The sequence below is a fragment of the Salmo trutta genome, chromosome 32, assembly GCF_901001165.1.
Source record: "Salmo trutta chromosome 32, fSalTru1.1, whole genome shotgun sequence".
Taxonomy (NCBI): domain Eukaryota; kingdom Metazoa; phylum Chordata; class Actinopteri; order Salmoniformes; family Salmonidae; genus Salmo; species Salmo trutta.
This window is the reverse complement of record NC_042988.1, coordinates 36,697,727-36,841,905: the sequence shown is the minus strand read 5'-3', so window position 1 is coordinate 36,841,905 and position 144,179 is coordinate 36,697,727. Positions and strand designations below refer to the sequence as shown.

Below are 144,179 nucleotides of genomic sequence, written 5' to 3'. Positions count from 1 at the left end.
CAGTAACATAGTAACATAGTAACACAGTAACATAGTAACGTATTAACACAGTAACATAGTAACACAATAACATAGTAACACAGTAACATAGTAACACAGTAACATAGTAACATAGTAACACAGTAACAGTAGTAACACAGTAACTTATTAACACAGTAGCATAGTAACAGTAAAATAGTAACACAGTAACAGTAGTAACACAGTAACAGTAGTAACACAGTAACATAGTAACAAAGTAACATAGTAACACAGTAACATAGTAACATAGTAACACAGTAACATAGTAACGTATTAACACAGTAACATAGTAACACAATAACATAGTAACACAGTAACATAGTAACACAGTAACATAGTAACACAGTAACTTATTAACACAGTAGCATAGTAACAGTAACATAGTAACACAGTAACATAGTAACACAGTAACATAGTAACAGTAACATAGTAACACAGTAACATAGTAACACAGTAACAGTAGTAACACAGTAACAGTAGTAACACAGTAACATAGTAACACAGTAACATAGTAACACAGTAACATAGTAACATAGTAACACAGTAACAGTAGTAACACAGTAACAGTAACATAGTAACAAAGTAACTTATTAAACAGTAACAGTAGTAACACAGTCACTTATTAACACAGTAACATAGTAGCACAGTAACAGTAGTAACACAGTCACTTATTAACACAGTAACAGTAGTAACATACTAACACAGTAACATATTAGCGCAGTGACATAGTAACTTATTAACACAAGCATTTCGCTGCATCCGCTATAACGTCTGCTAAACTGTGTACGCGACCAATACACTTTTATTTTATTTCGTTTTCATATTTTTGGGGGTAATATCCTGTTTCGTGTTTTCCCAGTATCTAATGGTTCGATCTTGCCCCTTGACCTCCTGTAAAGTATCTCATGTCTGTCACCTTGATCAGAATATAGCAGACATGTTGAATGTGTCATTTCAGATGACATCACACTAACAGTGGATGGGAAGGACACATACGAAGAGGTGAAGAGGTCAGGGAGGTACAGGTGAGAGTTACTCAAGCTGGAATGAACCTTGAACTAAAGCTGTTGTTAATAATATACACTGAACAAAAATATAAACACAACATGTAAAGGTTGGTACCATGTTTCATGAGCTTAAATAAAAGATCCCAGAAATGTTCCATGTGCACAAAAAGCTTATTTCTCTCAAATGTTGTACACACATTTTTTTACATCCTGTTAGTGAGCATTTCTCCTTTGCCAAGATAATCCATCCACCTGACAGGTATGGCATATGAAGAAGCTGATTACACAGCATGATCATTACACAGGTGCACCTTGTGCTAGGGACAATAAAAGGCCACTCTAAAATGTGCAGTTTTGTCACACAACACAATGCCACAGATGCCTCAAGTTTTGAGGGAGCGTGCAATTGGCATGGTGACTGCAGGAATGTCCACTAGAGCTGTTGCCAGAGAATTGAATGTTCATTTCTATATCATAAGCCTCCTCCAACGTCGTTTTAGAGAATTTGGCAGTGCGTCTGTGCCCCATGGTGGGGTTATGGTATGGGCAGGCATAAGCTGCAGACAATGAACACAATTGCATTTTATCGATGGCAATTTGAATGAACAGAGATACCGTGACGAGATCCTGAGGCCCATTGTTGTGCCATTCATCCGACGCCATCACCTCGTGTCAGCATGATAATGCACAGCGCCATGTTGCAAGGATCGGTTACACAATTCCTGGAAGCTGAAAATGTCCCATTTCTTCCATGGCCTGCATACTCACCAGACAGGTCACCCATTGAGCATGTTTGGGATGCTCTGGATCAACGTATACGACATGTTCTAGTTCCCGACAATATCCAGCAACTTCACACAGCCATTGAAGAGGAGTGGGACAACATTCCACGGGCCACAATCAACAGCCTGATCAACTCTATATGAAGGAGATGTGTCGTGCTGCATGAGGCAAATGGTGCTCACACCAGATACTGACTGGTTTTCTGATTCACAACCCTACTGTGACCAACAGATGCATATCTGTATTCCCAGCCATGTCATATGCATAGATTAGGGCCTAATGAATGTATTTCAATTGACTGATTTCCTTATATGAACTGTAACTGCAAAATCTTAGAAATTGTTGCATTTTGCGTTTATATTTTGTTTAGTATATTATATATTATTTAATATATTACCATATTATTATTGCTGTTGTTATGCTCTGTCTGCAATTGTACAATTTTGTCTCATGGCCTGGTGTTGTTCCAGGGAGTGCAAGCGAACCCAGGGAGTTTCTACCACAGACCTGGTCGGTCGCATGCTACTGATGACCAAAGCCCACCACAGCAACATAGTGAGTATAGAAACCCCTCATAGGTTACCATGGTGAGTATAGAAACCCCTCATAGTGAGTATAGCAACCCCTCATAGGTTACCATGGTGAGTATAGAAACCCCTCATAGTGAGTATAGCAACCCCTCATAGGTTACCATGGTGAGTATAGAAACCCCTCATTGGTTACCATGATGAGTATAGAAACCCCTCATAGGTTACCATAGTGAGTATAGAAACCCCTCATAGGTTACCATGGTGAGTATAGAAACCCCTCATAGTGAGTATAGCAACCCCTCAGGTTACCATGGTGAGTATAGAAACCCCTCATAGGTTACCATGGTGAGTATTAAAACCCCTCATAGGTCACCATAGTGAGTATAGAAACCCCTCATAGGTCACCATGGTGAGTATAGAAACCCCTCATAGGTTACCATGGTGAGTATAGAAACCCCTCATAGTGAGTATAGCAACCCCTCATAGGTCACCATAGTGAGTATAGAAACCCCTCATAGGTTACCATAGTGAGTATAGAAACCCCTCATAGGTTACCATAGTGAGTATAGAAACCCCTCATAGGTTACCATAGTGAGTATAGAAACCCCTCATAGGTTACCATAGTGAGTATAGAAACCCCTCATAGGTCACCATAGTGAGTATAGAAACCCCTCATAGGTTACCATAGTGAGTATAGAAACCCCTCATAGGTCACCATAGTGAGTATAGAAACCCCTCATAGGTTACCATGGTGAGTATAGAAACCCCTCATAGGTTACCATAGTGAGTATAGAAACCCCTCATAGGTTACCATGGTGAGTATAGAAACCCCTCATAGGTTACCATGGTGAGTATAGAAACCCCTCATAGGTCACCATAGTGAGTATAGAAACCCCTCATAGGTTACCATAGTGAGTATAGAAACCCCTCATAGGTTACCATGGTGAGTATAGAAACCCCTCATAGGTCACCATAGTGAGTATAGAAACCCCTCATAGGTTACCATGGTGAGTATAGAAACCCCTCATAGGTTACCATAGTGAGTATAGAAACCCCTCATAGGTTACCATGGTGAGTATAGAAACCCCTCATAGGTTACCATAGTGAGTATAGAAACCCCTCATAGGTTACCATAGTGAGTATAGAAACCCCTCATAGGTTACCATAGTGAGTATAGAAACCCCTCATAGGTCACCATAGTGAGTATAGAAACCCCTCATAGGTTACCATAGTGAGTATAGAAACCCCTCATAGGTCACCATAGTGAGTATAGAAACCCCTCATAGGTTACCATGGTGAGTATAGAAACCCCTTATAGGTTACCATAGTGAGTAAAGAAACCCCTCATAGGTTACCATAGTGAGTATAGAAACCCCTCATAGGTTACCATGGTGAGTATAGAAACCCCTCATAGGTTACCATAGTGAGTATAGAAACCCCTCATAGGTTACCATAGTGAGTATAGAAACCCCTCATAGGTTACCATGGTGAGTATAGAAACCCCTCATAGGTTACCATAGTGAGTATAGAAACCCCTCATAGTGAGTATAGCAACCCCTCATAGGTTACCATGATGAGTATAGAAACCCCTCATAGGTCACCATAGTGAGTATAGAAACCCCTCATAGGTTACCATAGTGAGTATAGAAACCACTTATAGGTCACCATAGTGAGTATAGAAACCCCTCATAGGTCACCATAGTGAGTATAGAAACCCCTCATAGGTTACCATAGTGAGTATAGCAACCCCTCATAGGTCACCATAGTGAGTATAGAAACCCCTCATAGGTTACCATAGTGAGTATAGAAACCCCTCATAGGTTACCATAGTGAGTATAGAAACCCCTCATAGTGAGTATAGCAACCCCTCATAGGTTACCATGATGAGTATAGAAACCCCTCATAGGTCACCATAGTGAGTATAGAAACCCCTCATAGGTTACCATAGTGAGTATAGAAACCCCTCATAGGTTACCATAGTGAGTATAGAAACCCCTCATAGGTTACCATAGTGAGTATAGAAACCCCTCATAGGTTACCATGATGAGTATAGAAACCCCTCATAGGTCACCATAGTGAGTATAGAAACCCCTCATAGGTTACCATAGTGAGTATAGAAACCCCTTATAGGTTACCATAGTGAGTATAGAAACCCCTCATAGGTCACCATAGTGAGTATAGAAACCCCTCATAGGTCACCATGGTGAGTATAGAAACCCCTCATAGGTTACCATAGTGAGTATAGAAACCCCTCATAGGTCACCATAGTGAGTATAGAAACCCCTCATAGGTTACCATGGTGAGTATAGAAACCCCTCATAGTGAGTATAGCAACCCCTCATAGGTCACCATAGTGAGTATAGAAACCCCTCATAGGTTACCATAGTGAGTATAGAAACCACTTATAGGTCACCATAGTGAGTATAGAAACCCCTCATAGGTCACCATAGTGAGTATAGAAACCCCTCATAGGTTACCATAGTGAGTATAGAAACCCCTCATAGGTTACCATAGTGAGTATAGAAACCCCTCATAGGTTACCATAGTGAGTATAGAAACCCCTCATAGGTTACCATAGTGAGTATAGAAACCCCTCATAGGTCACCATAGTGAGTATAGAAACCCCTCATAGGTTACCATAGTGAGTATAGAAACCCCTCATAGGTCACCATAGTGAGTATAGAAACCCCTCATAGGTTACCATAGTGAGTATAGAAACCCCTCATAGGTCACCATGGTGAGTATAGAAACCCCTCATAGGTTACCATAGTGAGTATAGAAACCCCTCATAGGTTACCATAGTGAGTATAGAAACCCCTCATAGGTCACCATAGTGAGTATAGAAACCCCTCATAGGTTACCATGGTGAGTATAGAAACCCCTCATAGGTTACCATAGTGAGTATAGAAACCCCTCATAGGTTACCATGGTGAGTATAGAAACCCCTCATAGGTTACCATGGTGAGTATAGAAACCCCTCATAGGTCACCATAGTGAGTATAGAAACCCCTCATAGGTTACCATAGTGAGTATAGAAACCCCTCATAGGTTACCATGGTGAGTATAGAAACCCCTCATAGGTCACCATAGTGAGTATAGAAACCCCTCATAGGTTACCATGGTGAGTATAGAAACCCCTCATAGGTTACCATAGTGAGTATAGAAACCCCTCATAGGTTACCATGGTGAGTATAGAAACCCCTCATAGGTTACCATAGTGAGTATAGAAACCCCTCATAGGTTACCATAGTGAGTATAGAAACCCCTCATAGGTTACCATAGTGAGTATAGAAACCCCTCATAGGTCACCATAGTGAGTATAGAAACCCCTCATAGGTTACCATAGTGAGTATAGAAACCCCTCATAGGTCACCATAGTGAGTATAGAAACCCCTCATAGGTTACCATGGTGAGTATAGAAACCCCTTATAGGTTACCATAGTGAGTAAAGAAACCCCTCATAGGTTACCATAGTGAGTATAGAAACCCCTCATAGGTTACCATGGTGAGTATAGAAACCCCTCATAGGTTACCATAGTGAGTATAGAAACCCCTCATAGGTTACCATAGTGAGTATAGAAACCCCTCATAGTGAGTATAGCAACCCCTCATAGGTTACCATGATGAGTATAGAAACCCCTCATAGGTCACCATAGTGAGTATAGAAACCCCTCATAGGTTACCATAGTGAGTATAGAAACCACTTATAGGTCACCATAGTGAGTATAGAAACCCCTCATAGGTCACCATAGTGAGTATAGAAACCCCTCATAGGTTACCATAGTGAGTATAGCAACCCCTCATAGGTCACCATAGTGAGTATAGAAACCCCTCATAGGTTACCATAGTGAGTATAGAAACCCCTCATAGGTTACCATAGTGAGTATAGAAACCCCTCATAGTGAGTATAGCAACCCCTCATAGGTTACCATGATGAGTATAGAAACCCCTCATAGGTCACCATAGTGAGTATAGAAACCCCTCATAGGTTACCATAGTGAGTATAGAAACCCCTCATAGGTTACCATAGTGAGTATAGAAACCCCTCATAGGTTACCATAGTGAGTATAGAAACCCCTCATAGGTTACCATGATGAGTATAGAAACCCCTCATAGGTCACCATAGTGAGTATAGAAACCCCTCATAGGTTACCATAGTGAGTATAGAAACCCCTTATAGGTTACCATAGTGAGTATAGAAACCCCTCATAGGTCACCATAGTGAGTATAGAAACCCCTCATAGTGAGTATAGCAACCCCTCATAGGTCACCATAGTGAGTATAGAAACCCCTCATAGGTTACCATAGTGAGTATAGAAACCACTTATAGGTCACCATAGTGAGTATAGAAACCCCTCATAGGTCACCATAGTGAGTATAGAAACCCCTCATAGGTTACCATAGTGAGTATAGAAACCCCTCATAGGTCACCATAGTGAGTATAGAAACCCCTCATAGGTTACCATAGTGAGTATAGAAACCACTTATAGGTCACCATAGTGAGTATAGAAACCCCTCATAGGTTACCATAGTGAGTATAGAAACCACTTATAGGTCACCATAGTGAGTATAGAAACCCCTCATAGGTCACCATAGTGAGTATAGAACCCCCTCATAGACTACAATAGGACCAGGAGTTCTTCCACTTCAGTTGAATTTCCACTTAGTCTCCTGTTGACATAAAACATGTAGAAGTCATGATTTGCTCCTATCTGTCATGTCTCCTAGCTCCTATTGTTCCAATTGAATAATAGATCAACTGGAGCCTGTTTCCTCTCCTGTGTCCCCTCAGGGCCATTCAGACTATCAACAGCACACAGACAACTTTGGGAAGGTAGGTCCCATGTCTACTCTCATACATGTACAACTTCAAGAAAAGTTATTTTTTTAAATCCCACAAAGGCTCGCTGTGAAATGCACAGCTGTCTGTTTTTGATCATTTAAATAAAGAAGAGCCCTTTGAAAATCAGAGTGCACTTGACCATAGCAACTGCTTTGTCATGGTCCACTATTTGTGTCCAAATCCTGGGTAGACTTTCTCTGCTACAGCTTTAGTACCCCCCCAACTCTCGCCAACTCCCTCTCTGAAACAAAGGGCGTTACTGTGGTGCCCAGTTGGTAATCAAAACTCTGGGCCTGGCCAGGTGGTAATGAATACCACCTCTGTTCCCTCTGAATGCAGAAACTGACCAGAGGATCTACATTTGAACAACGTTTGGATTCCAAATGGGGGTGGGAAAGAGAACGCTACTTTAGAATGATCACCGTTACATAACAAATGTTCTCTTTTTCAAACGTTGAAAGAGAGAGAAAAATATATTTGGCCAGTGTTGAATAAATGTGTTGGGGGCTGTGACGGACATTGAGATATACCTCACAGTGCTGACTGACTGGCTACTGGATGTTCAGGAAGAGGGATCTCAGATGGTGTTTTACTCATTTGGCCACTGGGTGACGCAGTGTGATCATTTTCTCTTATGAGAAAAGACCATAGTGAATATTGAATACCAACTTTGAATACCAAATGCTATAGGATTTTAATAAGTCAAGCTGCTACATAATGGCATGGTGTGTTGTTCCCCTTTCTGCCCAATGAACACATTTATGGACAATACTTCATTCCATTTAGGGGACTCAATAACTCTCTCAGAGGTTCCACCTGTATTAGCCTCTGTAAGGAATATCATACTCAGTGTAATGATATCATTCCTTTGCTGGCTTGGAATGAACATTTAGTCGTGGTTTGTCAAGTGCTACACTGTATTTATTCGTGGTCTTTGTGCATTATGGGTGTTGCAGGGTCCGAAGGGCCACAGTCCGTGGACGGGGGTGTCCCAGTTCCTCCAGACGTCCCAGAAGATTATCCAGTTTGCCTCAGGACAGGAGCCTCAGCCTGGGGACACCATCATCTATGTGGCTGGAGCCTTCGACCTCTTCCGTATCCTCTGTCTGGTGGCTCCATGAACGCACTACTTTCAATTGCATGTGTTTGATACCATTCCATTCGTTGCATTCCAGCGAATACAATGGCTGGAATACCGCATGGTGATGTCTCCCTCCACCAGCCTCCTCATATTTACCATGTCTGGTGCCAGGAGCTTTTCCTGACCATGTCTATAATATGGAGTGAGTTGATACAGTTAACTGCCAAAATAAAGGAAACACGAACATAAAGCGTCTTAATAGGGTGTTGGGCCACCACGAGCCAGAACAGCTTCATTCCGCCTTAGCATACAGTCTACAAGTGTCTGGAACTCTATTTGAGGGATGAGACACCATTATTCCACCAAAAAATCCATCATTTGGTGTTTTGTTGATGGTGGTGGAAAATGCTGTCTCAGACGTCGCTCCACAATGTCCCATAAGTGTTCAATTGGGTTAAGATCTGGTGACTGAGACGGCCATGGCATATTGTTTACATCGTTTTCCTGCTCATTCAGCGACCACTCGTGCCCTGTAGATGGGGACATTGTCATCCTATGGTGGCATTGCCATGGTAGCCAAAAATAATGTCTTTCCCAGCATTTTTTTTCATCACCCTAAGCATGATGGGATGTTAATTGCTGAATGAACTCAGGAACCACACCTTTGTGGAAGCACCTGCTTTCAATATACTTTGCATCCCTCATTTACTCAAGTGTTTCCTTTATTTTGGCAGTTACATGTACATAAGAATGGTTTGACTTGTTACTAAGGCCTTCTCTGACAGCTTTGAAGGCCCTGATTGTAGGATACATCAATGTCAGGTGACTCTATACACTCATATCTACCATGTTAGAGCAAAGAGTTGTTATTTTCTGACCATGTGACTTGACCAAGAAAAACTGGGCCATAGAAAGACAAACACCCCTCATGCTAGTGTAACCAATGTGAAATGGCTAGCTAGTTAGCGGGGTGCGCTCTAATAGCGTTTCAATCGGTGACGTCACTCGCTCTGAGACCTTGAAGTAGTTGTTCCCCTTGCTCTGCAAGGGCCGTGGCTTTTGTGGAGCGATGGGTAACGATGCCTCGAGGGTGGCTGTTGTTGATGTGTGCAGAGGGTCCCTGGTTCGAGCCCAGGTAGGGGTGAGGAGAGAGACGGAAGCTATACTGTTACACTACCTAGCTGCACTACACTTATGTGACGTAGATGTTCTGTATTTCTATAACTGGCTGGTCCTGTGGTCAGCCAAAACACCTGGGCCCAGTCATCTACAGTGTGTGGAGAGGTTTGAGATTATAGACTGGACTCAGAGGTCTAGTTTGTAGATACTATAGTTGTTGTTGTTGTCGGCCTTGACCAATGTCTTCTCAGATATCGGCCATGTGGACTTCCTGGAGGCTGTTTCCAGGCTTTCAGACAAGCCATATGTTATAGTGGGGTTACACTTTGACCAGGTGAGTCTGACAAGCCATATGTTATAGTGGGGTTACTCTTTGACCAGGTGAGTCTGACAAGCCATATGTTATAGTGGGGTTACACTTTGACCAGGTGAGTCTGACAAGCCATATGTTATAGTGGGGTTACACTTTGACCAGGTGAGTCTGACAAGCCATACGTTATAGTGGGGTTACACTTTGACCAGGTGAGTCTGACAAGCCATATGTTATAGTGGGGTTACACTTTGACCAGGTGAGTCTGACAAGCCATACGTTATAGTGGGGTTACACTTTGACCAGGTGAGTCTGACAAGCCATATGTTATAGTGGGGTTACTCTTTGACCAGGTGAGTCTGACAAGCCATATGTTATAGTGGGGTTACACTTTGACCAGGTGAGTCTGACAAGCCATACGTTATAGTGGGGTTACACTTTGACCAGGTGAGTCTGACAAGCCATATGTTATAGTGGGGTTACACTTTGACCAGGTGAGTCTGACAAGCCATACGTTATAGTGGGGTTACACTTTGACCAGGTGAGTCTGACAAGCCATATGTTATAGTGGGGTTACACTTTGACCAGGTGAGTCTGACAAGCCATATGTTATAGTGGGGTTACACTTTGACCAGGTGAGTCTGACAAGCCATATGTTATAGTGGGGTTACACTTTGACCAGGTGAGTCTGACAAGCCATATGTTATAGTGGGGTTACACTTTGACCAGGTGAGTCTGACAAGCCATATGTTATAGTGGGGTTACACTTTGACCAGGTGAGTCTGACAAGCCATATGTTATAGTGTGGTTACACTTGTCTCCTCAGTTCAGCTGTAAAACAGATCATTTAGGCTGGGATTTATAGGTCTAATGCAGCCATTTATATATCAATAAGTATACATTCTGGGTAACAATTTCTCAAGCAAGTATTTTGCAAGGACTGTCTAGGAGTGGTCTCAGTGGGGAAAGGAAAATGTAAAACTAGCTGTTATTGACAGAGAGGTTTGGAACTCTTTGTTATTGGTCTATTAACCAATTTACCGCCTGGTGATGGCTATCAAAGGCAATGATCCCACAATGTTCTCGGCGATCCCATTCACGGTAAACGCTGCATATTTCGGCTCAATCAGAAATTGCCTTTAAAAACCACAATGCCTATAACCAACCCACTGTCAAATTAAATCCTGCCACTGATAGTGGAAATTTGCGTCATCTTATTCTTACTTTTGGGTTTTGTGTGAATTTTTCAGGAGGTGAATCGCTACAAAGGGAAGAATTACCCCATTATGAACGTCCATGAGAGAACACTCAGTGTGCTGGCCTGTCGAGTAAGTTCTCTCTCCTTCTCTTTCATAAGAGATACTGTACATCTATTTTATAAGAGTCATTTTGTAAATTGTGTGTATGCGGGGCTCCCTTGTGAAAGAGACCTCGGTCTCAATGGGACTGTTAAAATAAAGGTAAAATAAAATTATGAGAAGTGATGAGTATATTAATCTAATGTGCTTCTGTTCTGTTTCTGTCTGTAGTATGTCTCTGAGGTGGTGATTGGTGCACCTTATGCAGTCACGAGAGAGTTACTAGACCACTTCAAGGTAAGGGCTCAAGACACTACACTTGTTCTGCCGAGCCATTTGAACCAGGCTGAGCATGCTAAGATTTGTGGAAACTCCAAAAGTACAGTGCATTAGTTTTGAGTCTCACCCTGCATGGTATCTACAGTGGGTTAGTGTTGGGTCTCACCCTGCATGGTATCTACAGTGGGTTAGCGTTGGGTCTCACCCTGCATGGTATCTACAGTGGGTTAGCGTTGGGTCTCACCCTGCATGGTATCTACAGTGGGTTAGTGTTGGGTCTCATCCTGCATGGTATCTACTGTGGGTTAGTGCTGGGTCTCACCCTGCATGGTATCTACAGTGGGTTAGTGTTGGGTCTTACCCTGCATGGTATCTACAGTGGGTTAGTGTTGGGTCTCATCATGCGTGGTATCTACAGTGGGTTAGTGTTGGGTCTCACCCTGCATGGTATCTACAGTGGGTTAGTGTTGAGTCTCACCCTGCATGGTATCTACAGTGGGTTAGTGTTGGGTATCACCCTGCATGGTATCTACAGTGGGTTAGTGTTGGGTCTCATAATGCATGGCATCTACAGTGGGTTAGTGTTGGGTCTCACCCTGCATGGTATCTACAGTCGGTTAGTGTTGGGTCTCACCCTGCATGGTATCTACAGTGGGTTAGTGTTGGGTCTCACCATGCATGGTATCTACAGTCGGTTAGTGTTGGGTCTCACCCTGCATGGTATCTACAGTGGGTTAGTGTTGGGTCTCATCATGCGTGGTATCTACAGTGGGTTAGTGTTGGGTCTCATCATGCGTGGTATCTACAGTGGGTTAGTGTTGGGTCTCACCCTGCATGGTATCTACAGTGGGTTAGTGTTGGGTCTCACCCTGCATGGTATCTACAGTGGGTTAGTGTTGGGTCTCATCCTGCATGGTATCTACAGTGGGTTAGTGTTGGGTCTCACCCTGTATGTTATCTACAGTCGGTTAGTGTTGGGTCTCACCCTGCATGGTATCTACAGTGGGTTAGTTTTGGGTCTCACCCTGCATGGTATCTACAGTGGGTTAGTGTTGGGTCTCATCATGCATGGTATCTACAGTGGGTTAGTGTTGGGTCTCACCCTGCATGGTATCTACAGTGGGTTAGTGTTGGGTCTCACCCTGCATGGTATCTACAGTGGGTTAGTGTTGGGTCTCACCCTGCATGGTATCTACAGTGGGTTAGTGTTGGGTCTCACCCTGCATGGTATCTACAGTGGGTTAGTGTTGGGTCTCACCCTGCATGGTATCTACAGTGGGTTAGTGTTGGGTCTCATCATGCGTGGTATCTACAGTGGGTTAGTGTTGGGTCTCACCCTGCGTGGTATCTACAGTGGGTTAGTGTTGGGTCTCATCATGCGTGTTATCTACAGTGGGTTAGTGTTGGGTCTCACCCTGCATGGTATCTACAGTGGGTTAGTGTTGGGTCTCATCATGCGTGTTATCTACAGTGGGTTAGTGTTGGGTCTCACCCTGCATGGTATCTACAGTGGGTTAGTGTTGGGTCTCATCATGCGTGGTATCTACAGTGGGTTAGTGTTGGGTCTCACCCTGCATGGTATCTACAGTGGGTTAGTGTTGGGTCTCATCATGCGTGGTATCTACAGTGGGTTAGTGTTGGGTCTCATCATGCGTGGTATGTACAGTGGGTTAGTGTTGGGTCTCATCATGCGTGGTATCTACAGTGGGTTAGTGTTGGGTCTCATCATGCATGGTATCTACAGTGGGTTAGTGTTGGGTCTCATCATGCGTGGTATCTACAGTGGGTTAGTGTTGGGTCTCACCCTGCGTGGTATCTACAGTGGGTTAGTGTTGGGTCTCACCCTGCGTGGTATCTACAGTGGGTTAGTGTTGGGTCTCATCATGCGTGGTCTACTTCTGCAGGTGGACCTTGTGTGTCATGGGAAGACAGAGGTGCATCCTGACAAAGACGGGTCTGACCCGTATGCCGTGAGTACCCTGCAACTTTTTCTGACACAACTCTGTTACTAAAAAACAATGTGCTGGTGCACTCCAATTGATAGAAACTATAAGGCCATGGGGACTTGGTATAAGGTGCTCTTTGAAAGGGTAGACTATGACTGGCAGAAAACTACAAGGCCATGGGGACTTGGTATATTTTACATTTACGTAATTTAGCAGACGCTCTTATCCAGAGCAATTAGGGTAAAGTGACTTGCTCAAAGGCACATCAACAGATTTTTCACCTAGTCAGCTCAGAGATTCGAACCAGCAACCTTTCGGTTACTGGCCCAATACACTTAACCGCTAGACTACCTGCCGCCGTATAAGATGCTCTTTGAAAGGGTAGTGTATGACTAGCAGAAAACCAAAGGGGATAATGGCCACCACTTTAGTAAATGAAAAATGTTGAACAATTTATCATGGGGCTTACAGTACTTTTCCCATCAAGGCATTCTCACAGAAAAATGTAGGGATGAACTTCTTCATTTAAAAGGCCTTTGTTACTTGGTTACTAAGTGGTTACAATGTATTTGGAAGACTAATATAATATACAGTATAGTATATAATAACATATGCCATTTTGCAAACTTTTATCCAAAGCTTGCAATGTCTAAGTGAATGTTTAAGTGTGGACTGTGTTTCTCTAAATGCAGGAGCCCAGAAAGAAAGGAATACTGCACACTGTGGACAGTATGAACAGCCTCACCACTGATAGTATTGTTCAGAGGATCATCAAAAACAGGTAAGGGCAGGAAGAAGTGAGATAACCTGGTATGTCACATCATCATGATAATATCTCTGTAGTTGTAATGATGTTAAGGTCACATCATCATGATAATATCTCTGTAGTTGTAATGATGTTAAGGTCACGTCATCATGATAATATCTCTGTAGTTGTAATGATGCTAAGGTCACATCATCATGATAATATCTCTGTAGTTGTAATGATGTTAAGGTCACGTCGTCATGATAATATCTCTGTAGTTGTAATGATGCTAAGGTCACGTCATCATGATAACATCTCTGTAGTTGTAATGATGTTAAGGTCACGTCGTCATGATAATATCTCTGTAGTTGTAATGATGCTAAGGTCACGTCATCATGATAATATCTCTGTAGTTGTAATGATGCTAAGGTCACGTCATCATGATAATATCTCTGTAGTTGTAATGATGTTAAGGTCACGTCATCATGATAATATCTCTGTAGTTGTAATGATGTTAAGGTCACGTCATCATGATAATATCTCTGTAGTTGTAATGATGCTAAGGTCACGTCATCATGATAATATCTCTGTAGTTGTAATGATGCTAAGGTCACGTCGTCATGATAATATCTCTGTAGTTGTAATGATGCTAAGGTCACGTCATCATGATAATATCTCTGTAGTTGTAATGATGCTAAGGTCACGTCATCATGATAATATCTCTGTAGTTGTAATGATGTTAAGGTCACGTCATCATGATAATATCTCTGTAGTTGTAATGATGCTAAGGTCACGTCATCATGATAATATCTCTGTAGTTGTAATGATGTTAAGGTCACGTCGTCATGATAATATCTCTGTAGTTGTAATGATGTTAAGGTCACGTCATCATGATAATATCTCTGTAGTTGTAATGATGCTAAGGTCACGTCATCATGATAATATCTCTGTAGTTGTAATGATGTTAAGGTCACGTCATCATGATAATATCTCTGTAGTTGTAATGATGTTAAGGTCACGTCATCATGATAATATCTCTGTAGTTGTAATGATGCTAAGGTCACGTCATCATGATAATATCTCTGTAGTTGTAATGATGCTAAGGTCACGTCATCATGATAATATCTCTGTAGTTGTAATGATGCTAAGGTCACGTCATCATGATAATATCTCTGTAGTTGTAATGATGCTAAGGTCACGTCATCATGATAATATCTCTGTAGTTGTAATGATGCTAAGGTCAAGTCATCATGATAATATCTCTGTAGTTGTAATGATGCTAAGGTCACGTCATCATGATAATATCTCTGTAGTTGTAATGATGCTAAGGTCACGTCATCATGATAATATCTCTGTAGTTGTAATGATGCTAAGGTCACGTCATCATGATAATATCTCTGTAGTTGTAATGATGTTAAGGTCACGTCATCATGATAATATCTCTGTAGTTGTAATGATGTTAAGGTCACATCATCATGATAATATCTCTGTAGTTGTAATGATGCTAAGGTCACGTCATCATGATAATATCTCTGTAGTTGTAATGATGTTAAGGTCACGTCATCATGATAATATCTCTGTAGTTGTAATGATGCTAAGGTCACGTCATCATGATAATATCTCTGTAGTTGTAATGATGTTAAGGTCACGTCATCATGATAATATCTCTGTAGTTGTAATGATGCTAAGGTCACGTCGTCATGATAATATCTCTGTAGTTGTAATGATGTTAAGGTCACGTCATCATGATAATATCTCTGTAGTTGTAATGATGCTAAGGTCACGTCGTCATGATAATATCTCTGTAGTTGTAATGATGTTAAGGTCACGTCATCATGATAATATCTCTGTAGTTGTAATGATGCTAAGGTCACGTCATCATGATAATATCTCTGTAGTTGTAATGATGTTAAGGTCACGTCATCATGATAATATCTCTGTAGTTGTAATGATGCTAAGGTCACGTCATCATGATAATATCTCTGTAGTTGTAATGATGCTAAGGTCACGTCATCATGATAATATCTCTGTAGTTGTAATGATGTTAAGGTCACGTCGTCATGATAATATCTCTGTAGTTGTAATGATGCTAAGGTCACGTCATCATGATAATATCTCTGTAGTTGTAATGATGCTAAGGTCACGTCATCATGATAATATCTCTGTAGTTGTAATGATGTTAAGGTCACGTCATCATGATAATATCTCTGTAGTTGTAATGATGCTAAGGTCACGTCATCATGATAATATCTCTGTAGTTGTAATGATGTTAAGGTCACGTCATCATGATAATATCTCTGTAGTTGTAATGATGCTAAGGTCACGTCATCATGATAATATCTCTGTAGTTGTAATGATGCTAAGGTCACGTCATCATGATAATATCTCTGTAGTTGTAATGATGTTAAGGTCACGTCATCATGATAATATCTCTGTAGTTGTAATGATGCTAAGGTCACGTCATCATGATAATATCTCTGTAGTTGTAATGATGTTAAGGTCACGTCATCATGATAATATTGGGGAAAAGTAAAGAAAGTCACACACTATATTACTCCCAGTAACCTTTCTCTACTTTGTAAGTGTATGAACCATTTGTCTGAACCTGCACAGCATTTTGGGTATGCGTTTTCAGCTCCCACTATAAAATGATATAATAACACTATCTACCATTTAGCAGATTGTTCTATCCAAAGCGACTTACAGTCATGCATGCATACATTTTACGTACAGGTAGTCCCGGGAATCAAACCCACTATCCTGGTGTTGCAAGCATCATGTGCTACCAAGACATTCCAATTATACTATACTCTATATCACAGAAGGGTAAATATTCCATGCGTTACCATACTATTGAAACCTGCCCTCTGTGTCCCCTGCGATGTAGGCTGCTGTTCGAGGCCAGGAACCAGAAGAAAGAGGCCAAAGAGATGGCTGTGATCCAGGCCATGAAGAGAAGAGAGGAGGAGAAGGGCAAGGAGAGAGCCCAGGCTGTGCTCTAGGACGACAGGCCCGAAGGAGCACTCCCACCACGAGGAAGCATTGACCACCCTCAGGGTCAATCTGAGACTGACTAAATCCAATACATCTAACCCCCACCACCAATGCAGCGCAGTCAATCCACCTCACCTGTGTTCCAACTCCCAACCAACACCCTCCAGGTCACACACTCTCCTTACCAACAGCCAGACAGCGAGCCTTTGTTTTCAACATGCAGTATTCTTACAATGGGAGTTCTGTTGTAGGTTTGACATGGTAACATGTTAGGTGAGGCTGTTTTCTTTGTCTTTATATCTTAATACAGGCTGAATGGATTTACATGTTCTTTATTTCTTATGGTTTCACAAACCACCCAAACAATATAGACCTCTCACTGTCTCCCATTCCCTCACTGAGTTATAACCAGACAAGGATCAAGAAGGCCCAGCATAGTCACTGAGTTATAACCAGCCAGACAAGGAACCAGAAGGACCAACATAGTCATTGGGTTATAACCAGACAAGGAACCAGAAGTCCCAACATAGTCATTGGGTTATAACCAGACAGGGAACCAGAAGGCCCAACATAGTCACTGAGTTATAACCAGACTGGGAACCAGAAGGCCCAACATAGTCACTGAGTTATAACCAGCCAGACTGGGAACCAGAAGGACCAACATAGTCACTGAGTTATAACCAGACTGGGAACCAGAAGGACCAACATAGTCACTGAGTTATAATCAGACAAGGAACCAGAAGGACCAACATAGTCACTGAGTTATAACCAGCCAGACTGGGAACCTGAAGGACCAACATAGTCACTGAGTTATAACCAGCCAGACTGGGAACCAGAAGGACCAACATAGTCACTGAGTTATAATCAGACAAGGAACCAGAAGGACCAACATAGTCACTGAGTTATAACCAGCCAGACAAGGAACCAGAAGGACCAACATAGTCATTGGGTTATAACCAGACAAGGAACCAGAAGTCCCAACATAGTCATTGGGTTATAACCAGACAGGGAACCAGAAGGCCCAACATAGTCACTGAGTTATAACCAGACTGGGAACCAGAAGGCCCAACATAGTCACTGAGTGATAACCAGACAAGGAACCAGAAGGCCCAACATAGTCACTGAGTTATAATCAGACAAGGAACCAGAAGGACCAACATAGTCACTGAGTTATAACCAGACTGGGAACCAGAAGGACCAACATAGTCACTGAGTTATAATCAGACAAGGAACCAGAAGGACCAACATAGTCACTGAGTTATAACCAGCCAGACAAGGAACCAGAAGGACCAACATAGTCATTGGGTTATAACCAGACAAGGAACCAGAAGTCCCAACATAGTCATTGGGTTATAACCAGACAGGGAACCAGAAGGCCCAACATAGTCACTGAGTTATAACCAGACTGGGAACCAGAAGGCCCAACATAGTCACTGAGTGATAACCAGACAAGGAACCAGAAGGCCCAACATAGTCACTGAGTTATAATCAGACAAGGAACCAGAAGGACCAACATAGTCACTGAGTTATAACCAGACTGGGAACCAGAAGGACCAACATAGTCACTGAGTTATAATCAGACAAGGAACCAGAAGGACCAACATAGTCACTGAGTTATAACCAGCCAGACTGGGAACCAGAAGGACCAACATAGTCACTGAGTTATAACCAGCCAGACAGGGAACCAGAAGGCCCAACATAGTCACTGAGTTATAACCAGACAGGAAACCAGAAGGCCCAACATAGTCACTGAGTTATAACCAGCCAGACAGGGAACCAGAAGGCCCAACATAGTCACTGAGTTATAACCAGACAAGGAACCAGAAGTCCCAACATAGTCACTGAGTTATAACCAGACTGGGAACCAGAAGGCCCAGCATAGTCACTGAGTTATAACCAGTCAGACTGGGAACCAGAAGGCCCAGCATAGTCACTGAGTTATAACCAGTCAGACAGGGAACCAGAAGGACCAACATAGTCACTGAGTTATAACCAGACAGGGAACCAGAAGGCCCAACATAGTCACTGAGTTATAACCAGACAGGGAACCAGAAGGACCAACATAGTCACTGAGTTATAACCAGACAAGGAACCAGAAGGACCAACATAGTCACTGAGTTATAACCAGTCAGACTGGGAACCAGAAGGCCCAGCATAGTCACTGAGTTATAACCAGTCAGACTGGGAACCAGAAGGCCCAGCATAGTCACTGAGTTATAACCAGCCAGACAAGGAACCAGAAGGCCCAACATAGTCACTGAGTTATAACCAGTCAGACTGGGAACCAGAAGGACCAACATAGTCACTGAGTTATAACCAGACAAGGAACCAGAAGGCCCAACATAGTCACTGAGTTATAACCAGACAGACAGGAAACCAGAAGGCCCAACATAGTCACTGAGTTATAACCAGCCAGACAAGGAACCAGAAGGCCCAACATAGTCACTGAGTTATAACCAGTCAGACAGGGAACCAGAAGGACCAACATAGTCACTGAGTTATAACCAGACAGGGAACCAGAAGGACCAACATAGTCACTGAGTTATAACCAGCCAGACTGGGAACCAGAAGGCCCAAAATAGTCACTGAGTTATATCCAGACAGGGAACCAGAAGCACCAACATAGTCATTGAGTTATAATCAGACAGGGAACCAGAAGGACCAACATAGTCACTGAGTTATAACCAGACTGGGAACCAGAAAGACCAACATAGTCACTGAGTTATAACCAGTCAGACAGGGAACCAGAAGGACCAACATAGTCACTGAGTTATAACCAGTCAGACAGGGAACCAGAAGGCCCAACATAGTCACTGAGTTATAACCAGACTGGGAACCAGAAGGACCAACATAGTCACTGAGTTATAACCAGCCAGACAGGGAACCAGAAGGCCCAACATAGTCTTGTGGAACCAGACAGGTGTGTCTCTAAATAAATCTGGCTGTGCAAGTTAACGCCAGACTAATATTTGTTTTCTAAATAATTATCATAACCAAAGTTATTTTTCTTGGGGTTGATTGAGCTTTATTAAACAGGAGAATTATGAATGATTCATTTCTGGGAGAAATAGTGTGGTTAGGTTGAAGTCTGTCGGCCGAGGCTTGGACTTGTTGCTTTGGAGACCCATCAAACCACCTCTGCTGCTCCTCGCACAGCGATTATTGAACAACCAACACATTGCATGCATCCAAAATGGCACCCTTTTTCCTATATAGTGCACTATTTTTAACATGGACCCGATGGTCATTTGTAATGCATTAAATAGGGAATAGGGTGTCATTTCGGATGCAGCCGTTGTCATTCTCCAAGGGACTGTTGCTGTTGTCATCGTGGCAATGGGCTGATCCCCTCACAACTTACAGTCCTATCTTATCTATCTCTGTATATATGTACTGTATGTATGTATTATAAATTAATATTAACCAGGAGAACTCTCTGGAAGATGTTGAAACCACTAGAGGTGTTCAGGGATGGGTTTGAAAATGTACCATCTCTGTGAGAGCCGATTGGTCGATTTTACCTTGGGACAAGCTGAGGTCATTAATGATTCAAGCTTTCTATCAGAGACTACCCTCAGCTTTCGGACAGTTTTAATCACTTTCTAGAAGTGAAACGGAATTAAATATTACACTCTTAGAAAAAAGGGTTCCAAAAGGCTTATTCAGCTGTGCCCATAGGAGAACCCTTTTGGGTTCCAAGTAGAACCCTTTTTGGTTCCATTTTGAATCCAGGTAGAACCCTTTTGGCAACCCAAAAAGTTTCTACCCGGAACCAAAAAGGGTACTTCAAGGGTTCTCCTATGGGGACAGCTGAAGAACCCTTTTGGGTTCTATATAGCACCTTTTGTGTAGATGGGCCAACCTATAGGACCTCATGTAGATAATACTACCAGAACATACTGACTGGAAAGCCTTGGAACTGTTCTATGTTATAGAATGAATCTATAATATAGATAGAACGGTTCTCCACTACAACAAATGCAAACTATTATTCCAGGACCCATTGCCCAACCTTTGAGCGCAGTTCTTGTTTTAACCACAGCAGGTCACTCTTCCTCTGTAAAAGACACTTATCCTTGCACATTCTGGTAGAGCACTGAACTGAGTTTTAACCAGATGCTTTTAATGGCAAATTATTTTAAACGATAGGAGATTATGAAATATGTACGGTGCTGTTAACTTAGATAAACTAATGACCTTTTACTGTCATCTGATCAAAAGTCTTAATCAAACCTCTGGAGAAAAAAAATCACCATTTCAAAACGTTAATCGGATTAAATACTATATTTTTCATAAATGTATATTTTTCAGTCAGACCACCTCGACATGAACTCTGGTTGGTTTCATATGTTTCAAAAGCATATAAAACGTTGTCTGTCTATAAAGTTGGAATGTATTCAATGTACTGTATAGGCTACAGTGTTATCCTATGTTATTGACAACTCTGATCTTCTAAATGACAAACGCTGTGGAATTTGGTACAGTATATTATCATTGTTAATAATAACAACTCCATCTGAAAAACTGTGTTGGTTGGTCATCTTGACTTTGTCTCTGTATTTTAAAAACGATTTTACTAATAGGTGTGTTAGGGTGATATTGTTTGCTGCCTAGTTGTTCTTAAAGGATCGATTTACAGCAACAACAAAAATATTGTTTTGTATTTTGTTAATTAGACCATGCATGTCAGCAGTTAAGGTCTCTCTCTATTCAATCAGTATCGCGGAAATTCAGTGTTACAGCGTGGTTGAAATTTAAAGGCAATGTTCCCGCGTTAGCAGAGACTGCATTAACGGTAAAAGCTGCATAGGTCGGCTCAATCGGAAATTACCTGTGAATTTCGATCAGGCAATCTGTAACGCTTCTGCAATACAGATTGAATAGAGCCTTAAGTTTTCAAGATAGGGAACTTTAGCTAAAAATAAAAGTGTGATGAGGGTGCGATTTGCATCATCACACTTTTAGCTTTTTACTAAAAGTGCTCTATCATGACAACTTAGGGTCTTGCACCATATCTACAGTGGACTAATGAGCAAAATACTTGAAGATGATTTGAGTAAAGTGATCATTATAGGCAAAGGCATTATAAAGGTAATCAACAGCATTCATTAAAGAGTATGAGGTCATGTGTTGAACAGATAGGTGGACCTTTGATCAGCCGAAATTACGGTCAAATTGCATCTATCAATCACTTCATACTACTAAGTCGGGAAATGTCAGTTCATTACTTTGACAATTTTTAATTAGCCCGAGCCTAATTAGCGTGCAGTGTATCCTCATTCCTCATACAGAAAAGTGATATATTGAACATACAGTGGAGAATTAACACTTTCTATGAAGTAGGTCAACATTTGTACAATGCTTTATATTATAATATCCTTTATAATGCATTATGACACTGACTATACACTGAGTGTACAAAATATTACATTCCTAATATTGAGTTACACCCCCTTTTGCCCTCAGAACAGCCTCAATTCGTTGGGGCATGGACTCTACAAGGTGTTGAAAGCGTTCCACAGGGATGCTGGCCCAGGTTGACTCCAATGCTTCCCACAGTTGGGTCAAGTTGGCTGGATGTCCTTTGGGTGGTGGACCAGTCTTGATACACTCGTAAAACTTGAGCGTGGAAAACCCTCCAGCATTGCAGTTCTTGACACACTCAAACCGGTGCGCCTGGCACCTACGACCATACCCCGTTCCAAGGCACTTAAATATTTTGTCTTGCCCATTCACCCTCTGAATGGCACATATACACAATCCATGTCTCAAGTAGTACAAATCCTTCTTTAACCTGTCTCCTCACCTTCATCTGCACTGACTGAAGTGGATTTAACAAGTGACATCAATAAGGGATCATAGCTTTCACCTGGATAGTGTGTGTCATGGAAAGAGCAGGTGTTCCTAATGTTTTGTAAGCATCTATAATAGGGAAGGGAAAGGGAATAACTCATAAGTGGTGATAAAACTCTGTATGATGTTTTATTGATAATTAACTATAATGAGTTATAAGGCTATAATGCATAATGTATTATTATTGCCATACTTGTTTGGAAACACAGACAATATCATTTTAAGACCCATTAGGCCTTGTTATACTGTAGCGATCCTGCTATATGAGCCACTTTACAATTCCCACCAATTCAGTTAACCCTATTGACGCAATGCATAGGGTTTCACGCCAGTCTGACACCAATGTTTGCTACACTGGTGTCAGAAGTGGGATGGCGGCTGTGAGATCATCAGAGCTCACGGGCCTGGACATGTGAGGGGTTAGAGTAGCGATCCTCGCTATATGAGTCAGGTTACAATTTACACCGTTTCTATTGTTTCATCGTTTTTAAACACCTCGATCACACCTACATCGTTATTGTGCAAAATGGTACGCAGCATCATCTGGATGTGTGCAACAAAAGTTCAACATTCACCTGCTACCATTTCTGTCAAACCATCTACGCATACAATTTGATGCATATGTTCGACAAATCCAATGTATGCACCACACAGAACATACTGGAACGCAATGCTGCAAGGTAAACACAGTGTTCCATTGTAAATTAATGTACTTCTGGTGTCCCAAAACACTAAAATGATATCCGTGTGATCGAGGCGTTACAGTGGCAATCAGCAGTTAAAACAATAACAAAACACGTCCCCGCCCCTGGTTCAGTAAAAAGCTGAGGGATGGGGCTGGAGAAATGGAACCACTCAAATTCATAGACAGCTATGGATGCAAGGACTGACCATCCATGATGGAAACATTCTAGTTTTAACCATGTTGAGGCTATATAGTGGTTTGTTTTACAAGAGCACGTAATGTATCATAAAGCTTATTTTACAGCACTATGCATGTGTTTGTTTAAATAAAGTGATCAACTTAGTTATAGAACACTGTAATAGGTATTTGTAGGATTTAATTAAGTTTCGCTTCAGTCTCGCGCCCGTGATTGGTTTCTTCATGAAATGAGCACGGATCTCCACTAATAATGCACAGGTGTTATGTGTTAGGTCACCTCCCATGTGTAACATTTAACCATTGAGTAGTATAGCCTATAGAAATTAATTGGACATATTCCCTGTTCTTTAGGCTTACCTCATTTCTCTTTATCTCGTGTTGAATATTCAGCCCCAGTTTGTAGCAAACGTTTAACTTTATGCGGTAGGCTACCTCAAACATGTTCCGCTTTTTCAATATTCTGCCAGCTCCTCTGCAGGTATATCAAAATGTTGTCTTTGTGTTTAATGTGTAAACCTCATTTGTTTTCAATACATTTTAAATCAAGCAAACATCTCCGGACAGTCGTTATGCGACATTCTAATGGAACATACTTTATCTTCGACTAAAATTGACATTTCAAACCAAATCAATTTGCATTCACCCCGTACCCGACGTTACTGAGGATGAGAAAAGGGCGAAAATTCAAAGCTCTAATATAGAACGAGATTTGTTTGAACAAGCCAAGCTTGAGGTGAACGTGATCAAACTATTGCTACTTGGTAAGTTTGTGTTGCAACAACCTGGTCTCAGAATTGTGTATTCTGTATGGAAATCCGAGACACTTAAGTACGATATGTTATCTTTGGTATGGTTACTTGAGACCGAAGGTCACTTAATGCCAAATTGAAAGGAGTTTGGCTGGGTGGGTATAATGCAAATTTCTAGAAACCCAAATGGATAATTATCATTTAGGCTACTTTTGATCTACTTTGCAACTACCTAGCATGTTAGCTAGTTAACCCACTGTCCCCTGGGTGCCAAAGACGTTGATGTCGATTATGGCAGCCCCCCACACCTCTCTGATTCAGAGGGGTTGGGTTAAATGCGGAAGACACATTTCAGTTGAATACATTGTTGGACAACTGACTAAATATCCCCCTTTCCCCTCAACTTGCGACATTGTTGTGTCAAAACTGGATGGATTATCTTGGCAAAGGAGACATGCTCATTAACAGGGATGTACTAAATTCGATAGAAATAAGCTTTTTGTGCTTGGGTCATTTCTGGGATCTTTTACTTCAGCTAATGAAACATGGCACCAACACTTTACGTGTTGCGTTTTTTGGTATTTTTGTAGTTTGCCTAATTTCAGTTTAACAAAATAAGCTGCTCTAGTGTAGAGAATCATTCAACCATCTAAACCCTTGTGAAATATATTTTCATTAATCAAAAAGTTATTTTAGTCGTTTGAAGACTCAAAAGAACAGATCTACCGCTTCTTAGACTTGCGTTCAAGTAGAGTAATAGATCTATAACTAATATTTCTAGTGTGAATTTGGCCAGGTCACCCAAAAAGTTACAGCAATTACATTTACTTTTGATAATTAAGCCTATTTAAAACCAAATACTGACTTTTTTACTCAGTACTATTTTACTTGGTGACTCACTTTTGCTTGAGTCATTTTTTCTATTAAGGTATCTTTACTTTTACTCAAGTATGAAGGTTGGGTATTTTTCCACCACTGACCCTGACCTTAACCATTTTAGCTACCCCTTTGCCTAACCTTAACCCTTTACCCTAACTCCTAAACTTAACCCTAACCTTATAATGCAAACGGTTGCTAGATCATTTAGAATCTTAGCATGTACAACTTTAGCATTTTAGCTAGTTGTCAACTTTTTAACTATTTGATACTTTGCAACTACTAGCATGTTAGCTATCCCTAACCCTTCCCATAACCTTAACCCTTTAAACTAATTCCTAAACTTAACTCTAACGTTAGCGAGCTAGCTAACCTTAGCCACCTATCTGGAATTTGTAACATATTAAATGTTTGCAGAGTTGTAACATATTGCATGCTTTTAATGAATTCGTAACATGTAATAGAAATTGTAATTCTTAACATATCATACAAAATGGGTGATGGACATCCACAAATGAACACATACCATACGAAACGTAACATATCATACTAAATGTGGTGTCTCGGATTTATGTACAAAAAAATACAAAATGCTCTGAGACCAGGTTGGTTGCAAATCACAGATATGGCCAACCATGTCACTGCAGAATATATTTAATGCATTTATGTTTGTGATTTAAGTTTGCATTAGATTGCACATGACTACTTTGTTCCAGGTGCTGCAGAGAGTGGTAAGAGTACCATGGTCAAGCAGATGACGCCAAATAAAATGTGATTCACATTTAAATATTTATTTTTTGTACTTTTTTTTTTCTCTCCTGATTAGCCTCGTTTCACTGCCAAAAATAAAATTAAACCATCTAGTGTTCAGCAAAATAACAACACAATGTCAAATACAGGTAGCCTAGTCAAATAATTAACATCCAATCACATTAACCGTTACTCTCTCGAGGGAATTCCACTAACGATCTGTATGTAGCTGCTGCTGCTCATGTTGGTATCTGTACAGATGGCGCAAAAGCCATGACAGGGAGACATAGTGGAGCGGTAACGCTCATGCAAGCAGTTGCTCCCAACGCCACTTGGGTACACTGCAGCATCCACCAAGAGGCTCTTGCTGCCAAGGGAATAACTGACAGCTTGAAAGATGTTTGGACACTACAGTGAAAATGGTTAATTTTGTTAAAGCAAGGCCCCTGAACTCTCGTGTATTTTCTGCACTATGCAAAGATATGTGCAGCGACCATGTAACGCTTTTACAACATACAGAAGTGCGCTGGTTATCAAGGGGCAAAGTATTGACACGTTTGTTTTTTTAAATTGAGAGACGAGCTTAAACTTTTCTTTACTGACCATCATTTTCACTTGTCTAATCGCTTGCATGATGAGTTTTTCACACGACTGGCCTATCTGGGTGATGTTTTTTCTCGCCTGAATGATCTGAATCTAGGATTAAAGGGACTCTGCAACTTTATTCAATGTGCGGGACAAAATTGAGGCTATGATTAAGAAGTTGGAGCTCTTCTCTGAATGCATTAACAAGGACAACACACAGGTCTTTCCATTAATGTATGATTTTTTTTTGTGTGTGTGTGTGCAAATGAACTCAAGCTTACGGACGATGTCAAATGTGATATAGCGAAGCACCTGAGTGAGTTGGGTGAATAATTACGCAGGTACTTTCACGAAACGGATGATACAAACAACTGGATTCGTTATCCCTTTCATTGCCCTGCCTCCAGTCCACTTACCGATAAACTGAACAAGAGAGCCTCATCGAAATTACAACAAGCGGTTCTGTGAGAATTTATTTTAATCACACGCCACTGCCACATTTTTGGATTGGGCTGCGCTCAGAGTATCCTGCCTTGGCAAATCGCGCTGTTAAGTCACTGATGCCCTTTGCAACCATGTACCTATGTGAGAGTGGATTCTCAGCCTTCACTAGTATGAACATTAAATGCAGGCACAGACTGTGTGTGGAAAATGATTTATGACAGACTCTACAATACAACCCAACATTGCAGAGTTATGTGCATCCTTTCAAGCACACCCTTCTCATTAACCTGTGGTGAGTTATTCACCATTTTTGATGAACAAATAAGGTTTTATATGTAAGATGGTTAAATAAAGAGCAAAATTGTTGATTATTATTTGTGCCCTGGTCCTATAAGAGCTGTTTGTCACTTCCCACGAGCCGGGTTGTGACAACTCCCACTCATTCTTATGTTTTAATGTATCATTTTGCGTGTGGGGCAGGCTTACAATGATGGCAAAAAAACATTAAGTTTGAGGGTGCGCTGTCCCTGGTGCTAGAGGGGGTACGCAGCTGGAGGTTGAATGTTTGAAGGGGTACGGGACTATAAAAAGTTTGGGAACCACTGCCCTGGAGTATCGGTGATCATGAAGCCCTCTGCCTGTTGTCCCCATACAGGCCCATGCCCGCTCTGTGCTGTCCTGTGGCCAGTGTTTCGGGGAGGACGGGGAGCTGCTGCCGTTTGTGGCCCTGTCTTTCTGTGCTCTCTGGGCCGACCAGGGTGTGAGAGCTGCAGCTGCCAGGGGCTACGAGTTCCAACTCAACGACTCCGCGCTCTAGTGAGTACCTTACATGTAGTGTTGTCACTGTACTCAGTATCGCAGTTCTCTGAAGTATTATCATGGCAAGGAAACCACATATGGAGCTCACTGAATTTCATGGGGATACAGTGGAAGTTGATAGAAATGCTGCGTTTTGGTTTTAACACTGTATCAATATATATTTTGTTAATCAACCTCTATTGGAGAGCGATGTAGCAGCAGTGTGGTCTTTTTCACTGTCGTCACTCACATCCTATAATTGACGGTATAGCAGAAAACATATGACATAAATCAGGTTCTTAAAGGCTCATAGAGTTTAATAGTCTGTCTTGTGGCTGCTTTTCTTCTTTGCCTTGGAAAATCAAGAATCGTGCTACTGGTGTCGTGACGCATGTTGTATCTGCGCTGTCCCACCTCATTCAGACTGACTAGACCGTGTGGATCCTCCCAGGTCGTACAAGGGAAGCCTTTGCTTACTTCCTCGTCGATATGCACATAATGGGATTGTAGCAAAAAATACATCCGTCACAGGAAATGATTCTCCTGACATTTTGCTGAATTGACATTTTTAATTGGTCCTTCATTATAATGTAATGCCTGCGGAATATCTTTGTAAACGTGGTGGTTGGTTCAGAAAGGACATGGGGAAAAAAGACATGAGAATTAAGTTTGAAATGCTTGTGTCTAGTGAGCAAGTGAGGGGACGATAACCGGGGATTGTGTACATACTACTATTTACAGAGGCGTGTTGTGATTGGGATAATTGGTTAAAAGACTCCTGACTGTCTCGGCCACGTGTTCTGCTTCACAGCAATTCAGCTTTACTTTACCCACCACCTGGGGGGCAGTTGTTGGTAAGGTGGCATCAGAGGGCTATGTATGGGTTTGTTGGTAAGGTGGCATCAGAGGGCTATGTATGGGTTTGTTGGTAAGGTGGCATCAGGGGGCTATGTATGGGTTTGTTGGTAAGGTGGCATCAGGGGGCTATGTATGGGTTTGTTGGTAAGGTGGCATCAGGGGGCTATGTATGGGTTTGTTGGTAAGGTGGCATCAGGGGGCTATGTATGGGTTTGTTGGTAAGGTGGCATCAGGGGGCTATGTATGGGTTTGTTGGTAAGGTGGCATCAGGGGGCTATGTATGGGTTTGTTGGTAAGGTGGCATCAGGGGGCTATGTATGGGTTTGTTGGTAAGGTGGCATCAGGGGGCTATGTATGGGTTTGTTGGTAAGGTGGCATCAGGGGGCTATGTATGGGTTTGTTGGTAAGGTGGCATCAGGGGGCTATGTATGGGTTTGCCCGCCAGAGGGGTTGGTGGTGGATCCACATGTGTTGCGTCTGGCTCAGTTGGTAGAGCATGGTGTTTGCAATGCCAGGGTTGTGGGTTCGATTCCCACGGGGGACCAGTACGGAAGAAAAAAAAAGTATGAAATGTATGCATTCACTACTGTAAGTCGCTCTGGATAAGAGTGTCTGCTAAATTACTAATATGTAAAAAATCTTACCCAGCTCCAATTTAATCTGCACCAGTCTATTCTCGATTTGTCATCTTTTTGAATATACTCCTGTATATTAGACTGCTTATGTAGATGTCTACTTAAACACCATGGTGTCATCCTGTAGTTGGAGTCGTGTGCGTTTTACATGTTCCTAAAACAGGCCCCTGCCCTGAACTGAGGTCATGCTCAATAGTTATTATTATTTTATTGTTCTGGTGTCATAGACACACGTCCTCTGTTGTGGGGGTTGATCAGCTGTGTTTCTAAGCATGTGATATGATGGGACATAGACACACGTCCTCTGTTGTGGGGGTTGATCAGCTGTGCTTCTAAGCATGTGATTTGATGGGACATAGACACACGTCCTCTCTTGTGGGGGTTGATCAGCTGTGTTTCTAAGCATGTGATATGATGGGACATAGACACACGTCCTCTCTTGTGGGGGTTGATCAGCTGTGTTTCTAAGCATGTGATATGATGGGACATAGACACATGTCCTCTCTTGTGGGGGTTGATCAGCTGTGTTTCTAAGCATGTGATATGATGGGACATAGACACATGTCCTCTCTTGTGGGGGTTGATCAGCTGTGTTTCTAAGCATGTGATATGATGGGACATAGACACATGTCCTCTCTTGTGGGGGTTGATCAGCTGTGTTTCTAAGCATGTGATATGATGGGACATAGACACATGTCCTCTCTTGTGGGGGTTGATCAGCTGTGTTTCTAAGCATGTGATATGATGGGACATAGACACATGTCCTCTCTTGTGGGGGTTGATCAGCTGTGTTTCTAAGCATGTGATATGATGGGACATAGCACCACGTCCTTGGTGAGCGACGCAATTAGGCGCTTCATGTGAAGTGTGGCGGGTTTTTACAACATTTTGTTTCAAGTGTCATCAAATCCCATTTAGTGCCTCTTTATGCCTTGTTTTCAGGGACATTACCTTTGCTGAATGGGGTGTTCAAGTGAAGTGTGGATTATGGTTTGGGTTAACGGCGGGAGCATTCTGCTCTGCTCTCTTTAGTTATGTTTCACACTGATGTCGTGAGTTTTATTTGATTAAAAAAAGTATTTAAAAAAATGTTTACCAGGTAAATTGACTGAACATTCTCATTTACAGCAGTGATCTGGGGAATAGTTACATGGGAGAGAAGGGGGAATGAATGAGCCAATTGGAAGCTCGGTATGATTAGGTGGCCATGATAGAATGAGGGCCAGATTGTAAATTTAGCCAGGACATGGGGTTAACCCCCCCCCCCCACTCTTAACAATAAGTGCCATGGGAATATTTAGTGAAGACAGTCAGGACACCCGTTTCAATGTCCCATCCAAAAGAAGGAACCCTACTCAGTGCAATGTCTCGATCACTGCCCTGGGGCATTAATCTTTTTTAGACCAGAGTGCCTCCTACTGGCCCTCCAACACCACTTCCAGCAGCATCTGATCTCCTAGCCCAATAATGGATTAAAGGAACCTAACCTTAGTCCAAGGACCTTACATGTTCTGTTTAAAGGGTGAATTGGCTCTGGAAGCCAAAACAGCCAAATATTGCATCTAAACGTGAATTGATTCTCAATTGCGGCACGGTTCTAGAAACATAAATGCCTATACTTTCACATCACATCAAAATAATAACACTTACTGTAGGGGGGACAGTTGCAGCGGAATTTTTTTGGTGACAACATGTTTGTGGTGTCCGTCTTCTGTTTACAAACAGGTGTTCGGAGACGCAGATAGCTAAATAGCACAGGTAGTCCACTCTGTCTGTTTTCTGTAAACAAGCGCTGTAACATGAAAATATGGCCGTGTGAGAACCCTAACCATATAAAGGTGTGAATCAATTGAACCTTTTGATTTTGGAAAATGATTTATTGCTAATATGAAAGTTCCTTTTGCTTCCAAAGCCGTACTGCAAGCGACGTGTTAATGTTCAGACCGAGTGTCGCAGATCTTAACAAAACTCCCCCCTACAGAAGATGCCATCACCTAATGACTCATGTGTAATGTAATAGAACTGAGTCATGATAAAGGGCTCCTGGTCTCCCATCCAGGGACCAACCCTGCTTAGCTTCAGAGGCAAGCCAGGAGAGGTGCACACACACTTTTGAGTTGCACCCCCTTTTGCCCTCAGAACAGCCTCAATTTGTCGTGGCCTCTACAAGGTATCAAAAGCGTTCCGCAGGAATGCTGGCCCATGTTGACTCCAATACTTCCCACAGTTGTCAAGTTGGCTGGATGTCCATCTGTGGTGGACCATTCTTGATAAACACAGGGAACTGTTGTGCATTAAAAACCCAGTAGTGTTGCATTTCTTGACGCACTCAAACCGTTGCGCCTGGCACCTACTAACATACCCCGTTCAATGGCACCTTAATCTTTTGTCTTTTGTCTTCACCCTCTGAATGGCACACATGCACAATCCATTTCACAATTGTCTCCAGGCTTAAAAATCCTTCTTTAACCTGATTTAACAATTGACATCAATAAGGGATCATAGCTTTCAGCTGGATTCACCTGGTCAGTATGTCATGGAAAGAGCTGGTGTTTGTAATGTTTTGTACTCCGTGTATATGTAAAAGCGAAAGAGCGGATGCTCTTATCAGTGAAACAATAGGTGCCGGGTTTTTTCGTGTGAGGGTCCAAGTGTTAAGTATCTTCCCAGACTGAGGAAAGACGAGTCCACCATGACAGCTTCATTATCGGGACTCCTAGTGTCTCCTCTGGCTGGGAGCGGGAGTTGTGACGTTAAGGATCACCTCTTTCTTCCCAGCTCTCTACCTCCCATTCTCTCCCACTGTCCTTAGACCACACGTCAATAAAGAGTCTGTCTGCATCTGAAATGGTACCCTGTTCCCTTTATAGGGCACCACTTTAGATCAGAACCCTTTAGTCACTAGGGTTTAGGGTTCCATTTCAGACACCCTTGATATGACTAAGGATTACCTCTGTCCCAGCTCTCTCCCCTGTCTGTCCTCTGTCTCTGTTAGAAATTGATCTCTTCCACATGAATTGGCAGATCAGACGGTCGTGACACACTTTGACTTCCTTTGGATTGTGAAGGGAGGAAATTATGATTGACTGAACCCCTGTTGCTCTTTTTACATGGACTCAAAGGCTCAAAGTTTTTTCCTGGTCTTCTCTCCACTGCCGATCACTGATCTCGCAGGTCATTTCAGGTGAAAGCAATATAATGGAAACCTTTCACTCATCGGTAGTCATGAAGGGAAGGTGATGAGGAGAGGAAGCCATTCTAGAGTATTGTGACAGGGAAGGTGATGAGGAGAGGGAGCCATTTTAAGTATTGAGACTGTCCAAGAGGCTATACAGTAAACTGACAGCTTACATGTAGGAGAGACAACTGTTTTTTTTCATACAGACCTGTTTCTTTTGTTACAGAAATGAGCAGGTCTGAATCAACTGACCTGTAGTTCTTTACTGTTCCACTGTGTTTTAGAGGAGGCTGAGGAACTGGAACTGTTGGCTTCTGTAAACACTGCTAACCCAAGCTGAAAAGAACTCTGTTTGTACAGTCTATCCCCATCACTTTGAAGCTCTGCTTCCAAACTCCCGATCCTTCAAGACAGCAGCCCAGCAGGGGGTGTGGGTGTCATGACCGTACCCAGGCTTGGTGTCCTGTTTGAGGGTGCCAGGTTAGATCAACCCCCCACTGCAGCTGAGCCTGCCTGGAGCTCCCGCCCCTGTAGTCTGGGCCTCCGTGGCCCACTGACATGCCACTATGGCCTGCCGGACAGTGGACAGGTTGGCGTGGGCTTCATGGCCGCCAGACCTGGGTTGAAATGGTATTTATTTTCTTTTGAAACTTTAGCTGCGCTCAATTGAACTTGTCTTGGGCAATGGAACCAATGGAATAGCCTCTGCACACCCGGCACACTCCAGGCCAGGTTCAATCAAACGCTCAATGTATTTGAATGGAAACTAATACTATTTGAACCCATGGCGTGTTGGCCACAACTCAAAATCATCAGTGCCATGTAGGGAGTGCTGCATTCGGGGAGGGCGGAAGAGAGGGAGGGAGGGGGTGGGTGTGCATCCTTGGTGGATGACACAATGAGACTGGACCGGAATGTCACGAATGCCTGGCTCGTGGCGGTGTAGTGCAGCGTGGGTAGGAAGGTGGTTGGCGGAAGCCTCTCAGTCGCACCCTGTAGGTATCAGTTTACAGCGCTTCATGACATTCTCTACTGCGCCAGCTTGTGTGTGTTGCTTTGTGAAAAGTGCTAATTGCTGTGTGATCAAAAGGTCAGCTCCAATATGTCATGTTATTCCTCCCCCCTTAGATCAACACCACTCATTTGGCCTTTCCCTTCTAATGGTTGTCTGTACCTTTTTATTGTGGCATGAGAAGTGACTTGTTATTTTGACGTGTTCTAATGATGAGTTTTCTCTCTTATGGAAAGGACTTTGCTTTTAGAGCTCTGCTGAAACAGTCTGGCTATGGTAACAGAGCTATGCCATTATACCTTCAAAGTATTCCAGTAAAAAGCTTGCGTTGATATGATGGCTCATGATCCTGATTTGCATACAATGAGTAAAAGCCTTGAAGGTGTGTTGACACGGAACATGCTTTATAATTGCAAATTCTAGAGACTGGCCATTTCCCTAAGGCTTGGTGTGTTTTAACACCATTCACAGTTTGGGATGTTTTTGACTATCCCTTATCACTATGGACATCTTCTGACTCAAGTCCCCGTGGATCCTACGAATGAAGTGAGTTTTCTATGAACACGTTCAACACAAAGCATCTCTCACGGAATACTTTTTGTGTGGACGTTTGTTTCATCACATAAATTAGAATGCTGGTCCTCTGGTGGTGGATCCCACCTAGCCAGCCACTTGGTGGACTGTCCTCTGGTGGTGGATCCCACCTAGCCAGCCACTTGGTGGACTGTCCTCTGGTGGTGGATCCCACCTAGCTAGCCACTTGGACTGTCCTCTGGTGGTGGATCCCACCTAGCCAGCCACTTGGACTGTCCTCTGGTGGTGGATCCCACCTAGCTAGCCACTTGGACTGTCCTCTGGTGGTGGATCCCACCTAGCTAGCCACTTGGTGGACTGTCCTCTGGTGGTGGATCCCACCTAGCTAGCCACTTGGTGGACTGACCTCTGGTGGTGGATCCCACCTAGCCAGCCACTTGGTGGACTGACCTCTGGTGGTGGATCCCACCTAGCTAGCCACTTGGTGGACTGACCTCTGGTGGTGGATCCCACCTAGCCAGCCACTTGGTGGACTGTCCTCTGGTGGTGGATCCCACCTAGCCAGCCACTTGGTGGACTGTCCTCTGGTGGTGGATCCCACCTAGCCAGCCACTTGGTGGACTGTCCTCTGGTGGTGGATCCCACCTAGCCAGCCACTTGGTGGACTGTCCTCTGGTGGTGGATCCCACCTAGCCAGCCACTTGGTGGACTGTCCTCTGGTGGTGGATCCCACCTAGCCAGCCACTTGGTGGACTGTCCTCTGGTGGTGGATCCCACCTAGCCAGCCACTTGGTGGACTGTCCTCTGGTGGTGGATCCCACCTAGCCAGCCACTTGGTGGACTGTCCTCTGGTGGTGGATCCCACCTAGCCAGCCACTTGGTGGACTGTCCTCTGGTGGTGGATCCCACCTAGCCAGCCACTTGGTGGACTGTCCTCTGGTGGTGGATCCCACCTAGCTAGCCACTTGGTGGACTGTCCTCTGGTGGTGGATCCCACCTAGCCAGCCACTTGGTGGACTGTCCTCTGGTGGTGGATCCCACCTAGCCAGCCACTTGGTGGACTGTCCTCTGGTGGTGGATCCCACCTAGCCAGCCACTTGGACTGTCCTCTGGTGGTGGATCCCACCTAGCTAGCCACTTGGACTGTCCTCTGGTGGTGGATCCCACCTAGCTAGCCACTTGGTGGACTGTCCTCTGGTGGTGGATCCCACCTAGCTAGCCACTTGGTGGACTGACCTCTGGTGGTGGATCCCACCTAGCCAGCCACTTGGTGGACTGTCCTCTGGTGGTGGATCCCACCTAGCCAGCCACTTGGTGGACTGTCCTCTGGTGGTGGATCCCACCTAGCCAGCCACTTGGTGGACTGTCCTCTGGTGGTGGATCCCACCTAGCCAGCCACTTGGTGGACTGTCCTCTGGTGGTGGATCCCACCTAGCCAGCCACTTGGTGGACTGTCCTCTGGTGGTGGATCCCACCTAGCCAGCCACTTGGTGGACTATCCTCTGGTGGTGGATCCCACCTAGCTAGCCACTTGGTGGACTGTCCTCTGGTGGTGGATCCCACCTAGCTAGCCACTTGGTGGACTGTCCTCTGGTGGTGGATCCCACCTAGCTAGCCACTTGGTGGACTGTCCTCTGGTGGTGGATCCCACCTAGCTAGCCACTTGGTGGACTGTCCTCTGGTGGTGGATCCCACCTAGCTAGCCACTTGGTGGACTGTCCTCTGGTGGTGGATCCCACCTAGCCAGCCACTTGGTGGACTGTCCTCTGGTGGTGGAACCCACCTAGCCAGCCACTTGGTGGACTGTCCTCTGATCTCCCACACTCCCAAATGACTGCTTCATTTAGTTATTTTTCTCCCGTCTCTCTCTCGCTCTCTCGCTCTCTCGCTCTCTTGCTCTCTCGCTCAGTACAAGTTACTCATTAAACTGCCTCGGAGACCATATACTCATACAACTCATCATATATACATACACTACCGTTCAAAGGTTTGGGGTCACTTAGAAATGTCCTTGATTTTATAACATCAAATTGATCAGAAATACAGCGTAGACATTGTTAATGTTGTAAATGACTGTTGTAGCTTTAAACGGTAGATTTTTTATGGAATATCTACATAGGCGTACAGAGGCCCATTATCAGCAACCATTACTACTGTGTTCCAATGGCACATTGTTAGCTAATCCGAGTTTCTAATTTTAAAAGGCTAATTGATCATTAGAAAACCCTTTTGCAATTATGTTAGCACAGGTGAAAACTCTTCTGATTTTAAAGAAGCAATTAAACTGGCCTTCTTTAGACTAGTTGAGTATCTGGAGTATCAGCATTTGTTGGTTCGATTACAGGCTCAAAATGGCCAAAAACAAGGACTTACTTCTGGAACTCGTCGGTCTATTCTTGTTCTGAGAAATGAAGGCTATTCCATTCGAAAAACTGAAGATCTCATACAACGCTGTGTACTACTCCCTTCACAGAACAGCAAAAGAGGAGTTGGAGGCCCCGGTGCACAACTGAGCAAGAGGACAAGTACATTAGTGTCTAGTTTTAGAAGGAACTATGACTAGAAGGCCAGCATCCTGGAGTCACCTCTTCACTGTTAATGTTGAGACTAGTGTTTTGCGGGTACTCTTTAATGAAGCTGCCAGTTGAGCTTTTCTTTCAAGGACATTTCTAAGTGACCCCAAACATTTGGATTGTGTAATCTCAAAATGTAGTCATTTTATTTTTACTCCATTATGCACTGATTAATGCATCAATAAAATATCATTTTGAACATAATTCACCATGTTATTTTTTTTTATAAATCAACATTGCCTTATTTATGTTCTTCAGTTAAACCATTTACAGTCTTAAAGCTGTTTTTGTTTGTTTTGACTGTCGTTTCCTCCATCTGCCTTTCCCAGTTTCTTTGAGAACATAAATCGGATCATCTCTCCCAGATACATTCCCACTGAGGCGGACGTACTGCGGGTGAGAGTGCGAACCTCCGGAATCATCGAGATTCGGTTTCCAGTCAATCACATGGTTTTCAGGTAAAGAATGGTTTTCACTGGCTCTATTTCATGTGAAAATTGCCTTGTCCAAACCAGTCCATAATTCGTCTACCCATGAATCTTGTCCAATACATTCATCATGCTTTCTAAATGTTATTTTGCATATGTTCTTTAAAACAAATGTACACCTCCATTGTCTTACTTCTGAGTATAACTAACGACTCTGTTAGAATGACGCCATATGTCATAAGACAATGACACCCTTTGATACCTTGAGAAAATATTCTGTGTGATCAGTATCATGGTGTTATTTCTGTGGGTGGTGTTGTGAATGGGTTTGTGGAATGGCTGTTTAGAGCGGGTCGGTGTCATACTGACAACACTACATGATTACAGGCGACGGGGTGATATTTCAAAAATAATTCTGCTTGCCAACTTCCTCTGGTGATCGTCATCTTATGGTTCCTTGAGTGACCATTTTCAAATGAGCATTATTATGAATGTCCATAGTGCTTCATCTCAAACCAATACAATATTCTGTATTGACTCATTCTAGTAAACTGTTGTAGCATCAAGACAATGTCCCCTCTTCGCCTCACGCCTGTCTATAAGAAGCCTCTGTGTATGTCTGGTGTTTCAGCTGTGTGTGATTGTAAAAGAAATGGCTTCAGACAAGTTGTCACAGTTTGTCTCTGGCTTCATGGTCTCCTGATGCACAGAGAACTGTGCAGGAAGATTGTCGGTGAATCACTATCACGTCATTAGAGATTGTCATGTATTAAAGTTTGAACCGATGGCAACCACTTTCCCAAGATGCAGTACTGTTTTCCAGAGGCTTGAATTCATAAATGCAAGCGTACCCAGACGTGCTTCAGCCCAGCGTGAATACAAAAATGACCGTTAGGCACATCATATTGTGACTATTCCTAGAAAAATAAAAGGATCACTCGGATGTCTACCATAATTTTAAAATGTACTACAGGGGCAAACAGAAATTATGACATTTGGCTTGTCAGACACCTTCCTCAGAGCCATGAATTAATCTTTGTTCCTTTTTGGCTTGCCTTGCTGTGACATGGAGGGGTGGGTGAAACTTAGTGAATCATACCGCAGCCATATCACTTTGTTCCCACAATGTGATGCCATGGACAAAGGGCACAAATTGCATAAATCGATAAAGGCAGCTAAGAAAATGATTAAGGAATTTCTGTACTCATTTGGTAATATTCTAGTTTATATGATGCTAATAGTTTTAGTTTTGTGTTTCTATGGAATCATGAAATTGAGCAAAGTTTGTAGGATCAATTATATTGAATATGTACTTTTATATATAATATAAAATATATATAATATATCGCTTGTATTATAATTTCCAAACCCCCATCGGTTTAATTTCTTCAATAATGAAATGTATGCGTTTTTAAATCAAATCCCATTACATCTGCATGACTTTTCTTGAAATCTCCATGCAATATCAATGCCTCTAATTTCTAGTCAAATGTTTTGCTGTCTTATTCAATTGGCCTTATTGAATAATGAATGTGGCCAAATGTGAATAATAGCCAAGGGATGCCAAACTACGTGGGCAGTGAAGGTGGAGTTTACTATTGTATTGAGGGGTGGTGAATGTTATATCCCGCTTGCAAAATGAGTGTGCCCATTAAAAAACAATAAAAAAAAAAAATGTGGGAATAGATTTGTGCAGCTCAAGTTCCATCTATAAACTTGAGTGGTTCCATTTCACCAGCTCTATCCTTCAGCTTTATAGCAAACCAAGAGCCAGGGCTTCTGTTTGACTGAAACAAATGTAGTGTTTCAGTGTAGTAAACAATTGATTATGCCTTCTGATGATCAGAATAATTTGTTGGACTGTACTTTTCCCAAAGTGTCTTGGTACAAAGAAGGAGCATGCTGATCTCCAGGGTGGGAAGGGGTTGGGTTATAAACCGGCCTACCCTGCTGATTGCCCTACTCTCTGGGCTCTAATGTCCCATGGTGGCCCCATCTGGCCCTTCTCACGACTTAGCGAGGGGTGCCTGAGGAGTGCTAGCAGACACCCCCTCACAGCTGCAAGGGAGGCGGCATACTGAGGAATGAATCAGACCTATGAGATATTGATGTCTCTCGCTCATGTCCTCGCGCTCGCTCTCTCTGTGCTTCAGAGAGAAGGAATAGCAAGAGGTTTCCTCCTAATGGCCACTAAATCCCCTCTACACCCCCTTCTCTCCTTGCTGATTCTCCTTGTACTGTGCTCCAGCCTTCTGAACACGTCACGTCATCATGCTCCAGCTCCACTCTTGTGCTTTCGACGTAGAACAATGATCAATGACACTACCAGGTATTAGACGTGGATACAGTTGGTTGTGAAACAACATTAAATGTCAACTTTATTTTTTTCTCATCACGACAAGCAAAAATGTTATGAATATGTATCAGGGACCCAGTCATGTAGCAGTCTTGTAATGGTTCCAAAAATACTCTACCTCAATCGCCGTTATCTCAGGGATTGCTGCTGTAGCCTGGTAGTCCAGTAATTAGCTAACCCCTCTGTGTTGTGTGTTCGTTCATTGTATGACATGACACCTATGGAAGAGTTGTATGCCGTATGGGACCAGGCTATCCTTGCTATGCCGGGTTTTAAAACAAAATGTGACCCCAAAGACACGGCTTAAATGTCTCTGACAAGGGTAGTGTAATCACACTCCTGGTGACCGTCAGATGCAGGTTGGTCACTATCACAATGACCTGTGTCACCAAGACCCTGAGCTTCACAGGAATTCAACATGGAATACTACTTTTCCAGTTTGAGAGTTTAAATGTTTTACCCAGAATGCTCTACTCCTACTGTTTGTGTTTTAGACAATCCTCAGAGTTGTTGGTTACAGCACGTACAATAAGGGACCAGACTGCTACTATCTTGTTGTTAATCCCTAGAGACTGGAGTACAGTAGGCCTATTCCTGTGCTCCTTTGTTTGCTGGTGGTGCTGGGTGTAATATACTCTGCACAAAAATAGATCACAGAAATGTTCCATATGCACAAAAAGCTTACTTCTCAAATTGTGCGCACATATTTGTTTACATCCCTGTTAGTGAGCGTTTCTCCTTTGCCAAAATAATCCATCCACCTGACAGGTGTGGCATATCAAGAAGCTGATTAAACAGAATGATCATTACACAGGTCCACCTTGTGCTGGGGACAAAAGGCCACTATAAAATGTACGGTTTTGTCACAACACAATGCCACAGATGTCTCAAGGTTTGAGGAAGCGTAAAATTGGCATGCTCACTGCCGGAATGTCCACCCAGATCTGTTGCCAGAGAATTCAATGTTAATTTCTCTAACATAAGCTGCCTCCAACATAATTTTAGAGAATTTGGCAGTACGTCCAGCCAGCCTCACAACCGCAGACCAAATGTATGGCGTCATGTGGGCGAGTGGTTTGCTGATGTCATCGTTGTGAATAGTGCCCTATGGTGGGTTCATGGTATGGGCAGACATAAGCTATGGATAACAAACACAATTGCATTTTATCGATGGCAATTTGAATGTACAGAGATACTGTGACGAGATCCTGAGGACCATTGTCTTGCCATAACTCCACGTGTTTCAGAATGATAATGCACGGCCCCATGTCAGAAGCATCTGTACACAATTCCTGGAAGCTGAGAAATGTCCCAGTTCTTCCATGGCATTCATACACACCAGACATGTCATCCATTGAGCATGTTTGGGATGCTTTGGATTGACGTGTACGACAGCGTCTTTCAGTTCCCGCCAATATCCAGCAACTAAACACCGCAATTGAAGAGTGGGACAACATTCCACAGGCCACAATCAACAGCCTGATCCACTCTATGCAAAGGAGATGTCGCCTGTATGAGGCAAATGGTGGTCACACCAGATACTGACTGGTTTTCTGATCCACACCCCTACCTTTAAAAAAAAAAAAGATATGTGACCAACAGATTCATATCTAACTAACTCAGTAAAGTCTTTGAATTTGTTGCACTTTATATTTTTGTTCAGTATAGATGGGAAGTGTGAGCTGATGTGGAGACATGTTTGAAGTCCCAAGGTGGAACTGGAGAATTGGAGTGGAGAATCACATTGATTCTGGAACTCTCATTTCCCTTGTACCTGACACCTTGTGTGGACAGAAGGACAAATCAATGAAATGTGGAAGTTGGAAACATTTGTGATGGGCGGTTGTGGAGTTATTTCATTTATTTTTCCAGTCAATTATATTGAACATTCTGGACTATTTTCATGCATTTGAATGGATCTGTAAGTTATTTTGCTTCATTGATGTTAATCACATTTCAAGATGACACAGGATATAAGTAGTGAAATTTAAGTTGTTAACAACATTAAATAAATATTATTCTTTTTTTTTACCACATGTGCATCTGGACACTGCTGCCAATAACTCTCCCCAAGTGACTGTACCAATCTGTCAAATCTTTCTTCAGCTTTACATCAGTTATATGAAGTCTGTCCATTGTTCATACACTATTTAAGGTGTTTTGCTTCAGTGCTTTCAACCTTTTCAACCTCGAACTTACAATATCCCCCATTGAGGGTGATGTACATATTTTACAAGTCTTTGGAAATTCAATGATTGACACCAAAAGCTGTAGCCTGTTAATTTGTTCACCTCATGTCTCTAAGTTGTGAATAAGGTTATCTGTCTGCCTACCTACAGGATGTATGATGTGGGCGGCCAGCGGACTAAGAGGAGGAAGTGGCTCAGCTACTTTGACTGTGTCCGGGCCGTGCTGTTTGTTGTGGCGCTCAGTGACCACGACATGACCCTGATGGAGGACCGCTCTATGGTAATAGATAGTATATACCATTTAGCAGAAGGTATGGGAGTTAGATCTGTTCAGTCTCAGCTTTGATTAAAAAGTAGAGTGGGATGTTGTGTACACTACAGTGCCTTCTCTACGTCAGAACAATGTAACAAACCAGTAGAATGGCCTAAAGCTGTGTATGGTACCATCTTTATTTGAAGTCGTATCTGACAGATTGAGTGAAACTTTGTTTAGATCTTCTATGTCCAGTATCATTTGATTTTCTTAAACTCCCCCCCCACCCCTTTTTTATCTCTGTCTGGCTCGTGCTTGCTCGCTCTGTTCAAATCCCTCTCTCCCTGCTCGTTCTGTTCATATCCCTCTCTCCCTGCTCGTTCTCTCTTTCTCCCTCTTAGAACCGGCTATAAGAGAGGCTTGAACTCTTTACCTCCATCTGCACCAACATAGTTTTCAGAAGTAACTCATTGGTAAGTTTTCACATGGTGATTGTCTGACAACACCTACTTAACACATTTCTGCCATAACACAGTCCTCCAAACTGATTGCCTTTCCCAAACATTGTCACTCTTAAGTAAAACCATTACACACTCAATCAAGGTTACAAATTACTTTGTCCACCTTAGTGATGGTTTCTCCTCTGGCCACTTACAGTTACCCACATTCAGCTGCAGGTAGAGTTGCCCTTAATGACAGATCTAGCATTAGATTAGCATACCACCCAATTCTTACCTTATTTCAATTATGGGGAGAAAATAATATGTCCCTGGAACAGTGGTTTTAGAGGAAACATCTTCCTGTACTCCCAATGTCATGTGCTTGATGTTGGGGCTGTCTATGCGGTGTGGCAGAGTCCAGGGCCAAGTTCAGGCATATCACATATGGAGCTGAAATGATTCCTTATTCTACACGTCCGAGAGGCCTTTCTGTTCCACATGACACAGCTCCTTCTGAACTTTCCACAACGTTCAAACATGTCGCCATCGCACCATGGTGTTTAATTGACTGAGCTGTATAAATAAAGGTTAAATAAAAGCACAACGCTGTGACCTGCTGAGGGCAGCCCAGTGGATGTAATTAAAGCCCATGGAGTCCCCAGAGTGCCTCCTGCTAACCACCTCTACCCAGCCAGCCGCAGGCGGCACAACTGCCTCTAATTGCCTCAGACACAGGCAATTACCGCACAAGGGGCATAATTGAGGTGATCTCAGTTCAGCGCTGAGGCCGGGAGGACTGTTTATAAAAAGCGTGTAACGAGCTTGTTTTAATTTGTTTCGTTTAGACTGTAAAAGGTTGTAAAAGACGTTTGGACTGTGGATGTGAGTCATAATCAGTTTTCAGTCGCAGGTGTTTTCTGTCGTTAATTACACTCAACAAAAATATAAACGCAACATGTAAAGTGTTGGTCCCAAGTTTCATGAACTGAAATAAAAAATCCCAGAAATGTTCCATGTGCACAAAAAGCTTTTCTCTCAAATGTTGTGTACAAATTTGTTTACAGTGAGTATTTCTCATTTGCCAAGATAATCCATCCACAGGTGTGGCATATTCAACAGCATGATCATTATACAGGTGCACCTTGTGCTGGGGACAATAAAAGACCACTCTAAAATGTGCAGTTTTGTCACACAGCGCAATGCCACAATGTCTCAAGTTTTGAGGGAGCGTGCAATTGGCATGCTGACTGCAGGAATGTCCACCAGAGCTGTTGCCAAAGAATTGAATGTTAATTTTTCTACCATAAGCCGACTCCAATGTTATAGAGAATTTGTCACTACGTCCAACCAGCCTCACAACCGCAGACCACGTGTATGGCATTGTGTGGGCGAGCGTTTTTCTGATGTCAATGTTGTGAACAGTGCCCTGTGGTGGCGATGGGGTTATGGTATGAGCAGGCATAAGCTATAGACAACAAAGTGTGGCGGATGAATCAGAATTAGTTGGGTAACATAGATAATTAAGATGTCTTATCTGCATTATCTGCTTATGTGATATACTTGTTATTAGAATGTATTCCTTTGGACTCTGGTGTTGGCAGTTGCACTTCTTCCCTCAGCTGGGGCTCAGTCACTTGGGGCAGGAAAACAGTTGGGCCATCCTAGAAGTGTTTTAGTGAAATATAATCATTTTGCCATTTGGGAGACGTTTTTATCCAAAGCGACTCAGTCATGCGTGCATACAATTTTACATATGGCTGGTCCCGGGAATCAAACCCACTATCCTGACATTGCAATGCTCTACCAAGATGCATGACAAGGTTATAAATGCTTTGTGAAGCCTCAATTTAATGATTTATTAAGCTGTGCTTATGCCACCCTTTTATAAAGCACAGGTTTGTAGTATTTAAGTGGGTTATGGCATATTTGACATTGGTGGTTGTCACACAGTTATGCCACATTTATGAACCCTTTATAGAGCATGACATATGTTATACATTTATGTAGTGTTTAGAAAGGCTTTATAAGCTGTATGTCATTTTAAAGCTGGGACTGGTTTCTCCATATGAAGAATCCCTTCTTTGCAGGCATCCTTGTGTTACTGTGTTTTCTATGGGAATCTCCCTGGAACATACATCCAGTATCCACATTCGGTTTACGCTACCACATTCTCTAGACTGGATCTACTGCAGTTTTCCCTGCAGCATGAGGGGAAACCTACTCATAGCATTCCCAATGGGAGTATCAAGATACAAGACGATGGCTACGTCTCAAAGTGCACCCTATTCTCTACATGGTGCACTACTTCTGACCAGAGGTCTATACGGTACCATTTCAGACGCAGCCACTCAGAAGCCAGAATGTCTTGCCAGGGGGTTATCATGGCAGACCGATAACACCTCACTTATACACAGCCTCTGTGGTCCTCAGGGCTCAGTAACAGTAACATATTTCACTCTCATCCTGCAGAGCTGGAGGTGTGGTAATTAACATGGAGGTGATTCAGTCTTCAGTGGAGCTGCAGTGGTTGTTTTCTCTCCGTTTGTCCACTCTATAAGAACCAAGTTGTTTTGCGTGAACTTGTCACGGAACATCATTTCACTTGTTCACTGAGTTTCAGTTCATCATGCCTAAATGAGACATTTATCTCCAGACACTGGATTTTTCCAAACCTTTCACGTGTATGTCCATGGTTTTGAAACATGCACACATCTAGCTAATACTGTTTTTTTATTTTTTTAAAGAATATCTAGGAGCAAGACTCAGCAGACACTCACCATTTTTTATTTTTAGGACCGCAAACCCCATTGACGCATGATTGCTACTAAACATGTTTCCTTACAGCACTCTTGTACCAGAGTCAGTCTTTGTAATCGTGTGATGGAGTTGATGATGACGATGATATGGAATAAGCTGCAAGCGGGCGGACTGAGTAAATGTATTTGCCAGGGAATTTGTAACTCCGGATTTTTTTATTTTTTTTGAGGCCCCCTTCATTAGCCAAACAATGATCACAGCACAAAAAACTAAATTTACTACAACATGGGCTGAAGATGGACCAGCCCATCAGGCAGTTTCCCAAACTGCCCTATGGCTAGTAAATTGTGGGAGATTGAACTTGAAATTCAACTTGTATACGTCACTCAATTGGATACGTCACTCAACTGACATGACTTCTCTGCTACGTCCCCTAATACAGGAGCCGACTGGGACGTGGATGCTGCCGCATGTCACATCACTGCCATGTTTGTGGCCTACAACAGGACCCCCAACAAGCTTGTCTACCACCACTACACCACTGCCACGGACACCCACAACGTACGGGTGGTCTTCCACGTCGTCATGGACACCGTCGTCAAGGAGAACTTGGAGAACTTCTCATTGCTATAAGCCCTGACCTGGGTGCATTTGACTGCATCAGTGCCTTAAAGACACTTTCTAGATTTTATTGATGGATATTTGTTTTTAGATAATTTAACATAGTAAATATTGCATGACTACAGAAAACTGTCATTGTGTTTTGTACATTTATTTTTACTGTTATGATCTGTAAAACCAACTTAATTTAGTTGCTCAGGACATTCAAAGCTATATCCTTAGTTAATTTGTGCTGTCATCATGGATTTAAAGGACTGAGTTAATATGGATGGACATTCCTCATTTTGACTGTATTCTTGACATTTTATAAGTCTTTTAATTCAATAAAATAATGTATAGGCCTACATGTCTTTGGTACTTATTTTAAGATGGCGGCAGATGTATGCCAAGCTTGAGTGGTTTGTATTATGGCCTATTTGAGTTAACAAAAATGTGTCTTAACATTTACATACAAACAGGTGTCTGGGTGATAATTGTACAAATGTGTGAAGCAGGATTCATTTTGACCTATAGGGCGAAATAATTGGGTAAAATAATTTGAGTGCAATATAAGATGTATTTATTCATTAAACAAGGAAATGAATACATATGTACATTGCTATGCATTACATAATATGATTTAACAGACAATTTGGCTATTACCCGTTAGGGGAAGTAGTAGTCAGACTGCGCATGGCAGTATGCTAAAACATTTGTGCCATATTTGTGAAAATAAGAAACATTCGGTTCCATCGAACGTTATCAGTCCATCCACGTTCGCGGTGCTGATCATGCTTCCACACAGTCCAATGAGTCGAGCGACACGAACACGTCTGCTTTACATTGAAATAACTTTGAACCATCCTGAACAAGTTCGCAGCTCTGCAGATTCGGTGTGATATCTTTGATACAAATAGGCTGAAAAAAAACAAGACATTTTAATCAACATAATGTAACATTAAGCGAATTATGAGAAAGTTCGTTGATGTTCAAGACTTGTGGCTGCTTGAGATTCATTTCCCCAAAATGTGGATTTTGAAAATAACAATTTATGACTTTAAACTGATATTCTAATATGTCCTTTTGATTTATTGTAGTTTTCTTCTAATCTAGTCCAAACTTGACTGTATAATGAGGCTGTAGTCTACTTGGTGGTGCGCTGGTGCTGAATGGACAGCTCCTTCATGATGATCCAGTTTCAGGGTGTCAACTGTTTGAAATATAATAGTCTACCAAAAAAACTAAAACATAATTGGACTACTTTTGATTATTCTTGTCTGTGCCCTGTGAAATGTTAAACTTTTACGCACCTTAAGCACTTTTACGCACCACAGGGAGTGCCTGTTTCCAATGCGCATTGCTCAATTGAACATCAGAAATGTAAAATATAGCCTCTTACCATGGATTTAAGGACCGAATTCAGTCGACTGCTCGGTTCCGAGAGGATGCTGTTCACCGTAGACTCTCCGCTGTCCGCCACCGAATCGGTCTCGGACCTCCTAACATATGGTGATCTCCGGATCCCGGACAGCAAACCCGAAGCTCTGCCCACCGAGTAGTAGCTTGGGCCGGAAACTTGCTTGTACCACGCTTCGGTTGGGTTGCAAGAAACCAGCATGGAAATAGCTACAATTACTAAAGCACGTTTAACGGACCTCTCCATGTCGAACTGTGTGAAGTTCTCGTTCTTGTGCTCCTTTAACTTTCTCCCTATAACTTCACCTCGATGAGAACTTGGTATATGTTTTTTTCGTACTGTCCTCTCTTATATAGTGACCTCGTGATCGTATTTAAATTTCGTCAACTAGGCTACGATAGAGTGGGTGATTCATATTCCGCTTGATAGAATCGTGTGTGGATTGATCCGTTTTACGCGTTGGAGACCCAGGGACGTAGGCTTGTGGAGTCTGAAGGGGGGTATGGTGTCAGACATGATCTGACGTTTAATTTAGATTCAGCGAATGTATCAGTTCATAAAACTGCTGAAGGGTAGTAACGTCAGGTTCTACACACATCAAAGCACATTACCCATTTTAATTTTCTGATGATTTACAAGGTTTACAATTCACAGTGTTGCTCAAGTTTCATATATATTTATTAATATGTTATGTTTTTATGTTATTGGAAACCCACTGTGAAGTTTAGCATAGCCTACCTAGCCTACAGTAAACCTTTTTTTTTTTTTAAATAGATTTCTCAGTTTGAGTTTTTTCAATTATAGTATAAACTATTCTCTGTTTTGTCTAATATTCATTTTTGGTTTCACAAATGTATGGCGCATGTTCATATAGTTGGTTTATTCTATAAATCTTCTGTGTGGAATAATTTACTTCCGGAAATGTGAGTCACACAGTAGTCTGCCACCATGTGGACAATGAACAACATCACACAATCACTTCAGTGTAACAATATTCTCCTTATTTGGTCTGGACACCAGCAGAAGTTGTGATTGGCAGGCCTACTTTTTTTGCCCTGAGCAGAGGGTACAATCTGGGTCACACGCCCTCAACCTCCACAGGTCTCTGTTCGTGGCTAACATACAGTATAAATGGAAATGACTTACAGTACCTTCAGAAACTATTCACACCCCTTGACTTTTTCCACATTTTGTTGTGTTAAATTGACAGATTTTGTGTCACTAGCCTACACACAATACCCCATCATATCAAAGTTAATTACAAATTCATTACAAATGAAAAACTCAAATGTCTTGTTTCAATAAGTATTCAACCCCTTTGTTATGGCAAGCCTAAATACATTCAGGAGTAAAAAATTGTCTTAAGTTGCATGGACTCACTCTGCAATAGTAATGTTTAACATAATTTTTTAATGACTGTACCCCACACATACAATTATCTGTAAGGTCCCTTAGTTGAGCAGGGAATTTCAAACAAATTCAACCACAAAGACTAGCAAGGTTTTCCAATGCCTCCCAGAGAAGGGCACAACAAAGAAGCAGACATTGAATATCCCTTTGAGCATGGTGAAGTTATTAATTACACTTTGGATGGTGTATAAATACACCCAGTCAATACAAAGATACAGGCGTCCTTCCTAACTAAGTTTCCAGAGAGGAAGGAAACCATTCAGGGATTTCACCATGAGGCCAATGATGACTTTAAAAAAGTTAGAGTTCAATGTCTGTGATAGGAGAGAACTGAGGATGGATCAACAACATTGCAGTTACTCCACAATACTAACCCAAATGACAAGAGTGAAAAGAAGGATGTCTGTACATAATACAAATATTCCAAATCATGCATCCTGTTTGCAGTAATGCACTAAAATAAAACTGCAACAAATGTGACAAAGAAATTAACTTTATGTCCTGCATACAAAATGTTATGTTTGGGACAAATCTAATACAACACATCACTGAGTACCACTCTTCATATTCAAGCATGGTGGTGGCTGCATCATGTTGTGGATATGTTTGTCATCGGCAAGGACTATGGATTTTTTAGGATAGAAAGAACCAGAATAGAGCTAAGCACAGGCAAAATCTTAGAGGAAAACCTAGATTAGTCTGCTTTCCAACAGACACTGGGAGACAAATTCACCTTTCAGCAGGACAACAACCTAAAACACAAGGCCAAAGATACACTGTTATTGCTTACCAAGACAACATTGAATGTTCCTGAGTGGCCTAGTTACAATTTTGACTTAAATCGTCTTGAAAATCTATGACAAGACTTGAAAACTGCTGTCTAGCAATGATCAACAACCAACTTGACAGAGCTTGAAGAATTTTAAAAAGAATAATGTGCAAATATTGTGCAATACAGGTGTGCAAAACTCTTAGAGACTTACCCAGAAAGACTCACAGCTGTAAGTGATTCTAACATGTATTGACTCAGGGGTGTGAATACTTATGTAAATTAGATATTTCTGTATTTAATTTACAATGAATTAGCAACAATTTCTAAATACATGTTTTCACTTTGTCATTATAGGGTATTGTGTGTAGATGTGTGACAAAAAAAAAATCTATTTAATCGACTTTGAATTCAAGCTGTAACAAAACAAAATGTGGAATAAGTCAAGGGGTATGAATACTTTCTGAAGGCACTGTTGGTGGCACGTTGTGCCTGTGGTAAAATGACCTGATTTGGTTGCGGCGAGTGTCTCTGATGTCAACAGGTGACTCTCACTCAGGTCATTAGCTAGCTGATACACCCAGACTTTTTGTCTTTTGATGACACTTGCAAAGACAGTTTGCCTTTTTGTAGCGCAGCTCCTGATGAGTAACTCCAAGCCCGTACATGAATTGACACAAAACGTCTGTGTTTTAAACTAGAGGACTGAGGTTCACTCTGCATTTGTGACTGCTGTATTAAGAACTCTGACACAAGTGAAGGACCTTAGAGAGATAGCTGTTTGGCTACAGAGATGAGTGTTGGGCTGACACAACCCATCTGTATGGAAATGGCTCTGTCTCTACTCATTTTGCCTGGTAAGAACAACGAAGGAAATCAGAAATATAACACTAGGAAGTCATTTATTTTATGTATCATGTATAATTAGTGGTATACAATGTATTGTGTCATTTTGGAGTCACTTTTATTGTAAATAAGAATATAACATGTTTCTAAACACGTCTACATTAATGTGGATGCTACCAGGATTACGGATAGTCCTAAAAGAATCGTGAGTAATTAACCTTCCCGGTTATTGTAAGGGTTAGCATGTCTTGGGGGTATGATATTTGTGCACTTGTAACTTTCTCACTCATCATTATTCACAATTCATTCAGGACTATCCATATCATGGTTGTATCCACATTTATGTAGAAGTGTTCAGAAACATATTCTATTCTTATTTACAATAAAAGTGTAAATAAGAAGAGGTCACTCCAAAATGACACAATATTGCACTTTAAGTTAATTTGTCCAAATACTTGACACCTTAAAATGGGGGGACTAAATACATGAAGTGCATTCATTTCTAAATTGTAAAAAATATATATGAAAATACCTTCAAATAAAAGGTGACATTCTGTACTGTCACCTCACATAAAACATTTGATCTCAAACCCAAATGCTTGAGTATAGAGATTCACTGTCTAAATACAGTGCCTTGAAAAGGTATTCATACCCCTTGGATTTGTATACAATGCGGGATTAACATTTATTTTATTTACTTTTTTGTCAACAATCTAAACAAAATAACATGTAATGTCAAAGTGGAATGTTTTTTATTTAATTTTTTCATATAAATTAAATAACTAAAATATAGTTGTTTCATAAATGTTAATCTCCGTGAGTCAATACATGTTATGAACACATTTGACAGCAATTACAACTATGTGTCTTCTTGGGTAAGTCTCTCAGAGCTTTAGCCACCTGGATTGTGAAATATTAGCCCATTATTATTTTCTTAATTCTTCAAGTTCTGTAACTGTCACCAATGGCCTCATGGTAACATCCCTGAAAAGTTTCCTTCCTGTCCTGCAGCTCAGTGCAGAAGGACGACTCTATCTTTGTTGTGTCTGGGTGGTTTATTACATCATCCACAGAATAATGATTAACTTGACCATGTTTAAAGATATATTCAATATCTGACTTATTGTAACCCATCTACCAATCACTGTCCTTCTTTATGAGGCTATCCAAAAGCTCCCTGGTCTTTGTTGTTGAATCTGCGCTTGAAATTCAATACTTTTACATTTTTAGTCATTTAGCAGATGCTCTTAACCAGAGTGACTTACAGTAGTGAATACATTTCATAATTTTTTTTCCCCCCATACTGGTCCCCCGTGGGAATCGAACCCACAACCCTGGCGTTGCAAACACCATGCTCTACCAACTGAGCCACACGGGACTACTTGACTGAGGGATCTGACAGATTTTGTATGTATGGGGTACAGAGGAAGGGTTAATCGTTCAAAAATCATGTCAATCTCTATTATTTCACATAGAGTGAGTCCATGTAACCAGTGGTGTAAAGCACTTAAGTAAAAATACTTTAAAGTACTACTTAAGTCGATTTTGGGGTATCTGTACTTTACTATTTATATTTTTGCCAACTTTTAATTTTACTTCACTACATTCCTACAGAAAATAATGTACTTTTTACTTCATATATTTTCGCTGATACCCAAAAGCACTCGTTACATTTTGACAGGAAAATGGTCCAATTAACACACTTATCAAGAGAACATCTGTCACGTCCTGACCAGTAATAGGGGTTATTTGTTATTGTAGTTTGGTCAGGACGTGGCAGAGGGAATTTGTTTTATGTGGTTCGGGGTGGTTGTGTGTTTAGTGGTGTTTGATTTATTATTCCGGGTTTTGGCCACTGTTCTATGTTAATGTATTTCTATGTTTAGTCTAGTTCTTTATATTTCTATGTTTAGTTTATTGGGGATTGGACTCTCAATTGGAGGCAGGTGTTTTCTAGTTGCCTCTGATTGAGAGTCCTATATATAGGTATGTGTTTGTTTTAGTGTTTTGTGGGAGATTGTGCTAGGTATAGCTTGTTTGCCTTACCGGCCTGTGATTAGTCGTTGTGGTTTTGTTGTGTACGTGTTTATTTTGGTTTACCTTCTTTGTCCGTTTAAATAAAAGAAGAGTGCACATTTCCCCGCTGCGTCTTGGTCCACTTTAACCTACGACAACCGTGACAACATCCCTGGTCATCCCTACTGCCTCTGATCTGGCGGACTCACTAAACACAAATGCTTCGTTTGTAAATGATGTCTGAGTGTTGGGAGTGTTCACCTGGCTATCTGGCAATAAATAAAACAAAGAAAATGGTGCCGTCTGGTTTGCTTAATATAAGGAATTTTAAATGATTTAAAATTTTACTTTTGATACATTTTAACAATTCCATTTACTTTTGATACTTAAGTATATTTAAAACCAAATACTTTTACTCAAGTAATAATTTACTGGGTGACTTTTAGTTGAGTAATTTTCTATTATGGTATCTTTACTCAAGTATGAGACAGTGGAGAATATGCATTCAGATTTGAAACTAATAACGGCGGCAAGTGGACGGGAAGTAATGGTGCAAAAGTGAATATTTCTGGTAAGTCTGTTTTCCTTCATTTGCTTCAAATGTGAAATGGGCTTAGCTCACTATTGTGTTGTCTATAGATTAGGACATAAAATAAGAGGATTGTGTGAATTTGACCTGTATGAACAACTGTTCATCTGCAGTTATGTGGTTCAGGAATGGAAAACCCCTGCAAGAGGAGTCCTCAACTCTTTACCTCTGTGACATATCCTTTCAAGACTCTGGAAACTACTCATGTTCTCCAAAGCATTACAATAGACCACTTTCTGAGGTTATCAGGGTCAACATTGAATGTGAGTAAAGGAAGGTTTTTATCAACAAGTAACACTGTTTTCTAAAAAGCCACTGATGGAAGATAACAACTAGATGATGTGGTCTGATCTCTTTCAGATGGCCCTAGGAATCCCTCAGTCTCAGTCTGGCCGTCATCTGAAGTATTGGAGGGTAGTGATGTTACTTTGACCTGCAGCAGCAATGCTAACCCAAAATTAACTACACTTGGTTTAAAATAGATGGAGAGAGTTGTCTGGAAATGGTATCTCGGGCTGAGCTACAGTTGAATGTTACTCACACTGGTAATAGTGGGAAATACTTCTGTGTCGTCAGCAATAAGCATGGAAGACAGAATTCCACTATTCTATCTCTGAAAGTCAAAGGTAAGTACAATAACATTTTGTAAAACCACAACATGGGTTATAAAGACTAACAATTCTAGCAATCAGAAATCTGAACAACTTAAATGCAAAAACAAATGCACTTGTCTTTTCCTAATAGCACTGACTTTGCTTATAACTTCTTTATTGAGGAAAAATGTATTTACTATGACTGTGATATGTGGTTGTCTCACCTAGATATCTTAAGATGAATGCACTGATTGTAAGTCACTTTGGATAAGAGCGTCTGCTACATGATTTAAATGTAATTTAAATGATAACGCTTTTGTGTTAATATGCAGATCATGCAAAGGGGGTGGCAGCTGTGACACTCACAATACTTATTGCAGTGCTTGCTGTAGTGCCAATGATTGTCATTTTGCCTATGGTCGCTTGGCATCTTGTTGCTCACAGGTAGATTTTAACCACTATTTCCTCAAACAAATATTTTTAGCTCATTTACTTTGCATTCTAAATTAGTCATAATCATGCTGCCTATTTCCGTGTCCTCAGGAAAAAGACTACAGCACCAAAATCAGACACAGAAGAGAACACACAGGTGACAATATGTTTTAAACTATTTGTTACCAACTATTTGTTACCAGCGATTGGTTACCAGCCTTGTGTTTCAGCTATTTGTTACCAGCTATTTGCTACCAGCTATTTGTTACCAGCCTTGTGTTTCAGCTATTTGTTACCAGCTATTTGCTACCAGCTATTTGTTACCAACTATTTGTTACCAGCCTTGTGTTTCAGCTATTTGTTACCAGCTATTTGCTACCAGCTATTTGTTAGAAGCTAATTGTTCCAGCTATTTGTTCCAGCTATTTGTTACAAGCTATTTGTTCCAGCTGTTTGTTCCAGCTATTTGTTACCAGCTATTTGTTCCAGCTATTTGTTTTGGGCTATACACATGTCATATATGTGCTTTTGTGTTGCAACCACACAATAATTCTTACGTTCATATCATCCAACTAATTATGATTATGATAGTCATGCAGACATGCTGATGGCTGTAGCATAAATAGTGACTGCTTGCATGTTGTTCTGTACATGTGATAGCTGTGCCACACTGTGCAAGAGTCTTCACCACAAAAACACCCACAATGTTCATGGTGAGAGAGATGCAAGCAGAAAATCCTGCAACCAGCATAGATCGTAATTGTATATGTCCTACCTGTGTGGGTAGGAGCAAGTTCTGAGTCTGGATCTGAGTACCTTCCTGACAATTTCTAGAATGCTAACACATTCTAACCGCTCTGATTGGTCCCAGAAACCGATGGTTTGGGCCAGAGCCAGAACACACGTGGATAAAGCGCATAGATAGAGGACTCATCTTTTTATCTGTGACAGCATGTGCAGCACCATTGAGGCTATCTTCATTTTGAAGTAGTACATTTTCTTCTTCAGGTTGGCTGATCCCTCCTGATGAACCGGTTGGACATGACTCCAATATGGCCACCAGGAGGGATCAGCCAATAAATGTTGGAAGTCCCACCCAGTTGATTACATTAAAATGGTGGAAGCCTTCAATGGCGCTTTGAACATTCTTCATTGGCTTTGATATTGATTGGTTAGAGATGATCCAATTGCTGATTACCTAATTTTTTTATTAAAAAAAAAATGTTTACCCCCTTCTTCGTGGTATCCAATTGTTAGTAGTCACTGTTTTGTCGCTACAACTCCCGCACGGACTCGGAAGAGGCGAAGGTCGAGACCCGGAAGCCAGCCGCACCAATGTGTCGGAGGAAACACCATACACCTAGCGACCTGGTCAGTGCGCACTGCGCCCGGCCCGCCACAGGAGTCGCTAGTGCGTGATGAGACAAGGATATCCCTGCCGGCCAAACCCTACCTAACGCGAACAACGCTAGGCCAATTGTGCGCCACCCCATGGGCATCCCGGTCGCGGCCAGGTGCGACAGAGCCTGGGCGATGCAGTGCCTTAGACCACTGCTCCACCCGGGAGGCCCATTTGATGACCTCATTTTGACGTCACCACAAACAACTTCAACGCTGTCAGTCTGACTGAAGTACATAGCAAACAGAATGGCTGAAGATTTCAGTACCTTGAGTCGTCAGGCAAGTTGAGATGGTGAACCTCACACAATGGACCCTGAGGATCTATTAGACTCCACTAGAGGTCAGAACAGAGCCTCTGCATGATGAATGAACTCACAGCTGTGAACAGAGGAAGAGATTATGGTATCTGCACTCATTGAAATATTCCATAAGAATAAAGATTCCAATATTTTGAGACATTGTTTCTTTTTGTTTTAATTTTTCAATGTATTTCACCTAGTCATATGCATCTGGCAATGCATTTTACTTAATTTAATTTTAAAACCCTTTCCTGCAGTCAAACGACCAAAAGCACTCTCATTGGTAGTTGTTAATATTTTTAATAATTTCATAACTAATAAACATTATATCCGGTGTTCTATTTAAAGATGGTTTTGTTATATTTCAGTCTTCTATAATGTATATAAAGTGTACTATTGGGATGCAAAACTGAATAAATTTCAACTCTATATGTGACATGGTACAGGATTCTTATTTTTTTAACCCATAACCATGTATATGAGGTGTATACTTCTGTTTTAAAGTCGATTTGTTTAAGACTACCAAGAAACACTGCGACCCTGATTTAGCCCACTGCAGAAAAAAGTACTTTAACTTCATTGTATGTACTTTATAGCTATCCTTAACCATTATACTTTACAGTCTTAAGTAAAAATGTAAATAAAAACATGAAGCGTATCAATCTAATTTACTTAGATTGTATTTGTTTATGCAAATTCAAACTAATCCATCACCTTTCCATGTGCACTCCTTCTGTGAACTGCAGGGGATGACATAGAAACTCTCCTCTGAAACCCTCTTAAATGACAGATTTCCTCATAGAAATAGATCTAGATCCATCACAGAACATACAGTGAGGGAAAAAAGTATTTGATTCCCTGCTGAATTTGTACGTTTGCCCACTGACAAAGAAATAATCAGTCTATAATTTTAATGGTAGGTTTATTTGAACAGTGAGAGACAGAATAAAAACAACAAAATCCAGAAAAACGCATGTCAAAAATGTTATAAATTGATTTGCATTTTAATTAGGGAAATAAGTACAACAGATTTTCTATGGGATTAAGGTCTGGAGACTGGCTAGGCCACTCCAGGACCTTAATGTGCTTCTTCTTGAGCCACTCCTTTGTTGCCTTGGCCGTGTGTTTTGGGTCATTGTCATGCTGGAATACCCATCCACGACCCATTTTCAATGCCCTGGCTGAGGGAAGAAAGTTCTCACCCAAGATTTGACGGTACATGGGCCCCGTCCATCGTCCTTTTGATGCGGTGAAGTTGTCCTGTCCCCTTAGCAGAAAAACACTCCCAAAGCATAATGTTTCCACCTCCATGTTTGACGGTGGCGATGGTGTTCTTGGGGTCATAGGCAGCATTCCTCCTCCTCCAAACTCGGCGAGTTGAGTTGATGCCAAAGAGCTCCATTTTGGTCTCATCTGACCACAACACTTTCACCCAGTTGTCCTCTGAATCATTCAGATGTTCATTGGCAAACTTCAGACGGGCATGTATATGTGCTTTCTTGAGCAGGGTGACCTTGCGGGCGCTGCAGGATTTCAGTCCTTCATGGCGTAGTGTGTTACCAATTGTTTTCTTGGTGACTATGGTCCCAGCTGCCTTGAGATCATTGACAAAATCCTCCCGTGTAGTTCTGGGCTGATTCCTCACCATTCTCATGATCATTGCAACTCCACGAGGTGAGATCTTGCATGGAGCCCCAGGCCGAGGGAGATTGACAGTTCTTTTGTGTTACTTCCATTTGCGAATAATCGCACCAACTGTTGTCACCTTCTCACCAAGCTGCTTGGCGATGGTCTTGTAGCCCATTCCAGCCTTGTGTAGGTCTACAGTCTTGTCCCTGACATCCTTGGAGAGCTCTTTGGTCTTGGCCATGGTGGAGAGTTTGGAATCTGATTGATTGATTGCTTCTGTGGACAGAAGGTGTCTTTTATACAGGTAACAAACTGAGATTAGGAGCACTCTCTTTAAGAGTGTGCTCCTAATCTCAGCTCATTACCTGTATTAAAGACACCTTGGAGCCAGAAATCTTTCTGATTGAGAGGGGGTCAAATACTTATTTCCCTCATTAAAATGCAAATCAATTTATAACATTTTTTGACATGCATTTTTCTGGATTATTTTGTTGTTATTCTATCTCTCACTGTTCAAATACACCTACTATTGAAATTATAGACTGATCATCTCTTTGTCAGTGGGCAAACGTACAAAATCAGCAGGGGATCAAATACTTTTTTCCCTCACTGTAGACTTGAATGGGAATGTTCATTCTAATAATTCCACTTCTAGGACTACTCTCCATTTTCTGAGCTGAAGCATCACCATGGCATAGCCCCTTGACCCATGACCTCATCATCTGAAGGTCATTCTGCTCTCCGGCTCCCTGAGCGAGACGGCTGGGTGCAGGGGATGGGACGGCACCTTCTCGAACCTGCGGAAGAGCTTCACCCTGGTCACAGTCCGTGTATAGCCCAATCTTACCAGGGTGCTTCTGAGAGAGGTAGGGCTGCATCTTGCCATTGTGTCCTGAGTTCCCTTTCTTCAGCCTTGCAGTAGTGTTCTCCTGAGTTTGGCTCATCCCCCTTTTCTTGTTCTACCTCCCTCTTTACTTTTTGATACCTCTTATCTTTCTCTGTCTCTCTTTTCTGGACCTACTCTTATCTTTTTCAACTCTCTTTTTTCTTGAACCACCTTGCTCTCTTCCTTCCTGCATCTATAGAGACCATTCCCCACTTCCTGCTGTTCCATTTCTTCCTTCTGAGGGCTTCGAATTTACCTCCTGCCTCTTACAGTCCACCTACTTCCTCTTGGCGAACGCTGCTGCAAATGCCTTTCCAATCCCTTCTCCTGCCCCATCTTTCACCTGTCCCTCCTCCTTCTCCTCCTGGGCAGGGGACCACCGGTCCCCTGCCCAGGATCCTGTAACGCTCCTCAGAGCTGGTACAAGTGATGATGCCTACAGCCCAGTGGCTATTGTTGTCCTCTGGAGGGCTGATATCCCAGTGGTGCTGTCCCCTGATGAGACTGAGAGATTTTCACCTTGAAGCCCATCTCAGTGTTGAGCTGGTAGTCCTTCCAGGCCGGCACGCCTGTTTTACAGCTAATTTCCTGCAATTCCACCAATTCTACACAGGTGTAGAGAAATGTTAGCGGTTTTTATAGAGTGAGACTGACTAACAAATCAATGGGGGCCCCCTAGTAGATAATTCGACCATGATAACAAGTTTAGATAGCTGGCTGCTAAACAAACTTAGCAATGTAAAGAATGTTAGCTGACATGGACTAATCAACTATCTGTGACTGACATAAGAGTAGAACTGCTGATGCACAAACACATTTCGTAATTGAGCCTTGTGTAGTCTACTATTCCAACTCGCAGAAAGTTGCCAGTCTCACATTCTGAAAAAAATGTATAAAATGCAAAGGTTTGGAATGGACTTGACTCAACATTATGACTCATCACATCATGCTGAAGCAAGGACAGAGGATATTTTCAATTGGGTACAAGGCACTTCTGTCTGTCACGTTCTGAATGTTGTGCCCTGTTGATTGTGCCCGTTTTCCCTTGCATACATGAGTAATGGAGGTGGTTTGGTGAACTACGCTCTCGTGGTGACCTTGCCTAAGACCAGGATCTGTATTCATAAAGCGCCTCAGAGGAGTGCTGATCTAGAATCAGGTCCCTCCCTGTCCATATAGTCTTACTCATTATGATCCAAGATAAAACTGATCCTAGACCAGCACTAACACTGACGTGCTTTATAAATACCGGCCCTGAAGATGAATGCCTAGGATTTAGTTCGAACCCCAGTCAATAACACATGCTTACCTGTGTCCTCGTGACACTACAGGATGGCATCTAGCTGGACCACCAAGCCTCCATTCAAGACGAGCAGATTGGATGTCATCTTCTCCACGGCCCGGCTGTCCAGCTGAATGTCAGGGCAAAGAACCTGGTCAACCTCTTCTTTCGATAACTCATCAAGTGGTTATGAGGGGAACACAAAGCTAGGTCAGTTCTCCCTCAGCCCCCACTCATTCTGGTACTCGAATGACAGTAAAAGAATGACAGCACAAACAGCAATTATGTTACCAAACTTTGCATCTCCACTGTTCTTAAAGTAAATGTGTTTTTGTAAAATATTCAGTAGAAATTGTTAAAAGTAGTCCTTGTGCAATCATTGGTTTCTGCTTGACAAACATTTTAAAGTGAAAAATGAGTCTCAGCATCAGTCTACCATGGAATTGCCCACAATTAAGATGCAATGTTCAGTCACCCTTCAGATTTCCATACTAGTAATAAATCAATGTCTATTCGTTGCAAAAACTCCTCTTCACTTCCCATCATTGCCAACCCTCAGTTGACGAGTAGCCAAGCTGTATTCTAGACTTACTGTAATATGATGCCAGCATTGTGCAACGTTCTCACTTTAGAGCCTGCTCTGGCCACTTGGCTGGAGGTACAGCAGTAGTAGTAGCCTACTAGGGTGGTGTAGAGACAGCTGAGTCACAGTGATTGTAGAGAAAACGTCTGGGGGAGCTGTACACTGAGTACCCCCATCTACTTTGGGTGTATGGGGAAATCCCTGGGCTAGAAACCTGACCTGTGAGATCCGCTGTCATAAGTGGATGCTGCTCAGTGTTCACCCTCACCATTACAGTAGAGGAGGACTTGTGCCTCAAAAATACATTGTTATTATAATGTTCATGCAATTAAGTCAGATATCATATTACCTTGAATCTCATTCATGTTGACTCAATTGAACATTAGGGGGAAATGGTGTTGCTTCAGTCAAAACATTTGCAATGGTTCAATTATCCCTGCCAAATTCTATGATTAAATAATTGCAGACAAAAATATCAATTAACCTTTATTAATTCACTTGGGGAAAGAAGAATGGCAAAACATGATATGACCTTTACAGTTGGACAGTTTAAGGGCAAGAACATGCCATGTCATTCGGAAAACCCCCACCATGTAGCTGCCCTCGCCTGCAATGCATGTGATAAACTGGGAACTCACTGAATATAATAGTTGAACAGTGTACACGGGATTAGCTTGTTGACGCCCATTTCTCACAAAACGAAAGTGTAATTCTACTTCACCCATTTCGTGGAATGGTAAAACAACAGACCGTCGTGTGATTATCACAGGTAAATGTATACAGTAGCAAAGCTATTTTCAATTACCTACCGTTAGCTAACTTTAGCACTGAGGTAGCCTTTTCGCTCCGGGAGACCTGTCCACATTCCCGGAGCGAAGAGACTAACACTTAGGTCAGATGGTGTGGACGGCTATGCCTAGCTAGCTAGGTCACGGTGTACTACGTAGCTAACAACTGTGTAGGCTATTTACCAAACTAGTTAGATGGCAACTGCTTGAATCGAGGCAGTGCAGGGTTGGTGTCATGTCATAATTATCTACATGTCAGATAGCAATACAGAACAAACTGCTGTACGTTGTCATGTACGTGACGGGGTTTTGGCATTAATTTGCAATCGTTTATATGGGAGATAGCTAGCTATATGTTAATATTCATCTGTGGCCGGGCTTTTTAGCTAGTTAGCCGCTATCTGGGTACCAGTCGTTTCAGCTAACATTCCACTCTTTGTCGAGTGGATTGTAGCAATAGCTGAACAGAGACGTGCCAGGCTAGCTAGAAAGCTTGCTATTGATAATGTCAGTGCATTTCATTGTCATTTCCGATGAGCTTTTGCATTCGTCAATTGTAATAAAGTTGTCGAGTTAATTATCCAGGCACTAGGCTGTTGTGTAGTTCTCTAGAAACGAAAGAGGAAGTGGCTATCGCGAGGGTTCGTTTGGGATTGGATCATGTATTCATCGCTGGGTGGGCAGAGTTTGCGCATTCAGGAACACCAACACTGTACTGTACTGACAACTTTCAGCTTTTCCCAAGGTAATCAGGAGCTAGCTAGGTTGTTGGGAAATATTTTGCAATTTCCTACTAGGTCTGCAATGTTATATATAATAATTACTTTGATAAAATATTTAGGAAGGAAAAGCAATTTCTAGTTCAATCATGCAGATTGCATTAGCTAGCTAACTAATTTAGCTACATGAAAAAATATGTTTGGGGGTAGAGCCATAACGTTAACAGTAGCTATAGCCTGGACTGAAGATAACTTACTGTATGTATGGATTTGGTTTGGGGCAGTTAATATAGTCTGCCACAAAACAGATACTAGAATATATTTGACTGGCTTTAGTTTAAGGAAGTTGCTATATCTTTAGCTGGCTAGTTGTTTCTCACATTACATTGAAATTCAAGAACGTTTAAGTGAAAGTGAGATATTTGGTCCCGAGCGCTGTCATACAGATGCAAACAGTGTTCCCTCTGAAATACAGACGCCATTGAAACTTCAAGATGAAGTGCACAGGTTGTGGCCATGTTGCGTTTGAGAAAACTGCTAGATTCTGCAGCCAGTGTGGCCATCAGCTAGCTGCACAACCACTCACCAAGGAGCCTGGTCAGTACTGCCCTGTAATGTTATGTTATATAAATAAATGTTCTTACTTTTTTACTTGAAGAAAGTAAATGGGTTTTTGTAAACATGTCTGTGGAAATTGTTAAAAGTAGTCCTTGTGCATAGTTGTATGGGTTGTTTTACTTTGCAATCATTGTTTTTTGTTTGACATATATTTTAAAGTGAAATATCTGTGTCATTGTCACTCAGTTACCGTGCCTGTATACAGTCGTCATTAAAAAAAAATCAGACCCTCCTGTCATGTAATCAAACTTGTCTGTACGTGAGTAAAATAACTACTAACTGTGTATCTTTATGAAGGCACATTTATTGCTAACTTCACATTGCAAGCCACATGAGAGAGGGATGCTTTCCTCATGAATCCCTACATTCCCACAGACCCTCATTAACAGTATGCAAATAATGACACCTCCATCAAAATATGATTTATTTTACAAATGTAATGGTGAATGAAGAAAGAGGGGATATATACATACACACACACACAGTTGAAGTCAGAAGTTTACATACACCTTAGCCAAATACATTAAACACCGTTTTTCCCAATTCCTGCCATTTAATCCTACTAAAAATGCCCTGTTTTAGGTCAGTTAGAATCACCACTTTATTTTAAGAATGTGAAATGTCAGAATAATATTAGTGATTTATTTCAGCTTTTATTTCTTTCATTACATTCCCAGTGGGTCAGAAGTTTACATACACTCAATTAGTATTACCTTTACATTGTTTAACTTGGGTCAAATATTTTGGGTAGCCTTCCACAAGCTTCCCACAATAAGTTGGGTGAATTTTGGCCCATTCCTCCTGACAGCTGGTGTAACTGAGTCAAGTTTGTAGGCCTCCTTGCTCGCACACACTTTTTCAGTTCTGCCCACACATTTTTTATGGGATTGAGGTCAGGGCTTTGTGATGGCCACTCCAATACCTTGACTTTGTTGTCCTTAAGCCAATTGCCACAACTTTGGAAGTATGCTTGGGGTCATTGTCCATTTGGAAGACACATTTGCGACCAAGTTTTAACTTCCTGACTGATGTCTTGAGATGTTGCTTCAATATATCCACATAATTTTCCATCCTCATGATGCCATCTATTTTGTGAAGTGCACCAGTTCCTCCTGCAGCAAAGCACCCCCACAACATGATGCTGCCACCCCCGTGCTTCATGGTTGGGATGGTGTTCTTCGGCTTTGCAAGCCTCCCCTTTTTCCTCCAAACATAACGATGGTCATTAAGGCCAAGCAGTTCTATTTTTGTTTCATCAGACCAGAGGGCATTTTTCCAAAAAGTACGAAATTTGTCCCCATGTGCAGTTGCAAACCGAAGTCTGGCTTTTTTATGGTGGTTTTGGAGCAGTGGCTTCTTCCTTGCTGATCGGCCTTTCAGGTTATGTCAATATAGGACTCGTTTTACTGTGGATATAGATACTTTTGTACCGGTTTCCTCCAGCATCTTCACAAGGTCCTTTGCTGTTGTTCTGGGATTGATTTGCACTTTTCGCACCAAAGTACGTTCATCTCTAGGAAACGCATCTCCTTCGTGAGCGGTATGATGGCTGCGTGGTCCCATGGTGTTTACACTTGCGTACTATTATTTGTACAGATGAATGTGGTACCTTCAGGCATTTGGAAATTGCTCCCGAAGATGAACCACACTTGTGGAGGTCTACAATTTATGGCTGGCTGATTTCTTTTGATTTTCCCATGATGTCAAGCAAAGAGGCACTGAGTTTGAAGGTTGGCTTGAAATACATCCACAGGTACAGCTCCAATTGACTCAAATGATGTCAATTAGCCTATCAGAAGCTTCTAAAGCCATGACATCATTATTTTGAATTTTCCAAGCTGTTTAAAGGCACAGTCAACTTAGTGTATGTAAACTTCTGACCCACTTTAATTGTGACACAGTGAAATAATCTGTCTGTAAACAATTGTTGGAAAAATTACTTGTGTCATGCACAAAGTAGATGTCCTAACCGACTTGCCAAAACTATAGTTTGTTAACAAGAAATATGTGGAGTGGTTGAAAAATGAGTTTTAATGACTCCAACCTAAGTGTATGTAAACTTCCGACTTCATATATTTTAAATTGAACCTTTATTTAACTAGGCAAGTTAGTTAAGGTCTCCCAAGTGGCGCAGTGGTTTAAGGCACTGCATCTCAGTGCAAGAGGTCCCCGGTACAGTCCCCGGTTCGAGTCCGGGCTGTATCACATCTGGCCGTGATTGGGAGTCCCATAGGGCAGCGCACAGTTGGCCCAGCGTCATTCGGGTTTGGCCGGGGTAGGCCGTCATTTGTAAATGAGAATTTGTTCTTAACACGGAACCCAAACTGGCTGCCATCGTGCATAAATTGATTTTGTCCACCCACACCAAACGCGATCACGACACGCAGGATAAAATATCAAAACAAACTCTGAACCAATTATATTAATTCGGGGACAGGTCGAAAAGCATTAAACATTTTTGGCAATTTAGCTAGCTAGCTAATTTGTCCTGGGATATAAACATTGGGTTGTTATTTTACCTGAAATGCAATTAATCCACACATAAAACGATCAACCGACTCGTTTCTAGTCATCACTCCTCCTTCCAGGCTTTTTCTTCTCTTGACTTTATATTGCGATTGGCAACTTTCATAAATTAGGTGCATTACCGCTACTGACCTCGTTCGTCTTTCAGTCATCCACGTGGGTATAACCAATGGCATGTGGGTACCTGCTTCTATAAACCAATGAGGAGATGGTAGAGGCAGGACTTGCAGCGCGATCTGCGTCAGAAATAGAACTGACTTCTATTTTAGCCCTTGGCAACGCAGACGCGCACGAGCAGTGTGGGTGCAATAATTGAATAACATAGATTTGTACATTTGTTTTGCAACGCACGCGACGTGAGCGGTGTAATCAGCCTGTCAGCCCTTGGCAACGCAGATGCTTGTTGGCGCGCACGAGCAGTGTGGGTACAATAATTAAATAATATAGATTTCTAAATTTATTTTGCAACGAGAGGTGTAGTCAGCCTGTTGTTAACTGACTTGCTTAGTTAAATAAAGTTTAAATAAATAAAATAACATTTTTATTTACAATGACGGCCTACACTAGCCAAACCCGGATGACTCTGGGCCAATTGTGCGCCGCCCTATGGGACTGACTCCTAATCACGGCCGGATGTGATACAGCCTGGATTCGAACTAGGGACTGTCACGGCCAGTTGTGATACAGCCTGGATTCGAACCAGGGTGTCTGTAGTGATGCCTCTAGCACTGAGATGCAGTGCCTTAGACCGCTGCGCCACTCGGGAGCCCCAATAGCCTACACCAATGTTCCTTCTAAACTGTGCGCAGTGTTCCTCTTACTGCCATGCAGATGAAATACCAGTGCACACAGAGAAGCATGAGATTGAACTTCACTCAACTTTCTAGAGTTTTCCTCTTTAGTTAACACTATCAACGTTTCGCTCTGCTGTGGGAATTGTGCTCAAATCAACACAATATTAAACACTTTCGATGTAACATACCGAAACAAAAGGAACTATGCAAGAGTTGGTGTGAGAGATTTTCTTTTTGGAGAAGGATTTGATTGCATTGACATGCAGAACTCAGGCCCTTACTCTACACAGACCGGTGCGTCATAACCAATCAGTGCTGTAGTATGCCTAAATGCAAATAGCCATTGACATATATGGATCTGTGCAATTCACCTAGAACTGGATAACATAAGCTATCTTGAGTAGATATGCTTGTTTTGAAATCAACGCGAGAGCTGCATGTAGCCACCTGTGCACACATATTCTTTGCTAGTTAGTGAGTTATTATCCCTGTTATAGCTAATTTCTTGTCAATAATGGGGAGTGGTTGCTTCCTACAAGAGCACAAAATGTGTGCATTTCTAGCCATCTTTGAAAATCAAGTCAGGTAAAGATAATTTTTTATGTCTTAAAGGGGCAGTGTTGTATTTTGAAACGGTATTGAATAAGCTAAGTAGGCAGAGCGTAGCATATTTTGTCTGACTCTCGGGTAATAAATAGTATGGGAATAATAATGAGATTTATTTTGTAAAATGGTTTCTTGCATCAAACACAACATTTTTAGTCACCTCCTTGTCTGAAGGACAAGTGGATAAACAGGTTAATGTCAGGCCCTACGTGTTTTTTTTCAGTCTCATGGAATGTAGGCCTACATTGAACACCACACATTTGCTGCTACTGTAGTCTGAACGATAGAACAGCTTTTTCCATGTTAAAATGTTATGGGATGCATTTTTCTCAATTGTTAACTGTAACTTAAAGCAGTAAAGCCTCAGTGTTCACAGTAAACGCGCACCAGAATTTGCACAGAATTTTCACAATGTTCAAGTTTGCGCTCACTAGACCTGAAATTTGCTCAGTGCCGAAAATGTTTTGAGTGAACATTGGCCTACACCAGACAACTGAGGGAATTCTGATCAAGTTGACAATGTAATTCACAAGCACTAATGCAACTGATGATTTTTTTTGTTATTCAAATGCAGACAACACTTCTGGAAGTTCACCTAAACCGTTAGAGCCATCACTGGAGAGTGTGAATGAGAAGACAGAAATGGAGAGTGATGTGTCAACCCTGAATAACCGGGAAACTAACACTTCTCCGAAGCGGCCCAATGAAGAGCCCAACAGCAACCCTAAGAAAAAGGTGGATATTAAAACCAACATTTATTATACTGTGTTTGAAAATATTTTTTATCTGAAGATGTTGTTTTATCAGTCACTAAACTGTGTCAATAATACTGTCCAGATATAGAAACTGATCACCTAGCTTGTAGGCCCACAGGAAGAGTAGCTGCTGCTCCTGCAACAGCTAATAGGCATCCTAATAAAACACAAAATGTAAGTAATGTTGATTGAGGGAAGAGTGGATATACTAAGATTTGTTCTCTTTTTTCAACCTTTGGCTCAATCAGAGAAAAAAGAGGAAGAGGACCAAGAAGAAGAAGGACGGCGGCCCTGCGTCATTGGACTCTGACCAGCTGACCTCTGACCTGTCTGACATCTCCCTTATGGACAGCCATGGGAATAACAGGAAACAGGAATTTGCGGAGTCCTCCGACAGCGATGCCAGCGCCATGGACGAGACACCCAGCTCACTTCATGACACGTCTGCCTCAGTGGAGAAACCAGCCAGTGCATCAGCATCATCAGCAGCACCCAGTACAATCAGTCCATCTGGGAACACATCTGACAATCAAGATCCTCCAAGCACTGCCTCGTCACAGCCTGAGGCCAGCGCAGAGAGCCAGCCTGCCGCAGGGAAAGATCAACAGAGCAGTGAAGAGAAAGACCTATCTCAGTCACCTACAAAACAGACCTCCAAGTCGGCTCCGAATGACACTCCTGCCTCTCTCACCGACTCGGCTGGCAAATCCACCACCACCATCCCCCCTCTTCAGTCAGCCTCAGTGGTATCGGCGAAGACCGCTGACCAGAAAGCTCCAAAGGCTGCTGACGTGAAGACCACTGACCAGAAAGCTCCAAAGGCTGCTGACGCGAAGACCGCTGACCAGAAAGCTCCAAAGGCTGCTGACGTGAAGACCACTGACCAGAAAGCTCCAAAGGCTGCTGACGCAAAGACCGCTGACCAGAAAGCTCCAAAGGCTGCTGACGCGAAGAGCATTAAGAACAAGAAAGACGTGGCCAACTCAAAGCAGACGAACCTGGACCAGAATGCGAACCAGAATGCTAAGCAGAACCAGACCAGACAAGACAAACAGAAAGGGACAGATGATCAGCAGAACCAGGATTCGAAGCAAACCACCGCTGGTAATAAGATGGTGTTTGGCTCTCAGAAGAAATCAGAGGTAATGTAGCTGCTTGACATTAAAAAATACACTGAGGGTACAAAACATGCTCTTTCCATGACATAGATTGACCAGGTGAATCCATGAGAAAGCTATGATCCCTTATTGACTTCACTTGTTAAATCCACTTCAAGCCTTGAGACATGGAGTGTGTATGTGTGCCGTTCAGAGGTTGAATGGGCAAGACAAAATATTGAAGTGCCTTTGAACGGGGTATAGTAGTAGGTGCCAGGCGCATTGGTTTTGACTGTGTCAAGAACTGCAACGCTGCTGGACATTTTAACACCTTGTAGAGTCCATGCCCCAACAAATTGAGGCTGTTCTAAGGGCAAAAGGGGGTGCACAACATAAGGTATTCCTAATGCTTTGTACACTGGGCCAATCCTATGGGACTCCAGGTTGGTTGTGGCACAGCCCGGAATATGAACCCGGGTCTGCGATGCAGTGCCTTAGACCGCTGCGCCACTCAGGGGAACCAGGTTTTCTTTTTCAATCAAATATATTTGTGTTGCTATGATACGGGCTAGTATTTATTTCCATAAGGTAACCCTAACTTAATATAGCCCCTATTATAAACCTGTATTATGGCAACATTTGCCACCATGTGTGCTAATTAACTAAATAAAATAAAAAACTGCTTAGACTAGGTTATTATGGCTGATGTAGTTTGTTTTGTCTAAGGGTGTGGGGGGAGCTTGTTACCTTCCCTGACTTGGTGTGTGTTTGAGGTCATCTACATCCGGGCCTTCCCTGTGGCTCAGTTGGTAGAGCATGGTGTTTGCAACGCCAGGGTTGTGGGTTCGATTCCCACGGGGGGCCAGTACAAAAAAAATGCATGAAATGAAATGTATGCATTCACTACTGTAAGTCGCTCTGGATAAGAGCGTCTGCTAAATGACTAAAATGTAAAAATGTAGACTGCGCAGAACCACTGATCTACAAATCACCTTTAATTTTAGTCTTGAGGGATTATATTCTGTGCTTCACCCTGCTGAAACTCATCCCCTCAAACACACTATTTACATTTTAACATCTGACTTACAATCAGCACATTCAATTAAGATTGGTATAACAAGCACATATCAAATTCATTTCAAGTGAAACCTTCCTCATAAAAGCAGCTATCAGCGAAGTCCGTGCTAGTAAGAAAATATAAGTTCCGGTATTCACACGAGAAAGATGAGTAGAGTAGTATGGTGTTCTGTTTTTTCTTCCTAGGTGTAGGGCGCAAGGGAGGTCAACCAAGGTACTGAGAGACCATCTCTTCAAAGAGCACCTTGGTTGACCTCTGGCCAGGTGGAGAGCAGACTGATCCTCAAACTGTCTGTTTCTCCTCTGGCCAGGTGGAGAGCAGACTGATCCTCAAACTGTCTGTTTCTTCTCTGGCCAGGTGGAGAGCAGACTGATCCTCAAACTGTCTGTTTCTCCTCATGCCAGGTGGAGAGCAGAGGCTCCAGTGTGGACCCACAGGTGGAGAACATGGAGGTCCAGCAGCAGCCTTCCCGTGGGGGAGGAGACGCCTCCTCCCCTACACCACAGAGCCCAGGCGCCAAGAAAGAGAAACAGAAAGACAACAAAAGCGACGACTCTGAAACCAAGGGTCAGGATGTTCCACCGCCAAAAAGGTATTTTAAATCGTGTGTTGTTCATAACAGAAGTCACACAATTATAACATGAAGAACCTAAAAGGCACACTTTTCTTGCATTGATAAACATCTATAGGTGCACAAAAGCACTTTCAAAAATACCCACAGACCCGCACAGCGCTACTATCCATTATTGTCTGTGTACACAATGCTGTGCTTATTTCCAAACACGTTTTTGAGAGTGGGAATCCACTCTTAACTACAGGTATAGAAGCAAAGAAAGTATTCATACTCCTTGACTTATTACACATTTTGTTGTCTTACAGCCTGAATTCAAAATGGATTAAATAGATGTATTTTCTCACCCATCTACACACAATACCCCATGACATTGAAAACATGTTTTTAGAAATTTTTGCACATTTATTGAAAAGTAAATACAGAAATATTTAATTTACATAATTATTCACATCCCTAAGTTAATACTTTGTAGAAGCACCGTTGGTGGTGATTTCAGCTGTGAATCTTTTTGGGTAAGTCTCTAAGAGCATTTCACTCGTCAAGTTCTGAAGTTGATTGTTACTTGCTAGACAGCCATTTTCAAGTCTTGCCATAGATTTTAAAGATGATTTAAGCGAACTATAACAAGGCCACTCAGGAACATTGAATGGGGTCTTGGTAAGCAACTCCGTGTATATTTGGCCTTGTGTTTTATGTTATTGTCTTGCTGAAAGGTGAATTTGTCTCTGAAAGATTTTCGTCTAGGATTGTACCTGCACTGTATTCTGTTTCTTTTTATCCCAAATAACTCCCTAGTACTTGCCAATGACAAGCATACCCATAACATGATGCGTCCACCACTGTGCTTAAAAATATGAAGTGGTACTCAGTGATGTGTTGTGTTGGATTTGCCAGCAACATAACACTTTGTATTCAGGACACAAAGTTCAGTTCTTTGCCACATTTCTTTGCAGTATTACTTAAGTGCCTTGTTGCAAACAGGATGCATGTTTTGGAATATTTGTATTCTGTACAGGTTTCCTTCTTGTCACTCTGTCATTTAGGTTAGTATTGTGGAGTAACTATAATGTTATTGATCCATCATCAGTTTTCTCATATCACAACCATTAAACAACCTTTAACAGTGTTAAAATCACCCTTGGCTTATAGTTGAAATCCCTGAGCAGTTTCTTTAATCTCCGTATACTGAGTTAGGAAGGACGCCTGTATCTTTGTAGTGACAGTGTATTGATACATCATCCAAAGTCTAATTAATAACTTCACCGTGCTCAGAGATATTCAGCGTCTGCTTATTTTTATTTTTGTACACTTCTACCAATTGGTGCCCTTTGTGTGAGGCATTGAAAAACCTCCCAAGTCTTTGTGGTTGAATCTGTGTTTGAAAGCCAGTACTCAATTGAGGGACCTTACAAATAATTGTATGTGTGGGGTACAAAAATCATGATCACCACTATTATTGAACATGGAATGAGTCCATGCAACTTAAGCATATTTTTACTCCTGAACTTATTTAGGCTTGCCATAACAAAAGGTTTGAATACTTACTGACTCAAGACATTTCACCTTTACATGTTTTATTATTTTCTACAAACAAAATTCCACTTTGACATTGTGTGTAGATCAGTGACACAATCTCAATCCATTTTAAATTTGGGCTGTAACACAACCAAATGTGGAAAAAGTAAAGGGGTTTGAATACTTTCTGAAGGCTCTGTATGAGGAAGGGTGGAGAGGGGGATTGAACCCCAGTCTCCGGTGGGGGAGGTGCTTGTGCCGGGACTGTTACACATTCGACCATGGATCTGCACATTTCAAATCACTTTTATCAGTACAGATCACGCACACCGCCACTTAGCTAAAACAATACTCATCTGATTCATTTTGTTTGGTCCAATTTCAGGATACCTCCAGGGAAAAAACAGGTCTCTGCAAGTGAGAGACTCACAATCTATTTCCACGCTGTCCTCTCGAAGGATTTCAAGCTGAACCCGGACGAGGACCGCATCTTCATCAGGGCTGGGGGGAACATTGGGAACTGGAAAACCGATACCGTTGAGCTCACTGTGTCTAAGTAGGTTTTTATATACATGTATCGAATGTATCAGCCATCAAGACAGTTTTGCCAAATATGTTGAATATGTATTCAATAGGAACCTGCTTATAATGTTCAACATTGTTCCCATCTGTCTCACATAGAAAACAACAGACTCGTGGTGGGGGTTAAATGTATATGATATGTAACAGACGATAAACCAATGCATTACCTCTACAGGGATCTTGGAGAGCATGGGTTCCTAGTCGAAGGGAGCTTGATCACAAGCAAATCTAATGCAACCATGTCCATACCATACAAGTACCTCGTCTACAAGCTTAAAAAGCAAAAGTACGAGTATGAGTACATATACAAACTGGATTCTAACTACCCCACCACCAACAGATGTCTTTTTGTCAAATCCCATCTGCTTAATGAAGAAGGTGGGTGCAGTTGCTATAACAATTTCTATAGCAGTTCTTTATTGTAAGTCACTGATTTTAAAATGTTCCATTTACTTCATCTAAGTTCAAAACCTTGTTGATTTTTATCATACATTTATTTGGTACTGCTCGTCTATTTTGTTCACACTGTCTTACATGTTAGGAAATTGTCTAAAATGTATGCAAATATATTAAGCAATGATTTTGGTTGGTTTCAGGGGACTGGCATCAGTATGATGACATCATCTGTGTGGAGCCATCCAAGAACGTGCTCAAGCGGCTAAAAGATGCTCTTTGGCCGGAACAAAGGAAAAGTGTCATCGAAGGCCGAGAAATTGCGGGGAAGGTTATGCTGGAGAGTATATTTGACCTCCTCAGGAGCTGGACTGGCATTAACTTCAAGAGTTTCCTCAATCAACTGAATCAGTTTTACCAGATCTATGGGAACCCGTTTGTCTATGAGGAGACACACAAGAAATGGTACTCCTTAGACTACGACGAAAAAGATGTAAGTGAAATTCTTAATGTCACACCAGCTCTGGAACTCTCTCCTTCCACCTATCCGAAACTCAGAATCCCTCTCCATCTTCCTGTCCTGCCTAAAGACCCACCTCTTCACCCTGGCCTAGACATACCCCCACCCCCACCCCCACCTACCTGAATGCTAATGCATGTGTGGCTGTTACCCCCCCGCCCCCTAGCTGTTTGGCTTTAGCTTGTTTTGCTGTCTCCTGCCCTGCCTCCCCTCTTCTAATTTATCCCAGTTATTTTGTTGCTGTTAGAAGTGAAATGAGAGCAAGCATTTCACTGTGTCTATTTGCTTGACTTGTAGAAAAGATGACAGCCGCTCATATGATTTTAACTCCGCCCAATAAACGTGCGGACGCTGCACAATGCTGTAAATGTATAGAAGTAATATTGTGTGTGGGAGTTATAATTTCTGGAATGATTGCTGTTTTTCACATGTATTTTTCATTTGGTTGTCTTATTGTATGTTTCTTTTGTATATGGAAGGGAAAAGCAAATGGATGAGTGTTGAGTTGCAGTGTGCAACCGTCCCCAAAACAAATCTGTTAACATTCACTGTTTGTTCTACCTTCCCAAGGTCAGGAAGCTGCTGAAGCAGTTCATGCTGGATAACGTTGTTCCTCAGCTGCAGAAGGAGGGTGAGGGGAAGAGCTGCTTCATCCAGGACCCCATGAGGGCAGCTGTGGTCATGCTGTACGTGTGGAAGCAGTACGGCCTCAAGCTGGACCACGGAGAGTCCACCCGGCTCTGCACTGCCCTGTGCTTGCCCAAGCTGCCCAAAGACTCCTTCCTGCAGTACTGGACCGACTTCGCCCAAGCCGTCTCAGGTCTCAAAAAGTGGGTTTTGGCATCAGGATTTCTGCTTATTTTTTGCCTATTGCAGACATTATGATTCTTGTTTATTTTTATACAAGATGTAATCATTTGTATTAGTCAAACTGAGTAATATATTTTATACACATTTCTTCAAAACAGTTTCTAACAAAGTGTTTGTTAGTAGATGAGTTCTCATTACATTTTTGATGTATTTATTTTTGTGTGAAAATCAACCTGTTGTATTTTTCTCCTGACCAGCTTGCCAGACATGTTGGTGGCTCTGATCAACAGTGTGAAGACTGAAGGGCCCCGGTGGATTTTGGTGCTCCCCCTGCTCCACCTCCTCAAGGGATCCTCCAAACCGTTCACGCCCATATCTACCACTGTCACCCCCAAGTACGAGCAGTCCTGGGCGGGCCTCCAAGGCCTCAAAGCAGACAATATGACACTCAACAGCCAGGACAGGAGGTACAGTACTTCTATTCTCCCTGTGGTATTTTAAAATCATTATTTTTGTCTCACTAGATTACGCTAAAGGTTTGGCCTTTTGTAATTATGTCCTGTTCCTTTTTTGGTAAACAAACAAAGAAATGAAATTCCCTCTAGAAATTCCTAAAAATGATATATATATTATACATATTGCCGTCGGGAAAGTATTCAGACCCCTTCACTTTTTCCACATTTTGTTACGTTACAGCCTTACTCTAAAATTGATAAAATGTTTAAAAAAAATCCTCAGCAGTCTACACACAATACCCCATAATGGCAAAGCGAAAACAGGTTTTTAGAATTGTTTCAAATGTACAAATAAAAAAACAAAACACTACTGTTCAAAAAGTTTGGGGTCACTTAGACATTTCCTTGTTTTTGAAAGAAAAGCACTTTTTTTGTCAGGTACTAATTAATTTTCATCCGTGCTAACATAATTGCAAAAGGGTTTTCTAATGATCAATTAGCCTTTTAAAATGATAAACATGGATTAGAACACAGGAGTGATGGTTGCTGATAATGGCCCTCTGTACGCCTATGTTGATATTCCATTAAACATCAACGGTTTCCAATAGTCATTCACAACATTAACAATGTCTACACTGTATTTCTGATCAATTTAATGGACAAAAAATGTGCTTTTCTTTCAAAAACAAGGACATTTAAGTGACCCCAAACTTTTGAACAGTGTACCTTATTTACATAAGTATTCAGACCCTTTGCTAAGACACTAGAAAATTGAGCTCAGGTGCACCTGGTTTCCATTGATCATCCTTGAGATGTTTCTACAACTTGATTGGAGTCCACATGTGGTACATTAAATTGATTGGACATGATTTGGAAAGGCACACACCTGTCTATACAAGGTCCCACAGTTGACAGTGCATGTCAGAGCACTGGTTCCAAAATTCTTCCGTTTAAGAATGATGGAGGCCACTGTGTTCTTGGGGACTTTCAATGCTGCAGAAATGTTTTAATACACTTTCTCCGAGACAATCCTGTCTTGGAGCTCTACGGACAATTCCTTCGACCTCATGGCTTGGTTTTTCTCTGACATGCACTTTTATTTTGAATACATTTAAAAAAATATATATAAACCTGTTTTCGCTTTGTCATTATGGGTTATTGTGTGTAGACTGCCGAGTAGTTTTTTTTATTTAATCAATTTTTGAATAAAGCTGTAACGTAACAAAATGTAGAAAAAGTGAAGGGGTCTGAATACTTTCTGAAGGCGCTGTATATCATTTTTTATTGATATTAATTGGTGATAACCCTTCTTTTTTCCCTCCTTTTTTTTTAGAGCGATGTTGAATCTCATGAAAAACAATGGCCATCTGGTTGAGATGGACAGACTAGTGTCTCGGTCCTGGATGTGTCTGCTCCCCGTAGAGGACCTGATGGAATGCAGCGTCCTCATCAACGTGGAACTGCTGGACCTGCTCCATGTCTTCACTCTGAGGGCCCCTCAGGATGTCACCTATAGCAACAACCAGGTGAGCTGGACCCTAGTTTCCCCCCTGGCTACAGTGCCTACAGAAAGTATTCACACCCCTTGATTTACTCCACATTTTGTTGTGTTACAAAGTTGGATTAAAATGGATTTACTTGTCATTTTTTTGTTAACGATCTACACAAAATATTCTAACATTTGTAAAAAAAAAAAAATAACAAAAATTAAATAAAATAAAAACATCTTCATTGATAAGCATTACCCCTGAGTCAATACATGTTAGAATCACCTTTGGCAGCAATTACAACTGTGAGTCTTTCTGGGAGCTTTTCACACCTGGATTGTGCAACATTTGCCCATTTTATTCTTTTCAAATCTCTTCAAGCTCCGTCAAATTTGTTGTTGATCATTGCTAGACGACCATTTTCTGGTCTTGCCATTGATTTTCAAGTAGATTTAAGTCAAAACTGTAACTCGGCCACTCTTGAACATTCACTGTCTTCTTGGTAAGCAACTCCAGTGTAGATTTGGCCTTGTGTTTTAGGTTATTGTCCTGCTGAAAGGTGAATTAATCTACCAGTGTCTGGTGGAAAGCAGACTGAACCAGTTTTTCCTCTAGGATTTTTCTTGCGCTTAACTCCATTCCATTTCAGCTGATTGATTATGTGACTTGTTAAGCAAATTATTACTCTAACTTATTTAGGCTTGCCATAACAAAAAGGTTGTACTTATTGACTCAAGATATTTCAGCTTTGTATTTTTGATTAATTAGTAAAACATTTTGAAGAATATAATTCCACTTTTATATTATGGGGTGTTCTGTGTATGCCAGTGACAATCTGAATGTAATCATAATTTAAATGCAGGCTGTAACACAACAAAACGTGGAAAAAATCAAGTCAGGTGTGAATGCTTTTTTAAGGCAAAGTATGTTAAGCGCATTGATCTACTGGTAAGTGTGCTATATAGCTAAATCCAATCAGTTGTTATAACTAGTTGAAGAAGTAATACACTGTAGAAGTGGGCTATGGTAGTTTAGCGGTCTTAGCCGCTGCCTCCAGAACACAGGAGTGTATTTATAGGAGTACATATTATATACTCCTGCAGCATGGGTTTGAATCCGGCCCACAGCTTTTTCAGCATACTCTCGCCTCTATCTTTCTTATCTCTATCCTAGCCAATAAACCCAGAATGTTTTTAAAAGTATTATAGAGCATTGAAGGTTTCAAATCAACTTGCTTTTTAACAATGTGTTTTTTCTGCCCTGCAGTATGTGTCGGACACTCTCTCACATATTCAAAGCAATCTCATCGAGGTGAAATACAGGTGATTGACTTACTGTAACTAATTTGGTTCACTCGTTTCCTTTTGATCTTTGATGATAGTTATTGAAAAACATCCGCTGTTTTTGTGGTTGCAGTTGTTTTAGTGAGGCGTATGGCAGAGAATGCTTGGCAACTGCAGTGAAACTTTTTGAGAAGATCTGCAAAGGAGTCCGATCCACTTCAACCTACACTCAGAACTTCACAGACATCCCTGTGGCATGCATGAACATGGTTGTCTCTGTATCTGAGTTTGCCCGGGCCTTTGAGTCACAGGTATGTGGAGTTCAAGTAGAAAATGTCTGATGACTCATTTAGACTTTGCCCAAGATAAGCGGTTGGCCAACAATATGTATGGACTGACTCTCTAGATAACAAGGTTATTTATTCAACAGAAAATACATGAAGAAGACGTCTTTGAATCTCACCACTATCTTGTATTTCTGGGAATTTTCAGGGACGTCACAATACTATATTATCATAATACATAGGTGCCGGTACGATATGTATTGGGATTCTATATGTATCATGATTCTTTATTGGGATTCAATGTTCCAAACATATTGCTCACTATATGTCTGCTGCAGAGCGATAAGAGAGAGCATGAGAAAACGAGTTTTGATCAAGTCGGGGAAATAAAAGTGCTAAAACATGTTGGTTCACTATTTAAAAAGAAGATGGAGAACAAGCTCTAAAAGGAGAAATACCAGAGTTTTGGTGCAGGTACAGCCGACTGCTTCAGACCATAGAAAAATATTTACTAGAAAGGACATTCCCATTTAAGTCAATTTTCTGTGATGGGTGGACCGGCAGCCATATTGAGTGTACCCTTGAGTGTTCCAGTCAAATTGCTGTGGTTTGAGGGTCTTTGTCCCTTCTAGTAGTTCTATTTCTATGGTTATGACATTTCTGAAAAAGGATGGAGATAACTTATCATTCCTTTCAAGGCAACTAAGGATGTGAAAAGAGAGCATATGCATGCCAAGGAGCTGGAGCTGCTATCCGAGGCGATGGTGATCGTCAGATCCTGGATCGGCAAAACCTTCAGAGACCGGTTGCTGGCCAGGGGTGTGACCACCTTGTACCTCAGTGTCAATGTCACCACAGAGATAGAGGTGAGGAGAAAATTATACATTTTTGTTCTGCAAATCATGACCATGAATTTTATTTTTATGTGTAGTTCTATATAGTTAAAAAAAAATATATGACGATGCTCTTTTTTTATTTGCCAGATGTGGAACAACATAATCTCTCTCAAGTTCGCCAATGATGATTTCACAAAGGAATGGAGACAAACGTTCACTAGGGACTTGGAGGGCAAACTGAAACAGGTATGAAACTGCCACACATACAGTAGAATTGTGACCTGACTGAAATAGCCATTGGTGAAATGACTGAAATACCTTTTGCTGCATTTCTAGGAGTCTCCTCTAGATCAGATAGAGATCTACTGTTCCAAGATTGAGGTCCTGAATGAATCTCACCCTCACGTAGCCAAGAGTATCGAGAAATGTGCCCTGGAAGCTGTCACCTCACTGTGCCAGGTAAGTAGACTCATGGTAACACTAAGTAAATACAGATTCAAAATACTGTACCAGTCAAAAGTTTGGACACACTTACTCATTCCAGGGTTTTTCTTTATTTTTACTATTTTCTACATTGTAGAATAATAGTGAAGACATCAAAACTATGAAATAACACATGGAATCATGTAGTAACCCAAAAAGTGTTAAACAATTCAAAATATATTTGAGATTCTTCAAAGTAGCCACCCTTTGCCTTGATGACAGTTTTGCACACTCTTGGCATTCTCTCAACCAGCCTCATGAGGTAGTCACCTGGAATGCATTTCAATTAAAAGGTGTCTTGATAAAAGTTCATTTGTGGAAATTCTTTCCTTAATGCGTTTGAGCCAAACAGTTGTGTTGTGGCAAGGTAGGGGTGGTATATAGACGATTGCCCTATTTGGTCAAATACCATGTCCATATTTGACAAGAACTGCTCAAATAAGCAAAGAGAAATGAGAGTCCGTCATTACTTTATTAAGATACGAAGGTCAGTCAATCCGGAAAACCATCAAGCGCTATGATGAAACTGGCTCTCACGAGGACCACCACAGGAAAGGAAGACCCAGTGTTGCATCTGCTGCAGAGGATAAGTTCATTACAGTTAACTGCACCTCAGATTGCAGCTCAAATAAATGCTTCACAGAGTTCAAGTAACAGACACATGTCAACATCAACTGTTCAGAGGAGACTGCGGGAATCAGGCCTTCATGGTGGAATTGCTGCAAAGAAACCACTACTACAGGACACCAGTAAGAAGAAGAGACTTGCTTGGGCCAAGAAACATGAGCAATGGACATTAGACCGGTGGAATTCTGTCCTTTGGTCTGATGAGTCCAAATGTGAGATTTTTGGTTCCAACCGCAGTGTCTTTTTGAGAAGCGGAGTAGGTGAATGGAAGATCTCTGCATGTGTGGTTACCACCGTGAGCATGGAGGAGGAGGTGTGACGGTGTGGGGGTGCTTTGCTGGTGACACTGTGATTTATTTAGAATTCAAGGCACACTTAACCAGCATGGCTACCACAGCATTCTGCAGCGATACGCCATCCCATCTGGTTTGCGCTTAGTGGGACTATCATTTGTTTTTCAACAGGACAATAACCCAAAACACACCCCCAGGTTGTGTAAGGGCTATTTGACCAACGAGAGTGATGGAGTGCTGCATCAGATGACCTGGCCTCAACAATCACCCAACCTCAACCCTATTGAAATGGTTTAGGATGAGTTGGACCGCAGAGTGAAGGAAAAGAAGCCAACAAGTGCTCAGCATATGTGGGAACTCCTTCAAGACTGTTGGAAAAGCATTCCAGGAGAAGCTGGTTGAGAGAATGTCAAGAGTGTGCAAAGTTGTCATCAAGGCAAAGGGTGGCTACATTGAAGAATCTCTAATTTAAAATATATTTTGATTTATTTAACACTTTTATGGTTACTACATGATTCCATATGTTATTTCATAGTTTTGATGTCTTCACTATTATTTTACAATGTAAGAAAAATGAATCAATAGGTGTCTCCAAACTTTTGACTGGTACTGTATAATTACCTTTTATAAGCAGGTATGAGCCCAAATTAAACTCAACCGCTTCTGAATGAAATGGAAAATAAACCTTGATGAAGAAGTTGGCTAAGACATTAACCTAATCTCTTATTTTAGGAATGAATATCCTGTACAAATCTCAATCTCTTCAATGTTTTTTCTTCTTACACAGAGCAAGTCCGAGGGTAAACTCTTTGACCGGTTGAAGATCAACTGGAAGTTTGGTAAACTCATCTCAGCCATCATCCAGAAGTCCTGGCCGAGAGACGAGCATGGTGATTACCACGAAGACGACAACGTGGTCTTTCAACACCTGCTCTCCTGGACAGCCGCCAAGAACATTTTCCAGCTACACGGTACTTCCATCAGTCTATTTACTGTACTTCAATCAGTCTATTTACCTGTTTTAGTGTATGGTCCGATTTCATGATGATTTTGGCTGCTTTATGGTCCAGAAAGACTCTCCTCTTCTGGCCGTCTTTGGCCATCACTGTGTCCCAGCCCTGGTGATGTTTTTGGAGTTCAATTGTATGCGGTGTTTAATAGTTTTTGTGATCTCAATGAGACTTTTCTGGTTTCAAATTGAGAGTCCTGTAACTGTCTCAAGCATTTAACCCATCTTGTTTCAGTATCCAGCTGCTTTTACCCCATATTGTAATGTAAGTCCTATGTGGTTTTAGGTGCAGATGAAAAGCTGATTGAGCAGCTCTCTGAAGAAGCCAGGGACAGGATGGCCGTAGCTATCTCGTCCTTCACTGCCATCTCCAACCAGCTGGTCCACGGAAACATCCGCATCAAACTGCTCAACTCTGTCTTGGAGAAGAGGGATACCTTCACAGAGCTGCTGAAAATAGGTAATGAAAGGTTGTGTTTTTTAGGGTTGAAAACGTCCCTTACGTTTACGTCTTTTTCAGAAATCCTGGTTGGAAGATTCTTTCCTCTGGGAATTCCTCAACCGGGATTTCAAAAAATTATAATTAAACTTTTGGAACATTTCCATAATTTTGCAACCCAACTTCTTTGTTCATATAAAAGGATTTCATAATATTGATAAAGGCTGTCTTTTTTTTATTAGTCTTAGTGCTGTTTGCTTATGAAATGTGTGTTTTGATCTAAATGCAGACTGTCTTTCGGAGAATGAGCGCTACAAGGACAGCGCCCCCATGAAAAGGCTGCTAATGTGTAGGCAGGAGGAGGTGAAAGCTGTCTACCATGAGAAGGAGCTGGTGGAAGTCCTGCTTACCATGAGCCGCAAACTGCAGGATCATGTCGTAGGTAGGTGTGTTTGTGTGTGTATTCGGTCAAAGATCCACACAAAGCTGCTACGCAGGTCTGTGTTTGTGAGAAGTCAAATGGGTGAATGAAAGTAAAATCTTTCGAGGGAAGGTTGCGTTTGGCCAGTCTGATCAGTGGTCCTAATCGTTTTCATGCTTTATCCCTCTGTTGCAGTTCAATTTGAAGGCTTGGAAGCAAGACTACAGACCAACATTGAAGCAATGACCCTTGACCAATTCATGGAGGTCCATCCATTCGACCAACTCTCTTCTCCAACGGACGGTGTAGTCACCTTCTTCGAACTTGAGGACGACGTGAGAGAGATGGCAGAGGTTCTGCACAGATATAAAGACAGCTACATCTTCAAGTTGTGCTGGGAGAAACAGGCCCAAGACCTTGCCAGAGGAGAGACATTTGATGAAGAACCTGAGGAATCGGTTGACTACTTTGTAGGACCAGTCGAGATACACAGCGACATTTTTCTTCCTTGCTACGCGAAGTACGATAAGATCTACAAATGCCTGAAGAACGGCAGCCTTCGGCTTGAAGAGGTCGATACTCTCTTCAAGGCCTACAGGGGCAAGTACGAAGAGCTGGCGCAGGACTTTGATATCATGTGCAGAAATGACAAATTGGATAACAAACAGTGGATCCAGAGAAGGGTGCAGCAGATTGAGCAGTACCACGAGCTTCACCTGGCTGTGGAGTCTGCTCAGGTCATCATGTCGGTCAAGCAGACGCTCAACCTTCAAGGCAACTTCCAAGTCCTGCAGACACTGCTAGAAGTTGTGAGTTGGTGTGAATTGCCGTTTCATTTATTTATCACAGGTTTAAAACAAATGTCACTTTGTTTTGTGCACCTTCACTGACGTAGCTAGCTAGCTTGTTACCTTGGTAATAAACGTATTCTAGCCAGCCAACTGTCCTAAGCTACCGCTCAAACATAGAAAATGTTAGCAAGTTTGCTTTTGCCACTAGGCAACATTGTATCAGCTTTCTAGCCACCACTGTCCTGGCCACCACTGCTGAAAATGACAGTGCTCGTCAAAAGTTGGTTTTACAAATTAATGCTAGCTAGCTAACAAACTGCGTCGCGCTACACTTGAATTTATAAAGGTAATTTACGTTTGAGCTGTCACCCGTGGCGTTTACCATAAATATTATCTCGTAGAATGTCAAGGACATTGTCAGGTGCGCTGTCGGCGCAGTGTGATTTGTTTGAATCCCGGCCAAAGTTATCTGAAGCTAACATTGCCAGGATGTGTGTTTGGTTTTCTGTATGGAACTAAACCAATCAGAACCAAGTATTCAGCCAAGTACTGGTAGAACAAACAATACTCAAACTAATTCTGTATTTCTCTGTATTTCTCTCAGACGCATGAGGACTTTAAGAGGGAGCACCTGGATCGTATTGACAATGACCTGATGCAGACAAAGCTGGTTCTGGTGGACATCACAGAGCCCCGCAGACTGTGTCTCCAGGAGCTCAGCCTCAGGAAAAACTTTGTCATCTGGGTTAAAGAGGCTCTTGAAGGTAAATGGGGTGATCATCTTTACCTTCAGGAGACTAACCTGTCAGTAATCAGTCACTAACTGTATCTATTGCAAATAGACAGTCATGTTTCGTGTAACTATATTTCATGTGATTATCATGAGGTCTCATGTTATTTGTTATACTGTATCTGAACTGCTTGTCTGCACGTGTGGCTCAGTTGGTAGAGCATGGTGTTTGCAACGCCAGGGTTGTGGGTTTGTTTCCCACGGGGGACCAGTACGGAAAGAAAAAACATGTATGAAATGTATGCGTTCACTACTGTAAGTCGCTCTGGATAAGAGCGTCTGCTAAATGACTAAAATGTAAATGTAAATGCACAATTACCCATTGTGGGATAAATGTAGTGCTATTGGATTAATCAGTCTGTTGTGCTCTATTCCAGATATCAACGAGCTTAAAGTGTTTGTTGACCTGGCTTCCATCTCTGCTGGGGAGAATGACCTCGACGTGGACCGTGTGGCTTGTTTCCATGATGCTGTCCTGGGTTACTCTCCGATGCTGTACGAACTGAAGCCAGACTCCGGTTTCCAGGCCTTCAAGGAGGTGCTGAAGAAGCTGTGGAGGGCATTGGACAATGACAAAAACCTCCCAAAGAAGCTGGTGAGGATGTTTTATGATATTTAACTTACTTTCAACCTACCTTATATAAGCCAAAACTTCAAAAAGTCAACTATCCCTTTAAAAGTGGAAAACTACCTGACTGTGAATGTCCTTATTGCAGCGTGACACAGCGCGCCACCTGGAGTGGTTGAAGACTGTGAAGGACAGCCATGGATCTGTGGAACTATCCTCTCTCTCCTTAGCATCAGCCATCAACAGTAAAGGAATCTACATCATCAGTGCCCAGAACCAAAAGAAGGTAGGCCTGAACAACAATCCATAGAATATACAGTTGTTAGTTTCAACCATCTTTAAAAGTATCAGCTGTTACTCATGTTCATTTTAGCCAGGACTTTGTTCCAACTGCTTACCGACGCTTTGAAGTTTGATTATAACGTTTACCACTCAAGTGTGTAGAATGATACTTCAGTGGATTAGAATAATTATGTCATAGTCCTACAGTGCCATGCTTCAACATAAGTTTTGTCTTTTTGTCCTTCCAGTTGAGCCTGGACACTGCCCTGAAACTGCAAATCCCAGAGGAGCACGAGGAGGGCCATGAGATGCGCCGTTACTCCCTGGAGGACCTGAGGGAACTGCAGAACAAACTCATGCTCATGTCTGGGAAAGGGGACCAGGGCCAGTGTGAGGTGGACCAGTTTGCAGAGGTACTGTAGTATTTTTCTTTCTTTAATTTAACCTTTTCTTTAACCATTCATGTCAGTTAAGGTTGAAGCCTCTTCTTCAAGGTGAGCTTGGTAGTCATATAGTTACAGAAGAGAGGAGCATTTGGTATGGGCCGTTATAAACATGGATTCACTTTGTGTTCTTTTCCTCAGGTTTTCGCCAGTGTCCAGAGGCTAGCTGTGGCATTCATTGCCCTGTTCACAGCAGGGAACCCCCTGTTCAGACACTGGGAGGCCAACATCAACTGTAGTTCCCTCAGCCAAGACGCCGGCATCATCATGGACTTCAACCTTGGCAGCGTTGTCAGTGTGATTATGGTGGAGGGCAGCATCGTGGAGCAGCTTCCTGAGCTGTGCAGGAAGATGGAGAAGTGTCTGAAGTACTGGAACGACTTCATGGACAAACAGAGATCCCACAATTACTACCTGAACTACTACACCGCCGAGCAAATCGTATACCTGTGCAGTAAGCTGACTCAGCAGAATGTGTTGAATTTGGAGGACCAAGTTCTCATGATGCTCTCCTTCGTCAAACCCAACTGCACTGCTTCCGATCTTAGGCAAACCTGGCACACACTGCAATACGAGATCCTCACTAACCCACCTGTGCAAAATGAGGACATTGACTTCCAGACTTTTGTTGAGGTGCCGAGCGGTGTACAGGGAGGTCTGGATTTCATTGGAGAGTTGAATCTCTCTTCAGACAATCTTCCAAGTCTTGTGGAGCACATTAGCGGCTCAGGAAAGTTGGACTTGATGTGGAACGCCTACATGAAAGACATGAAGTGTTTCCTCCCAGACACTCTCGATGTCCGAAGCTTCGGAAGACTGCTAGAAATTCTGGCCAACATAGGTGATGAGAATGAAGGAGGCATGACTGATGAGAAGAAATACAAAAGCATTGAAAGATTGATGCCCAAGGGCCTGGCTATCGGAAGTCCAAACCTCATAGTTTCCCCACACGACGAGATCCTGTCGTCTTGCATCTCCATTTACATGAGCAGCAAACACGAGCCGCTGCCCACATACGACGAGGTCCTACTGTGCAACTCCTCCACGCCTTACGAGCAGGTGGAGCTGTTCCTCAGACGCTGCCTCACTGCCGGCTACAGAGGAAAGAAGATTTACACCATGCTCTACGGCGATCAGCTGAGCTACGAAGTCAGCTCCAAGGTGGAGAGCTTTTTCCAGCGAATTAAAATGCAGAGCAGGAAAGACTACAGGCTCGTGATCATCTGCAGCTCGGACAGAGAGCATGCCTACCTTCCCTCGGCCTTCAGCCAGTACAGGTTACACATGGTGCCCCAGGAACCCCTGAGCAGCATCCAGAGATACCTCAACAAACACTACATGGTCCCGTCAGATCAGAGCAGTGCTGCTGCTGTGTTCAAGGACAGAATGTTTGTTGGAGTTGTGTCGTCCAGTAGAGCTGGAGTTGGTGAGTATATTTGGCCTTCAGTTTATGTATGTGTTGATCATTGAATTGGGGGTTTGATATATCCTACTCATCCGCTGGATTTATGTTTAAAATAATTAGATGTTCTTCAAACTTTCAGGTAAGTCCCTTTACATCAAGAGGCTGTATGAAAAACTGAAACACTCCACCAAGAAGCCGTCACTGCTGAAATGCATCCGCTTGATCGAGCCAAGGGTTGATGAGAATGTTATTCTTCAGTCTCTGCTGAATACCCCCAAGGCGAAAGAGCTCATCATCTTCCACTTCGATGTCACATCTTCGGTAAATATACTGTAGCCTATTGGTCATTATTATTAGTTTAGTGATAGTTTAACTATTTTTGATAGAATATTTATCCATGTGGATTCGTTTTGTGATATTTTGATTAAATTCTTTAAAAAAATGTTTTATCAACAGGTGCGGAAAGGCCTCTATGAGTTTCTCTTTAAACTGTTGGTCTTGGGATATTTGATGGATACTGAGGGAAGGATGTGGAAATGCAGCAACAAGCAGCTTTATGTCATTGAGATCCTACAGTCAACAGTAAACTTGCCCAGAAATGGCCCAAGAACGGTAAATATTTAGTCTCTTGGTGTTAAATCCCATCCATTTTGATTGTGATAAGAGAAAAAGCATACTCACACCTTCGTTCCTCACACTTTATTTCTTCACAGAATGCAATTGCCAACTCCACGTTCCTGGATGTGTTCCCAAATGTCTTCTGCCGCCCACCAAAAGAGGTTCTAGATCTGGAAATGAGAATGCGGGAGGACCCTTCCTTTGTAAAGCTTGAAGACCCATTCATGGATGACAAAGAGTTCAGGAGTGAAGCATACCAACGACCCTACCAGTATCTGACGCGTTTCCATAATCAAATCGACCTGGACACTTTCATGTACAATGGGGTGGAAGGCACCTATGTAGAATGTCTACAGATGCTCTTTATGTTCTGTGGCATAATGGACCCATCGTGGGCCGAGTTAAGGAATTTCGCATGGTTCCTAAACCTTCAACTACGAGACTGTGAGACGTCAGTCTTTTGTGATGCCTCTTTCACCGGGGACACCCTCCAGGGATTCAAGAACTTTGTGGTGGACTTCATGATTCTGATGGCCAAGGACTTTGCCACACCGTCCCTCAGCATCTCTGACCAGAGCCCCGGGAGGCAGCAAATGGACCTGACTGGGGTCAGCGACGAAGACTTGGCACCCTTCCGGATCAGGAAGAGATGGGAGTCAGAACCACATCCGTACATCTTCTTCAACGATGACCATGTGTCCATGACCTTCATTGGCTTCCATCTTCAGCCCAACGAACAGAACTCTGTTGACGCCATCGATCCATCCACAAAAAGGGTGATCAAAAGAGACATCATGTCCAGAGAGCTGTATGAGGGTCTAAAGCTACAGAGAGTCCCTTTCAATATCGACTTTGACCAACTACCCAGAGGGGAGAAGATTGAACGCCTTTGCAATGTCTTGGGAATCCAGTGGCCTCTTGATCCTGACGAAACATATGAGCTCACCACTGACAATATACTGAAGATGCTGGCCATCCACATGCGGTTCAGGTGTGGCATCCCAGTCATCATCATGGGGGAGACAGGATGTGGGAAGACAAGGCTCATTAAATTCCTATGTGAGCTTAGGAGGAGCGGAGTGGCCACGGAGAACATGAAGCTAGTCAAAGTTCATGGTGGAACCAGCTCAGACATGATCTACACCAAAATCCGGGAAGCAGAAGCCATTGCGTTCACCAACAAACAAGACTACGGCTTTGACTCTGTTCTCTTCTTTGACGAAGCCAACACCACGGAAGCCATCAGCAGTATCAAGGAAGTCCTCTGTGATAATACAGTGGAGGGAGAGTGTTTGGTGCACCATTGTGGCTTGCAGATCATCGCCGCATGCAACCCTTACAGAAAACACACTGACGAGATGATTCAGAGGTTGGAGTCTGCTGGACTGGGATATCGAGTCCGAGCTGAAGAGACTGATGAGAAGCTGGGCTCCATCCCTCTCCGCCAGTTGGTGTACAGAGTCCAGGCCTTGCCCCCCAGCATGATACCTCTGGTGTGGGACTTTGGCCAGCTCAATGATCACACTGAAAAAATGTACATCCAGCAGATTGTCCAGAGGGTGGTTGAGACCAACACGATCGATATAGTATACACCAGGTTGATCGCGGATGTCCTGTCTGCTTCGCAGAGGTACATGCGGACGAGGAAAGACGAATGTAGCTTCGTAAGTCTGAGGGATGTAGAACGTTGCATGCAAGCCTTTGTGTGGTTCTACAAAAACCATGCAATGCTGCTTGCTGAGCTAAATCAGTATCAGAGAAATCAAAACGCAGAGAGGAGTGAGAGGAACCAGAGGGAGCCAGAAGCAAGAGACCCAGTCTTGTGGTCTGTAGTGATGGCTCTGGGAGTATGCTACCACGCCTGCTTGGAAAACAAGGACAAGTACAGACAGAGAATCTGCAAATACCTCACTGAAACCTACACCCCGTTCAAAGTGATGCAGGAGATCTCCCTCATGCAGGATCTCCTTCTGAGCGGAGTGCCCTTGGGGGAAACTATTGCACGAAACAACGCTCTGAAAGAGAATGTCTTCATGATGGTGGTCTGTATAGAGCTAAGAATCCCCCTTTTCTTGGTGGGGAAACCTGGGAGTTCAAAATCTCTGTCTAAAACCTTGGTGGCAGACGCCATGCAAGGCCAAGCCGCACACTCTGACCTCTACAAAAGGCTTAAGCAGATTCACCTGGTGTCCTTCCAATGCAGCCCTCACTCCACACCGGAGGGCATCATCAACACGTTTAAGCAATGTGGTCGCTTCCAGGAGGGGAAGAACCTGAAGGAGTATATATCTGTGGTGGTGCTGGATGAGATTGGCTTGGCTGAGGATTCGCCCAAAATGCCCCTGAAAACCCTCCATCCTCTGCTAGAAGAGGGATGCATCGATGATGAGCCGCTACCGCACAAAAAGGTTGGATTCATCGGCATCTCCAACTGGGCTTTGGATCCTGCGAAGATGAATAGAGGCATTTTCGTCTCACGTGGCGACCCTGACGAGAAAGAGCTGATTGAGAGCGCTAAAGGCATATGCTCGTCTGACACAATGATTTTGGAGAAGGTCAGGGATTTCTTCCAACCCTTTGCCAGGGCCTACCTAAACATCTGCCGTAAACAGGGGAAAGGTTTCTTTGGTTTGCGTGACTACTACAGCTTGATCAAGATGGTTTTCGCAGTGACCAAGGCTTCCGAACAGAGGCCTAGTGCAGAGAAGATTGTGGAGGCGGTCCTCAGGAACTTCAGTGGCAGGGACGACGTGGATGCAGTCACAGTCTTCACCCAAAGGCTCCAGAAGATACAGATCAACCTGAATCTGGAGAGCATCAGCACCATCGATCTTGTCAGACAAAACATTTCTGCGATTGGCCAGGAGGACGAGTGCCGCTACTTGCTTGTTCTGACCAAGAACTATGCAGCACTACAGATCCTGCAGCAGACTTTTTTCTCCGAGAGCTGCCAGCCAGAGATTATCTTCGGGTCTAGCTTCCCCAAGGACCAAGAGTACACCCAGATCTGCCGCAACATCAACCGAGTCAAGGTCTGCATGGAAACCGGTCGAACCGTCGTGCTCCTGAACTTGCAGAACCTCTACGAAAGTCTCTACGATGCTCTGAACCAGTACTACGTCTGCTTGGGAGGACAGAAGTACGTTGACCTGGGACTGGGGACACATCGTGTCAAATGCAGAGTACACAAAGACTTCAGGCTCATTGTCATTGAGGAGAAAGAGGTGGTCTACAAACAGTTTCCAATCCCTCTCATCAACAGGCTTGAGAAGCACTATCTGGACATCCATACAGTTCTCAAGGAGGAACAAAGAGCAGTTGTTGTGGAGTTGGAGAAATGGGTTGGGCAGTTTGTGGCCCTCAATAACCAACACTCCATGGCCACCCAGACATACAAGTACCTACCTCCTGACGTTTTCATTGGCTACCATTCCGACACATGTGCTTCGGTGGTCCTCCAAATGACAGAGAAACAAAGGGGAGAGACAGAGATTTCCGACCCCCAAAGAAGAGTCCTGGACGAGGCCAAACTGATCCTTCTGAACTGTGCCACTCCAGACTCGGTGGTTCGGCTGGACTGCACTGGTCTCCCCAGAGTGGAGAGTGAACATCTGGCCAGGATCTACTTTGAGGACCAGAAGCACAGCTCTTTGGCCGACTTCGTCTTCTCTCACACTCAACAGGACGAGCAGTGCCATTCCTCCTTCACAGAGGTAACAATTTGTTATATATATATATTTTTTTACCACAATCAAATGTAGGCTTTCAATATTCCAAAAATTCTTAGGTTTTTCAGAAACTTGATTGGGACATTCCCATAATCAGGAGGGAATTCTCCAACCAGGATTTCTGAAAAACCTGGGAACTTTGGGATATGACATTATATAACTCTTATTAAACGTTTGTTTATATAGTCCTACTTTTTCTTTTCTTTTTTACTTTCCAAGGTGACTACCTTTTCCAGACTTTTAACAGCATCAGATGTTGGACCACTGGAAGAGGTCGTGAACAATGTCGAGCTTCTCTGTCTTCAGCAGTTTGACACTGAGCACTCCTTCCTCAAGAAGATCAGGTTTGACACCGTTTAGTTCATCCTCATCATGCTTTATTGGTTGTCCATTAGCTGTTGAGTTGAAACCTTTTGGTCAGGTTAAAAACATTGCTCTCTTCTTAGTCATTTCCTCACATCTGGAAATGGGAGAGAGAATACATCTGGCAACAAAATACTGATCATTCAGTCAGATTTTGATGAAGCGTCGCACAGTGCAAATCTCATTGCCTCCGCCAAGTAAGTGAAGTCTGGAATACATGTAATTCGATAAATATTTTTTTTTTAAACTAAATCGGATTATATCTAATAATTTATCTAATTCATTTCAGATATTCTGCCATCAATGAAATCAACAAATCAAGACAAGAGGAGATGGGAGGCAAGGTCTTTGTCTACTTCATTACTAAACTGCCAAGAATGGAAGGAGGGACATCCTATGTTGGATTTCATGGAGGTGAGGTTATCGTTGGTTAAAACATTTTACAACTTTAGAACATGTTGAAATGGGATACGTATACAAAAGATCATCTGAGATAGAAAACTTTGGTAAAAAAAACATTAATGAAGTTATTATTTTTTTGAAATCCCATATAGACCCCTGGAGGTCGGTTCATATTGATGACCTCAAAAGATCGAAAGATATTGTGTCAGATATCAAAGCCTTGAGAAACCTTACCATCAGTCAACTGTTTGAGGAGAAAAAGGATGAGCCTGAAGGTGAATTACTTTTTACACTCGTATTGATGATAATGACAAAATGTCTTCATACTGATACACTTCTTCATAAGAAATGACCTGTTGACATAGTTAAAAGAGCCTTCTATGTTTATGCACAGCTATGGAGGTAGATGACATGTACACTGAGACAGAGCAACAGGAACTGGAACATGAAGACCAAACAGTGAGTTTTACACTATTACTTACCCGCCAGTGTTGTGATTGGCTGTGATATTTGCCTATTGATTTCTCTCGCCAGAGGGGCATCCGTTGTCAAAATGGGATTGCCTTTCTGACTTCGTGGCCATGTTATTTAGTGCAAATCGCAAATGTAATTTCCTGGTTGCTATAATTCCATACTCAATTTGAGCTTGTGTGAAAACAAGCACTGAAATTGCACAAACAGCCTATATGACAGGTCTACACTATTTAGCATTATAAACTGAGATAGAATCTAATGCTTTAAAAGAGGATGCACTTTTTGATGTTAGACTTTAGCATTTTAATATTTAGCTGTTATTATTTGCTACAATATTGTTTTGGCATCCTGTATGTTGGTCTTCCTCATGTAAAAGCCTTTTCCTCTTGTAGTGTTTTACAGTAATACTGTAAAACACTATCATTCCACTATTAGCGGAAGATATATTATGGACATTTTCTGAAATTTCAATGCAAAAATTCAATTAAATCCTGTTTGTAGCACCATTTAAATATCATGTGTACATAACCCATGTTGTTTTACTGTACATAAACCATGTTGTTTTGGAACACCTTCCTCATGTTTCATGTGTCATGACCATGTTCCTACTGCAGAGCTGGGGGAGTGTTGTGGACTCCACGGCGCTGGTACGTAGCTGTGTGCAGAGCGCAGTGGGCATGCTCAGAGACCAGCTGGAGGGCGGAGTCCGTAGCACCAGGAGAGTGGAGATCCTGCTCACACTCCTGACTGACAACCAACAAATAAGAGGTAGGATAACTACTACTATAGTACTGATTGTTCATTTTTTGATTTTTAAAGCGACTTGGAGATTCTTCTTGTAGTAATAAGCGCTATATAAAATCTATTATTATTGCTGTTTAGGCCGATTCTTAACTGTTTACCCATTGGCGTGCTATATCTAAGCAGTAGTGCGTGCTAGCGCCGGAGAAGTTTGAAAATTGAGAAACTCAACAAGCGATCTCCATACTTCTCTGGCATTACCATATCCGGGCTTGCATGGATACAGGACAACAATGGGTCATCATTGACATGCATTCCATTCACAATGATAATACTCAGACTATGAATGTTTATGAACAGTTGAATTTCTGAGGACCGTGAAGAGACGTCTTCACTCGTTGCTGTCGACTCATGATGACAACACGCTCAAACTGTCCTCAAATCACTGGGTCATCAAGGAGGCGTCCAACATTGACGCACTGCAGGAAGGAGGGACATTCAGGTGAGTGACCACTATGATTTCAAAACCTCTTATACCAGTACAAATCCTCATTGTTTGCTTATTTCAAAGGGACTTTAAAGGTAACTTTTTTTAACTAACTCTTTAAGGGACATAAGATATTTTTGATTGGCCAAATAACCATACATTTTGACTTGCACCATATTGTTCATAAACGGCTCTACTAAACTGTTTTTCTACCTTTTTGAACCAGACACACCCTATGGAAAAGGGTGCAGGCTGTGGTTATTCCCTTCTTGGCCCAGCTGGTCTCTGTCATCGACCGCGACCGCAACCTGGACATTCTGCTGGACTCCAACTCTGGAGAGGCGGTTAAGAAACTCTGGTTGGACATCTTTGGGAACGACAAACTACTCGAGGTTCCCTACACAGGACTGGACCGCAAGTAAGTACTGTACTGTCACAGCAATGGTTATGTTGTTGGACTAGAGAGCATAGAAATAGAATGACAAGAACAGCCATTTCTAATCAAGTTGTTGTTCTGCAATGGGTGGACCGGCGGCCATATTGAGTATTCCAGTCAAATTACCATGGTCTGAGGGGCTTTGTCCCTTCTAGTAATTATATTTCTGTGTTCAAGACTAGAGACGCTGTCTTCTGTCAGCTCTGATTCTAGAATGTCAGTGAATCAACAACTCCCTCTCTCTTGCCACTCTATGTTAACCCCTCCCTCCCTGTCCCAGTTCAGAGTCAAAGACCATCCTGGTCCAGAACTACATTGGGCTGGACAAGAACATCGGCTGCATCATGCCCTTCAGCTGGAGGATCAGGGACTACCTGGATGAACTCTGGGTCCATGCTCTCCAGCATGAAGGTAGTGGGTTATGACAATACCTCATACATCTAACTTATATGTCAGGGATCATCAACTAAATTCAGCCGAGGGCCCTTTTGTTTTTTTGAGTGGATGTTGGAGTGCCGGAATAAATTACAAATAATTTGTAGACTGCAAGAACCCTAAACAGTTATGTTTGACTAAAACATAATCATTTCAAACCTTGCTTACATTTGTATACAATCACGTGTCTCTCTGTTATGCGCGGGAATACTTTTGGAACAGATTTCATAAATTAAAATCACTTGGAGCTGATTTCCTGGTGTTTTTACAGTCTTATGTCCAACAATGAAAATAAAAAAGTATTCTATTTTTTTAATGTATTTTTTAATCAGAAAACCTTAAGGCCTCCAGTTGGGGAACCCTGTTATATGTTGTTGTTATATGTTGTAACCAGGGGTTGTATTGGAGGATCGTTAATTTATTTAGTCAATAGGGCATTACTTTTTGACCAACGTTCAGCATTGTTTTACTGCTACATCCCTGGTTATAGTCTGTGTTGTGTTCCATAATTCTTCATTACTAGGTCTCTATCTAGGAATGATGTTATTTTCTGGTCATTTAACCTAGTTATGGTGTTTCCCTCTGGGATGTTCAGGTCACACTCAGGGCCAGTTTGAGGAGTTCTTTAGGAAGACCCCACTGGGCCGCTACATCTCAGAGGCAGACCCGGAGATGCAGGCTGAGTTCTTCCACAGGTACCTGCAGGATTTCATCTCCATGACCATGAATGTGACCTGTCAGGAGGATCTGCAGGTAATGAGTTTCATTATTTTACTTTCAACATTTATATAATGATGTCATTAGTCTGTTTTTATGGATCCCAGCAATCATCATTCTGACTAGACAGTCCTGGCTAGATAAAGATGAATTGTTATTTCAAGGTGTTAATTATTAGTGTGTGTGTGTGTGTACGCATCCATACATCCTAACCAACCATCCAGCTCCTTTGCGGTGCCTTGACCTGTTGTGTGAACGAGCTGCGGCTGCGTCACGATGACGTCATGGAGAAGGAAGTGACCTCGCTGCCCTGGGTCCACGCTGCCTACCATGAGTTTAAGAACCGCCTGCAGAACCTGTCCAGGATGATCAGCATGGAGCCCCAGTTGGCCCAGGTCCTCCGGGGGAACACACATGCCAGAGAGGGGGATGAACTGGTCAGTATTACTGGGAAGCTACCCTGGGGCGTTGGGAAAACACTATGTTTTATAACAACTGCACTGGAGTCCTAACTGTTGGCCAGCGCAAGCAGAGCTCGAGGGTTCTTGGTGTGAAAATGTTGACATTAAAACCAGGAGCAGCACACATTATTATGAGCCGCCCTCCCCTCAGCAGCCTCTACTGAAATATAGTATAGCAGGCCAGTTCAGTGTTAAAGGGATTCTTCATTTTATTTCAAGCAATGATACTTTTGTTTTCTTCCAGTCTTTTGAATGCTGGTAGAGATGAAATGGAAGGTAAATATTTGCGTTTTAGCTCAAGCATAGGGGAGATGCTTGCTGGAATATCACTCCTTTATGCTGTGTGGCTTGTTGTATTTGCACAAATACTTGTGTTAATATAAACCATTTTCAGGAACAAGGATATCTTCAGTATATTCCTCTGCATTGTGTCATTTTGCATTGACCATAGCCTTGTGTGGCTGGCATTTATGTTCTCTGCCAGGATGCAGAGCAAATGTGATAACGCAATGTCTAGCTACATGAGACTGCGTTACCCCTCAAAGCATGCCTTAACTCCCCAGGTGCTGGACGTGTATGCGGCCGTAGCCTGTGTTGAGTACCTGGAGCCCCAGGCTCTGGACACGGACGGCCAGCGGCTGGTCTGGCTCAGACAGGTCAAGAGGCTCCAGGTTCCCATCGAGTTGGTCTGCGCCGAGGAGAATCTGAGACACTATAAGGACAGGAGCATGGCCATGGTCCACAGAGTTCAGTGAGTTAACATGGATTCTATTCAATCTCAATGACAGGAACATGAATGGCAGGGTTGACACAGTGACATTGACATGGCCAGTATATAAACTGACTCTATTTATCAACTGTTGTTTTTTGTTTGTTGCATTGTCCCTTCAAAAGTCCCTTTTATTTAATTGTGATTTAAAAGAAGTGTAAAGCTGTCCAGTCATCTGAAGGGCAGTTTTGTATTATTTGGTAGCTGCTAAAACTTTAGAACAACAGAATGCCAGTTGTATTTTTTGTGACTTGTTTTTTCTGTGGTTTCTGTAGGACCGGGTGGAACCGCATCGTCACCCTGTCTCTGTTTGTGGAGCACATGTTACTGGGCATCGAGGCGGTGGAGAAGAAGCTGAAGCCTCTGGTCTTGGAGCACACCAGAGGGTTGTGCCAGGTCAGTGTGGTCTGGGGTCATATCTTCAGGAATGCTGATGTCAATTGAGAATCTCCATCAAAAATGATTTAAATCCAGGATTGGGCTGTATCCAGGCTGTATCACAACCGGCCGTGATTGGGAGTCCCATAGGGCGGCGCACAGTTGGCCCAGGTTTGGCCAGTGTAGGCCGTCATTGTAAATTAGAATTTGTTCTTAACTGACTTGCCTAGTTAAATAAAATGGTGCCCTTCAGTGGTCTATTTTAGTCACTGTAACAGGTAACCACTCCTCTGATTTGCCTGGACTAATGTCAGAATAATATACTGAACAAAAATATAAATGCAATATGCAACAATTTCAAAGATTTTACTGAGTTACAGTTCACATAAGGAAATCTGTCTATTAAAATAAATTCATTTCATCTATGGATTTCACATGACTGGGAATATGAATCTCTTGATCACAGACACCTTAAAAAGATGTGGGGATCAGAAAACCAGTCAGTATCTGGTGTGACCATTTGCCTCATGCCGCGAGACATCTTCTTCCCATAGAGTTGATCAGGCTGTTGATTGTGGAATGTTGTCCCACTCCTCTTCAATGACTGTGCGAAGTTGCTGGATACTGGCAGGAACTTGAACACGCTGTCGTACCCGTTGATCCAGAGCATCTCAAACATGCTCAATGGTTGACATGTCTGGTGAGTATGCAGGCCATGGAAGAACTGGAACATTTTCAGCTTCCAGGAATTGTGTGCAGATCCTTGTGACATGGGGATTATGCTGAAACATGAGGTGATGGCGGCGGATGAATGGCACGACAATGGGCCTCAGGATCTCGTCACGGTATCTCTGTACATTCAAATTGCCATTGATAAAATGCAATTGTGTACATTGTCCGTAGCTTATGTCTGCCCATACCAGAACCCCACCGCCACCATGGGCACTCTGTTCACAACGATGACATCAGTAAACCGCTCACCCACACGATGCCATACACGTGGTCTGCAGTTGTGAGGCCGATTTTGAATGTACTGCCAAATTCTCTAAAACAACGTTGGAGGAGGCTTATGGTAGAGAAATGTACGTTACATTTTCTGGCAACAGCTCTGGTGGACATTCCTGCAATCAGCATGCCAATTGCACGCTCCCTCAAAATTTTAGACATATGTGCCATTATGTTGTATGACAAAAGGCCACTCTAAAATGTGCAGGTTTATTGTCCCCAGCACAATGTGTACCTGTGTAATGATCATGCTGTTTAATCAGCTTCTTGATATGCCACACCTGTCAGGTGGATGGATTATCTTGGTAAAGGATAATTGCTCACTAACAGGGATGCAAACAAATTTGTGCCCAACATTTGAGAGACATAACGCTTTTTGTGCGTATGTGAAATGTCTGCAATCTTTTATTTCAGCTCATGAGACATAGGACCAACACTTTACATGTTGAGTTTATCTTTTTGTTCAGTGTCAATTTTCCTTTCCTTTCAAAATGGCATTGTTGTCTTCGTTCTATCAAGGTCCTGGAGAAGGACTCTGACCTGAAAATGAAGAAGCCGTTTGAGGCGGTGATCGGTATACTGAAAGCCTGCAAAGACGGAGCAATGGAGCGCATTTTCAGGTAGGGATTCCCTTTCCTTTCTCATCTGTCTGGAAGTATATTTCTATTGGAATCCTGATCCAGCAAAGCAGAGATTGGCTGGTATTTTACCACAAAGGGAGCATATGGCTGGATCATGATTGGACTCTGACCACTAAAACCTCAGGGCCTTACTTATAGTGGGTATAAACAAGGACCTGGAGTTTTTCTGGTCACATTCACATAACAAAGAAAAACTTAGGGATTTCATTATAGTGTATAACTAGTGTCTAGCTCTATAATTTTAACAAACTCAGCGCCCTGCATGCTGTATGCTTAACTTGCATACCACTATCTTGTCCGTGTCTAGGTTTGGCCTCCAGCCATGCCCTGTGTGTATGAGCGACCCCCATGACCCCCTGAGCCTACCGTGTGACCACATATACTGCCTGGCCTGCATCAGACAGTGGCTGGTCCCAGGTCAGATGTTCTGTCCTCTCTGCATGCAGGCTGTGCCAGACGACTTCGCTCTCAGGCCCTCTGAAGACATAAGGTGAGGGCGGACCCTCATGTTGATTAGTACATGACTGAGGTTATTAGACATACTGATGGGTCTGTTTGTTATCTGAAGAAAATAACCTCATGGAAATAACTCTGACTTTATTGTGATTTAATCCTATTTTAATGTTTTATTGTTGATTTAAGCTTCAATTAATTCATCAATTTCCCTGCCATTCATTAGTTTCACTGCCATTCAGTTATTCATGCATTAATTTCACTGCAATTCATTAATTACGTAATACCGTTCTTGTGTATGTATTTTAGGCTCACCAGTTTTAAATGCTTTCATACTGTTAGGTTCTAAATTAACCTTGTAAAAACTCATGGACGATTAGTAAAGCTCAAACCAAGTTTACAGCTGTATAAGACAAAGACATATTTCCACCAGTGGTAGTATATATATATATACCCCAGTTTGGGTGGAGTCTCCTCCTTCTCTTTATTACTAGGCAGGAAGTTAAGTGAGGCGGGCCATAAACTGTTCCTTCTCTGCTAGGGGGCAGTATTTTCATGTCCGGATGAAAAGCGTGCCCAAAGTATACTGCCTGCTACTCAGGCCCAGAAGCTATGCATATTATTAGTAGATTTGGATAGAAAACACTCTGAAGTTTCTAAAACTGTTTGAATAATGTCTGTGAGTATAACAGAACTGATTTGGCATGCGAAACCCCGAGCACAATCCATCCAGGGAATTTGTTTTTTGTCAATGTGTTTCCCATTAGTTTTCTATGGGAAACCCTTCTGGTTGTAGTTCCTATGGCTTCCACTAGATGTCAACAGTCTTTAGAATTTGGTTGATGTTTTTCTTTTGAGAAATGAAGAAGTAGTCCTGTTCTTTCCATGTGTCACTCAGATAAACTCAAGTCTTTTGTTGCGCGTGACCTGGAACGCGCTTCACGTTTTTATCCGGTATTGAACACAGTATATCCCGTCTTAAAATTTAGCGATTATTTACGTTTTAGGATACCTAAGTTTGGATTAGGAACATTGTTTGGACCAAGTTTACAGGTTACTTATTAGATACTTTGTAGGCATGTTGGGCGAGTTGAAACCGGTGTATTTCTGAATTAAACGTGCCAAATAAATTGACATTTTTGGGACATAAAGAAGGACATTATCAAACAAAAGGACCATTTGTGATGTTTCTGGGACATTTTGGAGTGCCAACAGAAGAAGATCTTCAAAGGTAAGACGTTAATTATATCGCTATTTCTGACTTTTGTCGCGCACCTGCCTGGTTGAAATCTGATTTTCATGTGTTTGTATGCGGGGTGCTGTCCTCAGATAATCGCATGGTCTGCTTTCGCCGTAAAGCCTTTTTGAAATCTGACAAAGTGGCTGGATTAACAAGAAGTTAAGCTTTATTTTGATGTATAACACTTGTATGTTTTATGAATTGTTATTATGAGTATTTCTGTTTTTGAATTTAGCGCGCTGCAATTTCACTGGATGTTGTCAAATCAATCCCGTTAACGGGATTCGAGCGGGAATGGGATATAAGGGATCCCTGAGAGGTTTTAATGTGACCTGACCTCGACCCCCTATCTCACTAAACCACATCTCTCCACCCTCCTGCAAACATGTGATTGCCTTCCATTTACTCTACATTCCAAACTGAATTGCTTCCACCATATACATTCCTCCTACAGATACCCATTAACTTCTAGTGTAGAAACCAGACTATGGCACTCAATATTTCAATAGGATACCTGATAATTAACACTATTTCACGTTTAGAGTCAGAACCCATCAATACTGTAACGGAATTGAATTATTAACATACAGTATGTGTGGGTTCATTGCATTGTTGGTCACGATTGTGTCAATCATGTTATTATACAGAGTTCTCATCAACCAGAACGCCCGCTTCAGGAAGCAGTGCAACGCCTTCTTCATAGACCTGGTCTCAACACTGTGCTTCAAGGACAACTCTCCCCCCTGCAGGGCCATCATCCTCCACCTGCTCTCCTTCCTCATGGTTGAGGTCCACTCTGTGCCCATCATCAGAGGTGGTGAGTGGGTGGAGATGTGGGTGTGGGCAGTGTGTGGACCGCTGTGTGTTTGTCTTGTGGTGTGTGGTTGTCCTCACAATCCTCTTCCTCTTTGCCAGCTCATCGTCAGATTCTGACCAAGGCCCTCTCTCCCTTTGACGACTCTGTTGACAAAAACCCAGTAGTTCGGTCGGTTGTTCTCAAACTCCTGCTCAAATACAGGTGATTATGTGACTAGTACTGCTAGACTACTCTTTCATTCATGATTTTAAGTATATCAACATTTTTCAAATTCCCCTCACTGTTTGATTAAATGCATGTTTGTTTTTGAAGCTTTGATGACGTGAAAGACTACCTGCAACAGCACCTGACAGCAGTTGAACAGAGCAACATCTTGGAGGAATCAGACAAGAAGGAACTGTATTCGCTGTATATCAACTGTCTGGAGGTAGGTGTATATATGGCCCATTGAATGGAGGTAGGTGTACATATGGCCCATTGAATGGAGGTAGGTGTACATATGGCCCATTGAATGGAGGTAGGTGTATATATGGCACATTGAATGGAGGTAGGTGTATATATGGCCCATTGAATGGAGGTAGGTGTATATATGGCCCATTGACTCATCTGTCTGGAGGTAGGTGTATATATGGCCCATTTGAATCTACAGTAGCATTTATGTGGTTGGTGTATGTAAAGAGTTATGCACCAGTAATTGTTGGTGTGAAGAGATATCGGCTAAGTACATTGACTTGACTGGAATTGATGCAAAATCCTAGCCTTAAAAGTAATACATAGTGTCATGCTTGAAACTCAGTCTTTACTGCTGTGGATTTAGTTATGTCAATGGCTACATGTGCACTTTCAGTGATGCGTGCTATTTCAGTGACGTGTGCTATTTCAGTGAATAATGCTATTTCAAGCAGCTACATGTGGAGATTTTGCATTGTAATTTCAGAAAATGTCCATAATATTCTATCTGCAGTAATAGTGGAATGATAGTGTTTCACACAAAGAATATTTTGGGCCAATACAAAATAGCATTCTAAAATGCAGACTTGCTATTTGACAACAAAAGTCAGATGGGAAAACTGCACCTTCCCTCTTACAGCGACGCCACTAAAAGGCATGGTCATCTCCTCATCGAGCACAACGAACAATGGCAGACTGGGGCAAGCGGGCAATGTAGAAATCGCTTTGTCATTTCCTGGTTACTGAAATTCCATGCTCAATTTCAGTATACGTGAGAAAACAAGCACTGAATAGTGTAGGGAATCATTGTACCATCTAAATCACTGTGAAATATGTTTTCAATTACCAATAATATAATTTTTACGGCTGTTTTAAAGTTGTTGGACATAACTGAAAGTAAAATAGTCTTGCTATGAAGGATCCTTGGGAAGTCAGATGGCACTAACCTCTCCACCGTGTTGCGGGGGAGGGGAGGGAATTGTTTATATTGAGCCTAAGTGTAGTTGCAGTTCACCAAGCTTCTACATGGGTGACACATTCTACATGTAGTGTCTTTCAGTGACATGCTTTTTCAGTGACATCATTGTCACACCCTCCTCTCTCCATCCCAGGATTCCATGTTTGAGCGGATGCAGTGCCACACGGCGGCAGAGCAGCAGGCCTGCATGCAGGATGAGAGGGTCTTCCTGGGGGACTTCCTGCAGTTGGATGCCGGCCACGCAGCCACCATAGAGTACCTGCAGCAGGTGGCCAGGGTGCGCATGGGGCTGGACAGGGCTGCAGACCTGCTGGTCCAGAAGATGTCTGCTGCTGCCACAGGTACGTGCATCATCCTGGATCCTGTTCAGTAGGGTACAACTAGTATTGGGTCATTTCAAGTAGTCTGCCAGTATCACTCCATTTAACAAAGTTATTTTCTTCCATTTTGTTCCTGTTGAACACTACCCTTGTGTTTCAAAATTATACTTGCTGGTGTAGGTCAACTGTCGTACAATATATATGATTGATTTGATAGACTATTCAATGATTTAATTAATACAGTAGGACGGCAGGTAGCCTAGCGGTTAGATTGTTGGGTCAGTAACTGAAAGGTTGCTGGTTTGAATACCTGATCCGACAAGGTGGAAAATCTGTCGATGTGCTCTTGAGCACTTCCCTCTCCCATTATGGTCCAATAGGATCGCAGGAGGAGTCTCCTAACGGCGTTGCGGCCTTCCTGACCAGCGTGATAGAACTGTGTAGACGCAGCGGGAATGACTGGTACCGGGTCTACCTCATCCGTAAGATCTGCAGTCAGCGCGGCGTGGAGTTTGTTCAGACGCTCCTGAAGGTGGCTGACATCCGGTGGTTGTTCCCAGCTGAAGTTCTGCAGCAGGTAATGGTGGCCATTTTGTCTTTCTTTATAGGGGAGTAATGTAGGGAGCAATAAGATATCAATACCAAGCTGGAAGTGGTACAGGGATAGTCAACCTTGTTCTTATTTCTTCCAAAATGTTTTTAAGTTTGTATTTGTTAAATGGGTATTTAATATCTAGAATCTCATGGCTAGCATTTTTGGAGTATTTTACTAAGTATTCCTGTATTGATGTGATGATATAAAACATATTTCATACCATTTGAACCACTCTTGCTCTCTTCTGTGGTCCTTCAGAATGAAGTTGGCAGCCAGATAGACCAATATCTTGTGTGTGGAGAGGATTACAAGACGATCCGAGATGCTGTTGCCAAGGCAATGATGGAAGGCAAAATCGAGGGATTGGACAACGCTTGTGAGGTATTGTTGTAGTTCTACTTTAGTTCATAACTGAAACACCTGCAGAACATTTTGCATAAGCTTGTGATTTGATTTTGCTTGTTCATTTGTATGTTCTTTCTATCAGATATTCTGTTTTTAAAGTGTTAAAGGCCCAGTGCAGTCAAAACATTATTTGTCTGTGTTTTATGTGTATTTCCACACTGAGGTTGGAATAATACTGTGAAAGTGATGATAATGCCCTATTAGTGTGAGAGCTGTTTTTCAGACTGTTTTGGTGGGATGGAGTTTTGGCCGTCATGGTGACATCACCATGCAGTAAATTAGTTAATAGACCAATAAGAAAGAGTTCCAAATCTCTGCCAATAACAGCTAGTTTTCAGTTTTCCCATCCCCACTCAGACCACTCCCAGACAGTCCTAGCAAAATTCTTGCTTGAGAAATTGCTCTTTGTTAAGAAGCTATTGTTTCTTTTTGACAATTTTAATTAAAAACAATCATAGTAAGGTACTTAATTGTTACCAATAAATTATTTTGATATTGGGGGAAAAACACTGCATTGGAGGTGTGTGTGTGTGTGTGTTTGTGTGTGTGTGTAGGGCTGTAAATGTCCTCCACAGAAGAAAGCAGTCTACCTGCTACTGGCCCTGTTCAGAGAAGTCACCTCTCTCTACAGATCAGCCAATGACAGCTTCCATCCTAAACCTGTGGTAAGAGTCCTTATACAAAGACACAATTCTCTCCTTCCTACCCTTCACTGATTTGAAAGAAAATGACTGATATAAGACATATGGTGGAAACTCCTACTAGCCCAAGTCACCACCAATCAAATGCTTTTAGATTTGCGGGAAGTAGTGAATGAGTGCACATGTCAAGAGAAAGGAATATTATTGTCAGTGTATCAACTGTCTCCTCAGCTTCCATACTTCACTTGTCTTTACACCTAAAGCTAACACTGTATCAACTGTCTCCTCAGCTTCCATACGTCACTTGTCTTTACACCTAAAGCTAACGTTGTGTATCAACTGTCTCCTCAGCTTCCATACGTCACTTGTCTTTACACCTAAAGCTAACACTGTATCAACTGTCTCCTCAGCTTCCATACGTCACTTGTCTTTACACCTAAAGCTAACGTTGTGTATCAACTGTCTCCTCAGCTTCCATACGTCACTTGTCTTTACACCTAAAGCTAACACTGTATCAACTGTCTCCTCAGCTTCCATACTTCACTTGTCTTTACACCTAAAGCTAACACTGTATCAACTGTCTCCTCAGCTTCCATACGTCACTTGTCTTTACACCTAAAGCTAACACTGTATCAACTGTCTCCTCAGCTTCCATACTTCACTTGTCTTTACACCTAAAGCTAACACTGTATCAACTGTCTCCTCAGCTTCCATACTTCACCTGTCTTTACACCTAAAGCTAACGTTGTGTATCAACTGTCTCCTCAGCTTCCATACGTCACTTGTCTTTACACCTAAAGCTAACACTGTATCAACTGTCTCCTCAGCTTCCATACGTCACTTGTCTTTACACCTAAAGCTAACACTGTATCAACTGTCTCCTCAGCTTCCATACTTCACCTGTCTTTACACCTAAAGCTAACGTTGTGTATCAACTGTCTCCTCAGCTTCCATACGTCACTTGTCTTTACACCTAAAGCTAACACTGTATCAACTGTCTCCTCAGCTTCCATACGTCACTTGTCTTTACACCTAAAGCTAACACTGTATCAACTGTCTCCTCAGCTTCCATACTTCACCTGTCTCTTTAACAGTGTCTTTACACCTAAAGCTAACACTGTATCCCCCCAGCAATGCCAGGCCCTGTTGGCGTTCATCCAGGCCTCCAAGGTGTTGGTCAGCCCAGAGGTGAGGGCCTTCGCCCAGGCCCTGGTGGCCAACCGGCTGGGGCCCCTGGAGGTCCGTCCCGGGGCCTCTGGGGCCCAGTGTGTGGTGGTGGAGCTGAGTGTCCACCTGGCTGCAGTGCTGCTCTGTGGAAACCAGGGTCTACTGACGCCCCTCCAGCAGCTGGCCCTTCTGCCTGCCAACATGCAGGTGGGAACTCTGTAGCTGCGTGCCCAATGGCACACTGTTTCCTATGTCGTGCACTCCTTTAGTTTTGACCATGGCCCATAGTGTAAGGACTAGTTAAGAACTCCCCTCACCTGGTTGCCTAGGTCTTCATTTGACATGAATAGAAAGGAAATAACAAAAAACATCTTACACATGGCCCTCCAGGAATTTAGTTTGACACCCCTGGTCTGGAAGGAATCCAGGCTAAACCCTTTTCACACTACTGAGCCGAGCCAAGCTGTATTGGGCTGGCCTGGTATGCATTTAATATAATCGTGCTGAGAAGGTAACCTGTGAAAATAAATATCAATGCCAGCGCAGTATGGTTTGGCTTTGCCCTGTAGTCTGAAAATGGTTGTTTGATTCATTATTGAAATACTTTAAAAGGCATATCCACCACATCAGTGAAGTTCAGTCAATACAGTCCATGGAAAACAACAGCGTTCAACACATTAAAGCCAGTGATTTATCTCCAGGGTGGTCCTAGTATCCCCTTCTGTTCATGTATAGTCCAGCTAACGTTGATGTTTGTTCCTGTGTGTCTATAGAGAGCCTTCCTCCCCACCATGCCAGAGGACATGCTAGCAGTGGCTCACAAAGCTATGGGGCAGCTGCAGTGGTACTGTAAGTATAGTAACGGATGTGTGAATTTTGAAAGATTTAGCAGATTTAACTGTCTAAAATGTGAAGTCGTCCAAGCTTTTCTTCTGCTCTTCCACAGTTTGTCCCAACAATCACCCGTGCACCATCGGCGAGGTACGTAACATTTGAGTTTTGAGTTAATTCAGAATAATCTTATCTTTGGCCCTAACCTTCAGTTTAAGTACTGTTTCTCAGAATCTCTCTCTCTCTCCTACCCCTCTGTCTGACCCCTCTAACCACAGTGTGGCCAGCCCATGGAGAGGAGTCGTTGCCTGGACTGTGGCCTTGAGATTGGAGGGGACAACCACATAGCTGTCCCTGGCTTCCAAGCTGTTCAGATTCAGTGAGTGGGATTTTTATGGAATTTCTAAGACAGTTGATAATGACTTGAGCAGGTGCTGCACTGTGCAGACTTCGGTTCAAACAGTATTTTATTTCAAATTGTTTAGCTGTGCTTGATTGAGCTGACCTGGCACAATGGAACCAATGAAATAACCCCCAAAGTACACACCCCACCCATCTGGCCATCCAAGCAGGCTCATACTATTTGAACCCAGGTCTGGTATCATGACAGCACTGGAGAATGGAGAAAATACAAATGTTGTTTTTCCCCCTCTTCACAGGGGTGACCGCACCCAGACCGGACACATCCTGGGAGAGCCCAGACGGAGAGACAACCTGGACATGCAGGACACCAAGAACATGTCCCCAGTGCCCTTTAACCTGCTGCGCCTGATCACACACATGACCATGCTGCTAGGGGCCAGCAGTCACCCCCAGGTAAGTCCACTAGAGCAGGGGTTTTCAAACATCTCCTCGTGAACACACAGCCGTTCCATGTGTTGGAACTATTCCAGAGTTAACACACCTGATTCAACTGATCAACGAATCATCAAGCATTTAGGGCTCCCGAGTGGTGCAGCGGTCTAAGGCGCTGCATCTCATTGCAAGAGGCGTTACTACAGTTCCTGGTTCGAATCCAGGCTGTATCACATCTTTGCGCACAATTGGCCCAGCGTCGTGGGTTTGGTTGGGGTAGGCCGTCATTGTAATTAAGAATTTGTTCTTAACTGACTTGCCTAGTCAAATAAAGGTTAAAAAATGTTTAACTTCTATTTTTATTTTTTTTGATAAGGTGAATTAGAGTTAGTTCAGGGCCACAACAACTAAAGTGTGAAATGTCTGAGGAGGTTGAAAACCACTGCACTAGAGGTACCTGCTGTACATGGATGGATGGGGTTATTGGTTGACTGTTGTCCAGTGGTGACCGTTAAATCTCTTGAAGGACACTTGCCTCAACGGAGTCTCTTGATCTCCCTCATTTTCTCTGTCTCCGGCTCTCTCTCTGCTCATTCTCGCTCTCTTTCATCCCCACTCCCTCCCTTTCTCACTCCCTCTACTTTCCCCCTCTTTCTCTCTCTGTAGGTCATCGGTGCCATCATCAAGCCCCCAGTGCCCGACCCCGGTGCGTTCCTGTGGGCCCACCTGTTGAAGGACATGGAGCAGGTGACCAGGTCACTAGGGAAGGGGTCTGACGACACGGTCAACACCGTCCACCTGGTCATCAGCAGCCTTCTGGAGCCCCACCAGCCTGGCCAGTGTAAGGGACCAGAAACACCTCCCATGTCCTCAATAGGTTTACAATCACTAAAAACAAGCATCGCCTTAGGACACTAATACTGTCTGATTAGAAGCCAACTAAGCATGCTTACGGTGCTGGTAAATTAGCCATCCCTAAGTTTTAGAATCATATGTACATTCTTTAGAGGGGTGAAAAGTCTTAGAATGTGCTTTAAGGTGAAGGTAGTTTTAAAGTGAAAGCATTTATAGAAATGTACCATTATTGAATCATTGTCTGTGATTGATATCAGACGCTGAAAGTTTCCTTCACTCTATTCTGCTTCTCTCTCCAGGGCCTGTTCCCTATGACAACCTGCTCTCCACCAAGGAGGCCCGAAACGGCTGGGAGACCACCGTCAGCAATGACATCATCACACCTCAGCTGAAGGTACCAACTGATTACATCAGTCACCATTTGACTCAGTTCATCATCTCTAGATGAATAAATTACTTTAGTACCTTTTTAATGCAACAATATTTGTTTTCTTTCGGTGGTCCATCTATAACTGCCGTGTTCATTAGAGCACGCAATAGAAAACGTTTTAAAATGTTTGCAATGGAGAGAAAAAACATTTTGCATTTTCTTATTGGGCAAGTCTAGGTAGTCCCTCTCTCTTTTGAATTTGTTTTCTTCTGTTTAGTGTTTAATGAACACCGCCCTGAATAACAGAAACATTATCTAAATGAGACCCTTTCTTCCCCCTCTCTCTCTCCCCTCCTCCCATCCCATCCCGTCTCCAGCACCTGGACAGGCGGCTGAAGGAAGTGAACGCCTTCGTCCGGGCCGACTTGCGGGTCTCCTCCAACCCTGTGATGAGGCTGGTGTTCGGGGACCCGCGCCTCTTCCTGGCCTCTCTGCCCCGGGAGTCTCTGATCCACAGTTCGGCTGTGTGGAGCTGCAGGGAGCGGGTGTCTCTACTCAGCCTCACCCACATCGTGGAGCAGCACAACGGCAGGGACACCCTGCCCATGCTCTGGCAGTTCCTGCAGAGGGTAAGAGCTGAGGCACCGCTGAACGGAAACCTTGGTCTTATTCATTAGTGCACATCGTAGCAAAATGTTTTGCAACGGAAGCAAGCGTTTCTTATTGGACAGGTTCTTGTAGTCTCTCCTTGTTCCGGTAATCATGGTAGCATCCACATTAATGTAGAAGTGTTTAGAAACATATTTTATTCTTATTTACAATGAAAGTGACTCCAAAATGACACAATACATTATTTACCATTAATTTCTATTGGGCACAGAATAATCTGAAGCACAACCAAAACATTCATTATAATGTTAATAATAAACATGTTTACAGTCTCATTGACAGTCACAATGTCGGTCAGACCTTCGTTCTGTGCAGTGTGATTGGCAGTTTGTTTGTTTTACCATACCCTGTGATTTGGTCGCCGTAACATCACCCTCACTGTGATTGGTCTGGTGACAGGAGGCAGAGCTGCGGTTGGTGAAGTTCCTTCCTGACATCCTGGCACTGCAGAGAGATCTGGTGAAGAGGTTCCAGAACGTGACTGACCTCACCTGCCGTACCATCGCTGACTTCCTTCACAGCCAGAAAGCAGGTACTAGTTTAAACTATACTTCTGGGTTAGTCACGGTACTGTATGTCCAACTGAAAACAATCAGTGGTATTGTTTGTGTTATTGGCATGGTACAGCGAGCACATATATCATTCGTTTCAATCTACTGAGGCCAGCTAAGCTGTACTGTACTGTAGTGTAGTGGCCTGGTTATACCTCCACCATACAGGCTGGAAAATAAAATAGAAGAGTCAGCTCAGTACAGTTCAGGCCAGAACACTAGTGTCAAAAGGGTATTCCCGTTTGTTTACAATATAGGCTTCCATGTGGATTATTATTATTATGTTTGTTGTCACAGCCTCCCTCACAGCCTTGTGCGAGAAACGGGTCAAAATCTTCCTGACAACATGGAATCAGCTCCGGGTCTCCCTGGCAACCAACGGTATGAGCACAAATAATTGTAGCACAACTCTATGGCTCTATTAATAAAGGAATAATATAAATATATGCAATATTTTAAAATATGCTCTTTTGGAGGGGCATTCATGCATGATTTCTTAGTCTGTTATTTTGTGATTATAATCTGTGTGTTTTGGCTCTGCTCCAGGTGAGATTAAAATCCCTGGCGAGTTCTGTCGGGAGGACCTGGACCTGACCAGTGACTTCCTGATTCTGTTGCCACGGCGACAGGGTCCCGGCCTGTGTTCCACGGCGCTGGTCAGCTACCTCATCGCCCTGCACAACGAACTGGTCTACTGCGTGGACAAGCACACTGGAGAGGAGACCAGGTGAGGGTGCTGTTGTCCTATCTCAGAGTAGGAGTGCTGATTCAGGATAATTTTTCCTTGAGGATCACAATAAGATCACATGGATGGGGGGGGACCTGATCCGGGACCAGCGCTCCTACTCTGATACATATGGCCCCTGGTCTCATTAGGCTTGTTAGACAAAATGCTGTATGCATGGTCGGTCTGAGAGGGGATACCTAGTCAGTTGTACAACTGATGCATTCAACTGAAGCGTGTCTTCCGCTTTTAACCGAGAGAGGTGTGGGGGGCTGCCTTAATCAGCGTCCACGTCATCGGGGCCCGGGGAGCAGTTGTTGTTGGGGGTTAACTGCCTTGCTCAAGGGCAGAACGGCAGATTTTTCCACCTTGCCGGCTCGGGGACTCAAACCAGCGACATTTTGGTTATTGGTCCAACATTCTTAACCGCAAGGCCAGTGGTTCCCAACCTTTTTCGGTTACTATATACTAACTGAATTTTACTCTGCCCAGAGTACCCCCTCGTGCATTTTACCAGTAGGACTATGGTCTCTTGAGTCTTCCCAAGTACCCCTGGTTGGGAACCCCTACTGAACTGATAGGAAGCAGAAGCAGACATGGTTGATATCACCACATTAGTTCACTCTTCCTCTTTCTCTCCCCCAGCTACACGGTGAGCCCGGCGGACCTGAGCGACCTGCACGTGATCCGCTACGAGCCGGAGAGGGATCTGCTGCCCTTGGTTCTGTCCAACTGCCAGTACAGTGTGGAGCGTGGCCAGGAGACCCTGCACGAGTACGACCTGCCCAAGATCCAGCAGCAGATCCTGGCCCGCTTCCTGCAGGGAAAGCCACTCATCACCCTCAACGTGAGTCTGTCTGTCAGCACTCGGTCAGTCAAATGTACAGTTCTCGGCATCGACAAAGTTACTAAATGCCTGTGCTGCAGCAAGGTCAATCAATCAATCAAATGTATTTATAAAGCCCTTTTTACATCAGCCGATGTCACAAAGTGCTATACTGAAACCCAGCCTAAAATCCCAAACAGCAAGCAATGCAGATGTAGAAGCACAGTGGCTAGGAAAAATTCCCTAGAGAGAAACCAGGCTATGAGGGGTGGCCAGTCCTCTTCTGGCTGTGCCAGGTGAAGATTATAACAGAACATGGCCAAGATGTTCAAATGTTCATAAATGACCAGCAGCGTCAGATAATAATAATCACCATGGTTGTAAAGGGTGCAACAGGTCAGCACCTCCGGAGTAAATGTCTGTTGGCTTTTCATAGCCGATCATTCAGTTAGAGAGAACAGGTGCGGTAGAGAGAGAGAGAGAGAGTCCAAAACAGCAGGTCCGGGACAAGGTAACACGTCCAGTGAACAGGTCAGGGAGCCATAGCTGCAGGCAGAACAGTTGAAACTGGAGCAGCAGCATGACCAGGTGGACTGGGGACAGCAAGGAGTCAACCAGCCAGGTAGTCCTGAGGCAGGGTCCTAGGGCTCAGGTCCTCCTCCGAGAGAGAGAATTAGGGAGCATACCTAAATTCACACAGGGTACATTGTTAATGTGACAAACTCTCTCGTAGGGTAACGCCAAGTTCATTAGCAATCGTCTAACAATAACAAATGCAATGAAATACATTTTTGAAATATGCTCTTAAATGGTGCAACTACATCCACGTATAAACATATGTTTTACTGAAGTTAGTGTGCGGTAGAGGTCGTGTGCGGTAGAGGTTAGACCAGAACTGTATAGATTTCCCTTTTTACAGAAACACTTAGCTGTCACAAGCTGCGTTTTCACATTCTGATCTTTTTTTCACTAATTGGTCTTTTGACCAGTCATATCAGCTCTGAAAAAAATCTGATGTGGTTGGTCAAAAGACCAATTAGAGTAAAAAAGATCTGAATGTGTCTGCCTGTGTAAACGCAGCCAAAGTGAGGTAAAGACAAGAGTTACTATATGACCGTGTATTAGACAGGTTTTGATGTGTTGCTTCCCACCTTATACAGGGAATCCCAACCCTGGTGAACAGACATGACCGCAATTATGAAAATATCCTCAAGGATGTGAAAAGAAAGGTTCAACAGGTAAGTCACAATAACTCTGGTGACATGTTGTCACATGGTACAGTATGATATGAACAGGGAAATCTGGTATTGGTACACAACATCCAATTTTGGATCTGCTGCCCTTGATTCTGGCATGAGGTTGAGTTGACCCTGTTCTATGCCTGGTCCACGTCTCTGTCATTTCCCTTTGTGTCCCTAGGAGCCCCTGCCCATCCTGACCCTGTCGGCGCTGGCCGGGGAGCTGCAGTCATACAGTGAGGTGTGTGAGGCTCTCTCCACCGTGGAGGTGGCTCTAGGCTTCCTGGCCATGACGGGAGGTGAGCCCCAGCTCCAGCTGGAGCGCTACCTGGAGGAGGTTCTGCAGATGGGAGACCAGACTGGCCCACACATCCTAAAGGTCAGCCCCCTTCCTCTGTCTGGAGCCCACAGACTATACGGGTGCAGCAGATACCTCTGTGCCCTACACTCTGTTTCTTCCTCTGGTTAAGCAGCTAGTTGAGAGCCTAAAGCCTGATTGTTTCAGTGCTCTCGCCATCTAGCTGGCTCCTCATTGGCTTCCTTACAGGAACCAGTAAACAGATTGATACCCTAAAGAAAAACATATTGACTTAATTTTCTGTCTTGTTGTCGTCAGCATTTTGTGGTATATACGGTTGAAGTCGGAAGTTTACATACACCTTTAAACTCAGTTTTTCACAATTCCTGACATTTAATTCCAGTAAAAATTCCCTGTCTTAGGTCAGTTAGGATCACCACTTTATTTTAAGAATGTGAAATGGCAGAATAATAGTAGAGAATGATTTATTTCAGCTTTTATTTCTTTCATCACATTCCCAGTGGGTCAGAAGTTTACATACACTCAATTAGTATTTGGTAGCATTGCCTTTAAATAGTTTAACTTGGGTCAAACGTTTTGGGTAGCCTTCCACAAGCTTCCCACAATAAATTGGGTACATTTTGGCCCATTCCTCCTGACAGAGCTGGTGTAGCCGAGTCAGGTTTGTAGGCATCCTTGCTCGCACACACTTTTTTCTATGGGATTGAGGTCAGGGTTTTGTGATGGCCACTCCAAGACACTGACTTTGTTGTCCTTAAGCCATTTTGCCACAACTTTGGAAGTATGCTTGTGTCATTGTCCATTTGGAAGACCCATTTGCGACCAAGCTTTAACTTCCTGACTGATGTTGCTGCAATATATCCACATAATTTTCCATCCTCATGATGCCATCTATTTTGTGAAGTGCACCAGTCCCTCCTGCAGCAAAGCACCCCCACAACATGATGCTGCCAGCCCTGTGCTTCACGGTTGGGATGGTGTTCTTTGGCTTGCATGCCTCCCCCTTTTTCCTCCAAACATAACGATGGTCATTATGGCCAAACAGTTCTATTTTTGTTTCATCAGACCAGAGGGCATTTCTCCAAAATGTAAGATATTTGTTTCCATGTACAGTTGCGAACCGTAGTCTGGCTTTTTTTATGGCGGATTTGGAGCAGTGGCTTCTTCCTTGCTGAGTGGTCTTTCCGGTTATGTCGATATAGGACTTGTTTTACTGTGGATATAGATACTTTTGTGCCTGTTTCCTCCAGCATCTTCACAAGGTCCTTTGCTGCTGTTCTGGGATTGATATATACTTTTTGCACCAAAGTACGTTCATCTCTAGGAGACAGAACGCATCTCCTTCCTGAGCGGTATGACGGCTGCTTGGTCCCATGGTGTTTACACTTGCGTATTATTGTTTGTACAGATGAACGTGGTACCTTCAGGCATTTGGAAATTGCTCTCAAGGATGAACCAGACTTGTGGTCTACAATTTTTTTCTCCAGGTCTTGGCTTATTTCTTTTAATTTTCCTATGATGTCGAGCAAAGAGGCAGAGTTTGAAGGTAGGCCTTGAAATACATCCACAGGTACACCTCCAATTGACTCAAATTATGTCAATTAGCCTATCAGGAGCTTCTAAAGCCGTGATATCGTTTTCTGTAATTTTCCAAGCTGTTTAAAGGCACAGTCAACTTAGTGTATGTAAACTTCTGACCCACTGGAATTGTGATACAGTGAATTATAAGTGAAATAATCTGTCTGTAAACAATTGTTGGTAAAATGTACTGTGTCATGCACAAAGTAGATGTCCTAACCGACTTGCCAAAACTATAGTTTGTTAACAAGAAATTTGTGGAGTGGTTGAAAAACGAGTTTTAATGACTCTAACCTACGTGTATGTAAACTTCCGACTTCAACTGTAGCTAGCATGTTATCAGTCAGTATCTAGCCTAATTTGGTATTAATTGTATCTGAAAGGTAATACAACACATCCCTGGGTAAGGTGAGCTCTTTCAAGAAAACCCATTAGCAGTGATTTCATGTTTTCTGACCATGTGATTAGAGGTTATATTAAACTAAGGGATAGTTCACCCAAATTACAAAAGGACATGTTGGTTTCCTGACCCTGTCTATTAACGCAGTCTATTGACAAGGTAAGACAGCAATGCATTATTTGGTTTTGTTTACCTGGCCACTGTTTCAAATGCTAACATTTTTAGCACACATCCAGTGCAATGTTGTCATGAGCAGGTGTAGTCTGAGCCACTGTGTTGTCCTGTTGTCCTCATACAGGCCCTGAGCAGGTGTAGTCTGAGTCACTGTGTTGTCCTCATGCAGGCCCTGAGCAGGTGTAGTCTGAGTCACTGTGTTGTCCTGTTGTCCTCATACAGGCCCTGAGCAGGTGTAGTCTGAAACACTGTGTTGTCCTGTTGTCCTCATGCAGGCCCTGAGCAGGTGTAGTCTGAAACACTGTGTTGTCCTGTTGTCCTCATGCAGGCCCTGAGCAGGTGTAGTCTGAAACACTGTGTTGTCCTGTTGTCCTCATGCAGGCCCTGAGCAGGTGTAGTCTGAAACACTGTGTTGTCCTGTTGTCCTCATGCAGGCCCTGAGCAGGTGTAGTCTGAAACACTGTGTTGTCCTGTTGTCCTCATGCAGGCCCTGAGCAGGTGTAGTCTGAAACACTGTGTGGCCCTGTGGCAGCTCCTCACCTCACTCAAGTCTGAGAACATGCTGCGCCTGAAGAGGGTAAGACAACGAGACACCACACATTCACCCAGACAAGTCTTCACATGATTTTGTAAGGGTTGTGTTTTTTACACTGGTTATGGCGTTGTTTGTCTGGATTACTGTTTGTGTGGGTGAGATGTGCTTGTATTACTGACAATACAAGTTGTAACATTGTGACTTAAGTTATACTAACTTACAATATTTAGTTACACTAACTTTAGTTACACTAACTTACAAAATTCAGTTAAACTAACCTTAGTTACACTAATTTACATAATCTGATAAATAGAAAATGATCATAATGTCATGTTACACCCTAGTGTATATTAAAGTTTCACTAAACCCCCCCTCTCTATCCCTCCCCTTCCCATCCTCAGGACCCGTTTGTGGGGGTCTCAGAGGAATACAGGAATCCCCTGGGAGATGAAGAGCGGAGGCTACTCACTACGTTCTTCACCAAGAGCAGCGCTGACTCGTTCCTGCTGGAGATGCACGAGTTTCTGCTGCTGGTCCTGAAGAGCCCCCGTGCCCCCGACACATACAGGCCTGACTGGGGGTAAGCCAAGGGGATAACAGCTAGCTGGCATGGTGTAGTCTCTCTTGACACTCTTAGCGGTTCCATTTTTGATATTGTAGTATTGTTTACATCACATGAACATCACGGACAGTACCAGTCAAAAGTTTGGACACACCTACTCATTCAAGGGTTTTTAGTTATTATTTATTCTACATTGTACATCACAACTATGAAATAACACACATGGAATCATGTAGTAACCAAAAAAGTATTAAACTAATTCAAATATTTTTTTGATTCTTCGAAGTATCCACCCTTTGCCATGATGACTGGTTTGCACACTCTTGGCGTTCTCTCAACCAGCTTCATCTGGAATGCTTTTCCAACTGTCTTGAAGGAGTTCCCACATATGCTGAGCACTTGTTGGCTGCTTTTCTTTCAGTCAAATCAAATAAAATTTTATTGGTCACATACACACGGTTAGCAGATGTTAATGCGAGTGTAGCGAAATGCTTGTGCTTCTAGTTCCGTCCGTGCAGTAATATCTAACAATTTCACATCAAATACCTTTTACACACAAGTGTAAAGGAATGAATAAGAATATGTACATATAAATATATGGATGAGCGATGGCCGAACAGCATAGGCAAGATGCAGTAGATGGTATAGAGTACAGTATATACATATGAGATGAGTAATGTAGGGTATGTAAACATATAAAGTGGCATTGTTTAAAGTGACTAGTGATACATTTATTACATCCCATTTTTAATTATTAAAGTGGCTAGAGATTTGAGTCAGTATGTTGGCAGCAGCCACTCAATGTTATTGATGGCTATTTAACAGTCTGATGGCCTTGAGATTGAAGCTGTTTTTCAGTCTCTCGGTCCCAGCTTTGATGCACCTGTACTGACCTCGCCTTCTGGATGATAGCGGGGTGAACAGGCAGTGGCTTGGGTGGTTGTCCTTGATGATCTTTTTGGCCTTCCTGTGACATCGGGTGGTGTAGGTGTCCTGGCGGGCAGGTAGTTTGCCCCCGGTGATGCGTTGTGCAGACCTCACTACCCTCTGGAGAGCCTTACGTTTGTGGGCGGAGCAGTTGCCGTACCAAGCGGTGATACAGCCCGACAGGATGCTCTCGATTGTGCATCTGTAAAAGTTTGAGTGTTTTTGGTGACAAGCCGAATTTCTTCAGCCTCCTGAGGTTGAAGAGGCACTGTTGCGCCTTCTTCACCACGCTATCAGTGTGGGTGGACCATTTCAGTTTGTCCGTGATGTGTATGCCGAGGAACTTAAAACTTTCCACCTTCTCCACTACTATCCCAACGATGTGGATATGGGGGTGCTCCCTCTGCTGTTTCCTGAAGTTCATGATCATCTCCTTTGTTTTGTTGACGTTGAGTGAGAGGTTATTTTCCAGACAACACACTCCGAGGGCCCTCACCTCCTCCCTGTAGGCCGTCTCGTCGTTGTTGGTAATCAAGCCTACCACTATAGTGTCGTCTGCAAACTTGATGATTGAGTTGGAGGCGTGTATGGCCACGCAGTCATGGGTGAACAGGGAGTACAGGAGAGGGCTGAGAACGTACCCTTGTAGGGCGTTCTCAGTTTCAGTGGGGTGGAGATGTTGTTTCCTACCCTCACCACCTGGGGGAGGCCCATCAGAAAGTCCAGGACCTAGTTGCACAGGGCGGGGTCGAGACCCAGGGTCTCGAGCTTAATGACGAGTTTGGAGAGTACTATGGTGTTAAATGCTGAGCTGTAATCGATGAACAGCATTCTTATATAGGTATTCCTCTTGTCCAGATGGGTTAGGGCAGTGTGCAGTGTGATTGCGATTGCGTCATCTGTGGACCTATTGGGGCGGTAAGCAAATTGAAGTGGGTCTAGGCTATCAGTTAGGGTGGAGGTGATATGGTCCTTGACTAGTCTCTCAAAGCACTTGATGATGACGGAAGTGAATGCTACGGGCCGATAGTCATTTAGCTCAGTTACCTTAGTGTTCTTGGTAACAGGAACAATGGTGGCCCTCTTGAAGCATGTGGGAACAGCAGACTGGGATGGGGATTGATTGAATATGTCCGTAAACATACCAGCCAGCTGGTCTGCGCATGCTCTGAGGAAGCTGCTAGGGATGCCGTCTGGGCCGGCAGCCTTGCGAGGGTTAACACGTTTGAATGTTTTACTCACGTTGGCTGCGGTGAAGGAGAGCCCGCAGGTTTTGGTAGTGGGCCGTGTCAGTGGCACTGTATTGTCCTCAAAGCGAGCAAAGAAGTTGTTTAATTTGTCTGGGAGCAAGACGTCGGTGTCCCCGACGGGGCTGGTTTTCTTTTTGTAATCTGTGATTGACTGTAGACCCTGCCACATATGTCTCGTGTCTGAGCCCTCGAATTGCGACTCTACTTTGTCTCTATACTGACTCTTAGCTTGTTTGATTGCCTTGCGGAGGGAATAGCTACACTGTTTGTATTCGGTCATGTTTCCGGTCGCCTTGCCATGATTAAAAGCAGTGGTTTGCGCTTTCAGTTTTGCGCGAATGCTGCGGTCAATCCACGGTTTCTGTTTGGGGAAGGTTTTAATTGTCACCGTGGGTACAAAATCACCGATGCACTTGCTAATAAACTCGCTCACCGAATCAGCGTATACATCAATGTTGTTGTCTGAGGCTATCAGGAACATATCCCAGTCCACGTGATCGAAGCAATCTTGAAGCGTGGAATCAGATTGTTCGGACCAGCGTTGAACAGACCTGAGCACATGCGTTTCCCATTTTTGTTTCTGTCTATAGGCTGCGAGCAACAAAATGAAGTCGTGGTCAGATTTGCCGAAAGGAGGGCGAGGGAGGGCTTTTCATGCGTTGCGGAAGTTAGAGTAGCAATAATCCAGAATTTTGCCAGCCCAGGTCGCACATTCCATATGCTGATAAATTTTAGGGAGCCTTGTTTTCAGATTAGCCTTGTTAAAATCCCCAGCTACAACAAATGCAGCCTCATAATATGTGGTTTCCAGTTTACATCGAGTCCAATGAAGTTCTTTCAGGGCCGTCGAGGTGTCTGCTTGGGGGGATATACACGGCTGTGATTATAATCGAAGAGAATTATCTTGGTAGATAATGCGGTCGGCATTTGATTGTGAGGAATTCTAGGTCAGGTGAACAAAGGGACTTGAGTTCCTGTATGTTGTTATGATCACACCACAATTCATTAATCATAAGGCATACACCCCCGACCTTCTTCTTACCAGAGAGATGTTTGTTTCTGTCGGCGTGAAGAAACTGGGTGGCTGTACCGACTCTGATAACGTATCCCGAGTGAGCCATGTTTCCATGAAACAGAGAAAGTTATAATCTCTGATGTCTCTCTGGAAGGCAACCCTTGCTCGGAGTTTGTCTACCTTGTTGTCAAGAGACTGGACATTGGCGAGTAGTATACTCGGGAGCGGTGAGGCATGTGCCCGTCTACGGAGCCTGACCAGAAGACTGCTCTGTCTGCACTTCTGCAGCATCGTTGTTTTGGGTCGCCTACTGGGATCCGATCCATTTTCCTGGTGGTGGTCCAAACAGAGGATCCGCTTCGGGAAAATCGTATTCCTGGCCGTAATGTTGGTAAGTTGACGTTGCTCTTATATCCAATAGTTCTTCCCGGCTGTATGTAATAAGACTTAAGATTTCCTGGGGTAACAGTGTAAGAAATAATACAGAAAGAGTCTGCTGTCCAACTCATCCCAAACCATCTCAATTGGGTTGAGGTTGGGTGATTGTTGAGGCCAGATCATCTGATGCAGCATTCCATCACTCTCCTTCTTGGTCAAATAGCCCTTACACAGCCTGGAGGTGTGTTGGGTCATTGTTCTGTTGAAAAACAAATGATTGTCCCACTAAGTGCAAACCAGATGGGATGGCGTATCGCTGCAGAATGCTGTGGTAGCCATGCTGGTTAACCTCTCTGGGGTATGTGGGACGCTTGCGAAACACTATTCAACAGCCAGTGAAATAGCAGGGCGGCAAATTCTAAACAACAAAAATCTCATAATTCAAATTTCTCAAACATAGAACTATTATATCCCATTTTAAAGATACACTTCTCGTTAATCCAACCACATCGTCCGATTTCAAAAAGGCTTTACGACGAAAGCATAACATTAGATTATGTTAGGACAGCGCTGAGACAAGAAAAACCACACAGCCATTTTCCAAGCAAGGAGAGGCGTCACAAAAAACAGAAATACAGCTCAAATTTATCACTAACCTTTGACGATCTTCATCAGAAGACACTCCCAGGACTCAATGTTACACAATACATGTATGTTTTGTTTGATAAAGTTCATATTTATATAAAAAAAAAACATTTTACATTGGCGCGTGATGTTCAGAAAATGTTTTGCCTCCAAAACTCCCGGTGAATGAGCACATCCATTTACAAAAATACTCATCATAAACGTTGATCAAATTTAGAACAGTTATTGAAAGAATTATAGATACTTCTCCTTAATGCAACCGCTGTGTCAGATTTCAAAAATGTCAAACATTGTTCAATATTCTGAGTACAGAGCTCAGCCATCAAAGCAAGCTATACAGTTACCCGCCAAGTTCTGGAGTCAACAAAACTCAGAAATAATATTATAAATCTTCACTTACCTTTGCTGATCTTCGTTGGAATGCACTCCCAGGTCTCCCACTTCCACAAGAAATGTTAGTTTTGTTCGGTAAACTCCATATTTATGTCGAAATACCTCCGTTTTGTTCGTGCGTTCAAATCACTATTCCAAAGGCACAATGCGCGAGCGCAAAACCCTAGACGAAAAGTCAAAAAGTTCCATTACCGCTCGTAGAAACATGTCAAACGAAGTTTACAATCAATCCTTAGACCGATTATGATTTTTCAACGCCGATACCGATTATTGGAGGACCCAAAAAAGCCGATGCCGATTTTTTTATTTTAATTTTAATTTTAATTTTTTTTATAATAATGACAATTACAACAATACTGAATGAACACTTATTTTAACTTAATATAATACATCAATAAAATCAATTTAACCTCAAATAAATAATGGAACATCTTCAATTTGGTTTAAATAATGCAAAAACGAAGTGTTGGAGAAGACAGTAAAAGTGCAATATGTGCCATGTAAGAAAGCTAACGTTTAAGTTCCTTGCTCAGAACATGAGAACAAATGTAAGCTGGTGGTTCCTTTTAACATGAGTCTTCAATATTCCCAGGTAAGAAGTTTTAGGTTGTAGTTATTATAGGAATTATAAGATTATTTCTCTCTATACGATTTTTATTTCATATACCTTTGACTATTGGATGTTCTTATAGGCACTTTAGTATTTCCAGTGTAACAGTATAGCTTCCGTCCCTCTCCTCGTTCCTACCTGGGCTCGAACCAGGAACACATCGACAACAGCCACCATCGAAGCAAGAGCAAGGGGAAAAACTACTCCAAGTCTCACAGCGAGTGACGTTTGAAACGCTATTAGCGCGCACCTGGCTAACTAGCTAGCCATTTCACATCGGTTACACCAGCCTAATCTTGGGAGTTGACAGGCTTGAAGTAAGTCATAAACAGCGCAATGCATTGCGAAGGGCTGCTGGCAAATGCACAAAAGTGCTGTTTGAATGAACGAGCCTGCTGCTGCCTACCACCGCTCAGTCAGACTGCTCTATCAAATCATAGACTTAATTATAACATAATAACACACAGAAATACAAGCCTTAGGTCATTAACCTCCCTGGGCGAGGTGGGACGCTTGCGTCACAAAAACTCAAAACACAGCTAAATGCAGCACTAACCTTTGATCTTCATCAGATGACACTCCTAGGACATTATGTTATACAATACATGCATGTTTTGTTCAATCAAGTTCATATTTATATCAAAAAACAGCTTTTTACATTGGCGTGTGATGTTCAGAAATTGTATTCCCACCGAAAACTTCCGGTGAATTTACTAAATTACTCATGATTAACGTTCACAAAATACATAACAATTATTTTAAGAATTATAGATACAGAACTCCTTTATGCAATCGCGGTGTCAGATTTTAAAATAGCTTTTCGGCGAAAGCACATTTTGCAATATTCTGAGTACATAGCTCAGCCATCACGGCTAGCTAATTTGACACCCGCCAAGTTCGGGGCAACCTAAACTCAGAATTACTATTAGAAAAATTGGATTACCTTTGCTGTTCTTCGTCAGAATGCACTCCCAGGACTGCTACTTCCACAACAAATGTTGTTTTTGTTCCAAATAATCCATAGTTATGTGCAAATACCCCCGTTTTGTTCGTGCGTTCAGGTCACGATCCAAAGGGTAACGCGTGAGCGCATTTCGAGACAAAAAAATTCAAAATGTTCCTTTACCGTACTTAGAAGCATGTCAAATGCTGTATAAAATACATTTTTATGGTATTTTTCTCGTAAAATAGCGATACTATTCCAACCGGACAATGCTGTATTCATTCAAAAAGGAAGAGAAAAAATGGCAAGGTCTCGTGAACCCGCATTTCCTATCTCTTAGCCACCAGGCAGTCCACTGACAAACTGTGCTCCTGTACTCTGCCCGGAGACAGGTGACGTGTCAATCTGCTTTCTGAACGCTTTAGAGAGCCAATGGAAGCCTTAGAAAGTGCTACATAACCCCACGGGCACTGTAGTTTCCATAGAGAAGCAAAGGGAGAACTACAAATTCGCAAACAGGCCACTTCCTACATGGAATTTTCTCAGGTTTTTGCCTGCCATATGAGTTCTGTTATACTAACAGACACCATTCAAACAGTTTTAGAAACTTCAGAGTGTTTTCTATCCAAATCTACTAATAATATGCATATTCTCATTTCTGGGAAAGAGTAGTAACCAGTTTAAATCGGGTACGTTTTTTATCCGGCCGTGAAAGTACTGCCCCCTAGCCCAGACAGGTTAACTAACTTGCCTAGTTAAATAAAGGTCTTTAAAAAAAATAAAAAATCGGCCAAATCGGCGTCCAAAAATACCAATTTCCGATTTATTATGAAAACTTGAAATCGGCCCTAATTAATCGGCCATTCAGATTAATCAGTCGACCTCTAATCCTTAGGGTCTTTTTTATCATAGATCTTCGATAATATTCTTCGATAATATTCCATTCGACCAATAGCGTATTCATTACAGAGGAAAAAGAAGAAACGGCGCGCCTGTGTGACCGCGCTGTAAACAACTCATTGGCCTCAGGCAGTCCACTTGTTGAGTCAGCTCTTATTCTCTCCCCAGTCACAGTAGAAGCATGAAACAAAGTTCTAAAGACTGTTGACATCTAGTGGAAGCCTTAGGAAGTGCAAAATGAACCCGAAGTCACTGTATAGGCAATCACTTGAAAAACTACAAACCTCAGATTTCCACACTTCCTGGTTGGATTTTTCTCCGGTTTTTAACCTGCCATATGAGTTATGTTATACTCACAGACATCATTCAAGCAGTTTTAGAAACTGCAGAGTGTTTTCTATCCCAATCTACTAATAATATGCATATCTTACCTTCTGAGCCTGAGTAGCAGGCAGTTTACTACAGGCACGCCTTTCATCCGGACGTCAAAATACTGCCCCCTACCCTAGAGAAGTTAAGTGTGCCTTGAATTCTAAGTAAATCACAGACAGTGTCACCAGCAAAGCACCCCCACACCATCACATCTCCTCCTCCATACTTCACGGTGGGAACCACACATGCGGAGATCACCTGTTTACCTACTCTGCGTCAGATACAGCGATTGGAACCAAAAATCTCAAATTTGGACTCATCAGACCAAAGGACAGATTTCCACCGGTCTGTGTCCATTGCTGGTGTTTCTTGGCCCAAGCAAGTCTCTTCTTATTATTGGAATCCTTTAGGAGTGGTTTCTTTGCAGGCATTCGACCATGAAGGCCAGATTCACGCAGTCTTCTCTGAACAGTTGATTTTGAGCTGTGTCTGTTACTTGAACTCTGAAGCATTTATTTGGGCTGCATTCTGAGGTGCAGTTAACTGTAATGAACTTATCCTCTGCAACAGAGGTAACTCTGGGTCTTCCTTGAGAGACAGTTTCAGAGCGCCTGATGTTTTTTTGCGACTCCACTTGAAGAAATTTTCCAGATTGACTGGCCTTCATGTTTTAGTAATAATTCTATACTCCTAATTCCTGTTTACAAGCAAGAAGCACTGGTGACTAGATCAATAAAAAAGTGGTCAGATGAAGCAGATGCTAAGCTACAGGACTGTTTTGCTAGCACAAACTGGAATATGTTCTGGGATTCCTCCAATGGCATTGATGAGTACACCACATCAGTCATTAGCGTCATCAACAAGTTCATCAAAGAAGTCGTCCCCACAGTGACCGTACGTACATACCTCAACCAGAAGCCATGGATTACAGGCAACATCCGCACTGAACTAAAGGCTAGAGCTGCCGCTTTCAAGGAGTGGGACTCTAACCCGGAAGCTTATAGGAAAGCCCGCTATGCCCTCTGACGAACCATCAAACAGGCAAAGCCTCAATACAGGACTAAGATCGAATCGTACTACACTGGTTATGATGCTCGGCAGATGTGAGAGGGCCTGCAAACCCTTACAGACTACAAAGGGAAGCACAGCTGAGAGCTGCCCAGTGACACGAGCCTACCAGACGAGCTAAACAACTTCTATGCTCGCTTCGAGGCAATTAACACTGAAACATGCATGAGGGCACCAGCTGTTCCAGAAGACTGTGTGATCACGATCTCCGCAGCCGATGTGAGTAAGACCTTTTAAACAGGTCAACATTCACAAGGCCGGAGGGCTAGATGGATTACCAGGACATGTACCGCGAGCATGCGCTGACCAACTGGCAAGTGTCTTCACTTTCAACCTCTCTCTGTTCGATTCTGTAATACCACCATGTTTTAAGCAGACCACCATAGTCCCTGTGCCCAAGAACACTAAGGTAACCTGCCTAAATGACTACCGACCCGTAGCACTCACGTCTGTAGCCATGAAGTGCTTTGAAAGGCTGGTCATGGCTTACATCAACACCATTACCCCAGAAACCCTAGACCCACTCCAATTTGCATACCGCCCCAACAGATCCACAGATGATGCAATTTCTATTGCACTCACACTGCCCTTTCCCACCTGGACAAAAGGAACACCTATGTGAGAATGCTATTCATTGACTACAGCTCAGCGTTCAACATCATTGTGCCCTTAAATCTCATCAATAAGCTAATGACCCTGGGACTAAACACCTCCCTCTGCAACTGGATCCTGGACTTCCAGACGGCCCCCCCCCAGGTGGTAAGGGTAGGTAACAACACATCCGCCACGTTGATCCTCAACACGGGCCCCTCAGGGGTGCTTGCTCAGTCCCCTCCTGTACTCCCTGTTCACTCATGACTGCGCAACTCCAACACCATCATTAAGTTTTCCGGTGACAGAACAGTGGTAGGCCTGATCACCGACAACGACGAGACAGCCTATAGAGAGGAGGTCAGAGACCTGGCCGTGTGGTGCCAAGACAACAACCTCACCCTCACCGAGCACACCCCCATTCTCATTGACGGGGCTGTTGTGGAGCAGGTTGAGAGCTTCAAGTTCCTTGGTGTCCACATCACCAGCAAACTAACATGGTCCAAGCACACCAAGACAATTGTGAAGAGGGCAGGACAAAACCTATTCCCCCTCAGGAGACTGAAAAGTTTTTGCATGGGTCCTCAGATCCTTAAAAGGTTCTACAGCTGCACCATCGAGAGCATCCTGACTGGTTGCATCACTGCCTGGTATGGCAACTGCTCGGTCTCCGACCGCAAGACACTACAGAGGGTAGTGCGAACCGCCCAGTACATCACTGGGGCCAAGCTTCCTGCCATCCAGGACCTCTATTCCAGGCGGTGTCAGAGGAAGGCCCTAAAAATTGTCAAAGACGCCAGCCACCATAGTCATAGACTGTTCTCTCTGCTTCCGCACGGCAAGCGGTACCGGAGCGCCAAGTCTAGGTCCAAGAGGCTTCTAAACAGCTTCTACCCCCAAGCCATAAGACTCCCAAACATCTAATGAAATAGCTACCCAAACTATCTGCATCGCCCCACCCGTCCCCCGTCCCCTCTTTTACACCGCTGCTACTCTCCGTTGTTGTCATCTATACGTAATCACTTTAATAACTCTACCTACATGTACATATTACCTCAACTAACCAGTGCCCCCGCACATTGACTCTGTACTGGTACCCCCCTGTATATACATAGTCTCGCTATTGTTATTTTCCTGCTGCTCTTTAATTACTTTTATTTCTTATTCTTATCCGTATTTTTTTTAAACTGCATTGTTGGTTAGGGGCTCGTAAGTAAGCATTTCACTGTTGTATTCGGTGCATGTGACTAATAAAAATGTGATTTGAATGATGTTTCTCGTTGCTTATTTGCATGGGGCGGTAGGGTAGCCTAGTGGTTAGAGCGTTGGTCTAGTAACCGAAAGGTTGCAAGTTCGAATCCCCGGGCTGACAAGGTTATCTGTTGTTCTGCCCCTGAACAAGGCAGTTTATTATGGCAAGAACAGTTCACTGTTCCTAGGCCGTCATTGAAAATCCGAATTTCTTCTTAACTGACTTGCCTAGTTAAATAAGGGTAAAATAAAAAAATTAAAATTGAACTGTTCTTGCCATAATATGGACTTGGTCTTTTACCAAAGACACAACTGATTGGCTCAAACGCATTAAGAAGGAAATAAATTCTACAAATGAACTTTTACCAAGGCACACCTGTTAATTGAAATGAATTCCAGTTGACTACCTCATGGAGCTAGCTGAGAGAATGCCAAGAGTGTGCAAAGCTGTCAAGGCTGCTATAAAATATATTTAACACCTTTTTTTGGTTACTATGTGATTCTATGTGTGTTATTTCATAGTTTTGACATCTTCACTATTATTCTACAATGTAGAAAATAGTTAAAAACCCTTGAAATGAGTAGGTGTACTAACACTTTTGACTGATATTGTATGTTTCATAAGGGCCACAAACATCTCAGTGTGAAGCATGTTTGATGAAAGTAAAAATCACAAACACTGTCTGGAAAACTTACACACACACAGGAAAGTCGAACATGTGTCCATTATCCTCTCCTCCATTGTCCTGCAGCCTGAAAGACACCCTGGTGTCCTACATGGAGCGGAAAGACCTTGACGTTCCCCACGACGTGGACGAGTTGTTCCCCGGAGAGATCAGCCTGGCTCAGTACATAGAAGCCTGGAAGTTCACCGTGGCCTTCAAACAGGAGCGCAGCCAGAGATAGCTCAACCACCTCCTCACTGATTTTACTCTGCCTTTGGGTGCATCCCACATGGCTCCCTATTCCCTACATAGTGCACTGCTTTTTCTTCCTGAAGAGTCGAACATCATTTCATACTTTTATTGGTTTTTAGACAGGACAGTATGAAGTTGGGGGGACAGACTATGTTGGAAGAATGACAAGTCGGAAGGGAGCATAGCCATAGCTCCAACCCCCAGACTCCGCCATTGTAGTGCACTACTTTTGACCGACCAGGTTGGGGTGCCATTTCAGATGCAGACTTTGTACAGACTTTATAGTCCCTGTATACTGTATGTAAGGGCCACAGATATGTTTACAATCATGTTTAAGAATACACTTATATGATATAGATGCATATGTTTTACACAGGGGAACATGAAATGAGTGCCTTTTCGGAAATGCACTTTCAAAGTGCCAGCAGGCAGGTTCTACTCATGTACAATACCTATAAACTGTTTAATTCTGCTATCTAAAAAGTAAAATGTGATTTGTACTAAGAGTACAATGAGTGAAGGGGAGGAAGTTTTGAAAGTTGTAGTTAGCAAATATTTGTCCATTTGTTTTATTAGTTGATAAATATGCAAATCCAGTGGAGGCTGCTGAGGGGAGGACGGCTCATAATGTCTGGAATGGAGCGAATGGAATGGCATCAAACGCATGGAAACTATGTGTTTGATGTATTTGGTACCATTCCACCTATTCCTCTCCAGCCATTACCACAAGCCCGTCGTCCCCAATTCAGGTGCCACCAACCTCCTGGGATGCACAAAATGTTTGATTGCTGATGGTCTTTTGTGCACTTTTCCAATGTGAATTTCTCTGCCACATAGTGGTGGTAGTGGAGGGAAAGACTGAATTCTATATCGATAGAATTTCGGTCTTAGACTCAGGGATGCAACTAGGTGAGATGTTGGGCTATAACTCTGGGGTCTGACATTTTTATCTCAACCAAACAGCAATGAAGAAAATAATCAAGATTTATCATAGGTGATGTTTTCTAATAAGGGAAAGGAGTTTGCCCATTTCTGAAGCTACCTTGTTATTAATATCTACGGTGTCCCCAATGGAAAAGTAGGTTTTAAAATTAACTTCGTCCTTTTAGGGCCGCTGTAGATATCTATTTACATGGCTTTGCCTCAAGTGATGTGTTTTGTTCTTTCATAACGGACTCATCTTCAATCATTTAGTCAAAAATGGCATGACAGTTTCCACTTTCAGAATCACTGCCTTACAGAATAAACCATGCTCATTGTATTTTGCAGTTTAAGTTCCTCTTGTTGAACTTAAAGTTGGACCAAATGTTGTTTCTGTGTTCCATTTCATTGCTGAAGAGCGTGACATGCAGTGATTATTATGTTAAAACAAAATAAATTGTTTGCCTCAGCAAATTTTTCTTTGTTGGCAATTTCTTGGTCTTTCTTGCCGCCACTAAAGACCGTTAAAAATGACAGTCATTTGATCAAAGAACAGCGTTAGGTTCGGGACTGTGGGTGTAGCAAATTAACATTTAAAGTAACTGTCCCATTTTTGAGAGTCATAATCAAATGTAACTGTGATGTGTAACACATAAGTGAAAAGAAGATAATACAAGCTTCATTATTTTTTTACTGACCAGGTGGTCTCCATCAGCCCAAAGTCAAAATGCAGGCAACAAACTCTGTTCTGTTTATTTAGCACACAAAGCAGTCACACATTTGGACAAATATAAATTATATTTATTAGATTATAATAGTTTTATAATTATAATAGTAAAATTGAAAATCAAAGTTGATTTGTTATATGCACAGGATACATGTTGTGTACACAGTACAATGAAATGCTGACTTGCAGGTTTACCTCAACATTGCAACAGAAATAAAATAAGTAGCATATAATGGAAAAGGAAGAAACGGGAAACACAAAAAAGGGGAAAGTACTAAACCCATTAGCCTCATTATGAACAGGAGATGACAGTTTACCTCTGATTATACGTACATTAGATCAGTGTTATTCAAACTTGTTTAGTAGGGACCCCACTTTAAAAAATCTGTAAACATTACATTTTACATCAACCAATATTAAATTCATTCCATTTTAATTTCTTTTAAAAATTAAGAGAACCAATAAATATTAGATCTTTTACGATTAATCCCCCCCCAAAATAAAAAAAAACACTAAATAAACTGTCAATTTAATCAACTAAATAAACTGACAAACATTCCTGTCGGGTCTGGCAATGTTGGGCCTCTGGTTTAAAAACTCTGTGCTGGTACTGTACTAGAATTGGGATTGTTTGCTTAAATGTTTTGTCCTGAGAACTACAACAAAAAGTAAACGGAATGGAAGTCATTTTCCGATTAAAGTCATTGTGGGAAATTAGTGTGTTGAAACTCTGCATTCAGCTATGGCATGCTAACTAAACATTCTCATTTGGCTAGCTACTGATTTCAAAAGTTAACTGTAACAAAAAACATGCAAGATGTTATTTTTCAAATTATATTTATATTGTCCCATACAATAATCTAGATTATTGTTTTTTATTTTATTTGTAGGTGGGGACCCCACTGTATTTCCCCCTCAACCGTGACTCCACTAGGCGTTGCAACCTTTACTTTGAATATCACTGAATTAGATCAAACATTATGAGCTGGTTTCACAAGGCCACATTAAATCAATATCCATGGCATAACAAAAATTCACACTCCTGCCAGAGAACCTGAGATGGTTAAACTGGTCCTTTATCTCACAATTGAGTTTAGCATGACATGTCAAATGTTAATAAAATGACATACATTAATTCCGTATTACTAAAGCACTTATATTTACTTATTGTAGCATCATCTCAGGTCACAGCTTCAGTGCCTGTTGGGCTTTGAGACAAATATCAGCTGCCCTCTGTCTGAAAACAGCCTGACCGATGCCCAGGTTTAAAGTGGTGCCTAACTTGTAGAGAGAGATTACTGTGTACAATATATTGTCGTCAAAGGATGTAGAGGAAAGAACGTTGCTTGAGTAATGAATGAAAATCCACAGTGAGGTAAAGAGGAAGAGAATTCCCTGCAGGATACCAGCGATGGTGACCCTCATCTGACTGTGCAGTCGGGGAGAGGAGAAGGGGCTGCCGCTCTCTTTCATGCTCTTCATGTGTCTGTGCAGGTAGCACACCGTGGCACAGCTTGACCCCACCATCACACAGAGGTAAAAAAATACATAGATCATTCTCAAAGACTGACTTGCTATCAGTGTGTGAAGCAGGACTGTTAGAGAGGAAGCACCAGTGGCATTAGCTAATGTGGTTGTGTTATTAAGCAGCACCTTTTTGGGAGAGACATTAGCAGTGCCATTCGTTGATGTGAAACCTGTGCTATTGATAGGCCCCTCTCCTGAGGAATAGAATTCTCCTGCAGCCCTAACAGCAAATTGAAACATAAAGAACATCCTGTCTCCAAATAGGCCCCAGTAGATGATGCTTTTGATGTTCCTCTTCACCCAGGTGAAGAGAGCTCGCTGGGCAGGGACGATCTGGGTGTAGTAGAAGAAATTCAGCCATACAGATGTTGACATGCTGGTTGCTGCCATGTACACCATTATTAGATAAGCAGCATAGAAACACTCAGCACTGGCAGAGACCATCCACAAGCATTGTGCTGCAATGAGAGAGACCAGGTAGACAGTGGTACAGAATACCATAGATCCCAGCAGTAACTTCACAGGCTGTTTGAGTCCCTCTCTGCCACGCGGTGGGCAGAGCATGCAGAAGATGAAAAATATGTTTGCAAAGATGTTGAGAAAGGTGAGCGGTCCGTTGACTATTGTGAATGACAAGTTGTCCATCATGATACGTGTCATTTTTGAAGAGGTCATTGTTTGCAGGGATTGCCTATCTTCTCTGTCAGTGTCTGGTGTTAAAATACTGGACACCGAATCCCAACCTGGTGTCTGAGACACCTGGAAAACAAACTCAAACGTAGCATAACCTATTTACATTGCAGATACATGCAAATGATTGAGGTGGAACGTCAACACAAAAAGCGACAATTGCATACGTCACCTGCATGATTAGCATAATTTATGCTACCATTAGTGATAGAGAAGGATTCAACTTAACCCGGATCGTAACAACATTTCGTAAATGCTTTGTCACGTACACATATTTTGTAGATGTTATTGGAAGCGCAGCAAAATGCTTATGTTTCTAGCTCCAACAGTGCAGTAATACCTAACAATACACACAAATCCCCCAAAAATGTAAAGAAAGAAATGAATACCAGGTGAATCCAGGCGAAAGCTATGATCCCTAATTGATGTAACTTGTTAAATCCACTTCAATCAGTGTAGATGAATGGGAGAAGACAGGTTAAAGTAGGATTTTTAAATCTTGAGACAATTGAGACATAGATTGTCTATGTGTGCCATTCAGAGGGTGAATGAGCAAGACAAAATATTTAAGTGCCTTTGAACAGGGTATGGTAGTATGTGCCAGGGATGCCGTTTTTTGTGAAGAACTGCAATGCTGGTGGGTTTTTCACGCACAGTTTCCCGTGTGTATCAAGAATTATACAACGGATGGGTCTAATCCTGGATGCTGATTGGTTAAAACCTCATTACCGCCGTTGTCTATTCCACAAGTTGCCACCGGCTAAATCTATGACATTAAAACGCCTATTTACTCTGTTCCATCTGACTATGCAATCCACTGTCTCATCAGCCCAGCCAAGCAATTTATCAACTTGATCTCCACTATAAAAAGCATCTAGACGTTATCTCACATTTCTTTTAGACTAACATTTAGTTTTCAACAGTGGAGATATGTATAAACCTTCCTGTCTGTCTCCGACATTTGCAACATTGTTTCAATATTAAAAGTTGATCTCCAGTTGTCACATAGACTTCGTCTTGGGCCTAACAACACCTAACAATGCAGCTGTGGGAAGCCTTGGAGTCAACATGGGCCAGCATCCCTGTGGAATGCTTTCGACACCTTGTAGAGTCCATGCACCAAGAAATTGAGGCTGTTCTGTGGGACAATATTTCAACTCAATATTATGAAGGTGTACTAAATATGTTATATATACATTATATGTATATGATGGTGTGTATAGACAGTATGGACAGTATATGAACAGAAAAGGTGTGTACAGCAGTAATTATGTAGGATAAGCCTTGATTAGAATACAGTGTATACATATGAAGTGGGTAAAACTGTATGTTAACATTATTAAAGTGACCAGTGTTCAATGGCTATCTACATAGGGAAGCAGTCTTTAAGGTGCAGGGTAGAGAACCGAGTGGTAGCTGGCTAGTAACAGTGAGTAAGTTCAGGGCAGGGTACTGGGCGGAGGCTGGCTTGTGTTGACTATTTAACAGTCTGATGGCCTGGAGGTAGAAGATGTTTTTCAGTCTCTCGGTCCCAACTTTGATGCACCTGTACTGTTTCCGCCTTCTAGATGGTAGTGGGGTGAACAGGCCACGGCTCGGGTGGGTGAGGTCCTTGACACTGTGTGCTGTAGATGTCCTGGAGGGCAGGCAGTGTGCCCCTGGCGATGCGTTGGGCTGATCGCACAACCCTCTGGAGAGCCCTGTGGTTGCAGATGGTGCAATTGCCATACCAGGCAGGCATATACAGCCCGACAGGATGCTGTCAATGGTGCATTTGTAGAAGTTTGTATGGTGCATTTGTAGAGGTTTGTGACGGTCTTAGGGGCCAAGACAAATTTATTCAACTTCATGAGGTTGAGGCGGCACCACACTGTCTGTGTGGATGGATCATTTCAGGTTGCACTCACGTCTGTAGCCATGAAGATCTTTGAAAGGCTGGTCATGGCTCACATCAACACCATTATCCCAGAAACCCTAGACCCACTCCAATTTGCATACCGCCCAAACAGATCCACAGATGATGCAATCTTTATTGCACTCCACACTGCCCTTTCCCACCTGGACAAAAGGAACACCTATGTGAGAATGCTATTTATTGACTACAGCTCAGCATTCAACACCATAGTACCCTCAAAGCTCATCACTAAGCTAAGGAACCTGGGACTAAACACCTCCCTCTGCAACTGGATCCTGGACTTCCTGATGGGCCGCCCCCTGGTGGTGAGGGTAGGTAGCAACACATCTGCCATGCTGATCCTCAACACTGGAGCTCCCCAGGGGTGCTTGCTCAGTCCCCTCCTGTACTCCCTGTTCACCCACGACTGCATGGCCAACACCATCATTAGGTTTGCTGATGACACAACAGTGGTAGGCTTGATCACCGACAACGACAAGACAGCCTATAGGGAGGAGGTCAGAGACCTGGCTGGGTGGTGCCAGAATAACAACCTATCCCTCAACGTAACCAAGACTAAGGAGATGATTGTGGACTACAGGAAAAGGAGCACCGAGCACGTCCCCATTCTCATCGACGGGGCTGTAGTGGAGCAGGCTGAGAGCTTCAAATTCCTTAGTGTCCACATCAACAACAAATTAGAATGGTCCAAACACACCAAGACAGTTGTGAAGAGGGCACGACAAAGCCAATTCCCCCTCAGGAAGCTAAAAAGATTTGGCATGGGTCCTGAGATCCTCAAAAGGTTCTACAGCTGCAACATCGAGAGCATCCTGACCGGTGGCATCACTGCCTGGTACGGCAATTGCTCGGCCTCCGACCGCAAGGCACTTCAGAGGGTAGTGCGTACGGCCCAGTACATCACTGGGGCAAAGCTGCCTGCCATCCAGGACCTCTACACCAGGCGGTGTCAGAGGAAGGCCCTGAAAATTGTCAAAGACCCCAGTCACCCCAGTCATAGACTGTTCTCTCTACTACCGCATGGCAAGCGGTACCGGAGTGCCAAGTCTAGGACAAAAAGGCTTCTCAACAGTTTTTACCCCCAAGCCATAAGACTCCTGAACAGGTAACCAAATGGTTACCCGGACTATTTGCATTGTGTGCCCCCCCCCACCCCCCACGCTGCTAATCTCTGTTTATCTTATTTGCATAGTCACTTTAACTATACATTCATGTACATACTACCTCAATTGTCCCGACCAACCAGTACTCCCGCACATTGGCTAACCGGGCTATCTGCATTGTGTCCCACAACCCGCCAACCCCTCTTTTTACGCTACTGCTACTCTCTGTTCATCATATATGCATAGTCACTTTAACCATATCTACATGTACATACTACCTCAATAAGCCTGACTAACCGGTGTCTGTATATAGCCTTGCTACTCTTATTTTCAAATGTCTTTATACTGTTGTTTTATTTCTTTACTTACCTACACACACACACACACACACACACACACACACACACACACACACACACACACACACACACACACACACATACCTTTTTTTTCGCACTATTGGTTAGAGCCTGTAAGTAAGCATTTCACTGTAAGGTCTACACCTGTTGTATTTGGCGCACGTGACAAATAAACTTTGATTTGATTGATTTGATTTGATATACATGCCAAGGAACTTGTAGCTTTTCACCCTCTCCACTGCGCCCCCATTGATGTGGATGGGGGGCGTGCTCTCTCTGCTGTCTCTGCTTTTTTGTTGACATTGAGGGAGAGGTTATTTTCCTGGCACCACTCCACTAGGGCCCTCACCTACTCAATGTGGGCTCTCGTTGTTCTTGGTAATCAGGCCTACCACTAATGTGTTGTCTGCAAACTTCATGATTGAGTTGGAGATGTGCATGGCCACGAAGTTATGGGTGAACATGGAGGACAGGAGGGGGCTCAGCACACACCCTTGTGGGGCCCCCGTGTTGAGGATCAGTGTAGCGTAGGTGTTGTTGCCTACCTTCACCACCTGGGGTCAGCGGAAAGAGGTACAGGATCCAGTTGTACAGGGCAGGGCTCAGACCCAGGGCCCCAAGCTTAGTGATGAGCTTGGAGGGCACTATGGGGTTGAAGGCTGAGCTGTAGTCAATGAACAGCATTCTTACATAGGTATTCCTCTATTCCAGATGGGATAGGGCAGTGTACAGTGCGATGGCGATTGGGTCATCTGTGGATCTGTTTGAGCGGTATGCAAATTGTAGTGGGTCTAGGGTGTCGGGTAAGGTGGAGGTGATATGATCCTTAACAAGCCTCTCAAAGCACTTCATGATGACAGAAGTAATTTAGTTCTGTTACCTTTGCTTTCTTGGGTACAGAAACAATGGCGGACATCTTGAAGCAAGTGGGGACTATAACTGGGATAGGGAGAGATTGAATATGTCATTAAACACTCTAGCCAGCTGGTCTGCACATGCTCTGAGCTGTCAGCCTTGCGAGGGTTAACACGTTTGAATGTCTTACTCACGTCGGCCACGGAGAACGAGAGCTCACAGTCATCGTGAGTGGCGGTGGCCTGCATTGGCGACATTGTTTTTTCCTTGAAGCGGGCGAAGAAGGTGTTTAGCTTGTCCGTGAGCAAGGCGTCGGTGTCATGGCCAGCTTTCCCTTTATAATCCATGATTGTCGCTGCCACATATGCCTCATGTCTGAGCTGTTGAATTGCGACTCCACTTTGTCCCTGTTCTGTCGTTTTGCTTTTTTGTTTGATTGCCTTACGGCGGGCATAGCTCGTCTGTTTGTACACGTCCATGTTCCCAGTCACCTTGCCATGGGTAAATGTCTTTCAGTTTTACGTGAATGCTGCACTCTACCCAAAGTTTTTTGTTTGGATAAATTCTAATTGTCACAGTGGGAACAACATCTTCTATGAATGGGATGTTGTTCCCACAAGGCTAAGTTCATCGTTAGCACCATAGGATCCTATGGTTCTAAGATGAACTAAGCCTCAAGATCCTTTTGGGAAACCGAGCCCAGGGCAGTGGTTCCCATTCACCACCCTGGGGCATTGGGATTTTCGAATAGTGCCCACTACTGGCCCTCCAACACCACTTCCAGAAGCATTTTACCTGGAGTATATTCATTACGGAAAGAGTTTATCGCTTAAGATCCAAATGGAAGCAAACCGAGCAAAACAAAAGTTTCTATTGGACAAATTCAGGTAGGTCCCGCTCCGTTTCATTACGTTTGCTTCTGTTTAAGAAACCTTTTCACTACAGAATGAATACACCCCTGGATTGACCTGGCCCAACCCTGCTTAGCTTCAGAGGCACACCAGCAATTGGAAGCTGGTTGGTATTTCCATCTGTTTTTGATATGCAAACAGGTTATGGAACATTTGAACCCATTTTCATACTGGCATACAGACTATTTCCCTTTTAGAAGAGAGATGCCTCCGTAAAAGCAATCAACCTGAGATTTCAAGATCCTTTCAGAAATGTTGATGTAGTCCCTCTGCCACCATTCATAGCATATTAGCTAATTTTACACATGCAGGAATGTTATGCAATGTTCGGTAACACTTTGATGCGTACACATATAAGTGCTTTATAATACTCACTATATGATATAATTGCTTGTATAGCATCCTTGAGATATTGTATAACATATAATGCATTACAGCCCTACTAATCAGAAAATGGTCTATCACAGGTGGCATAATGCATAAAAGGCACTATTCATGGGTTGCTTGGTTGCATCGTTGACATTATTATGAACTTTCTACAGAGCTGCAGCCGTATTTGTGTCCAACTGATGACTGATGCCCAGTCATTCCGAACGGTTGCTAATGACTGTTTCATCTAAATTACACAGTGCTAAAGTAGGCAAACAATTTGTAGAAAACAACTTTGCCATCATTAGCCACTGTGATGCACTTTTGGTGAAATCAAAAGTTAATTTGGAAAAACGTCTAATTTGGAAAAACTCCTGGCAGACTATAGTGTTGTAAAGTAATGCTTCACTGAATCAGTTTGAAATGTTGCATACACACTGCTGCCATCTGGTTGCCAAAATCTAAATTGCATCTAAACTCCTATCTAATTATATGGCCTTTCTCTGCGTTTTTTGTTTGTATTATCTTTTACCAGATCTAATGTGTTATATTCTCCTACATTAATTTCATATTTCCACAAATGTCAAAGTGTTTCCTTTCAAATGGTATCAAGAATATGCATATCCTTGCTTCAGGTCCTGAAGTACAGGCAGTTAGATTTGGGTATGTCATTTTAGGCCCCAATGGTACGATCCTTAAGAGGCTAGCATGCAGACCGGCTGCAGACTTTATAGAGCTGGATGCTAGTTAGCAGACCGGCTACAGACTTGAAAGAGCTAGAAGCTAGCTAGCAGACTGGCTGCAGACTTGATAGAGCTGGGAGCTAGCTAGCAGACTGGCTGCAGACTTGATAGAGCTCAGAGCTAGCTAGAAGACCGGCTACAGACTTGTGGAAGGGAATGTTATGGATGCACGTGACCACCTAGCTTGCTAAACAGGCACTTTCCTTGTACTTGACACTGTGAAATAAAATGTTACCGGGGTAGCTTCGTGTGTGTTATTGTGCATTGTGATATCCATTATTGAAATTATCGCATTTTACTACAGTGCTGCCAACATTTGAAGAAAGCTTGGAGTGAGATTTGCTATGTGAATTTCATCGCCACCTGGCACAACCCCTAGACAAGTGGTCTGGGTGTCCTCCCCCATGAATCTTTTACTGTTTTAAAGTAATTTCCTGCCATTCTACGTATTTTGACATGAACCACAGCTCAGGCATATTCAGGATGCTTTGAATATTAAATTAACACTCAAAATGTGATAACATTATTACTTTGAGATTTTTGGAGGATGAAATTTGAAGAATGCAAATATTTTGTTTACATATTTTTTTAGGTGGTTTGACACTTTATTCAGACAGTAATGAAATGGGGAGACAAGCAAATAGGAGAAAGGTTAGAATCAGGGCTTGAATTCTGGTCTCAGGTAGAAAGCTGTATGCGACATGTGCCAGGGAGTGTTTGAACTGCATCAAGGCTCTGCATAGGAAATACTAAACTCAGCAAGAAAAGAAACCTCCTCTCACTGTCATCTGCATTTATTTTCAGCAAACTTAACATGTGTAAATATTTGTATGACCATAACAAGATTCAACAACTGAGACATAAACTGAACCAGTTCCACAGAAATTGAATAATGTGTCCTTGAACAAAGGGGGGGGTCAAAATAAAAAATAACAGTCAGTATCTGGTGTGGCCACAGGTCCCAGACGTGCTCAATGGGATTGAGATCCGGGCTCTTCGCTGGCCATGGCAGAACACTGACATTCCTGTCTTGCAGGAAATCACGCACAGAACGAGCAGTATGGCTGGTGGCATTGTCAAACGTTATATTTTGTCATTTGGGTGAACTATCTCTTTAAAATAGGGCTGGAAGAAAATCCTGGTTGTTCTCCAGGAGGGATGGCCACCCCTGATCTATGTTTCCAAGTACTGGGTATTTGAAAATGTTCTTGTTTGTAGCGGGGTGCGTAATTGGCGGCAGAGAAATCAGGCGCAGGAGAGCAGAACTGGGTAATAACCGGAGATTTATTAAGCAAAACCAACGGCATCTAGAACAACAAGATAAATGGGCACAAAAATAACCCGTCCTGCGCTCACGGGGAACGTGCACAAGCATTACAATAAACAATCCCACACAAAGACATGGGGGGAATAGAGGGTTAAATACACAACAAGTAATTGAGGGAATTGAAACCAGGTGTGAGGAAAAACAAGACAAAACACATGGAAAATGAAAAGTGGATCGATGATGGCTAGAAGACGGGCGACGCCGACCGCCAAGCGCCGCCCAAACAAGGAGAGGACCCGACTTCGGCGGAAGTCGTGACATTGTTATAAGAATTAATTACTCAAAATCACCCAACCTTCAAGAAAAACCTAAAAAATATCAATATTCAGGTGGTTTAGGCCTACTAGTTGAAGATCCTTGCCATCATCTTACTCTACATAGACAGACTATGTATTTATGACTTGTGAGTCCGCCTACCATCTCTGCCTAGAATGTGCACAATACTAACATGTCAAATATTATATTTGAGTCCTGTGACAGATCATTTTCTGATCAGGAAGGCTATAAAGCATTACGTTCTTCGGGAATATAATGCATTAGAGCAATGTATTATAAGAATGCTGTAACTACTTATAAGCCTTTATGATATCTTACACAGAGTATTGTAAGGCACTGTATAAGTGTATATAAGGAATAATACATGTATTATAAGGAATAATAAATGCACTTATAAGGCATCTACTGTATATCATTGTGTCATAGAAAGTGTCACCCAATGTTTTCCTTTTGGGTTGATGTACACCTTAATCATTTACATATTGGTATGTACAATGAAAATTGGTTGTGCTATGTTTGAGATTGTTTTCCTGGTATGTCAGACAACTGGCTGGGATGGGGTGTACAGCATTTAAACACCAGACGCTGAGAGAGAAGATAGGCTATCCTTACACATAAACTCTTCAAAAATGACACGTATAACGATGGACGACTTGTCAGTGATAATTGTCAATGGACCACTCACCATACTAAACAGCTTTGCAAACATATTTTTTGCTTTCTGCATGCTCTGTCCACCGCACGGCAGAGAGGGACTCAAACAGCCTGTGAAGTTACTGCTGGGATTTACGGTATTCTGTACCACAGTTTACCTGGTCTCTCTCATTGCAGCACAATGCTTGTGGATGGTCTCTGCCAGTTCTGAGTGTTTCTATGCTGCTTATCTAATAATGGTGTACATGGCAGCAACCAGCATGTCAACATCTGTATGGCTGAATTTCTTCTACTACACCCAGATCGTCCCTGCCCAGCGAGCTCTCTTCACCTGGGTGAAGAGGAACATCAAAAGCATCATCTACTGGGGCCTATTTGGAGACAGGATGTTCTTTATGTTTCAATTTGCTGTTAGGGCTGCAGGAGAATTCTATTCCTCTGGAGAGGGGCCTACTAATATCACAGGTTTCACATCAACGAATGGCACTGCTAATGTCTCTCCCAAAAAGGTGCTGCTTAATAACACAACCACATTAGCTAATGCCACTGGTGCTTCCTCTCTAACAGTCCTGCTTCACACACTGATAGCAAGTCAGTCTTTGAGAATGATCTATGTCTTTTTTTGCCTCTGTGTGATGGTGGGGTCAAGCTGTGCCACGGTATGCTACCTGCACAGACACATGAAGAGCATGAAAGAGAGCGGCAGCCCCTTCTCCTCTCCCCGACTGCACAGTCAGATGAGGGTCACCATCGCTGGTATCCTGCAGGGAATTCTCTTTCTCTTTACCTCACTGTGGATTTTCATTCATTACTCAAGCAAGGTTCTTTCCTCTACATACTTTGACGATAAAATCTTGTACACAGTAATCTCTCTCTACATGTTAGGCACCACTTTAAACCTGGGCATCGGTCAGGCTGTTTTCCGACAGAGGGCAGCTGATATTTGGCTCAAAGCCCAACAGGCTGTAAAATAATTGAAGCCATGAGGATGATACTAAGTTAACAAAATATGAAACATAGTCATTAAATACATTAAAGGGATAGTTCACCCAAATTACAAAATTGCATAATGGTTTCTCTACACTGTAAGCAGTCTATGGTTAAGGTAAGACAGTAATCCATTCTGTAACTTGCTTACCTTGCATTTGTTTGTTTTTTACCTGGCCATCAATCCAAAAACCAATGGAAATTATTCCTTTAGCGTTTATATTTTTGTAACCTTTGGCATGTCATGCTAAACTGAATTTTGAGGGAAAGGGCCGGTTCCACCATCACAGGATTATTGTAACACAACAGGTATATGAATAAATGAAATAACATTTTACAACACCTGGATTTTGATTCAACCGGGCTCTATGAAACCAACCCATGATGTATAGTTTAAAGGCCTAGTGCAGTCAAAAACTAGATTTTTCTGTGTTTTATAAATATTTCCACACTTTGAGGTTGGAATAATACTGCAAAAAATCATAAATATGCCCTTTTAGTGTATAAACTGTTTGAAAAGACCACCTGAAATGTCAGACTTTTTTGGTGCGAGATGGAGTTTTGGCCTGCCTGGAGTTTTGGCCTGCCTGTATTTGTCACGACTTCTACTGAAGTTGATGCCCCTCCTTGTTCGGGTGGTGTTCGACGATCGACGTCACCGGCCTTCTAGCCACCATTGATCAGTTTTTCATTTTCCATTGGTTTTGTCTGGTCTCTTTACACACCTGTTTCATATCTCAGTAATTATATGTTGTGTATTTAACCCTCTGCTTTCCCTCATTTCTCTGTCGGTGATTGTTTGTTTGTTATGTACGTGTTGTTTCTGTATCGGTGTGCGACGGGTTATTGTTTTACCCGGATTATTTTTCTATGTTGGTTTTGGAAATAAATATTCAATTTTTAACCACTTTGTTTTCTCCTGCGCCTGACTTCCCTGCCACCTACGTACACGGACTATGACAGTATTATGTAAATTATTTGCATTAAGTAAATTAAGTAAATTACTTAATTCACCAATAAGAATAAGAGTTCGATATCTCTACCAATAACGGCTAGTTTTCAGATCCCCCCTCTCTACTCAAACCACTCCCAGACAGTCCTAGCGAACATTTTGCTTGAGAAATTACTCTTTGCCAAGAAGCCATTTTTTGTTTCTTTTTTACCATTTTCATTGAAAACAATCACAGTAAGGTACTTAATTATTACCCAGAAATTATTTGATATTGAAATAAATAACGGCTTAATTGAACCTTTAATGAATAATATTTTTTATTTTATTTAACCTTTTATTTAGGCAGGGGAGTCCTGCATGACAATACCAAGTAATTACACAGTGAAGGCAGGACCATAGGAAACACCAATGAAAAATCCAAAACTCATACTCTTAAATAAACTGCCTTCTCTTGCACTCAAGATGAGTCATACGGTATGAGTTTCTTTCTTCCATTTTGTGGTTTCTGTTTGTTCCCTTTGTTTACCATCTGTCTGACATGCAAACAGGTTGTGGTACGTTTGACCATGTCTACATGCCCATTTCTGTTTTCCATATTTAAAATTCTTCAGTTAGACATATGAGCACAGATATTTTACTTCAACAAAAGTAATGCAAATTCTATCTTTTAAACCTTCATCATATTGTTTTGCACTTTTTCTTGTGTGCAATTTTTTTATAAATATGACATTGTATTTACTTAAAGAAATAGCTAGTATGTTGCCTGTATTTTGACTTTAGGCTGATGGAGACTTCCTTATAAGCACATTTATGCTTACGAGGAGCAATTAGAATTTTTTACATTTACATTTAAGTCATTTAGCAGACACTCTTATCCAGAGTGACTTAGTTAGTGCATTCATCTTAAGATAACTAGGTGGGACAACCACATATCACAGGCATAGTAAGTACACTTTTCCTCAATAAAGTAGCTATCAGCAAAGTCAGAGCTAGAAGGATGGGGGGGTTATTTAAGATACTCTTTGAAGAGGTAGGGTTTCAGACACTTTTGGAAGATGGGCAGGGACTCTGCTGTCCTAGCTTTAGGGGGAAGATGGGCAGGGACTCTGCTGTCCTAGCTTCAGGGGGAAGATGAGCAGGGACTCTGCTGTCCTAGCTTCAGGGGGAAGATGGGCAGGGACTCTGCTGTCCTAGCTTCAGGGGGAAGCTGGTTCCACCATTGGGGTGCCAGGACAGTAAAGAGCTTGGACTGGGCTGAGCGGGAGCTCCCCTCCCGTAGGAGTGGGAGGGCCAACAGACCAGCTGTAGCAGAACGGAGTGCTCGGGTTGGGGTGTAGGGTTTGAGCATAGCCAGAAGGTAGGGAGGGGCAATTTCCTATTGCTGCTCCGTAGGCAAGCACTATGGTCTTGTAGTGGATGGACATATGGAGGACATACTTACTTCACATTGCATAATTCAATTGGACGATGATACTCAAACATATTCAAATGTTCCAACAACCCCTGGGAGCCTTACACTTTAAACATAAGTTGCAATGTTCTTGATTGAATGACTGACACTTTTAAAGGGTTGAGTTAAGTGTTCATTCAAAACTATTTCAGATGGGTCCATGTATACATTTTAAAGTGTTGAATTTAACACAGTGGGAGTTAAACATTACTAAAGAGGATTGGCTGTATATATCATGGTACCACTGGGAGTTAAACGTCATTAAAGAGTTTTGGCTGTCTATATTATGGTAACAGTAGGAGTTAAACATCACTAAAGAGGTTTGGTTGTGTATATCATGGTAACAGTGGGAGTTAAATATCACTGAAGAGGATTGACTATCTGTATTTGTATTTATTTTGGATCCCTATTAGCTGCTGCCAGCAAAACATTAAGACAGTAATATACGTTATAATACAATTTCTAAGCATTAAAATACATTTTACAACAGATTTCACAATTCATTAAGTGTGTGCCCTCAGGCCACTACTCTACTACTACACATAATCCAGGTGTGTATGTTATGCTTGTGTTTGTACCCGTGTGTGACTCTTCACGGTCCTCGCTGTTCCATGAGGTGTATTTTTATATTTTTCTTAAAATCTGATTTTACTGCTTGCGTGAGTTACTTGATGTGGAATAGAGTTCCATGTAGCCATGGCTCTACGTAGTACTGTGCACCTCCCATAGTCAGTTCTGGACTTGGGGACTGTGAAGAGACCTCTGGTGGCATGTCTTGTGGGGTATGCATAGTGTCCGAGTTGTCTGCTAGTAGTTTAAATAGACAGCTCGGTGCATTCAACATGTCAATACTTCTTACAACAACAAGTAGTGATGAAGTCAATCTCTCCTCTACTTTTAGTCATGAGAGATTGACATACATATTATTAATGTTAGCTCTACATGTACATTTAAGGGCCAGTCGTGCTGCCCTGTTCTGGGCCAGTCTTTGTGGCAACTGACCACACAACTGGGCAGTAGTCCAGGAGTGACAAAACTATGGCTTGTCAGACCTGGCTTGTTGATATTGTTGTTAAGAAGGCAGATCAGCGCTTTATTATCGACTGACCTCTCCCCATCTTAGCTACTGTTGCATCAATACTGTATGTTTTCACCATAACAGTTTACAATCCAGGATCACTCCAAGCAGTTTAGTCTCCTCAACTTGCTCAATTTCCACATTATTCGTTACAAGATTTAGTTGAGGTTTAGTGAATGATTTGTCCCAGATGCTTTTGGTAAGATGGCGCCGGAGAAGAAGGCAGAAGTTTTACGTGCCTCCAGCCGATTGTGTTTTTTTGTTTGTTTATTTGCGTTGTTTGTAACTTATTTTGTAAATTAATTTGTACATAATGTTGCCGTTACCGTCTCTTATGACCGAAAATAACTTCTAGACATCAGAACTGCGATTACTCACCATGGACTAGCAAAATCCTTTTTTTCCTTTCACGACTCTGACAAGCCCGACTCAAGGATATACTGCTTCCTCGGGAACAGGCCCTGATCCCCGTGATCTGGGTGAAGAGGAGGCGGAGAAAGAAGGGCAGAAGGGTGGGCTGCCTTCTGAGAATTTGTAGGCAAATGAATAAACCCCCACTTCATTCTGCTAGCAAACATGCAATCTTTGGAGAATAAAATTGACGATTAAGTGGAAGATTAAACTACCAACGGGACATTAAAAACTGTAACATCTTATGCTTCATGGACTTGTGGCTGAACGATGACAAGATTAACATACAGCTGGCTGGTTATACAATGTACAGCTAGAACAGCGACGTCTGGTAAGACAAGGGGCGGTAGACTATGTATTTTTGTAAAAAAACAGCTGGTGCACAATATCTAAGGAAGTCTCGAGCTATTGCTCGCCTGAGGTAGAGTATCTCATGATAAGCTGTAGACCACACTACCTACCGAGAGAGTTTTCATCTGTATTATTCGTAGTTGTTTACATGCCACCACAGTCAGAGGCTGGCACTAAAACAGTATTGAATGAGCTGTATTCCGCCATAAGCAAACAGGAAAACGCTCACCCAGAACTCTGGACCACCTTTACTCATTTACATACATTTACGTCATTTAGCAGACGCTCTTATCCAGAGCGACACATAGAGACACATACAAAGCTCTACCTCGACCTCCATATGGCAAATCTGACCATAATTCTATCCTCCTGATTCCTGCTTGCAAGCAGAAATTAAAGCAGGATGCACCAGTGACTAGATCAATAAAAAATTGGTCAGATGAAGCAGATGCTATGCTACAGGACTGTTTGGCTAGGACAGACTGGAATATGTTCCGGGATTCCTCAGATGGCATTGAGGAGTGCACCACATCAGTCATTGGCTTCATCAATAAGTGCATCGATGACATCGTCCCCACAGTGACCGTACATATGTACCCCAACCTGAAGCCATGGATTACAGGCAGCATCCGCACTGAGCTAAAGGCTAGAGCTGCCTCTTTCAAGGAGCGGGACTCTAACCCAGAAGTTTAAAAGAAATCCCGCTATGCCCTCCGATGAACCATCAAACAGGCAAAGTGTCAATACAGGACTAAGATCGAATCGTACTACACCGGCTCTGACCCTCGTCAGATGTGGCAGGGCTTGCAAACCATTACAGACTACAAAGGGAAGCACAGCCGAGAGCTACCCAGTGACACGAGCCTACCAGATGAGCTAAACTACATCTATGCTCGCTTTGAGGCAAATAACACTGAAACATGCATGAGAGCACCAGATGTTCCGGAAAACTGTGTGATCACGCTCTCCGCAGCTCATATGAGTAAGACCTTTAAACAGGTCAACAAGGCCACAGGGCCAGCGGGATTAACAGGACG

At 42.6% G+C, this 144,179-nt stretch overlaps 4 protein-coding genes and 1 long non-coding RNA gene across 9 annotated transcripts in view; 4 read left to right on the top strand and 1 right to left on the bottom strand.

The window, feature by feature from the left end:
• The window catches only part of LOC115171807 (ethanolamine-phosphate cytidylyltransferase), a 39,133-nt gene extending 17,529 nt beyond the window's left edge, over positions 1–21,604 (top strand). Inside the window, exons 4-13 of one of the 2 annotated variants that reach the window (XM_029728957.1) lie at positions 977–1,043; positions 2,279–2,363; positions 7,131–7,172; positions 8,138–8,276; positions 9,633–9,715; positions 10,942–11,019; positions 11,221–11,286; positions 13,173–13,238; positions 13,907–13,995; positions 16,847–21,604. In XM_029728957.1, the coding sequence (XP_029584817.1) occupies positions 977–1,043; positions 2,279–2,363; positions 7,131–7,172; positions 8,138–8,276; positions 9,633–9,715; positions 10,942–11,019; positions 11,221–11,286; positions 13,173–13,238; positions 13,907–13,995; positions 16,847–16,961 (830 nt within the window). In that variant the 3' untranslated portion in view covers positions 16,962–21,604. Of the gene's footprint in view, positions 1–976; positions 1,044–2,278; positions 2,364–7,130; positions 7,173–8,128; positions 8,277–9,632; positions 9,716–10,941; positions 11,020–11,220; positions 11,287–13,172; positions 13,239–13,906; positions 13,996–16,846 lie in introns of both variants that reach the window. The other variant, XM_029728956.1, reaches the window with a different exon arrangement.
• Positions 21,605–23,958: 2,354 nt separating this feature from the next.
• LOC115171806 (guanine nucleotide-binding protein G(o) subunit alpha-like) lies at positions 23,959–46,071 on the top strand. The gene is made up of 6 exons (XM_029728955.1): positions 23,959–24,167; positions 27,749–27,909; positions 37,011–37,139; positions 41,805–41,934; positions 42,309–42,380; positions 45,547–46,071. The coding sequence occupies exons 1-5, from the start codon at positions 24,129–24,131 to the stop codon at positions 42,318–42,320; spliced, it is 471 nt and encodes a 156-aa protein (XP_029584815.1). The 5' UTR covers positions 23,959–24,128; the 3' UTR covers positions 42,321–42,380; positions 45,547–46,071.
• A 6,573-nt stretch (positions 46,072–52,644) lies between these two features.
• Positions 52,645–53,909, top strand: LOC115170633 (uncharacterized). Its single transcript, XR_003871080.1, has 3 exons — positions 52,645–53,377; positions 53,677–53,788; positions 53,888–53,909. It is a non-coding gene; the product is annotated as an uncharacterized LOC115170633 (long non-coding RNA).
• Positions 53,910–60,481: 6,572 nt separating this feature from the next.
• On the top strand, positions 60,482–126,931 carry LOC115171805 (E3 ubiquitin-protein ligase rnf213-alpha). 4 transcript variants are annotated; one of them, XM_029728952.1, is made up of 67 exons: positions 60,483–60,625; positions 61,839–61,960; positions 66,515–66,642; positions 66,911–67,804; positions 69,242–69,429; positions 71,312–71,482; positions 71,684–71,886; positions 72,105–72,394; positions 72,992–73,251; positions 73,489–73,698; positions 75,020–75,212; positions 76,440–76,495; positions 76,590–76,767; positions 77,439–77,606; positions 77,724–77,822; positions 77,913–78,035; positions 79,767–79,950; positions 80,275–80,448; positions 80,717–80,869; positions 81,044–81,657; positions 82,244–82,403; positions 82,807–83,024; positions 83,146–83,283; positions 83,528–83,692; positions 83,864–85,148; positions 85,267–85,448; positions 85,584–85,739; positions 85,841–89,458; positions 89,693–89,817; positions 89,920–90,033; positions 90,126–90,250; positions 90,391–90,513; positions 90,633–90,697; positions 91,327–91,480; positions 91,814–91,955; positions 92,167–92,358; positions 92,657–92,787; positions 93,407–93,564; positions 93,753–93,965; positions 94,553–94,740; positions 95,034–95,154; positions 96,661–96,761; positions 97,090–97,272; positions 99,123–99,292; positions 99,391–99,493; positions 99,605–99,719; positions 100,855–101,062; positions 101,422–101,618; positions 101,895–102,017; positions 102,596–102,706; positions 103,814–104,056; positions 104,623–104,698; positions 104,796–104,830; positions 104,959–105,059; positions 105,340–105,496; positions 106,142–106,316; positions 106,630–106,724; positions 107,078–107,329; positions 107,769–107,901; positions 108,218–108,301; positions 108,467–108,647; positions 109,290–109,491; positions 110,631–110,708; positions 110,890–111,087; positions 113,667–113,756; positions 114,116–114,294; positions 125,372–126,931. In XM_029728952.1, exons 2-67 carry the CDS (start codon positions 61,858–61,860, stop codon positions 125,523–125,525), a joined length of 15,906 nt encoding a protein of 5,301 aa, XP_029584812.1. In that variant the 5' UTR covers positions 60,483–60,625; positions 61,839–61,857; the 3' UTR covers positions 125,526–126,931. The 4 variants fall into 4 exon arrangements, with proteins under 4 accessions (XP_029584813.1, XP_029584812.1, XP_029584814.1 ...); XM_029728950.1 differs by having other exon boundaries at positions 60,485–60,625; positions 66,482–66,642; XM_029728953.1 differs by lacking the exon at positions 61,839–61,960 and having other exon boundaries at positions 60,482–60,625; positions 66,482–66,642.
• A 1,438-nt stretch (positions 126,932–128,369) lies between these two features.
• On the bottom strand, positions 128,370–129,110 carry LOC115170509 (uncharacterized). Its single transcript, XM_029726722.1, has one exon. It carries the CDS (start codon positions 129,108–129,110, stop codon positions 128,370–128,372), a length of 741 nt encoding a protein of 246 aa, XP_029582582.1.
• Between the last annotated feature and the right edge of the window lie 15,069 nt (positions 129,111–144,179).

Bases quoted from the DNA above. Each gene is read 5' to 3' on its own strand.
- LOC115171806 (XM_029728955.1), top strand. From the start codon at position 24,129: ATGTTCCGCTTTTTCAATATTCTGCCAGCTCCTCTGCAG. The intron at 27,910-37,010 runs GTGAGTACCTTA...TGCCTTTCCCAG, and splicing joins CTCAACGACTCCGCGCTCTA to TTTCTTTGAGAACATAAATC. The intron at 37,140-41,804 runs GTAAAGAATGGT...GCCTACCTACAG, and splicing joins GTCAATCACATGGTTTTCAG to GATGTATGATGTGGGCGGCC.
- LOC115171805 (XM_029728950.1), top strand. From the start codon at position 61,858: ATGAAGTGCACAGGTTGTGGCCATGTTGCGTTTGAGAAAACTGCTAGA. The intron at 99,293-99,390 runs GTGAGTGGGTGG...CCTCTTTGCCAG, and splicing joins TGTGCCCATCATCAGAGGTG to CTCATCGTCAGATTCTGACC. The intron at 113,757-114,115 runs GTAAGACAACGA...TCCCATCCTCAG, and splicing joins ACATGCTGCGCCTGAAGAGG to GACCCGTTTGTGGGGGTCTC.
- LOC115170509 (XM_029726722.1), bottom strand. From the start codon at position 129,110: ATGGTGTACATGGCAGCAACCAGCATGTCAACATCTGTATGGCTGAAT.